Genomic DNA, 144,179 nt, shown 5'->3' on the forward strand with positions numbered 1-144,179 from the left:
AACTACAGAGCGTGTTTTACTCATAACAGTATGTCTTTGTACCTAAAATAGGTATAATTGGGCGAAAACTCTACCTAGCTCCCATATAACTAAATATTACTAGGACGTTCGAACATCCGACTGACCTATAATGACTGATAATAGTTAATATATAATATATAATAGTAATATTTACTATTCCAACACCCACACCCAACTACTAACTACATATCGTCACTCGAAATGCAAAATACATAAAATTTTAAATTGAGTGTTTGATTAATGATGACCCACTACTTCAAATTACAGACACATGTGTAAATATTTTTAGTTTATGCTGTCAGATATATGCCAGTTTTGACCAATATTTAAATTTTATTGCACTCATGTTCTATTTTATTACGTGTTTCATTCTTTCCCCTGTAATTTTCCAAAAATGTTGTTATGTTATTTTGCGTTTTAGGTGGCGATATTGATTTTCGATTTTCTAACAAACCTTATGCTGAATATCAATGTAAAAGTTTTGTTCAGTATATGTATATATAAAATTGCTACAATTCCGATCTTTTGGTTGACGTTTTACATCTTAAGGTATTTCTCTGGCTTTGCTTCGTGCAAGTTGTAAGAGTATAAAAGCTCGGTTGCACCCGAACTTAGCCCTTCCATACTTTTTTAGTACATATACCTTAACATCATAATTATTTTATCACCAACAACAACTCCGGGCAACCAGTTGATTTGGCTGAAACATGAGTTGTTAAGATTCCCCCTGTCAATCCCTTTTTATACTCTCGCTGCAACATTCTCATAATTTAAACTTAGTTACGCTGACGAAAATTGCTTAAGCACTATTTTATGTCGAGTTCAGCGTTTGTAATATTTTACAAAAATAAGTACCTGCAAATTTTCTCTCAGTCCTTCTCGTGAATTTTTGTAGCACTGCGCCAAGAATTGATTTAAGTCATTTTATCTCACAGGATTTTCGCATTAACATGGAGTTAAGCCCCAAGAAAATTCAATTAAAATTCACCATTTTATTTACAACTATATGTTCGCAGAATAAGTGAGTGCTGTCACACACAAACGTGTTCCATAGTAAACGGATATATATGTATGTATGTGTCAAAAGGATAGTGCAGGGAGACTGCAGCACAAACGTAATAATTCCAACGTTATGTCGAATATCGTTGAGTTATTGTACGTAGGTTGGTTTTCATATTTCGGGGATTTGGCGACACTAGTGTTTCTATTAATTTTATCTCAAAGTTTGACAGTTTTGTTGTTCTACATACTCATACATATTGGCTCCATTTGTGTTGTTTACAGTAACTTAAAATATTCTTATCGTCCAAAAATTTTTTTACAACTTTCGACGTAGATTACTCATCAAAAGTGCAACTTAATTGAATTAAAGAAGCTCCATCATGGACCAGTGTTTATCCTTGGCATGGAGAATTCAATCGAAGTCGTAGATCACTCCAAGACGAATTTAATAAAAGACGTCCAAAATCAGTTGTTGTTCCGGAAACTATTGGTGCTGTGTGCGAACTGATATGTAATATCGTCAGGTCAAATGAGATTGAAACAACTATGGGCATTAGTGGTACTAGCACACAAAAAATATTTTATGAACATTTGACTGTAAAAAGAATGTATTCACGCTGAATCCCACACAATTTGTGAATCGTTCAAAAAAAGGCTCGTGTAGATTGCTCGAGAGAATTTTTAACAAAATACGTTAACGATAATTCGAAACCGTCTATGACATCGTGATAGGTGGATGAATCGTGGATTTACGCGTAAGAGCCGGAAAGTACAGTAGTCGACTTTATGGGTGTTTCATGACGAGCCGTTTCCAACAAAAGTTGTTCGCGCACGAAGGACTTCCAAGGTTGTATGCTTAGACACGTTGCAACCACACCACTAGAATAACATAGAACAGTAAATTTTGTGAGGTACACAATCATTTGTTTACCACCTTTTTTTCAAGAAATCAGTAATACCAACCGTAAACGAATCACTCTTCAGCACGAGAAAGCCAGCTCTTAAACATCGACTAAAATAACTGGGTTTTTAAGCACAAAAAACATCGATTTGATAAGTCGAATAGCCAATAAGTCAAAGTCAGGAATGACTTTTTTATTCCCGTTCGTAAAAATAAACTAAGAGTACAAAGTGTTTCGGCACTTGGAGAGGCGGTTTATGCATTCAAAAGACATATTTTGGAGATATCAGAGTGGAAAAGTGCTGCGACTCTTGGTTCAAACGCACGCAAAAGTGTAAAGATCGTAATGAAGATTATTTTGGAAAACAATAAATCGACTTTCGATGATTAAAATTTGTTTTTGTTCTCGAATCCCGAAATTTAAAATGCAACCTACGTACGTATGTAACAAACATGCTGTTATTGTATTAAAAGTTTTCGTTCACTCTTACACCAATTCTGCGAATATCGTTGAGTTATTGTACGTAGGTTGGTTTTCATATTTCGGGGATTTGGCGACACTAGTGTTTCTATTAATTTTATCTCAAAGTTTGACAGTTTTGTTGTTCTACATACTCATACATATTGGCTCCATTTGTGTTGTTTACAGTAACTTAAAATATTCTTATCGTCCAAAAATTTTTTTACAACTTTCGACGTAGATTACTCATCAAAAGTGCAACTTAATTGAATTGAAGAAGCTCCATCAAGGACCAGTGTTTATCGTTGGCATGGAGAATTCAATCGAAGTCGTAGATCACTCCAAGACGAATTTCATAAAAGACGTCCAAAATCAGTTGTTGTTCCGGAAACTATTGGTGCTGTGCACGAACTGATATGTAAGATCGTCAGGTCACATGAGATTGAAACAACTATGGGCATTATTGGGACTAGCATACAAACAATATTTTATGAACACTTGACTGTAAAAAAAATGTATTCACGTTGGATCCCACACAATTTGTCAATCGCTCACAAAAAGGCTTGTGTAGATTTCTCTAGAGAATTTTTAACAAAATACGTTAACGATAATTCGAAACCGTCTATGACATCGTGATAGGTGGATGAATCGTGGATTTACGCGTAAGAGCCGGAAACTTTATGGGTGTTTCATGACGAGCCGTTTCCAACAAAAGTTGTTCGCGCACGAAGGACTTCCAAGGTTGTATGCTTAGACACGCAGCAACCACACTACTAGAATAACACAGAACAGTAAATTCTGTGTGGTACACAATCATTTGTTTTTTTTTTTTTCAAGAAATCAGTTATACCAACCGTAAACGAATCACTCTTCAGCACGACAAAGCCAGCTCTTAAACATCGACTAAAACAACTGGATTTTTAAGCACGAAAAACATCGATTTGATAAGTCAAAGTCAGGAATGACTTTTTTTATTCCCGTTCGTAAAAATAAACTAAGAGTACAAAGTGTTTCGGCACTTGGAGAGGCGGTTTATGCATTCAAAAGACATATTTTGGAGATATCAGAGTGGAAAAGTGCTGCAACTCTTGGTTCAAATGCACGCAAAAGTGTAAAGATCGTAATGAAGATTATTTTGAAAAACAATAAAGCGACTTTCGATGATTAAAATTTGTTTTTGTTCTCGAATCCCGAAATTTAAAATGCAACCTACGTACGTATGTAACAAACATGCTGTTATTGTATTAAAAGTTTTCGTTCACTCTTACACCAATTCTGCGCGGTGCTCAAAGGTGGTAACTCAATTTTTAATAACACGCAACATATTGCACAGAGTATAATTGTTTGGTTTACCAATCGGGGTTTCCATATCAAGACCAAAATGATCTGTATGACGAGTCGAATTTAATTCATCATTATCCCGTTTTCGTTTAAATATTGGACGTTAGGTTTTTACTGCCAATTTAGAAGCACTTCAACTTTACAATGATCAACATTATCTTACACATTTTTCTTAGAGATGGACGTATCTGAATAAAGTGTAGAGAAATTATTTCGCATAGTATTTTCAATTCTTCATCCAGCACATTGCCAAACATGTCTTTAAAGTATTTTTCACTACTTCAGGAAGTAAGAAATGTTAATTGATCAAAATGTCTTCAATTATATTTTGCAGAAACCCTACATATTGTAGGCAGCCCCTTAATCCTTGCACTGCGAATACACCATCTCAAATAATAATCTGTTGGTCTCGAGCCTAGCCTTTCCTTACTTGCTCTACTTGTTTTCACGGTGTTGGCGTTTCTTTCAATATATTGTTTAAATATTATCAATTCACTTTAATTGATTTCAAGAACTTTCTTGCCACTACTTGGAAAGAATGGTGTATAATTGGACTTTGCATCTTCGTTTCTTCATTCTTTTGGCCAGTCACCGTCTCAACAATAAGAGCTTTAGTGAGTTTCAACAACTCTTTTGACGGTGACTTTATGTAAATATATCCTATATATTGGTTCTTTCGCTTTGTACTCTGAAAATATCAATACATTTGAGAAGTGTTGCGACGATTGGAAAAATCGCTGACGAAGGATATATTAAATGAACATTTCTGTTATTTTCGATGCACCCTTTCTTTTTCATTTTGATGCATATGTTCATTAATAGGATTTTTAAGAAACAAATATTACAATATAAAGGGATTTTTAAAAGGTGAGCTAACCCAAACCGTTTTTGTTTTATTAAAAAAAGCTTTTGTAGCGCTCTTATTGAACAACCCACTCTTAAAGTTGAGGCCACTGACTCCGAATTTCGGTAATAAATTTTAATAATTTCGACTCGTTGTTGGATCGTATATCTTCTCATGATGAAATAGCAAACCGTAGTGAAGAGAAATGTCAAAAGAGCGGGGGAAAAATATGGCGTCCTTTTCTGCCACTATCAGTTAACTTTTGTAGCGTAGCTCAGTCCCAAATGCCGGGTCGCGACCCGGTACCGGGCCATCAAAATAAAATACCAGGCCGCAACATTCCCGCCATGCTTTCAAAATAATACCTACTATCGATCGATCGATGCATCGTAATATTCGTAAGCGGAGATCGGTGCGCGCTCGTGCCACTCATTGCTGATGAATGACCTGAAGTTGAAACAAAAAAGCGAGGCGAAAGCTCAGCCAGAGAACTTAAAGATACAGAGAAGGTGCAAATTGAATTCTATATGATGTTCGATTGGACGGCTAACAGAGCTTATAGAATTGTAGTACGAAATTCAGATTCAGATGTCGATTCGTTGATTGAACTGTCAACTGATACAGTACTCAAGGATACATTTGACACAAGACCATTGATTGATTTTTGGTTATCTTGTCGCCAAGAATACACAATACTAGCTCATCAAACAATGATTTTTTAATGCCTTTTGTGACCACTTGCAAATGTGAAGCTGGGTTTTCAGCACTAGTTTACCTTAAAAATAAATATCGAAACAGACTGGAAGTGGAACCCGACCTCAGAATAAAACTTTCAGCAATTTCAGCAAACTTGAACTCTATAATTAAAAATAAGCAACAGCTACACACTTCGCAGAGTGAGTACCAAAGATACCAACATATTATAATTTAATATTAATAAAACATTTCTCTTACTATTATTAAACGTGTAGTATTTAATCGCATGTAACCGTCTAGAGTTTAATATTATTCAGTGGGTCACGAAAGGACAGTGTGAAAATTACCGGGTCATGGCAAAAGTAAGTTTGGGAAGCACTGGCGTAGCCTATTGAAAAACCCGTTATTATATTATTTTTGTTCAATGTTCTTTAGCTTTTCATCATGGAAAAACTTACACCTGAGCAAAGTTTACAAATTATTCAATTTTATTATGAAAATTCTCGTTCTGTAAAGAATGTATTTCGCGCACTTCGCTCAACTTACGGTCAAAATAATCGGCCTACTGAGCGATCATTTTTGAAAAATATTCAACCGAATAGACCACGTCCAGCAAGTAGTGAAGAAAATATAGCTGTCGTTGCTAAGAGTGTACACAAAGACCGTAGAGAATCGATTCGGCGCCATTCACAAGAACGTTGAGATCCGGTTGACTGTCTGTCTGCCCGTCTGTCCGTCCGTAAATAAGATTAAACTGTAATTTTGTTCAAAGGATCGCATTAGCAAGTGGTACCTTTCGGAAAAAAAATTTGAACAAGTGGGCGTGGGCCCGTCCTCTTGCAACGGTATTGCTAAACACTACTAAATGCGCGAGAAATCAATAACTAAATACGCCAAAGACATTAAATTTTACAACCAAGATGGTATGAGAGAACTTTATGGGAACCGGTGTGAAAATTGGAAGATGGGCGTGGCACCGCGACTTTGTACCGCATTTATCGGCCAATAGCTGAGTTATCCCAATGAGAATAGGAGAGCGCGTTTTACTCATACGTTTGTATCTTTGTGCCTAAAATAGATAAGTTTGAGCGAAAACTTGGCCTAACCCACATATAACTAAAATCAGGATTTTCTAAAATTTAGCTGACTTTACTCTATATGATTGGTTTTACAAAAGTATGGGTTGCACCCATACTTAGTCCTTCCTTACTTGTTTATTTATACTTTTATTGGATTTTTAAATCAGTAAGGAAATTATAAAAAGTGAGCTTCGAGAGCTTTACAGTGAATATGTTTAAAAAAAGTATTAATTTGCCGAAAATTAAATGGTATTAATAATAATTATAGTGGGGCCACGCCCACACGTGCCCCTGGCTGCTGCGATCCATTGTGGCAAATTGAAGTTTAATATCTTAATTTAGTGCTGAGTTATGACACTTCGTAGGTTTTCGGTTAAATGTGATTTGTGGCCGCGGCAGTGGTCCGATTACACCCATCTACGAACTCGTAACTTTTTTTATACTAAGAAACCTACATACCAAGTTTCATCAATATATCTCAATTTTTACTCAAGTTACAGCTTGCACGGATGGACGGACAGACAGACAGTCAACCAAATTTCAACTTTCCTCGTCATCCTGATCATTTGTAACAAACCTGCTGGAAAATACGTAGTACCAACTATTTGAAGGAAACTCATCAGCCCCTATTTGGTTGTTGTAATTTTAGTTTCTCCGCTGTTTACTGGCTAACTCTTCTTCATTCGTGTATTGTTTTAACCGCTTCGCTTTCAGTCAGTTTTTTTTTTATTTAGACACAAAAATATTTCAGCAAACGCCGTCGTTCGTTGCACTTTAGATTCGTATTACCACAAAGAGCCAAAACTTTTCAACAGATTTTCAATTTAGAATTCGACATCTACAACTTCAAATTCATTTCAGGCACAATGGCTTTTGAACAGAAACTTTGGTAGCCAAACTTGATTTTCTATTTGCTGCAAAGCTTTGTTTGGACTGACGCAGATTTGATCGAAAAGTTGGACAGTTCGAAGAAATAATAAGAAGCCATATTACTAATGCAGAAAACTACTAAAGCGGTACAAAACCGCAAAACAAAAAAGCGATAACCAAAACTTGTACGAAACTAAATGGCAGCATATGCAATTGTTTGGGCAACTCCACAAAGAATTGATTATTAAGTGAGTCAATTGAGTAAATGAACTAATGAACTGATTTTAAATTAAGTTGTTTGATTCAATCCCTCAAGGTATTAAGTTAAATGAAGTGTGTTGAGATGAACACAAACAGAAAAGCAAAAAACTCGCAGGATTTTGGGTCGAAACCCAGTTATAAATTAAATATTTTGAAACAAGTAAAAAAGCACTAAGTGCGAAAATATGCGAACATTTTTAAGGATTAAAGCCGGGGAAATACCTTCAGCTGCTGCCAAACAATTCAACAAACAGGCTTTATGGCTGGTATTTGGAGGCTAAGGGAATTATTGATCTGATTCAAACCATTTTCGACATGCAGGCATACTACTCGTATTATAAAGAAAGGAATCTCTTCAAATTGCTATATATTTCGATGGGAAGTTCGCAATAAGAACTGGGGTCCACATACTCAGTATATAAGGGATGATAGTTTCAGTCCGATTTGAACATTCTTTCGTCTTTATTCTTATACTTTGAATGATTCTTGATTTATATACTGGAAAGTGAAAAAATTATATGGAGTTTAAAATTGTGTTATAGAAAAAACAAGCCTGGTTGTTATTCCATTTAACGCCCATTTTCGCATTTGGTTGAAATTCGAAAAGTAGGCAATATGTATTATAATTTCAACAAAATGGGGGCGGTGACACCCATCGTCCCATGACCCCGGATCCTATAAAGACCTTTTGTATCATCCTGGGCTTAAAATTGAATGTCTCTGGCACATATAGTTATTGACTTAAAGCGGTTTTAAAAGTTTTTAACAAATTCTTTATGTAGGGAGAGAGCGAAATTATAATCCGATTTCATAAATTTTCACGCTGTCGGTATTTGTTCCTATAAGAATTTCTAAGCAAATTTGGCTATTGTATATATATAGAGTTAGTGGTTAATTATATATGTGCATTAAACCTATTAGTAGGTGGGACCATGCCTTAAATTTACACAGAACAAATCTTTTCGTTTCTTCTCAAAGCAGGTGAAATCGAATGGTAGCCTCGCTCACTCCAAATATAACGGCAATAAGAAAATGCATCAGAAATATTAAATTTTACATCCGGGATGGATGAGGAGAAGCTTTATTGGAGCGGATGTCAAAATTGGACGATGGACGTGACCCACATAATCACATATCTCCGAAACTGCTCGACGAATTTTAAACACATTATACAATTTCTATAGCTCAGAATGGAAACACGCTTACTTTCCACAGTTTTAAATGTCATATTTCCCCTACACAAATTAAACACCAATGAATTTAGGGAACAAATTTTTATACAATAGTGCCTCTGTTTACAATCTCAAACATAAAAATTGTCCGATAATGGCAAAATTAACCAAAATTAACCAAACCTCTGATATGATAATAATAGATTAATGCAAAAAAAATATGTGAATTTAATCTATGAATTACCCCACTTCGATGCATAATTATATGGATTTTCACATTTTTCATTTAAGGCTAATAATAATATAATTTTCGTTAACGTGAACCAAAATAAAGTAATAAAACTAAGTGAGTACATGGTCTTCAATATAACTTAACAAGATACAAAATTTGATTGTTATCCATTCACGATTTCGTCGAATAATAATTGTTGAAGTCCTTCACACCTTTTTTGTATATAAAGTTTTTTTTTTAGTGAATATATTTCCCGGCTCTGACCTTTGCAGGTCGCAAGAGTATAAAATGCTAGCTTACACACGAATTTAGCCCTTCCTTATTTGTTCTTGTAGTTTGGGTGTGATAAAAATAAAAACACATTAATTTTTCTGTCACACCTTAGATTATCCACTGTCTAACCAAATGTCCTTCATTTAAATCAAAAACCTTAAAAACCTTTTAACGCGATAACAAAAGTAGAATTAATCTCAGCGGCTAAAGATTACAAAATTTATTGCCACACACAAAAATTTATGTACGCACATAAATATATTTCAAACACCAGCAGCATCATCTGGCATACAGACACCAAACATTCAAGTGGAAAATGTGAAAGGGAAATTTGAAAGTGAGATTAATGAAAGTCGAACAACAGCATGTGGATGCCGCGATTTGGCGACCTTTAACCAGCGGCGAGAAATTCACTCTCTATCGCCAGGAAGCGGTCAAAACACAAATGTATATCACCTCTGTATTGCGACTATCCTTGCTACATCTCAGCTGTTGCAACACTAAACTTTCACCACCAGAGTCCTCACATTCAATCTCAATGCTTATGCTCAAAAGCTACACTTCTCAAATAACTGTGCAGTGCGCACAATCAGCAATTGACGTTATTCACCATATTTTGCTGAGCAATTAGAGCACATATCGTTCTCTTTAAATATAAATACTGGTCTCTCGCCATTTATTTTTTGTTCTCAATGCACCTGTTGTATCCATTGCTTCAAAACCTAAACCTTACGTATCTTATACCCTTTTCGCATATTTGAAAGCATACAAGTATTTTATGGGTCTGACTTTTCTGTAGCTTAGTCATATCACTTCTTTATGACATCCTCTTTATTTAAAATTCCTAAAACTGACCGCCTATACTAAACATAGAGCACCATCTTAAACGTCTTCTCAAATTTTCTCTCCGATAAGATTAAGACTGAAAGTTGTAGTGAGAGACCTTTAAAATAACATTATTACATAATCCTGCTATTACTAATATAGGGTGATTTTTTAAGAGCTTGATAACTTTTTTTTAAAAAAAAACGCATAAAATTTGCAAAATCTCATCGGTTCTTTATTTGAAACGTTAGATTGGTTCATGACATTTACTTTTTGAAGATAATTTCATTTAAATGTTGACCGCGGCTGCGTCTTAGGTGGTCCATTCGGAAAGTCCAATTTTGGGCAACTTTTTCGAGCATTTCGGCCGGAATAGCCCGAATTTCTTCGGAAATGTTGTCTTCCAAAGCTGGAATAGTTGCTGGCTTATTTCTGTAGACTTTAGACTTGACGTAGCCCCACAAAAAATAGTCTAAAGGCGTTAAATCGCATGATCTTGGTGGCCAACTTACGGGTCCATTTCTTGAGATGAATTGTTGTCCGAAGTTTTCCCTCAAAATGGCCATAGAATCGCGAGCTGTGTGGCATGTAGCGCCATCTTGTTGAAACCACATGTCAACCAAGTTCAGTTCTTCCATTTTTGCAACAAAAAGTTTGTTAGCATCGAACGATAGCGATCGCCATTCACCGTAACGTTGCGTCCAACAGCATCTTTGAAAAAATACGGTCCAATGATTCCACCAGCGTACAAACCACACCAAACAGTGCATTTTTCGGGATGCATGGCAGTTCTTGAACGGCTTCTGGTTGCTCTTCACCCCAAATGCGGCAATTTTGCTTATTTACGTAGCCATTCAACCAGAAATGAGCCTCATCGCTGAACAAAATTTGTCGATAAACACATTTCGAACCGAACACTGATTTTGGTAATAAAATTCAATGATTTGCAAGCGTTGCTCGTTAGTAAGTCTATTCATGATGAAATGTCAAAGCATACTGAGCATCTTTCTCTTTGACACCATGTCTGAAATCCCACGTGATCTGTCAAATACTAATGCATGAAAATCCTAACCTCAAAAAAATCACCCGTTATAATCTTGATAATATTCCAGCATCAATTCATCCAAGAATTTTGTCTAAACGATTTAATTCTCAAATATATTTCTTAAAACTAGATGAAACACAGTTCTGATCACTTAAATTTTTATGGACGGTAAGATACAATACTTGTACTTTCATTACTATACTTGTACTAACATTTGAGTTGGCGAATGTACCATAAACTAGCATAAGTATGAACTTGCTGGTAGTGAGTCAAGACCGGTTTTTGGAATTCTTTTCCAACGACAATGTCAGAGAAGCGATTATTCGGCGAGGATAAATTTTCTTTCTATATTCGGTTCTATCGGAACAAATTGTGAAACAAAACTTATTTCTTTTTCAAATAAGATCGCGATATCATTTTTCAAATGTTCCACTAACGCTGTCTAAAGGTCACCCACGATCGCTTTTAGTTTAAAAGAGGTTAGGTTAGATTTGATTCAAAGACTGATCCAGATATCGCATTTACTATTATATATAATATATTCAGCCCTTTGCGAAGTCATAAAAAAATTTGCTGAAGCGTTTAATTTCTATTCCCACCAGCTCGGTGGAATATCTAAAATTGTGAGCTCTCAAGTGTTTAAGCATTTATCACCCAAACACTAGACAATCAACTATTGGTCTTGAATCTTGTGACGGCGCCTGAATCTAAGGCAGCCCAGTGCTAGCCAAGCTCTCGCGAAGTCCAAGTATTTAGTAGCAAAGCACACGAGGAGAGGGGAGCACCGACTCGTTGCCATTCTGCTGATCGAGGGTAAGACGAAATATCTCCTGTCATCAAACATACAGTCGTCGCACTCGCGACTAAGCTTCCATGTCACTGTTGACAGTCATAACTTCGAAGACGTAGTAATTTTGTCGATCTTAGAACCAGTATCAACACCAACAATAATGGCAGCTTCGAAATCGAACGTCCTCTCTCGACAAACAAAAACCAAACTCTATAAGTCACTCATTACTCCAGTTCTGCTATATCGTGCAGGGCATGGACGATGACATCATCTGATGAGTTGACGTTACGAGTTTTCGAGAGAAATGTTCTGTGGAAGATTTATGGTCCTTTGCACATTGGCAACGGCGAATATCGCATTCGATGGAACGATGAGCTGTATACTGACATTGACATAATTCAGTCATTAAGAGACAGCATCCACGCTGGCTAGGTCATGTCGAACGAGTGGACGAAAACATTTCTGCTCGGGGGAAGCAGAGGAAGAGGAAGACCTTCAGTCCGTTGGAAAGACCAGGTGGAGTAAGACCTGACTTCCCTTGAAATCTCCAATTGGTGCCACATACCATAAAGGAGAAACGACTGGCGCCCTGTTGTTAACTCGGCTATAACCGCGTAAGCGGTGTCTACGCCAGTAAAGAAAAAGAAGAAGTTACCTGCCCTGTGGTCTGAAACCCATACAAGTCTTGCAACAGTAATGAATGCACGGTTAGTGAGCTCAAGGCTAATACCGCCGCCCTGCTATCAGAATTCAAACCCTCTTCTCTCTGCACTACTGCTACCTTAACCGCAGCAAGCTCGGCTAGCAAAAAAAATATTCAGGAAGTCTCAAACTGAATTCCGTGATCCAAAAGATGAAGTATAAAGTCAAAGTGTGGGAGGATTTCCAAATGTTCAAACAAATCTTCATTTAGAAACTCCCTTTAGAGATGATGGGGAAAATTATTTCATGTGCATCCAGATAACTTTGTCAGCTGACGGTTGTCCGTACTCCATCGTTTTCACATTTCGAGAAAATTCTCAAATATGCATAGTATTTCCAACACGACCGTTTATCATTTCTAAAGCGTGACATATCCCAATCTATTATATTTTAGTATCTTTTAAAGGTCCACTGGTACTATTGTCATCGGATCTCTACAGAATTCAGCTGATTATTTACGAATGACGCCTGTGTAAAGTCCCGATAAAACTGCTGCATTCTGTTTTGTATAAAACGAGTGTGTATGAAAATCCTTTTTATACTCTTGCAACCTGTTGATCAGAGTGCAGATAGATATAGGGTTATATACATATGTATATATAAATAATATGGATGACGAGAAAAGTTGAAATCCGGTGACTGTCTGTCTATCTGTCCGTCCGTCTGTCCGCCCGCGCAAGCTGTAACTTGAGTAAAAATTTAGATATATAGTTGAAACTTGGTATGTAGGTTTCTTAGTACAAAAAAAAGTTCGAGTTCGTAGATGGGCATAATCGAACTACTCCCACGTCCACAAATCGCCATTAACCGAAAATACATAAAGTGCCATAACTAAAATTAAGATACATATAAAACTTATATTTGGCAAAGGGAATGGCAGTAGCCAGGGGCACCTGTGGAAAAAAAAATTTGAAAAAGTGGGCCTGGCCCCATAGCCTAATAAGTTAATTGTATATATCTCCTAAACCACTAAAGATACAACAACCAAATTCGCTCAGCACTAATATGTTCTTATAATATACCAAAATGGATGAAATCGGATGAAAACTCCGTTCACTCCCCATTTAAAGGTACTGTTCAAAACTACTAAAAGTGCAATAAATCAATAACTATAAACGCTTTATGGGAGCCGGTGTGAAAATTGGACGATGGCCGTAGCACCTCCAACGTTTTGGTGACACTTTTTCGGGTCTCGGGACCCGAGTGACGATTTTCTACAAAATTTGGTACAGAATATTTTTCTATATTCTTATGTCAAGTTGTGAAAATTAGCGAAATCGGACAATACCACGCCTACATACCTCCCATATAGAACAATTTTAAATTCCACTTAATTCGTTCAGTTCCCAGTACACAATTCAAGAAGCAATTAATGTAACGAATAATGCCCATAGTGTATACTACCTTATGACCACAAAATTATTTAAATCCAAGAAAAACTGTTCACGCCCCTGGTACCGAATATTTAGACCCCGATACCTATAGTTGACTTTTGTTAGAAAATATCGGTCAATGTCTGTGATATATAATTGAAATTCAGGGATAATACTTCTCTGACAATAGTATGTCTGAATGTTAAAAATAGGTTTAATCGGACCAATGCTTCCCTTTTTACCGCATATAGCGGCCAATATGTGAGTTATCCCAGGATTTTCGAACATCCTGCTAACTTCACTCTATATGATTGGTTTTACACCTTAAAGTATTTAACTGGCTTTCGTTTTTGCAAGATGCAAGAGTATGAAATGTTCGGTTTCACCCGAACTTAGCTCTTCTTTACCCATTAATATTATTTTTCAACATACCAAATTCTTGCTTATCTCAAAATGATGAATATAATATATCAAATAATTTGGTTATGAGTTATACCAAATTATTCGACAGCTGTGTAAAAATATGCACCAATATTTTTGAGGTATGGTTAATGACTCGATTCTCACTCTATATCTCTTATATGGAAACTATACACTATATTATTAGTCCATATGTTCGCTCGCAGTAAATTCTGGCCTGAAAATCTCACCGATAATAGCAAAATATTACATTTTAAATATGATAATGTCTTATATTAGCATAACTAATCTTTGTAATATTGCTTACCATTCCAATCAATTATTATAATTAAAGTGGCAAATTCTCATCCCAGCTTTACACTAACACATCATAATTACAACAAGAATATTTGCGGTCTGCTCAACTTCGGAACTTAACGGCATTAAATTATTCTCCCCAAAAAAGGTTTATACAAGTATAAGATGTGTTTATAGTACACAAATCCTGAAAACATGTGACAGATGTGTGACTGTGTACGTGACAATTACTAAGCAACTACAATTAGTTATAATTCAACCTTAAGGTCATCCTAAAAACAGACAGGTTAAGAAATACAAAACCTACATGTGTATATATGTGACATAAGGAGTGTGTGTGTCGTTGTAGACGTATATGTTTTACCACAAAATAGCGGTTACGGTTTCAGATTTTCACGCTTTATCTAAATTTATATGTGGCCAGTTTCCCCATATATACTCATGTATGTCCTATTAGCAATTTAACACTACAAACAAACTGGTCCAAAATTATTGTAAAATGCACCAGTTAAAGAAATCAACTGTTTACCAATCTATGTAGTACTATGGGCAATAAATGGAAAAAATAGTGAGACTTCGTTCATAATTTTAAAATTTTTATTTTATTTTTCAAATTCTATGTCGCCCCCTTTAAAGTAGTCTCCCTTGTTCCCAATACTTTTGTGTCAAAGTTTTTTCCAATCCTCGAGTTGTTAAAGTCAATTTCCGGCCATTATAAAAGAAGGGTTATCCCTTAACTTTAGTCATATATATCACAAATTAACCGACATTTTCTATAAAAAGGTATATATACAGGTACTGGGGTCTAAGTATTCGGTACCTAGGGACTTGATCTGGTAGTAGGCGTGGTTGTTTTCCAATCGGTAATCTAAAATCGTGCTATTAATTCGTCGTCATTCAAAATTTCGAGCTACTTAATAACGGAACATGGAACTTTTAAGGATAAATTCATATCTCCTGTATCATATGGTTCTTCAGTCAGCTCTCTGAGAAATTTCATTAATTTTCAATTTACTTAACTTTTCACTAGACCGAAACACACACCACCTATTATTATTATGGTATGGATCATATCTGGAGTAGAGACTTGAACTAATAACAAAACAACGCGGTCAATTTCGTTAGCATTTGTTAAATCAAACAATATTTAAAGAAATTTAAGATGGTCTGATTCTTTTTCCAATACCCGTCCCACTAAATATTAAACATATATTTTTATACTCTCGCAACAAAGTTGCTAAGGAGAGTATTATAGTTTTGTTCACATAACGGTTGTTTGTAAGTCCTTAAACTAAAAGAGTCAGATATAGGGTTATATATACCAAAGTGATCAGGGTGGCGAGTAGAGTTGAAATCCGGATGTCTGTCTGTCCGTCTGTCCGTCCGTCCTTGCAAGCTGTAACTTGAGTAAAAATTGAGATATCATGATGATTAGTACGCGTATTTCTTGGCTCCATAAGAAGATTAAGTTAGAAGATGGGCAAAATCGGCCCACTGCCACGCCCACAAAATGGGGAAAACCGAAAACCTATAAAGTGTCATAACTAAGCCATAAATAAAGATATTAAAGTGAAATTTGGCACAAAGGATCGCATTAGGGAGGGGCATATTTGGACGTAATTCTTTTGGAAAAGTGGGCGTGGCCCTGCCCCTACTAAGTTTTTTTAACATATCTCTGAAACTACTATAGCAATGTCAACCAAACTCTATAGAGTCGTTTCCTTCAGGCTTTTCCATATACAGTTCATGGAAGAAATCGGATAATAACCACGCCCACCTCTCATACAAAGGTTATGTTGAAAATCACTAAAAAGGCGTTAACCGACTAACAAAAAACGTCAGAAACACTCAATTTTACGGAAGAAATGGCAGAAGGAAGCTGCACCCAGGCTTTTTTTTTAAATTTAAAATGGGCGTGGCGTCGCCCACTTATGGACCAAAAACCAAATCTCAGGAACTACTAATCTAATTAATTTTACAGCAAAATAAAAAAATATGTAAATGACGGATAATGAAATCTCGATTATCACTTTATTATGCGAGAGTATAAAATGTTCGGTGACACCCGAACTTAGCCTTTCCTTACTTGTTTCAAATTAAGTTAATACATATTAAGTATCCCAAAAGGAGTATTTATTCTGAGCTATAATCATGGCATTGAAGCAGACGATTTCTTTCAGGACAAGAGATGCAACGAAATTCTTCTTTTTCTGTAACTTTTCAAGGCGAAGCTTTTCACCGCCTTTTTAATACAGAAACTTAAATGCATTCATCCAACTTGCTCTTTAATTGATGAATATGGTTAATGCTTTCAGATAAAACTACGTACAACCCGCATTAGCTGTGTCACAAGCTTATTTACTAATGGGTTTCAGGCGAATCGCTGCAATTAGAAATGAAGTTTCACAGAAATCACACTTGTAGATATGTATATGGGGATGTGGAATAAGAGATAGCGGCAACTAAACCAAAGAAGGCAAATTTGATTAATAATTGACAGCTGGCAAAGAAAACAAAACAACGGGGTAAGCGTTAAGACAGGACAGGATAGAGTTGGATGTATACACGGACAAAGTAAAGCGCGTCAGTTGCCTGTCAAAGCATACATAAGTATCTACACAAACGCATACACATACGCACATAAGGTGTTAATTCCTTCATTAATATTTCATGTGGGGGTCTCTGCTGAGCTGATCGACCACCTGTGATGCTGCACATAAATGTCACATGCATACTAAACACCGATTTGCAAACGCACACATACATCCTTACACGAGCCTGTACAAACAACGCTTGAACCATTGTTGCAACACACCAATCACACTTGCCATTTGTTGCTCAGACGCAGCGTTGAATGTAATTGTGCCCAGTTCAGCTTCGAAGGTGTCAGGATTGTTGAACACGCAAAAAGGTAGCATTAGTGCAGCCTACCGACAAGTGTGCCAAGTGTTGGATAGAGGTCACCGTGCGGTTAAGTCTCTGCGGTTTGTCAACATCTTCGCAGCAGCGGCACCAGCTGTGCGTCTACATCCGCTTACAATTAAGCCCGATGCTTTGCACGGTCATGTAACACTTTTGATTGCAAGCGTAACTGTGCGTATGCTCATATGTGCGTGTGTATTTATGCAGCTTCCACATTCATTTGTCATCGCTTCGCTGTTCACTTGTACGTGATTGCGTAGGTGACTTTAAGCCATTTGCGGTTTGACACCAAAGTGACATTCATTTGACTTGTAAGCTATGAGATCAGTCGGTATGAGCCTTTGAGATATCCTTTGCAGTGCACTATACATAGTTGTTGCAGCAATCAGGTGTCGTGAACTGAGATGTCTATTTGGACCGAAATACATATCTCTCAATATTGTTAATCAAGAATTTCTTGAGAATGTAAAATAATACGAAATGAAATTGTCTAAATTTTCAGATGTGTCCTGTGCCAAACTATGAACCAGTGGGGCTAACCCAAGCATATATCACACTAACGTAGACAAATTCAACATTACTCTGGACAACAAAAGGAACTGAGATGACTCAACTCTAAATAAACCGTTATGAGGAAGCATCATAGAATGGTACACCGATGATCCGTAAGTGCATATGCAACGGATCGAATTGCTGTTGGGATAGTGAGAGGAAGAACGAAACGCTCGACACATATGGTCCGTTGACCATTTGAAGCTGAAGTCTAGATCCAAATGAGTGTACCGATATATAACAAGGCGAAACTATCACGAGGCACGAACTATCGTATAGTTTAGAGATAGTCAAAATGCACCTCCAGCAATTTCGACTGGAGCCAACTTTTCTCACTTTCTGGCTAAAAGAAAATCGGCAAATAGGGTAACAAAAAAAGCGTAAACTTTGGTTGCACCGAAACTATAATACCGTTCACAAACATGTTACAAAAAATTTCTAACAAGAACTTCCTTCTGATTGGTCAGTTTATTTGGAATTGACTCGATCTGAACAATTTCTTCGGAGATTCCACCAATGCCGATAGAGAATAGTCAATGGCAAATTTTAGTTAAGATATCTTCAAATGAAAAAGTTTTCCGTTTAAGCACTATATTATCGTTCAGTTTATATAGCAGCTATATGCTAGAGCGATCCGATCTAAACAATTTCTTCGGAGCTCACATTAGACAACAAATTCGTTAAGATATCTCGTCAAATAAAAATTATTTTTCATACAAGCACTTGATTCCTATCGTTCGGTTTGTGTGACTTCAGTACGTTTTATGGGCCGATATAGCAGCTTCTTCGAAAGAAAAAGATATGTGCAGAATTTTTAAAACCTGAAGGACTGGTTCTTTTTATACGGATGGAAAGACAGACAAACGGACGAAATAGACTTTAGGTGTTCCAAATTTCACGGCAAACTTAATACTATTTATATACCCTGTTCAGAGTATAAAAATGAATCCACTTAAAGCCGTATCTGCTAAGAGAGCACGTTATCTCCAAAATCGGAAAGGCACTATTAAATAAAATATTGTTGTATTTTTTTTGCGAGTTAATTGGCTGAAGAACACCTGCAAGTTGCAAGCTGCTAGGTTTAGATATTGCAACTATTGGGCTGATCGCCGCTCGGGTCTCATGCCACTTTGAAGTTGGCAATAAACTTTGGAATAAGGTGACGATTTCTTCGATAATAGAAAGGTTTTCACAACCACTCTTGATTTGTAATTAGAAAAAGGCTAGCTTTGGTATTTGCAGAGTTCATTTTAATGATGGCGCTAAAATGAATCGAAAAACGAAGACTTAAAGTCATTAAAATTGGATTTAAAATAGACCATATTCTATCATAGCAAAATAATGAAGTTTTAATTAGTTTATCCTGTTAAAAACTACTATTACCCGATTACGGGATCAAAATGTTTTACTCTAGGCAAGAAATACTGAAGGGAATATTATTATCGCTTAGAGTGATGCAACATTTCAATTCCTGCAGGGAATGCATATATGCACATGTCTGCATACAAAATGACATCGACAGTGATGCATTAAACGCCGTAGGGCTTTAGTTATAAAACTATTTTCATTAAAAGTTGCACTTTAAGTAGCTCACATGAAAGCCGCTAAAATGAATAGAATTGTTGATAATTTAACATTCGCTAAAAATTTACATACTTTCGCACAGGATTATAGAAATAAAACGAGCGCCGAAGAGCTGTTTAAGCTTAAGTATGGGATGGTTAGAAATGCACAAATGTATACATGAGCAACTGTTTGGGACCAAATGTTCATATGTTTTATAGTTATTTATATTAAACACTTCTCTTATATACACCAGCTATTGAATTATTCTTTGTTCGTCATTACCAAAAACCCGACTCGGTTATAAAGAGAATGAAAGCTAATTTTCTAGTTTTTGGAGTAAAAGTTCTCTTGAAAAAAAGTAAAAGCAATAAGTAATGAAAAACTGGGGAATGTATAGGTGGGATGGTATAGATATTTCTTGATCTCTTAATCACATAGGCCACGTGGCTGGCTCTGCATTAATAAACCTTTCAACTTCATTTTAAAGGAAGGTTTGATTTTATTTGTCCATCGAGGGCCATACTGTACATCGCTCACAGGGATTAACACTTCTTTGTAGTTAAATTTTTATTAGCAAGCAGGAAAGGAAAGCTGATGACAAAATCCACAGAAAACGATTGATGTAAAACCACTTCAAAGTGGCAAGGCGGAAAATATTATAATAAATATAGTATATCAGTAGACACACCTTTGACGAACCTAACGAATTGGCTTGGATTGATACACCTCACCTTAATACATTTTTGGTGAGCTCAAACCGCTTCGTCAATTTATAAGGATCTGATAACCATTTATTATAGGTATCTCCAAGTGAGATCCATCGATTGCGAATCAACCCTACGACCTAACCTAACTTCAAAGCACACGGTTCTCGAGTAACTATCGTTTGAACTTCGTTGTCACGTGTCCGCAATCATTCATTCAATTCTGTTTTTGGTTGATTGCGAGTTCGCAGAGCATCCGCTATGCACAGCGATTTTACGTACTTATTTTTGGAAGATATATACGACGCATTAGTCTTTTTTTACATTTCGATCAACTTCATTTTACAGTCATTAGTCATTAAATATGTTAAATGTTATGATGCAAAGGATAACTCTGGTGAGCGCCCATAGCTCAGTAACGGTATATTTCGTTGCTTTTTATACTCTACCAGTATTTTATTAAGAAAATACTTTTAGTATATCGCTCTATGAAGATTAGTATTATCGGTGAAAAACGCGAAATTGTGAATTTATTTTTTTCATACTTAAATATTTCTTATTAAATTTTGGAGTTGTTTACTACTCTTCACAGTCTCAAACTATGTGTATGTACATATCATATGTATATCATATTATATGTTTAACAGTACACACCTGTCTTGGGTGTTCTGCACCTAGCTGACCTACTTGATATAGCTCGTACATACCACAACATCAATGTCCACACTAACGCTCATTGTCAACAATTACCCTTCTGCTCTAATATTTCGCTTGCTCTTATCCTCGTGGGTGTTTCGACTTTATAATATTTCTAAAGTGGATTCTCTTTTGCATAGTTCACGACCTGGTCAATGGACTTAAACTTCCTTTTTAAATGTGCACTATTCTCTGCCACGCGGGCGCTTCGTTTATGATTAATTATGGCCTCGACGTTTGTAGGCCGACAGCGAAGCGGCAAAGCAGGAAGGCAGCAAACTAGATACAAAACAAGAAAACAAAAAACTATAGAACACGAGGAAGAACATCAAAAGCGAGAAGAAAGAAGGCAGGGCCCGGAAGTCAAGTAGCTGTAATTAAGCATGGAAGTGGAAAAATGCTAATGTTCTTGTGTGTGTTTGTTGAGGTGTATGTGTGAATCAACATTTACATACTTACATATATGAATTCTTACTATTCTCATCAAACAGCAGTGAGTTTGTATGTGTGTGGCGGAGTGTGTGAATGTACGCGACAGTCCGTAAAATCCCGCAAGCCAACTCACGCGATTGTTGCTTGTGAAAATAATTTTTCATTTTTTCACTTTCATTTTACCACCCACCCCCACTTTATCCTCCTCTGTTGCAAAATGTGGTAATTCTTGTCTACATGACTTCCTATCAGAAATATGCCAGCCAACTGCAGAGCCGGTGGGTCAGACAAGCAAAAAACACGTCCATTTAAAAACAACAAGCACCAAATGAATAAAGTTCAGGCCAGCAGCAGAAGCACTAGGGTGATTCAAAAAAAAAATTTTATTTTTTTTTCAATTGGTACTCGCAAAAATGGGTTCCAAGACACCTCTAAGAAAGCCTCTTCAAATATGAGATTTTAATTGTAACGGGAAGGTCCTCCGCCTAACGGTTTTCTATTTTTTCTTATTATCAGATAGAAAAATTTATATCGCGCTTCCAACTACTTGAAAAAATGTCTTGTTAATTAGGTTTTGTAGGAAATTGAATGCTCTAAAATATGGTCTGGTATTATTTTTTCGTGAACCCAACCGTTTAAAAGATATTAACAGTTAAAATTTGATGATTTTTGGGAAAATTTTTTATTTCTTAATAATTTTATAACTCAATGAAAAAAAAATTATTACGAATAGGTTTTTGGAGAGGCTAACTTAGAGGTGCTTAGGAACCTATTTTTCAGAGTACCAAACGAAAAAAAAAATTATTATTTTTTGATCCACCCTAATATGCACTGATTTTTGACGTTGAATATCTCGTAAACGCTTAACTTTATCGAAAAATTACCGTAGACCATTTTTATAGAGCAGTAAATTTCCTACAAAACTATGAGTTTCATCATTCATAATAATTTTTTTTCATTGAGTTATAAAATTAATAAGAAATAAAGAATTTTTCCAAAAATAGTCAAATTTCAACCGTTAATATCTTTTAAACGGTTGGGTTTACGAAAAAATCATACGAGACCATATTTTAGAGCAATCAATTTCCTACAAAACCTAATTAACATGATATTTTTTCAAGTAGTTAGAAGTGAGATATAAATTTTTCTATCTGATAATAAGAAAAAATAGAAAACCGTTAGGCGGATGACCTTCCCGTTACAATTAAAATCTCATATTTGGAGAGGCTTTCTTAGAGGTGTCTAGGAACCTATTGTTGCGAGTACCAATTGAAAAAAAAAAAAAAAAAAATTTTTGAATCACCCTAAGAAGCACAGTACATAGAAATTTTAAAAGTGAAACTTTATGACCCACAATCCCACACAGCCTATTTTGCCACCCCCTTGTGGCATTTGGCGCTGGCGTGCGGTCATTACGGGTCAACATGGGTCAAATATTATTGTTGTTTTTAGTTTCGCCATTTTCGTGGCACACACTGCACAAGTGTTTAGTTATTTTCAAGATAATAAAAGCTGTTGTTCTGTTTAATTAACATAAGTAATGGCATGCAGTTAAAACACAATCAACAACTGCTGCACGCCTTGAAATATGCTTAGCTGGCTGATCGGGGTACATAATTAAAAATTCTCCAACACATTTGGTTTAAAAAGAAAAATGTTCACAACTTTACTGTTGAGAATAACGAATTAACACAAGCATAATAAAATATCCGTGCTCTCAATTAACGGCACGGAAGGGAGTAGGCAAGGATATATGTAGTAATCTCAGGAAAAATGTAATCCTTCTACATAATCCATTGCTTATAATACAGAAAAGAAAATATTTTCCAAAACTTAAAACTTCCCAAAGTCACGCTCACTATATTGGATGGAAAATTGTCAAAAATCAATATAGTCATAACCATAAAAGAACTTAGTAACAAATACATATTTTTATCGAAAACGCTCGCATATTTTAAATATTTAAAATTGTTCGAGATACTCAGATAAATTTTCAACTGTTCGTTTTGAAATTATTCGGGTACTTCAAAATTCCTAAATTCGTCAAGGAGGCTTTCGGAAATATGTTTGTAACACCTGAAACTAATCGAGATAGATATGGATTTCGGATTCAGGCAATGAGCTGAAATCCATGTGACTGTTCCTCCGTCTGTCTATCCATGAAAACGAAATCTAGATGTCTTGATGAAACTTGGTACATGTGTTCGGCACTTTGAGTGTTGGCTGAATCTATAAAATATCTTATTGAAAGACACAACTAAAAATGGATAGCATCGGTTCAATAGTACACATAGCTCTCATATACCCTATATAAATTTATAAGAGATATATAAAAATTTCAAACTTCCGGTTGCCATTATACCGTATATATCGGTCAATATATAAATTATCTTTACAAAATGAGGTGAATGTAAAATAATGGCTATAGTATAGTTTCTCTCCAGCCCACATACTCGTATAAATAAATTGAAAGTTGAAGAAATGTGACCTGCTTATTATTGTGCCTTCAGCCTAAGAAAAGAGGAAGCTCTTGGGTGAAAAGTGGTAATATTTTATTTTACCGAATTAATTTTCTCGATACCCTGACACAGTTTTTGGGATTGTGTCTATGTTCCTTGGTCACAGAGGCGACACAGTACCCTAATCTGTACAGATGATACTTGAGCTAGCAGTGACCTGTATAAAATCTCAAAAGCTGCCTCATTTTATTTTTGTAAGAGAACGATTAATTTCATAACCCGTTTTGTATCGAACTCTCCCCCGCCTGCCTAATCTCAGAAAACAAGGCGATTAGTTTTGGCCCTTTCCTCTTACCATAGCTCCTCTCATAAATAGTGGAAGCCCAAGCGAAGAATAGTTACGGTTACAGCCGCTTCTTTCGCTAGGTGTTTGGCTAGCTCATTTTCATTGATACCTCACTGCCCACTGACCCATACTAGTGAGAAGTGCTATCGATTTTTTTACTTTAGAATTGTCAATTGTCATTTTGGGACACCTTTAATAATAATCATGTACTAAATAAATTAAATTTAGATTCTTTGATTCAATTTATATCATATATGTATATCTCCTTACTCTCTCTAGGGCAGGAAATAAAATTCATTAATGGAACGTCGAATATTGAATGTTGCATTCTTACGGAAGTTTTTAACTATAAAGTTTAACTTACTTGCTGGTTTTGCCTTGTCTTGTTTTTCCAAATATTCACCTCTAAGTTAACCTCCAATATCGATGTAATAGAGTATTTGAACTAAGTTCTGCGTTTTTTGACTGGAAATGGAGGTTATTATAGTTTTGCAACATGTGTCTACAGACTCTAATAGTTTTATTATTTATATTTTATTTTCACATAATCAGGACTGCAAAAATCACTGCCTATACTACGTACACTTGATTATTGAGCATTATCTTTTACACATTCACCTTTCATCACCTTTCTAGCAATTTGTGGATGTCTTGCCAATATAAATGTTCGTATTTTGAAGCAAACCAATCAGACGCCCAATTTTTGACTTCTGCGTAGAAATCGAAGTGCTGGGGCAAGTCTGGGTACTAAGGCGGGAAGCCTTGGTTGAAAACCAAGTACGTTGATTGTATCCTGAACCGATTTATCTATCCCCAGGTACAATTGGATGTATAACTGATTTTCATTCGTGACATTGAAGCAAGATTTCACAATGTTATTTCGGTTTCCATTTAATTTTCTTTCAATTCAGGTGGCACCTATTTTCGACTTATTACATAGCTTTCAAATGGTCTGATATTGTTTGTTGTGCAACATTTAACAAGGCTGCCAATTGCTTTTGACTCAAAGTAACACATTCTTCCAATCTTGCTTACAGTTCGACGTCTTCTTTTGGTGGTCTTCTACGTTCATCATTTCTCACATCAAAATTATTAGCTTTGAACCATTAAAACTATCTTTTGCATATCAGAATCAGTATGCTTGCATGATCACCATATGCCTCGACAAGCATTAAATGCGACTCTGCAGCACTTTTCAAAAAGCAAAAAAAAATTAATGGTTTTTGCAAATCATCATTTTTCGGTACAAAATTTGACATTTCCAACACAATGAAAAAATATGATGTTGTTTGGTCAATGATTGTAAGGATTTTGAATATTTTTGACAGATGTCATGCTAACCAAATAGAAAAATAGTTAAGGCTTGTTCACAACAAATGTTCCGTACCAACATATTCGTATCTTAATACTCATACCGGCGCCCTTGGTATACAACATAACATTCTTGTACTTAGCTCAATGCATTTTATAAACAACAGCGATACTTCAACTTCTTCAATACATTGCCATGATTTAAAAGAACTCTTTCTTTGTCTAGCGTGCGGTTTTTCACCACTTTGAAGGTGTCCATGTTCCTTGACCTCAGATATGTACCAGTGGATTCATGTTTTAATTTCCTTAATAATAGCAGTTTTCGGGACACCTGGTCGTGGCTCATTAAACCAGTTTTTGACAACCGTCATCGAAGAGGAAGAGACACCGCATACATTATTCAAGCGCCCTTTGATTTATTTACACACCAATAGAGTAACATAGTCACCCAGTTCAATAAGTGAACTGTTAAATGAAGTCACCAAATAAATCTCGTTTTTTTGTAAATTAATTAACGCAACATTTACTAAATTTATAATAACTTACGTTAGGTTCGGTTACACTGGATGGCTGATAAGTCATATATAGACCAACTTTATAATGTCAGATGAAAGTATATTAATACGAGTTGAGGTTTACCTCGTGCAGAACGTCAGCGCTTTTTGTGTTATTTAATTAATACTCGATATCTGCAATCATTATGATACTTCATCCAGTCGTTCGAACTGTGGAGCTCCTAAATATCAAAGCCTAATTCTAGATACGACTAGACATAAGCGGATAAGCTGTCCTAGCGTCTTTCTCATACCAACTTCCCGACACTTTCTACATGTGTCCGTATGACCCGCATACGGCTCGACTTTGTAGCCAGTAAGTTGTGACCTGTGACTAGGCCAACAACAGTTATGCGGTCTTTTCAAAACCACTTGAGAAGAAAAGTTGCTAGTTTTACTTGATCTGTATGCGATTGTGTACTGCGCTAAGACATCCATTTCATTCCACCTTGATCCGTCTATCAGCTTTTTCAGAAATTTCGCTGTGTATCGTTTCAACGATTTGCGTAGTTTCTGAACTGGTTCGGTAGCAAGCGGATGGTACTTTTGACAATCTCATGAGCTTTTTCGCTTTTCCCGATACTTTCTTGACAGACTGTACTTCCCTGCTTTTAACGATATTTTCAGACGATGTGAGATTATTGCTTTAATTGCCGCTTGACTATTGACGTATATGTTGATATTCTTTATGCCATTTCCTGCGTTGTTAGCTAACTCCTCACCACAAAGCCTTGTGGCTGGAAGATACTGCAGTATTCCGGCAGCTTGAAGGATTCCCTGAAATCTAGCTCCGCTCAGCAGATCCCGGCACCGACTCCAACAGTGATTTTAGATAGAGAATATGTTAAGAGTTGCGCTCGTGGTTGGCGTGCCCCTGCACCATCCATCCTCTTTTTGCGTGACTTAAAACCTTCTCTCCATGATAATGTGTGAAGGTATGTGGTCTATTTTGTTCACCGATCCCTCGCTATTGAGCTTTGTTCGAAGGTTCTTGTGAAGAATTCATCTAGGGCTGTCAATCTGGCAGGTGATTTGGCTGCCAAGCTTTCCACTTCAATGTCCAATAGTAGCAGGTTAAGTAAACTTTCAAGTACAGCCCTTGGAATGGTTCTTAGTGCTCCCGTTATACAGAGAGCAGCAAACTGCTACATTTGCTCCAACGGTTTTATGTATTATATTTTACTTAATTTCCACATTATTTGATAAGGTCTATCAAAATTGCCCCTGGCTTTTTCACCCTTTTCTGCACATCGAGTTTCCGCGTCAGTTTACTGTCAAAATTAGTCACACGTACTTGATATTCCATTACTTATTATTCACCAATTTTCGCCAAACTATCAGCTTAATTGAAATAAAAATTTAACAGGCAGTAATGACGCTAATTATTATTATTGTAAAGGTGCCTGAAATCTCCTTAGTTCATTTGCAGTTAATAGATTGAATTATGAACTGTAAGCAAACCCTCTATAAAGTGCTTGCGTCTCTATACACTTTTTAAACATTCGTTTGATATTTATATTGCGGTGTTTCTTTATGTTATAAAAAGTCTAAATTTCTAAGCAGATACTCGATTTTCGAGTAGAATCGGGGTCGAGTTTGCCATCCCTACTGGCAGCTATCAGGGCACATATAAAACCTCCGCACAATAACCACCACAAAAAAAATTATTTTTTTCCATGTAATTTATATGGAAAACAGAAAATTTGAAATAGGCACCTCTTAATATTTGAAAAGTCTTAAGCGCTTTTAAGACACGAGAAATACTTCAAATTGGGATGCGCGATTAGAAATTAAAAAACACACCAATTGCCTGTCTCGAAAGAGTTAAAATACCGACAAATTAAATCACGTGCGTACGGTCTCACGGTTCAATTCAAAGAGAGCATTATATTTCATTTTTTGCAATCGCTTAGCCTAAACCTTAAACTAACGGCTTAATCTAGTGGTAATATAAGTATATGTTACAAAAGGGGTAAGTATTTATCTTTCGTTAAACATCGTACTAGCTTATGTTAAGATAAGCATTGAGGTAAGTAATAGATTAATTATTAAGGTAAGTAATTTACGTAATATAATTTCACAATTTAATTTTTATAATTCAATGTTCTTATTTTAGGTTTAAATATATATATATATTGTCGCTTGACGCAACACCGGCCACCTTGACAGGATCAGATTCCTTCAATATCCCGTCTTGGTTGCTACTTCTGCGACTCGCACCTTGCCGTCTTGCCCTTCGACGGTTGCGACGACGCGCCCTAGTACCCACTGCTGCGGCGGCACGTTGTCCTCGTGGACGAGAACGAGGTCGTTGAGCTGCATGTTGCGTTTGGGGTGCAGCCACTTGTTGCGCTCTTGAAGGCCCGTCAGGTATACTTTGGACCACTGTCGCCAGAACTGTTGCTTGAGACAGCAAACAAGTTGCCATCTCTCGCAACAACGAACTGGGTCCACTGGCACCTTCTCTGGGGGTAATGCCCGCAGGGAGCATCCTATTAGAAGATGCGCTGGTGTTAACGCCTCGCCGTCGTTGGGATCTTGGCTGAGAGGTACTAGGGGGCGAGAGTTGAGGATGGCCTCCACTTCGGCCAACACTGTTGCTAACTCCTCTGCTGTGAGTAGCGCGCTGCCGGTTACCCGAACGATGTGGTGTTTGGCGGACTTCACCGCGGCTTCCCATAATCCGCCGAAGTGCGGCGCCCGCGGTGGTATAAAGATGAAGCTGCACCCTTCGTCTGCTGCGAACCTCTTCAGTTCTGGACCCATTGCCAGAAACGCCTCCTTCAATTCGCGCAGCTTGCGATCGGCGCCGACGAAATTGGTGGCGTTGTCGCTGAATATCTTCGTCGGGATTCCTCGGCGTCCAATGAACCTTTTTAGGGCGAGAATAAATGAATTAGTTGATAGGTCTGAAACTAATTCTAAATGTACTGCTTTGGACGTAAAGCAAACGAAAACTGCAATATATGTTTTTACGGGTGGTCGACCGCGTATTTTTAAAGTTGTATATATCGGACCACAAAAATCTACGCCACATATAAGAAAGGGCCGTAGTGCTCGAAGTCTTTCGACTGGCAAATTTCCCATTATTTGGTTTTGCAACTTCGGCTTGTAATGAAAACAATGTATACAGTTTCTTACGGTTCTACTGCAAGATTCTCGGGCATTAATTAGCCATATGCGTTCTCGAAGAAGCGCAACCAACGCTTTAGCCCCAGCGTGGTGATTTCGAATATGCAGGAACCGTAAGTACGTTGTAACGAAGTGCGAACTTTTATTTAATAAAAGCGGAAATTTGGCATCGTATGGGAGAGGTGCATTTAATAAGCGACCTCCTACTCGGATTAATTTGAATGACAGCGACTTATCCGAGTATTCATGCAAAAACGGGTTGAGTTTTTGCAAGTTTGCGGGTAGGGTGGTGCCTTTATGCAATTTTTGAATAACATCCGAAAATTCTGAATGTTGGACCACCTGTGCAATTTTTAGAAAGCTCAAGTTTAGCTCTTCTGAAGTCAGATCTTGGCCTCTGGAGGATTTTGGTGGTCGCCTTATCCATCGTAATATATATGCGACCACACGAAGCAATTTTTTATGAGAAGAAAATTTTTCAATAAGGTCCAATATTGAATTTTTCTCAGTAGTCGAAAGTAATGTAAATGTATTTTTCTTCTTCTCTAATGCTTCGTCTTCTGGTGAGAGCTGGAAGTGGTTATTAATTGGCCATAATGCAGGGTCTTCTAGGAGGAACTGTGGACCGCCAAACCATATTGAATTATTCAATTCGTCCACGTTACAACCCCGAGACACTTGATCCGCAGGATTTTGTTTCGTTGGCACATGTCGCCAATGTACTTTGTCAGTCAACTCTTGGATTTCGGACACTCTGTTTGCGACGAAGGTTTGTAGTGAAGATGGATGTGTTTTAATCCAATGTAAAACGATTTCAGAGTCTGTCCAAAATGTAATATTTTCGAAATGTCGACTCAACATAGGCGCTACTCTTGACCATAATTTCGAAAGAAGATGTGCTGCCGAGAGCTCAAGACGCGGAAGAGATTTGGTCTTCAGCGGAGCCACTCTAGACTTTGCAGTAAGCAGCATGCATTTAATACCACTAGCAGATTGGCTTCGTATGTATATGCAGCATCCGTACGCCCTTATTGAGGCGTCGGAGAAGCCATGTATTTGGCAGATGGCACTCGACTCAACGTTTACGTAACGAGGAATGCTTATAGATGAGAGCTGCATTAGGTTGGCTTTAAAGTTCTGCCAGCTAGTGTCAAGGCGCAATGGAATCGACTCATCCCAATCTAGTTTTTGGATCCAAAGCTCTTGCAATAAGATTTTTGCTTTGGTAACTAGTGGGGCTAGTAATCCAAGAGGATCGAAAAGGCGAGCAGAAACTGACAATATGTTTCGTTTGGTGGCTCGCAGATCATTAAAATTGTCATCTAAAACAAATCGAAACAAATCCTCTTTCGGCAACCAATGGATTCCTAACGTTTTAGTGGAACTTTTGTCATTGAAGCTTAATGACTTTTCAGTGCAATCACTGTCGAAAAATTTAGGGTGGTTCGAAAACCACTTCGTTAAGGTGAATCCTGCCGAGTTTAATATTTGAATTACCTCACTTCTCAAAAGATCTAGAGACTCAAAATTTTCGGACCCTGTTAATAAATCATCAACATAAAAGTCTCTTTTGATGGCCAATGAACCGAGTGGATATTTCATTGTATTGGCATCACTGAGCATTTGCAAACACCGTGTTGCGAGAAATGGAGCAGGCGCAGTGCCGTATGTTACGGTGTTAAGACGAAAAATTTGAATTTGCTCAGAAGGATGCTCTCTCCACACAATAAGTTGACAATTTCTGTCTTCTTCATGCATCATTATTTGACGGTACATTTTAGTAATGTCCGCTGTTAGTGCATACTTATGTAATCGAAAACGAAGAAGAGTTGAATATAATTCTTCTTGGATGGTTGGACCTACCATCAAAAGTTCATTCAACGCTATTTGAGTTGAAGATCGACTCGAGGCATCAAATACAACACGTAATTTGGTTGTTGTGCTCTCGGGCCTTAAAACGCATTGATGCGGAATGAAGTAGTGTGGCTCACTCGGGATCTTATTATTCGTTGGGCTCATGTGACCCAATGCTCTATATTCATTCATAAAGTCCAGATACATTTTGCGAAGTTCTGGATCTTTTAATGTCCTTCTCTCCAGGGCCTGAAACCGCCGAACTGCGGTTTCATATGAGTGACCGAGTAACTTACGGTCAGCTTTAAAGGGCATTCTGACTTGAAGCCGTCCTGAAGGCAATACTTGAGTAGTATTAACGAAAAAGTTTTCACACTGTTGTTGCTCTGGTGTGAATTTGATGCCATTTGATTCTGAAGGTAATTCTTCTAGAGCCCAAAATTTTTGGACTACTGAATCGATTGACGTTAAGTCTTCTTCAGCTTGGCATAATGTGCTATGTAATCTGGGAGGAGAACTTATATTACTGGCGTATTTGCCAGATACAATCCATCCTAAAAGGGTTTTCTGAAGAGTTGGTTGGTTAGGACCATTTTTAATTTGACCAACAGCCAAAAGATCGAAAAATGTTTCAGCACCCAATAGGATATCCACTTTTTTAGATTTGTGGAATTCTGGGTCCGCCAATTCAATATTGTGCGGAATTTGCCAGCCATTAACATTGATGTTATGGTCTGGATGATTTGCCGAAATGCATCGCATTACCCAGAATTCCGCCGAAAATTCAAAATTATTTAACCGCGACTTGACAAACGCGCTTAGTTTAGACCCCACTTTTGTATTGGAATTGCCAATTCCTATTACACTTAATGTTTTATGCTGACGTCGAATCCGCAACTTTTGTGCCAAGTCCTCCGTCATAAAGTTGACCTGGGAGCCTGAGTCCAGCAAGGCTCTCGCAGGCAGGTAATCTCCGCAGCTGGTCCTCACTAGAATTACTGCTGTTGCCAACATGACCCGATCCGGCATACTGGCTGTATGCATGGCATGTGTGGTAGATGGTTGCGGATGAGGTGCAGCGGGGAAAGAGACTGGATATTGGTGCAACAGTGTGTGATGCGATCGATTGCACACACGACATCGATCCGCTCTGCATTTCGAAACGGTATGTCCCTTACGCAAGCAATTTATGCATAAGGGTACCGATTTGACGAACTCGAACCTCTGTTGCACCGGAAGAGCCTTGAAAGTAGGGCAGACAGTTAGATGGTGATCCCTCGATTTGCACTGTTGGCAAAGAGGCTGCCTCGTATTTGCAGCAACCAGCGCCGATTTGGTCCTATCCGCCTGATGTTGCTTTCCATGACTCGTACTGCCTGTTGGTATGGGCTTCGTCCTTGAGTATGATGATCCTTCCGCTGATAGCTGCTGGTATCTCCTATTTAGGGTGGCTTCACAGTCCTTCCACAGTGGCAGTTTGTCATAGTCCAGCGCTTCTTCCCATTTGGATCGGGTGGCAGAATCAACCTTTGTCATTACTATGTGTATAATTATTGCGTTCGTTATTTGTTTTTCATCGCCCAGCGATAGCAACGAATCATATACCGCTGACACTTCGTCAATCATTGAACGCAGGGAAGGCGCAGAAGGCTTTGGGATTGTTGGCAGCTCAAAAAGTTTGGATATTGTATTGAAAAATATCAAACATTTATTATCGTAAACTTTTTTGAGACTTGCCAACGCTTTCGGATAATTTTCATCCGACATCTGAAACGCTTTAACTGTTCCCAAAGCCTCTCCAGATAGACAATTAACCAAATGGTTAAATTTTTCAATATCTGGGATATTTGGATCGTTATGAACCAAGCTCTCGAACAAACTCATAAAATTTTTGAATTCGGAATATTCTCCCTTGAATTTCGGCAAATTCATTTTAGGGAGCCTTGAGCTGTGAGAAGCTACAAAAGATGTTTCGGCAAGTGAAGTTCTATTTTTCGCTAAAATTGACTTAATTATGGACTTCGTTTCAACGATTATGTCCTCTAACTCCCCTCGGGCCATGTCGTCCTCATCAATTTCTTCAATCTTTGATTGGCATTTCATTAATTTTTCACTATGTGAATTTAATATATCTAGACGACATTCCAATTCGATTGGATCTAAAGACATTGTCTTTTCAAGAAGGCCCGTTTTAATGCGCAAAATACTACTCTTCGCAACCGTTCTTTGACGTCTTAACGATTTTAAGTCCGTCAATTCCTTACTTGGAGACAGGCTTGCGAGAGTTGGCTTTGGCTTGCTCATTTTGCTTGTTTAAATTAAATTTCCGAAAAAAGACTATAACGGTTGGCAACAGATCTACCCAGAATCGATAACGAAAACGAAAAATAAATGTCGATTCCCAAATATACGAAAGCCAAACTAATCGCAATAAAAGTTGGCAACAAATATATTTGGAATCGGTGACGAAAACAAAAAAAAAATAATATCGATTCTCAAGTATCGAAAGCCAAACCGATAAATGCGCAAAATGAGCAATAGCACAAAAAAGTTATTTAATCGGAAAATGTCCGAACGAAAATCGACAAAAATTGCGAAAAAACGACCGATAATTGCAACGCGGTTCGAAAAAATTGCGAAAAAATATATAATAATTCAATTTCGAAATAAGAATTTTTCACCTTTATTTTAAAATAAAGGGCTACCGCAAAATCCCAAAATCCCTTGATTCACTTGCGTACGCATATACATATGAGTGCGTATGCTTAATATATTCAATAATGTATATCTTTATTTATATACGTTATTATAGATATATATATATATATGTATATGTATTTATGAACGTCAATATAATTGAAAGTGAAAAAAGGGAGAGCCAAAAACTGAAAGTGTGCACTTGTTTTTTATTTTAATTTTATTTGTATGTGTTTTCGTTTTATTTTTTGCTTGCACTGCTTTCAGTAATTCGCACTCGTTACCTGGTGCGTCGGCTGTTTGCCGGCGCTTACGTTCCTTTGGCACAGGATGCAGCGGCAGCTCATTCCCACGACGGCAGCGGATTGATGGCAGCGGCGTTGATTGCAGCAGTGTTGATGGCAGCAGCGTAGATGGCAGCAGCGTTGATGGCAGCAGTGTTGATGGCAGCAGCGTAGATGGCAGCAGCGTTGATGGCAGCAGTCTTGATTGCAGCAGTGTTGATGTTGTAAAATGTAAGGCTGGACACTTAGCGGTATGCCTTACTGGTTTCTGTAGCGGCACTGGAAGCGGTAAGTATATATGTAAAAGTGCTACTTCACTTTTACGGCACAAGAAACGGTAGGTCTGTACGGGAGTTTTTAGCGGCACTTGACAGTTTTAGCGTTTTTTTTTTTTTTAAACTGTTTTATTTTTTTTTTTTTTTTTTTTTTTTAACGTTTAGGACGGTCCTTTCGTTATTCGCCTGGTTGAACACTTTGGTACGTTTTTTTTTTTTTTTAATTCACTGTACCCAATTTTCTTGTGCGCCTTTTCACAATTCCACTTTTTATTTATTACACTCCTTTGTATGTTTGTCACTTGCACATATGCACCTCTTGTCTTTTTTTTTTTGTTTTTTGTAGGTTTAAGAAGGCAAAGGTGGGTAAGTATTTACAACTTTTTATTATATTTCTTTCTTTCTTTTTAGGTCTCACTGCACCACACTAATTGTTATTTTATAAATTTTGTTCACTTTGCGCACTGTATTTTTTGTTTTGTTGTTTCGTATTTGTTCACTGCACTTCTGGCACTTCACTTCTGCATATATGTGTATGCAGATATGTAAATGTATTTCGTATCAATTTTTGTAACTTTGTTTTATGTTTTGTCTTATGTTGCTTTTATGTGTTTAATTTCCACTTGTCTTCACTTCACAAGACCGAAAACCGAATAGTTGACCAGGCAATTGGCACCGAAAATAATACCACAGGTATGGTTTTGTTATTATTATTTTTAATTTTATATTTTATTATTAATTTAAAATACACGCACAAGTCCCTGCTCGGGCGCCATGAAAAGTCTTAAGCGTTTTTAAGACACGAGAAATACTTCAAATTGGGATGCGCGATTAGAAATTAAAAAACACACCAATTGCCTGTCTCGAAAGAGTTAAAATCCCGACAAATTAAATCACGTGCGTACGGTCTCACGGTTCAATTCAAAGAGAGCATTATATTTCATTTTTTGCAATCGCTTAGCCTAAACCTTAAACTAACGGCTTAATCTAGTGGTAATATAAGTATATGTTACAAAAGGGGTAAGTATTTATCTTTCGTTAAACATCGTACTAGCTTATGTTAAGATAAGCATTGAGGTAAGTAATAGATTAATTATTAAGGTAAGTAATTTACGTAATATAATTTCACAATTTAATTTTTATAATTCAATGTTCTTATTTTAGGTTTAAATATATATATATATTGTCGCTTGACGCAACAATATTAATATTAAGAGCTCATCTTTTGAGTGACTTTTTTTACACATTTGCGAAAGTTTTGAGCCTGTTTTTCAGTTGAAAAAAAAGGTTGCCTCAGAATGACACACCCTAATGTCCAGTCACCACCGGCGTCGATAATTGCCTGGCATCTGCGAGGCATGCTTTGTACTAATTTGACGGCGTATTCTAGTGACAAGGATAAGACGAATTTCGTAAAAAAACTGCTTAAAAGTGCATGTGGGTCTTCTACGAAGCTTCTGTTTAATATATGCTCACACATTTTCAATAGGGCTTGCATCGGGCGACTGCGACGGCCAATCCAATGTAACGATGCCAGATTGACTTTTCCACTGAGTACAGAGCTTGCTGCGGTGTTTAGGATCGTTGTCCTCCTGTAGAATCCAATCTTCATTTTTTCTGATGAACCATCGTTTGGCAGACAGCAGTAAAGCCTTTTTGTAGATTTTTATCATTTTCTCGGCATTTAGGTTGTCAATAAAGAGGTACAAAGTGCCGAATCCCTGCTTTGAGAAGCAGCCATGTTTTACGGTCCGCTGAACAAGCCTATTGGTGGAAGTTGTCCAGGCTCGTGTGAGGACAAAACGTGCCCATATAGAACATTCATCAGTAAAAATGACATTCTCAAAATCTCTGATTCTCTTTCAAAAGATCAACGACAACTGAACCTTTGTTGACAATGCATCAAGGACAAAGCTTCCCTCTATCGGCTTGCGAAGGAATTAGAGCGAAATCTTTCATTAACTGTCGGTAATGCCGACCACGCTCTTACTTGGCAAACTGTAAATACGCCATAGAAATTAAATTTTACCACCGAGATGGTAGAAGAGAGCTTCATGGGAGCTGGTTTAAAAATTGAACGATGGACGTGCCATCGCGCACTTTTTGATGAAATCCCATATCTCGGGATCCGTCCAAACCGATTTTGACAAAATTTCGTACGTGGCATTGTACTTATATACCTAAGTCACGTTATGAAAATGATCAAAATCGGACCATAATCTCGCCTACTTCCCATATAGCACAATTTTAAATTCCACCTGAATTTGCAGTACACAAATCAAGAAGCAATTAATATAACAAGATAAAACTTTGCACTAATAATGTCATTAGTATGTGCCACCTTATGACCAAAAATTTTTTAAATCCATTAAAAATTATTTAAGCCACCAGGTACCGAGTACTTAGACCCCTGGTTAACTTTTGATCGAAAATTGCGATCAATGTGGGATATATATGACTGAAATTAAAGGATAACCCTTCTCTAATAATGGGATGGGTTGAATCAAACCCTTCCCTTAGCTCCTATATCCTTGATATAAAGATTTTCGAACTTCTGGGTGATTTTGTACCGCATATATCGGCCAACATATGTTTTATCCCGATAGAAATAAGAAAGCATGGTTTACTCATAAGTGTACATTTGTACCTAAAATAAATAAATTTGAGCGGAAACTTGGCCTAGCCCCTAATTTACTCTATATAATTGGTTTTACATCTTAAAGTATTTCGCTGGCTTTGATTCTTGCAAATGCAAGAGTATAAAATGTTCGGTTGCACGGTTGTTTATAAAGAAATACATTCATGACGAATACAAAATGATTTTTTATGTTTATTTATTGGGTGTATAATAGTTAAATAAATTGTTGAAATTACACGTAATAACAAAAGGTTCTGTACGATGGCCATGATTGCAGTCACAATTTTGAGAATGGCATTAAAAATGTTCTCTAAATTGGAACTAGATATCTTCAAAACTCTTTCTTTGATAGTGGGAACCATTTTGAAAAACCCTACCTCGTTCCCCACTCTGTTCCCCTTCTACAAGAAACGCTGTATTGAGAGAATAATTATTACTGTGTACACTATCCGATAATGAAACAAAACTTCACCTAATGTTCTGTGTACCACGATTTGTACAGTACATCCAACATTTTTACTCCAAACAAGTATCACTTCACAAATAATGTCTTATCACCGTGGAAATTCACACGAAGACACGACGCTGTCTGTCATTATCTGATTGTATGTTATGCCATTATGAGTAATAAATGAGAAATAATGGCAGCCTTCATGCATTAACTGAACTACAATTAATGTATTCAAATGCATTTATACTTTATTATTTGTAGGCGGCGAATAATTTACTGCGTCGGCTATAATTTATGAAGCAAATCAGCCGGCGGCACTTCCTTCCGCCGTGGGCATAGCCAATGCGATAATTTCTATCTTCATTCATCTCTTCTTTCTGTTGTTCATCAAAAGCAAAAATACAAAATAGAAACAATTCCATTTTCAGAAAAAAAAATGAATTAAAATTATGGCAAAGTCAAGGACAATACTTCAGTAAACAGAGAGAAAAGTTTAATACTTCCAATATGTTTGCATTCATATTTATTTCACAGATTTAAACATTTTCTAAGTAAACGCTTTGCATAAATGCTTACAAAGTGTCTCACAGCGTCTTATATAACTTTAATGATTTTGTCTATTATGCAACTCACGCAAATCGAACATTCAATTTTTCGTGATTTATTATACTCTCGCAACAAAGTTGCTAAAGAGAGTATTATAGTTTTGTTCACATAACGGTTGTTTGTAAGTCCTAAAACTAAAAGAGTCAGATATAGGGTTATATATACCAAAGTGATCAGGGTGACGAGTAGAGGCGAAATCCGGATGTCTGTCTGTCCGTCCGTCCGTCTGTCCGTCCGTCTGTCCGTCCGTCTGTGCAAGCTGTAACTTGAGTAAAAATTGAGATATCATGATGAAACTTGGTACACGTATTCCTTGGCTCCATAAGAAGGTCAAGTTCGAAGATGGGCAAAATCGGTCCACTGCGACGCCCACAAAATGGCGGAAACCGAAAACTTATAAAGTGTCATAACTAAGCCATAAATAAAGATATTAAAGTGAAATTTGGCACAAAGGATCGCATTAGGGAGGAGCATATTTGGAAGTAATTTTTTTGGAAAAGTGGGCGTGGCCCCGCCCCCTACTAAGTTTTTTGTACATATCTCGGAAACTACTACAGCTATGTCAACCAAACTCTATAGAACCGTTTCCTTCAGGCATTTCCATATACAGTTCAAAAATGGAAGAAATCGGATAATAACCACGCCCACCTCCCATACAAAGGTTATGTTGAAAATCACTAAAAGTGCGTTAACCGACTAACAAAAAACGTCAGAAACACAAAATTTTACGGAAAGAATGGCAGAAGGAAGCTGCATCCAGGCTTTTTTTTTAAATTAAAAATGGGCGTGGCGTCGCCCACTTATGGACCAAAAACCATAACTCAGGAACTACTCGACTGATTTGGTATATAATATTTTCCTAACACCCTGATGACATTGTCGGTTCACAACCACGCCTTCTTCCAATATAACGCTATTTTGAATTCCATCTGATGCCTTCTGTGTATAATGTATACATTAGAAACCAATGATCATAGCGGAATAAAACTTTACTCAAATACGGTATGTGAGCTGAGGTATCCCTTGTGGAAAAATTGTTGTGATCGGACTATAACTTTTCAAGGTCCCTGATATCGAACACGAAGAACTCAGTGCCCAACCTAACCTAACCTAATTTTTCGCCGAAAATATCGGTAAATCTCTCAGAATTTAATTCTAATTAATTTTACAGCAAAATAAAAAAATATGTAAATGACGGATAATGAAATCTCGATTATTACTTTATCGTGCGAGAGTATAAAATGTTCGGTGACACCCGAACTTAGCCCTTCCTTACTTGTTTTTTATTACTTTTGTTTTCGATTTGCCGGTCGCTCTCTCTTGTCGTACGACCGTCCGAAACAAAAGCAAGCAACGGAAGAATAGAAATAAAGCCGAGGCGCATTTTTAAGAACCCAAAAGCAAAAGGACAGAATAAACGCTCGTATCAAAAGATATTTAAGCAGCTTATAAGAAAATCATTTCGATTTTGATTTTCCAAAGCAAAATAAATCTGTTTCGATTTGTTTGTGTAACACACAGCAACTTACGGATTTATGCATGCCAACATACAAATACACAGATTCAACATATTTACGGGACTTTTTTTTCGTGGCCAGATCGTATTAAACATGAAGTGCTAGACCCAATTATACTGGACTTTAAAAGCTTTAATATTTATTATATAACAAGATATTTTTTCCGCGATGTACCTCACTTTTAAATACATACACTCACATTTGTTCTGCAACACGAAAGTTTAATAGATATACAACTAATGTTTTCGCCGGATGACGACAATAAACGAACTGACCCTTGAGAAGTAAGACCACTTCTGATTTATTAGGTTGAACTCCTTGTGTAATAGACTGCTGCCTCCCACTTCACATGTCCCAAAACCCCTTTAAAAATATCCTCTACATGCAACCAATTTAACACCAGAAGTGTTGAGGACTCTCCCATCGAAAACGTACGCTACCTTGGGATAGGTTGGGCGAATCAGAAAACCGTCATATTTGAGGGATAAGTACAACCACAACAAAATAGGATTATTTGAGACTTCATAATTAGGATATCAATAAATAATAAGAAATGACATATATCAGCTAAAACAAATCGTGTCCAGGTCTGAGCGCCCTATAATGAATGAACGGTTATTTTCCGATTTTTAGTTATAACATGAGATAGTTCCGAGGATTGGTAAAGGGTGATATACATATTTCTTTACTTTTTAAAGTAAAAACTGAGAAACTTGAAATCTCATGGGGAATGTTTATTATCATTCGAAAGAACATTCTTTGGCATTTATTTTTTTTTTTTGAAAATTATCTCTTTCAAATGTTGGCCGCGGCTACGTCTCAGATGGTCCATCCGTTGAGTCCAATTGTCAATGGCATAGCCTTCCCACATTCCCCACAGGAAAAAGTCTAAACGTGTGATATCGCACGATCTTAGTGGCCAATCGACCGGGCCAAAACGTGAAATTATCTGTTCACCGAAGTATTTTCTGAATAAATCCATTGATTGATGCGATCTTAGGAAAGTTGCGCCGTCTTGTTAAAACCAAATGTCGCCGAGGTCACGAGCATCAATTTCAGGCATCAAATAGACGGTTACCATGGGGCGATAACGGTCGTCATTGACGGTTACATTCCTACCGGCATCATGGAATATGGATCAAAGATTCCACCGACCCACAAACCAACCAAACCGTTGTTTTTTTCTGGATGAAATGGCAGCTCTTGAATCTCTTCAAAAGTGTTGCGAATAGGACGTTCAGTAGGCCGATTGTGTTGACCCTAAATTGAGCGAAGCGCACTAAACGCACTATCCCGTTAGCAGTTATTAAAATGTGATTTCCCTAATTTTAAAATTTTATTTCAAAAATCGTTATCGTAATATCGTTGTATTTTTCTTAACTTTCAAATTCTTTGTGTTTCCGAACAATTGATTCCATACTACCGAATATAAATATGTGATATTCGGCCATTATTTTTCAGTACTACAAATCTGTTTAAATAGCTGATATAATGATTCATTTTAGCATTATCTAGCCTTTAGCGAACACAGCCTATATATATCTAAAACACTTCTAACTTTTTACTACAAGGCGCGTTCCAAAGTAAACAGGCCTTAAAAAACAGAACAAATGGTTTTTCGGCAAAATCAATTTATTTTATTCAAAATAGTCTTCTTCCGCTTCAATACAGATTTTTGCATGGCCCAAAAGCATGTCGAAAGAGTGTTTTAGCTCGTTGACCGGTATGACCGCCAGTATGCCGGTGCAAGCCTTTTGAATGACCTCTACGTCTGCATAACGCCTTCCTTTCATGGGCAAATCCATTTTTCCGAAAAGTAAGAAGTCGCACGGTGCCATATCAGCTGAATGCGGGGAGTGGTTAATGGTTAAAATGTGATTTTTGGTCAATTAATCGGTCACATATGACGATCGATGAGACGGTGCATTATCAGACAAGAAACGCCAACTTTCATCTTCGACATACATATAGATGGAGCCACCAGGGGCAGCTAAATTCAAAAAGTCCTCTTTACTTTGGAACGCACCTTGTATATTTCATTTGAGTACCTTCATATTCCTATACTACATACATTCCATTCCAGAAAACGTTCGTCCTTCCTTACTTATTCACTCAAGTGGAGCCACTTACTTCAACCATCGAAAGCAATTAATGCAATCAATTACATATGCAAATATTGGCCTCCTCTCAGTTGAAGTATCGCGTAGCATAGAAAAAACAAAAGTCGGTAAATATCTGCCACTTATGATCTTTTTCGATTTATGCATTTATAATTTAATTTTGCGTATATCTCAAAAACACTTCAATTGAATTGCCAAGCGAAAAAATTAGAAAGATAAAAATGGACTTAGAAAACGTTGTGAAGAGTAAACCGAAAGAAGTGATTGTCTTACACCGCGCACGCGCAATCTCCGTCGATTTCACTTTTCTAACTCCACGAAATTTAAATATACTTGCTACTCTTAGCTTCCGACGTACAAACGATCTTTAGGGCACTTACTGCAGCGCTCAAGGATAGCCGTCCAATGATAAGTGATTTTCAAATTATACAAAATCTGCGAATAAGTTTATTTGTTTTTGCAAACAATCAAGCAAAAGCTGCAAATTGTAGGCGATTAATTCATTTCCAATTCAGATTTGCTGTCGCTAGATGTTCCACTCAGAAATCGTTTGTGTATTTTCCCTTTTCATTGCACAGAAAGCAGCTCCCATTTCTTAACTATTTGTCGCAGAAATTCACTTTCACTCCGCACTGATTTCATCTATTTTTGGAGCATTGGTGACAATTTGAGTTTGCTTGTTATTCAAAGCAACGTTCGCTCATTGCTGCTGGCCAGTCTGGCTCTACAAAGACGTGAATTGCTCGACGTATGCTATTGGCGCATTATAAATCCATGTAAACAAATTTTGGGTATTTAACATATTGCAGAATCGGGCAGAATTTTAAGTAGGTAGAAGCTTGAAGAAGAAAAAAAACGCACTCGCTGTTCGAATCTCTGTAGTAGATGGAGGGCACAACAAGTATTGAGAGGGTTTCCCATTGACATTGATAAATTTCTCCTTTCTTCAAAACATGAATCTATGCATAGTTAACATTAAAAGTGTAACTTACACTTTTTTACAAAAAAATCATCTGCTGTTGTTATTGTTGAAAGTACACTCCATGTGCTATTCGGTCCTATGTTGCGAACTCGAACTCCTCTGAATTATAATATTTTCATATAGAACGTTCAAAAATTACGTTTTCGTTTTCAAAGTATAGGTAGTGTTCATTCAGTGAAATTTTTTTGTTATAGCTGACATTTATTCAATACTTGTTCCAATTTTCCGCCTTATCTATACTATCCTGACATATGTAAGTTGCCATTACAACTAAAAATGCCGCTTATTCCACAGGAAGCGAAGAATTTGTCGTGCTCTAAACTTCAATAACATTAAAAAAGAAAGAATAAATTTTGACGAAATTTTTATTTCACGGAGTAAGAGTCTGACCCCTCGCCTAATGAAGTGCTTATTTTCAAAATCGGTGTTTAAAAATTCCCTTGACTGAGCAGTTGTATCTTCTTAAAAAAGAGAACAATAGCTTTATCATCACTTTTAGATACGCTGTGATTCCACTCTCTTCGTGGCTATCATCTACTTTTCCAGTTTCTCCATTATAGTTAGACCATCTCTACATAAATCACATTACTGAAGTTATTTAATCTTCTGAAGGATACTAAGATAAATATACTGTGGATATCGCTGATAAATTTTGACTTAACTACTCATTTCTGGCTGCGGATTATGCTTCCTCCTCGAAATCATTTCATATTTAAGTAAAAAGGATGTGAAAAATCTGTAGGTATGTAAATACTATAAAATATCTGATCATATGTATCATTTTTTTTATCAAGTATGAATTTCAAAAGGTGAAAGAATTTGTTATCAGTTCTTTACGCAGCAAAAGGGTCTATTGAGAATTTATAATTTTGGGATGTCCAGATTATAAAATACGCAAACGTTCGGAAAGTTCGTGAAATAATAAATAGCCTTGCTAGTATTATAAAAATATCAGAAGCCCTCGACATCTCTTATGCATCGAAACTTACCATGTCCGGCTCAACACAAATATAGGGGAATTTTATCGTATGAATATTTTAAAGGTTATATTTAAAACAATTTTGATAGATAAATCAAGCCGCTAAAAGCATCAGCCAAATACAAATATTACTTAGTTTCATGTATAAAATTTTGTTGTCTAAAAGCCAATTATTTGTTGTTAATTTAGAGAATAAACATTTTATGGTCAGTTAATATCAGAAGTACGCGGAAAGAGACAAATTTGCACTTGCGCACTAGATGGAGGGTAGGACATTAGACGCACCGACAATTAGGCAGTTTTTACAAACATTCATACATTATAATGTATACATATATCTACATTACTGATTTTATGCTTTTTAAAATTTAAAGATGTGAAAATTTGCATAAGTAATTATCTAACGACTAATGCTTGTGAGTAGGTAATGTTCTTGCCAATATTCGTATTTTCTAAGCGTTTGGCTATTATTTACACTTACTTGATTTCTTCTAATATATGTATATGTAAATACGAGGGTTACCGATCGGGTTTGTTTCTCCACAAAAATTTCACACTTTTGTTATTGATCCTGGGTCAAACGCTTGCAAACAATGTGGATGGTGTTCATTATAAATCGATTTGATTCAAAATTGTTTTTTTTTCTATTAGCGTTATATGTATACTATGTTTATTTACATAGTTGGGGTATTTATACCCCCAGTTACCTTCTATTCTTTCTTTCGTCAGTCGGCAAATATTATATAACAACTTTTTCCTACCCCTGTTTTAGATCTGGTACAAATTATTTCCCTTTTGTTGTGTGTGTAAATATTGTTATCATTTATACCTCCTCATCAAATACTTTTTCCGACGGTCCGAACGCCTCGAAGCAGTTCAGGTGGTTAAGCGGGAACTTTATGAACAGTAGACATATGTTGGATATACCATGGCCATGTATGCACAACTATATCGGAGTTCAGCCTACTGTAATTCGTGGGGGGCAACTCGAGGTCTTCTTCTACAATAGAACCTTTCAATTGGCAATTTAAACGACAAAAAGTTATACGTATCGAAACTTACTCGACTTTTAACCAACTGAGTCCGTAATGGTTAACGGTAAACTTATCAAATTGGCACCATGAGTCCAAATTATTATATACTTTAGTTACTTGGAACCAAATTTTATAACTGCTGGTTGCTTTTCTTTCTAGTCGGCGCTCTAAAACGACTTCTCCTTGTTTATGCATCCATGGTTATGCGTGTAACAGTATATATCTACATACACATTTTTTGCTTTAATAAGCACTTACATTTTTTACCGAAATCAAAATAGCTTTTGGTCATTCATATTCGAGATTAAACGTTCACACCTGTGTATGCTTGATAAACAAATTGAAAAAGGTCGAAATCACAGCACAAATATAATAAGCGTGTGGTCCGTCTTTTCCTAACGACAGTGTCTTTTGTTCATATTCTATTATTACTCTTCGCTATTGAGTCACAATTAAGCACATGGACTAAAGTATGAAATGTGTAAATGTCATATACACACAATGTATACAACCGTGTGCAACTACAAATAGTCAACAGTTATGATGCTTAGCATCACCGATTTGCAAACACTTGATCTGCCCGATGGTTGCTACTGTTGTGTTGTTGTTTTTATAATTCCAACTATTTTCATACATATGCTTTGTCGCAAATATTTATCACCTACGTACAAGCATGTGAGCGTGTATGTTTGCATGTGTGAGCGCATGTATGTATAGGTGCGTGCAAAATTGTTTGTTTGGCGACGCGTTGACTTCTGCGAGACGCTGCGCAGGCGCTTTGCAGTAAATGAAGTTACAACGGCCTTGCCGGAGTGTCAGTTAACGTTTGACTTTGGCGCGCAGCTCACGCAAGCTTTCGCAACGGCGGCGATAAGTTGTTAATAAATTTAATAAGGAAGGACGCTCAGTTAATTTAAAGTGATTTTTAATAAAAGAAAATAATTTTATTTTTTACAATAAAATAATTAAATAAATTATATGAAATAGATCCACCGGTTCACACTACAAAATGGTACGCGAACAGACTTTTTTAAACTTTAATAAAAATTGCTCCTTACTATATACAATTTGTTACGTAAACAAACTTGGTGACAAACTGAATAAAAAAAATTAATGTTGTGTAAAATGAAAACACTTCAAAAATCTATTTTTCTTTGTAATTTTTATAGCATTGCATAAAACTGCTTTGGATGTTATTTTGTAATATTACTGGACGAAATCCTTAACCCATTAAGAGCACACAAGTACAAAATCAAATTTGAGAAAAGTACTAAAATTTACCGCTTCGTGCACAGAAAACGCAGAAAATGTGTTTGAATAAGTTGTATTTTGAGTGTATGTAACTGTAAAAAAAAGTTAAGAATAATGCAAGACAGATTACGATAGTTTCGTGCCATTACTTATTTGGAGAGCACTTGACAGAAGAATACACTAATCTGCGACGTCATAGAGGAAAGGATCGAAAACAAGTGAACACGTGACTTTCTATATAATACCTTGCCAAGTCCATATTTTAGAGTATAAATATTTATAAGTAGATCCTTAACTGGTGTTTGATCGAGCAGTTTGAGTCACAGCTACAGGCTATAATAGTCCTAACTGCACTTTTCTTCTAAGATTGTTATTTGTGCAAAATTTCGTGAAGACATATAAAAACAAAAAATTTCATACAAGGACTTCAGTTTGTTCGATTAGTTTGTATGGCAACAACATCTTACAGTCATCCGATATCGTCAGTTCCGACAAATGGGCAACGTCTTGGGAAGAAAAGGACGTTTGTAAAATTTCTGATAGATATCTCAGAAACTGTTAGGCTAGTTCGCATGTTTACAAATGGACAAACACATCATAATCGTTATTTCTTTTAAGGGGCTATTTACAATTAGATGGACGATAAAAGTGAATTTTCAAGGTTTTTTTCTGGGAAAACTTTAAATGCAACTTTTAACTGTATACATATTAAGCTTAATATTAGTAAAAATATTTATTTGAAAAGGAACTACAGCTGATCTCCGGGAGCTCACCACATAAAGTCGTTTTGCATTGACCACTATATCTTTGAACTGGATCCTCTAAAATTAAAAAACAAACCGATTTTCTTAAAGTAATATTAAATCTAGTATTTAATTGAAGAAACAATAAGAAAAAAAAATTTGACAAAATGGTGGTTTCACAAAAAAAATCGAATTTTGACCAAAATTTCGGCCTTAAATTGTTTATAAAACATAAAACTATTTTCGGTGAAAAAAAATCTTCGTTTAATTACAAATATATTTAAGACGATCGTGTTAACATTTGAAACTAATCGATTTAGCCGTTTTCGTGTAATGTTGGTCATCGCCTTGTACTTCCAAACACTCTGAAACGCCTTTTCGAATTTATGTGTAACTTCGAAAATATTAACCGGAGCGATATGAAACTTTCTGTGTGTATTCTTAAATATATGTACATTAAAAAAATAAAATAAATTTTTTTTTTAATATCTATGTCATGATCGATTTCTTTTTTTAAGACTCAATAGAAATTAATACTAATGAAAATCGACTTTTTTATTAAAAATATTGAATTTCATTTAAATTTATTTTTATCAATTATTTGTCGCATAACCACAAATAATTCCTATATGACTTTAATTTTAAATGGCACTGAACGTGTTAAGCACACAGGCTCACCAATGCCAGAAAATTACTCGCTTGTAATTATAATGATAGGTGTGAAGAGCGCTAACTATTGTAAATAATAAACCTTTTTACCGTAAAATACATTGTCACCAAATAGTAAACACAATAAAGCGTGGCAATAATTTAAACCGTTAAAAAAGCAAAAATGCAAGTGTTAAGAGTCTGACCTTACAAACTATTACGAAATCGTTCAGCGCTGGTATTTCAATATTTTAAACTGTGTGCAAGTTCCATGAAGCATTTGTCAAATATTTCAGTCGTTTACTTACTTCTGGATTTCTGAGGGAGGAGAGAATCATTTTTATTTTTAACAATTGGTACTATTTAGGTAACGGGTGATCCAAGTGTTGGCACTTATTTCAATAGCATTTTCTTCACAGATCACGCGTGAGTCGTGTTAAGTTGTCATATTACTTTTGTTTAGTAATATTTGACAGTTCATCATGAAAAGATTTACGCCTGAACAAGCAAAATTGCCTCATTTGGGACAAAGAGCAACCTGAAGAGATTCAAGAGCTACCACTTCCTCAAGAAAAAATTGAACTCAACGGCTGTACCATCTGAGACGTAGCTGCGGCCAATATTTGAAATAGATAATCTTCAAAAAAAAATCCCAAAGAATGTTCTTTCGAATGATAATAAATATTCCCCACTAAATTTGAAGTCACGATTTTTTTTTGTTTTGAGAAGGGAACCTCGAAATTTATCACCCTTTATATAAACAAGAAAAAATGTAACTTCGAAGGTATATGGGTCTTTGAGGTATGGGAGCTAATTTTGTCATTTTAGCAAACGGTGGTAGTTTGACCCCTACACCCCTAGACTAAAACACAAAAAATCCTACGTGTTATGAAATTTTTACTGAAACATTGTTTACGCAAAATTACTGTAAACTAGCGTAATCTTTACAAAGACTTAAATTTGGTTATTAAGTGTGTCTATATGATATAGCTTTGCTATAGTTATCCGATCTGAACATCTTCGGAGATCGTACAGTTGTCTTGAAAAATAATCCTTGCTAAATTTTTTAAAAATACCTTAAGAAGAATTTGAGTTTTATCGTTTCATTTGAATAGCAGCAAATGAATTTTTTGCGGAGAAAAAGATGTGTGCAAAATTTCACACTATGGTGGCGTGAACCTTACAATCTCAATTTCGTTGCGATCGATTTGTATACCGAGGCCTAAACAGTTTCCTACCAAAATAGTAGAGTTCTACTTAAACATTTTACTTCCACTACTTTTTCATAGCCCTCTTTTAATGTAAAATTATCGTGTTTCAATATTTTAACGCACTCAATAAAGATTTCAAGCAGTTATACAGATTATACATAAAGTAAAGTAATATAAATAAATTGTACTGAGAAAGAAAGTTAAAGGACATTTGCACATACATACATATATCTGAAAAGAGTCCAGGTAGTAAAAAATGTGCATTCAAACCGAAGTCGATATATGCATATTATAAGCGCATATTCAATACTAATCAATTTCTCTATGTTCTCACCCACTTTCAAACAGCACAACAGTCACCGAATCATCAGTTTTATCATTTATTTCATTGCACAAACGCTCGGGACCTTAAGCACACCGTCGCCCACAATCGAAACTTTAGGACCAATCGCGGCATTGGACTATGCGCAACAACCCAATGAAGTGTTACCCATCCAGCCGCTCCTACTCTATCCGATGCCACGAAACTTGCAGCTCCAAGGACGTGAACTCGACGACGACGACAACGAAATAATTTATGTGAAACTATTAAAGCGCAAGGCCTACCGCCCAGCGAAGCAGCATCCCAACGAAGTAGAAGATGGGAGTAGCGTCCCACGTGAGCTTACCATGAAGGATATATTCTACGTGAAGGCACTGACCAATGGTCAATTCAGTCATCAGCGTCTCAAATTGTATCGGCTACCAGAATTCTACGCGATTAGCGTGTTCAGAAAAGCAGCCAAACTGTGAGCACATCTATTTTAAGCGAAAATCTGCAGAAAAACTATAATTGATTTGTTGTATTTTATTTTTACATTATAGATGATTAGATTTAAGTGCTGACTTATTGTGATTGATTTCTTAATTATAAACATATATATTTTTATAAATAAATATTTGAGTATATAAGCCAAACGATTGCGCGATTTGATAGATGTGTTTAATGGCTTGTGCGGAGCGGTGGGCGTGTGTGTTTAGTGACAAGCATAATGAGGCCATTAATTTGGCGACGGGCGACGTGAGTGGCAGCAGCCGTCGTGGACGACGAGTGGCCGTTAAGTGGCCACAAACAAATAAACAAATCTGATATTTTTTACATTTGTCGAGTTTATACGCAACTAATTGCGGGAGCTTATGTAAATATACATGTACATTCGAGTGTGTTTCACGTTGGGAGCGTAAAGGCAAGTGGTCATCAATGGGTCGTAATTAAGCGTATGAATTTCGACAATGAAATACACACACATATATACATCTATGTACATGCAAATGAATTTTATGAAGGTAGACATACAAACCGATGAGACCACAACAATTGATAGTATTATGGCCGCTGTGTTAACAACGAAAACAATTAACTGAATATTAATTTGTTATGCTTACCGTTTTTTGTGGCTTCGCTTTTTTCTTGTTTGTATGATAGCTAGCTATTTGTTATTTTTTGGTATTTTTTGTTTGTTGATTCGCGCTCATTTATGTGCCACTATGCCAGCAGCATTGTCAGGTGTTAAACGCAGACCAATTAATTTATTATGTTTAATTAGTAATTAGGCATAATATGGTCGGAGGCTACTGTGCGCGCTGCGTGGAGCTATTTGTTGTCAGCTCGGTTTCTCCGCTGGACAGCGGCGTTTGCGGTGATTTATGATAATTTTTGCGGGGTTTTGTGAACTTAATTAGATGTTGTCTCAAAGAAGAGCAGTGGGAGAGAAAGTGGCAATTACTCGACAAATTGAGTGCAACTTTTCGCATGGATTTTTCAAATTGGTGATTAATTACGTTTGATTGGTCGGTGAGTAGCTCAATCCATTATAAGTTTTGGGTTTGAGCTTGCAATAATTTCAATAATAGCATTGCTGCACCTATAATATAATACCCTTCACAAATACATAAAAGAAGTTTGATCGATTAGTTTGTATGGCAGCTATATGCTATAGTGACCCGATCTGAACAAATTTCTCGGAGATGCACCATCAACAAAAAAAATTTCAATACAAGGACTTCATTTTGATGATCGATTTGTATGGCAGCAGCAGTGCTGCTGTTCAGACAAATGAGCAGCTTCTTGGAGAGAAATTAAGGGACAAGTTCGTGTATAAGTGTAGACAGAACGATATGGCTAAATCGACTCAGCTTGTCACGCAGATCATTTATATGCATACAAGGCTCGTTCCAAAGTAAACAGGACTTTTAAGTATAAAACAGAACAAATAGCCTTTTCGGCAAATCAATTTATTTTATTCAAAATAGTCTCCTTCTTCTTCAACACAGCTTTTTGCACGGTCCAAAACCATGTCGAACGAGTGTTTTAGCTCGTTGGCCGGTATGTCCGCCAGTATGCCGGTGCAAGTCTTTTGAATGGCCTCTACGTCTGCATAATGCTTCATGGCAAATGCATTTTTCCGAAAAGGAAGAAGTCGCACGGTGCCATATCAGGTGAATACGGGGAGTGGTTGATGGTTAAAATGTGATTTTTGGTCAAATAGTCGTCCTTTGAATGTTGGATTCTGAGCAATTGTTGGACGTCAGTCAATTTGTGCTGAAAAAACCGTGCACACACCTTTCGTAAGCCCAAATGTTCGGTCAAAATGCGATAAATCGATGTTTTGGTTGTTCAATTCCATTTCCATGAATTTCAATGATGATTTCGGCTGATTTTTTGATGAATTCATGCACGGTTTCAATGGAATTACCGGTGATCACGAATTTTGTTTGGCCCACACGTTGATCGTCATTTATGTCCTCACGACCACTTTGAAAATGGTGAAACCACTCGTGCACTCTACAAGATCACCATAAACTTGTCGCCATAAACTTGTTTCATCAATTGAAATGTTTCGATAAAAGTTTTACCAATTTTAAAACAAAATTTAATGTTGGCTCTTCATTCGAAACTCATTTTCGCACCGATAACACAAACATACTGACACTTGAAACGCAATAACTTCACTTCCAATCAAATGAAATGTTATGAAATTCTCACTGGACAATCGATAAAGATAGATAAAGATAATGCTAACGCACCAGTCGTTATATGGATGGCGCCACCAGGGGGCACTAGATTCAAAAAATCCTGTTTACTTTGGAACACACCTTGTAGTTTTTTTGCAATCGTACCGCCATGAGGCGCAGCCACCTTTAAGACAACGGCTGGCAGATTTTTATAAAAATTCGTTGATAAACACATTACAGCCGAAGAGTATAAAGCAAATACCAAATGTACCACAAGAAAGTTCCAATACATTCCACAGCATAATTTTAAAATTTCATTTATATTTGCATTGTAACCTCACCTTTTCGAAGTATCTCTCTTTCATTGAAAACGGGCTTATATGCTACGTATGTATCTATATTTGTAATTTGAACACCAGCTGAATATTTACGAATGTCATTCAAATATAAATAGCAGAAAGTCTGAAAATTCTCCGAAACCAAGTAGCGTGTCTTAAAATATGCCAACTTCGTATAAAACACGCGAAGAATAATAAAAATATTATTTATATTGAAGCGATTCAAAAGAGATCTGTGTGCTCCTTGGGGTCAAAACCTTTTAGTTGTCTCTTTGCATGCGAAACAAAAAAAAATTACTTATTCTCATATTTTTATCAGAAATACCTTAATATATTAGTCAAAAAAGTTTTGTTTCGAAGAAGTCTTTTTACCGTCCAAATAATATCAGATCTAATTAATTTCTTATGATTTAATAATACATTAGTAAAACAAAATTAATAGTTGTTTTTTATCTATAATAAGTATGTAAATGTATTCTATAATTGATGAAATTCGTATAATCTTTAAAATATTGTAAAGATGATAGCGAAATAGACTTTGATAAATTTAAGAAAATACAGTGGATCCCAATATTTATATCTTTCGATCATCCGTTTACGTGTTAGTAGAATAGGTGAGTGGGTTATTGCCTGCGGATAGACCATTTCTGGCGAAAACAAGTAGTTAAATGTCGGTCAACAACGCTTATTATGCAAATTAGCCTTCAAAGCTCCAACAAATATAATTAGAATTCATCTTTTTCAACATACTCGTACAATTAATCTAAAAGGTTTTGAAATTGTATGGGATTTTAATCCAAGCAAACAGCAAACAAAGTATCTATCAAAAATCTTCAATTGAAATCCGGAAGTACAATTACCATCCATATGTGTAAGGATTAATTCTCGACTTCTGCTTGGCCTTATATAGGGTGATCCATTTCGAGGTTCCCTTCAAATTTTCAATTTAATGGATAATATTTATTACCAATCTAAAGAACATTCATTTGCATTTATTATCTCAAATATTATATTTGCCCCGGCTACGTCTCAGATGGTTCATCCGTTGAGTCTAATTTTCAATAACTCGTTCGAGCATTTCGACTGGTAACTAACGAATGACACGCTTGATGTTTTGCTCCAAGGCCTGAATCGAAGCGGGATTGCCCGCATAGACTTTACACTTTACATATCCCCACACGAAAAAGTTTAACGATATCACACGATCTTGGTGGACAATCGACCGGCCCAAAGCGTGACATTATCTGCTCACTGAAGTGTTCTTTCAATAAATCCATTGATTGATGTGATGTGTGGGAAGTGGCGTCGTCTTGTTGAAACCAAATATCGCCGATATCACGAGCTTTAATTTCAGGCATCAAGTTGTCGGTTATCATAGCGAGATAACGGTCCCCATTGACGGTTACGTTCTCACCGGCATCATTTTTGAAGAATGATTCCAACGCCCCACAAATCAAACCAAACCGTAATTATTTCTGGATGAAATGGCAGCTCTTGAATATCTTCAGGCTGCTCTTCGTCTCACATGCACCAATTGTGGTTGTTTACATACTCTTTGAGCCAGAAATGGACCTCCTGGCTGAACAAAATTTGGCTCAAAAACGTCGGATCTTCTTGGAACTTTCCAAGAGTCCATAGAGCGAAGTGATGTCGCTTGGGAAGGTCGAACGGCTTCAGATCTTGCACAAGCTGTATGCTTTCAATTTAAGATCTCGATGTAAAATGCACCAAGTCGTTCCATGACAGCTTGACAGGACTCACGTGATCTGCCAATAACAGGCTTTTTGAAAAAGTGCCTGTTATATGTACATATATGTAAATGATTATGATGATGAGAAAATCTGCGTGACTGTCCATCCGACTGTGCAATATAGGTAAAAAACCATCGATAGTCGGAGCACTCGATAGTTTAAAAATACTAGCATTCGTATCCATACTTTTTCCCGTTGAAATCTACTTTTCGCTGAAAACTGAAAATTGTATAAAAACCACCAGCAAGTTTCAGCGCCGAATCTTGTATTATAATGCTCTACAAGTATCACAGAGTCCCAGACTTATCCTAAAAGAGAAAATCACCTATGTATATTTGAAGTTAAGTAGCACAATGACAATAAATTTTTCAAAATATGCACAGCAAACTTAAAGTAAAAGAATTGCCTCTTACATGAAAGCCTATGTTTTGCAACTTTGCGTAAAAATAAAACCAATAAAATATAGGAGACTATATCCTTATTTCAGACATTCAATTTATGTTGGTATATACACAAAAACAAAAACGGAAATAAAATTAAAATATCCTATTAAAAATTCAATTGTCTTAGCAAAAATTAAAATATATTCATTAAAGTCAAGAAAATTTATTCTCTGTTCAACCAAGTTTGAAGAAAAAGCAATTTCGATAAACGTTTTATTGTCAAACGATTGCGTTTTTCGGTCACAGTTGCACCCGCTTTTGAGAAAAGCCGCTCAGCTGGTACTGAGGTACCAAGGAGATGACAATACTTTTTTGAAAGTCCGTACAGTTTTGGGTAAACGGTTTTCATTTCTTCCCAAGCATCAATGGTGTTTCGACTTAGTTCTTATACCTGACAATTCAAATAAAAGCTCAATTCATCTTGTGGGGATGTAAAATCGTTGTCCTTCCTCCTTCTTTTGTGCACTAGAGTTTTGGGAGGAGCCGAAAGGTCAAACTCATTCTCTAACGATTCCACTGACGACTCGCTGCCCGTTTCCATAGTATCATCTGCAACTGTTATTTCAGTACGTAAAAACTTTAAAATGAATTATTTTGAATCTCGGGTCGAGTAATGTTGATGGAGCTAGCAAAAAAGAATGTTCGATGTAGCCAAATCTACGATCAAACTGATTTAACATGACATCTTTTAGTTTTTCAGCCACTGGCTGTTTAGCTGTTATTCTCACTATTTGTTCCCGACCACAGTGAACTAATGGAATCACTTGACTTAACGTTGCTCGTTGTTCACCACTTAGTTGTACAGTCATTGCCTCTAATGGTCTCAATATACTGAGTATTTCCATGATATCATCTTTTTCCTCATCATCTTCATTACCGGTGCGTCAGAATAGTTGAAGAGTATTTGGTTAATATATGAACATAGTTTAATGAACATAATGAACAACATACAAATGTGTTTTCAATGTCGGTCCGAACATAGTATTAGCTATTGCTTATTTTATTAAAAAATTTCCACACTTCGCTTTTAACTGGCGCCATTGCTGTTCAAACAACTGAACGTAAAATGCGTTTGACTTAACTGTAAATGCAGTGTTACCAGACATTCATTTGTTGATATTAAACTACGTTGACATATTAGAATTTAACTATGTTTAGACCAATTTCGACCCTTGTACGCTAACTTAGATGAACATAAAATGCATTAAATTTCAAAATGCTGTTTGCGATTATTTTGCAATTACTCGAGTAATAGTCGATTAATTAGAAAAGCTGTTTCGATGCAATGAAATCGTAAATTGAATGAAAATAATCGATTCATTTAATCAAATGATTCATCGTTGCCATCTCTAGCTGTAAGGCATAAGCCATCGATAGTCAAAATGAAAGATCGATAGTGAGGATCGCGCTATAAAAATCGATGAAATCGGATGATAACCCCGTCCGGCGTTTAATCAATAACTAAATACGCAAGGGTCATTGTTTATGCGAAATCACATAGCTCAGGACTTGTTTGACCGATTTGAACCAAATTCTGTATGTAACATTTCTGACATTCCTATGTCGCAGTGCTATGTTACAGTATGTAACAAAATTTTAAATTCCATTTGATTCTTTAGCTTCCCAGTATAAAAATCAAGAATAAAGTATTTCACTTTATGACCAAAAAATATACAAATCGGACCGAAACTGTTCAAGCCGATTATGCAAATCGGAGCGAAAGTGTTCAAGCCGATTATGCAAATCAAAGTTCCGATTGCATTCGGGGGAGCTGACCAAATACTAAGATTTTAGAACTCTCCGGTGAATTTATAACGCATATTTCGGCTAATATGTGAGTTATCTTAGTAAAGTTTATTTTCTCAATAAAGTATATACATAACTATGTACGTAACATGGATAAAATCGCATGAAAGCTTGCTCCAGCCCACATGTAACTTATTTCATTATTTTCATGAAATGGTATTTATTCAATTTCATTGAAGTCTTCCAATATACGCGGAATAAAGCTGTATGACAGTGAATTTTAGAACATATTTTGCGCTCAACGAACTGTAAATTGTTCCATACATCAGTTAATACTAATGTACATAACATTATTGTGTCCTACCTAATTATTTTTATTTGAGGAAGTAAATAAAAGAACCCAGAAAAACCATCTAATTGATTGCCCATCTAAAAGTTTAACCGAAACAAAATAATAAATTCTGTATAAATTTAGATGTAAAATATTTAATATCAAAATTCCACTATTCAACATTCAAATTAATTCCATCGGATTTATTTCATCTGAGCATTATCACCCGAAATACTTACAAACATTGACGCCAAAATGTTCAGCCATTCTCTATTTTCAGACAGAATTAATTAATTTGACGCCGTTAACAACATGCGGCGGAGAACTCTTAGCAGCTGTCAACAGTCCAAATTTGACATTTCTGCAAGTGCCGCTTTTCTTTGACTAAAATCGCAGCATATTATTTTAGTTTTGTGAAATTTCATATTTTATTATTAGTTTTATTAAAATAAATTGTAAGAAACAAACAATAAATTAGCCAAAGTTATTTTGCAAACGAGCAAAATGATGTACGAAGATGATGGTAAGAGTTTGAGCCATAATAAAATCGTAATATTTGTAAGCCACCTGGGTGCTCCGATCGCCATTGTTAAAACGAGTTGCTTATTTTTTTTAAATCGCAGAAATGTACGAAGAAGAGAATGCGGAGGAAATCTCCCACGAGTTGTGGCAGGAAGCTTGCTGGATTGTAATTAACGCCTATTTCGATGAAAAAGGTTTGGTCCGACAGCAATTGGACAGTTTTGATGAATTTATACAAATGTCTGTACAACGAATTGTGGAAGACTCGCCGGCAATTGACTTGCAAGCTGAAGCCCAACACACATCTGGTGAAATTGAAACACCCGTGAGTTTATAATCAACTTTTGTTTAATAAACAAAACTAATTAGTGTCAAATGTATATATTTTACAAATAGCCTCGCTTTCTACTCAAATTTGAGCAAATTTACCTATCTAAACCAACACATTGGGAAAAAGATGGTTCTCCAAGTCCTATGATGCCAAACGAAGCACGTTTACGCAATCTTACATATTCTGCTCCACTCTATGTGGACATAACGAAAACAAAAATTGTAGAAGGTGCCGATCCAGTAGAAACGCAGCACCAGAAGACATTTATTGGAAAGATCCCTATTATGTTGCGTTCCACCTACTGTCTCCTTTCTCAGCTGACCGATCGTGATTTAACAGAATTGAATGAATGCCCTCTCGATCCAGGCGGTTATTTCATTATTAACGGTTCAGAGAAAGTATTGATCGCCCAAGAAAAAATGGCAACAAATACTGTATACGTATTCAGCATGAAAGACGGCAAATATGCTTTCAAATCGGAAATCCGTTCATGTCTTGAACACAGCTCCAGACCGACTTCCACTTTATGGGTAAACATGATGGCTCGTGGTTCACAGAATATCAAAAAATCTGCCATTGGCCAGCGCATAATCGCTATCTTACCATACATTAAACAGGAAATTCCAATTATGATAGTTTTTCGAGCTTTGGGTTTTGTAGCCGATCGCGATATTTTGGAGCACATAATCTATGATTTTGATGATCCTGAAATGATGGAAATGGTAAAACCATCACTTGACGAAGCGTTTGTTGTGCAAGAACAAAATGTAGCCTTAAATTTTATTGGTGCTCGTGGCGCACGACCGGGTGTAACAAAAGATAAACGTATAAAATACGCAAAAGAAATTTTGCAAAAGGAAATGTTGCCTCATGTAGGCGTTTCCGATTTTTGTGAAACAAAGAAAGCATACTTTTTGGGTTACATGGTACATCGTTTGTTGCTTGCTTCGCTTGGTCGTCGTGAGTTAGACGATCGTGATCACTACGGTAAGAAAAATATATAATAATGATAATGCAACATGCTAATTACAACGAATTTTTATTATACAGGCAACAAACGTTTGGATCTGGCCGGACCCCTATTGGCCTTCCTTTTCCGTGGGCTATTCAAAAACCTTATGAAAGAAGTCCGCATGTATACACAAAAATTCATCGATCGTGGAAAGGATTTCAACTTAGAATTAGCCATCAAAACGAATATAATCACAGACGGACTGCGTTACTCTCTGGCCACTGGTAATTGGGGTGATCAAAAGAAGGCACATCAGGCCCGCGCTGGCGTGTCTCAGGTGTTGAATCGTCTAACTTTTGCATCTACATTGTCACATTTACGACGTGTCAACTCACCAATTGGTCGCGATGGTAAATTAGCCAAACCACGTCAATTGCACAATACTCTCTGGGGCATGTTGTGCCCCGCCGAGACACCAGAGGGAGCTGCTGTCGGTCTGGTAAAGAATTTGGCTCTTATGGCGTACATTTCCGTTGGTTCGCAGCCTTCGCCAATTTTGGAGTTCTTGGAAGAATGGTCCATGGAAAATCTTGAAGAAATCGCCCCCTCTGCCATCGCAGATGCAACCAAAATTTTCGTCAATGGCTGCTGGGTCGGCATACATCGTGATCCCGAGCAGTTGATGGCTACATTGCGTAAATTGCGTCGTCAGATGGATATCATTGTCTCGGAAGTGTCAATGATCCGCGATATTCGCGATCGTGAAATAAGAATTTACACAGACGCCGGTCGTATTTGTCGTCCGCTATTGATTGTTGAGAATGGCTCACTGCTGTTGAAGAAAACTCATGTGGACATGTTAAAGGAGCGTGATTATAATAACTATAGTTGGCAAGTTCTGGTCGCATCGGGTGTAGTAGAATACATTGACACTTTGGAGGAGGAGACTGTGATGATTGCGATGTCGCCATATGATTTGAAGCAAGACAAGGACTATGCATATTGTACAACCTACACACACTGCGAAATCCATCCGGCGATGATCTTAGGCGTTTGCGCCTCCATTATTCCATTCCCCGATCACAATCAGAGTCCGCGTAACACATATCAAAGCGCTATGGGTACTATATTTTGGAAATACATATATTTTAAGGAATGTCTAACGTAAACAATTTTTTAAAGGTAAACAAGCTATGGGGGTCTACATTACCAATTTCCACGTACGGATGGACACACTGGCACACGTACTCTACTATCCCATGAAACCGTTGGTCACTACACGATCTATGGAGTACCTTCGCTTCAGAGAGCTACCAGCTGGCATTAATTCAATTGTTGCCATTTTATGTTACACCGGATACAATCAAGAGGATTCTGTCATCTTGAATGCTTCGGCAGTAGAGCGTGGCTTTTTCCGTTCAGTTTTCTACCGCTCATATAAGGATTCTGAGAACAAGCGTATTGGCGACCAAGAAGAGAACTTCGAGAAGCCCAATCGCCAGACTTGTCAAGGCATGCGCAATGCTCATTACGACAAATTGGACGATGACGGTATTATTGCGCCTGGTATTCGTGTATCAGGTGATGATGTGGTTATTGGAAAAACAATTACTCTGCCTGAAAACGACGATGAGGTATAATATTATTGTCCTTGAGATTTACAAAAAAATTTATTTATGTCCTATTTGTAGCTCGATAGCACTACAAAGCGTTTCAGCAAGCGAGATGCTTCGACTTTCCTACGTAACTCTGAAACGGGTATTGTTGATCAAGTCATGTTGACTCTGAATAGCGAGGGTTATAAGTTCTGCAAAATTCGTGTGCGCTCAGTGCGTATACCGCAAATTGGTGATAAGTTTGCCTCACGTCACGGGCAGAAGGGTACTTGTGGTATCCAGTATCGCCAAGAGGACATGGCATTTACATGTGAAGGGCTTGCTCCGGACATTATTATCAATCCCCACGCCATTCCATCTCGTATGACAATTGGCCATTTAATCGAGTGTTTGCAAGGTAAAAATTTATGCGATACTCTTTAAATTCCCTTTTACAATAAAATTTTGTTGATTTATAGGAAAGTTGGGCTCAAACAAAGGTGAAATTGGTGATGCTACACCCTTCAACGATGCGGTCAACGTACAAAAAATATCCACGTTCTTACAAGAGTACGGCTATCATTTGCGTGGTAACGAGGTGATGTACAACGGTCATACCGGTCGAAAAATCAATGCCCAAGTATTCTTGGGACCTACCTATTATCAACGTCTCAAGCACATGGTGGATGACAAAATTCACTCTCGTGCACGTGGTCCCGTACAGATTTTAGTGCGTCAACCTATGGAGGGTAGGGCACGTGATGGTGGTCTACGTTTCGGTGAGATGGAACGTGATTGTCAGATATCTCATGGAGCTGCGCAATTTCTGCGCGAACGTCTTTTTGAGGTTTCCGATCCATATCGTATACATGTGTGCAATTTCTGTGGCCTCATTGCCATTGCCAATTTGCGTAATAATACTTTTGAATGCAAGGGTTGCAAAAACAAAACTCAAATATCACAAGTTCGTTTACCGTATGCCGCAAAGTTGCTGTTCCAGGAGCTAATGTCGATGAACATTGCTCCGCGACTGATGGTTGTTCAATAGACATGAGAATGAACTTAACAGCGCTGACATTTTATATTTCTATTCAAAAACATTGTAGTACCATAATTAACAAATAAAGTAAAAGTAAAAAACTCTAAACAACATTCTTTGCGTTCTAATATTCTTTGTATGCACATCCTAAGAAATATTGTATGCAGGTCGGTGTCCAATGCATATGAAATCTAACTATAGCCTAAACCAAACTGATAGGATGTAGCTTTTTTAGCAACAAAGAGAAAATGTTGGGCTCCGAAAGGTACTCCAATTGGTGGTAGCTTTTTAACGTTAAGCATTTAAATGCCCTATTACGGTTTTCAAATCAACTGCATTTTGGTTTAAGGTTTGAAACTCGGTGTTATGGTTTTTAACTCAACCCGTCAAAAAACGATCCGATATGTAGAAGTTCTTCTAAATTCAACTTTTTTTTTTGGTAATACGGTTTTCAACTCTGGGCCATTGGGATTGACTAGAGTATCAAAAATTTTCAACTGCTGTTGTAGTTAAACGGATAAACATCAACAGAAAATGGGAAATGGATAAAAAGGACTATTTTATTTATAATTTCAAACTATTTTAATTAATTATTGAGTACAAATCCATAGAAAGGTGAAAAATTTGTCGTGCTCTTGTTGAAAAATACCGGAACTGGACAAAACAAGCTACAATTTGGAAACCTTTAAATAAAATTAAGGGACCGTGGGAAATGTCTCGAGCATAGAGAGTATTTACTACTCCTAGAAATATACTTTTTGAGTAAATGTAATTTTTAAAGCGCTTTGCGAGAGAGGTGTCAGATGGCAGGGTTAGCTCGGTATACAAAGAGGTGGTTAGAGTCATGCTGGACGTACATATATATTGTTGTCGATTCTTCATAATTAGGTAATATGTTACAGTATCCAGAACGAAGCTGCATAAAGGGGTGGTTTGACTCCAAGTACGCCATTCACTGAGAGAGAGTCAGTGAAGGTGTTTATGGCTCCACATGGAATGGCGGTCAGTGCATGTCCGAAGTCTGGTCGCCATATTGTCTTGTGTCGTCGTCATAGTTAAGGGAAGATCTTTTGATGTTCCTTGGAGGCGGTTCCAATTCAAGTAAGCGACTGCAGGGATGGTTTCTACGATAACATCCAAGCAGAAACTGATGGGAGCATACATGCCTCGCTGTGCAGTTGTTCGATCCGAGACATCAAGAGGTGTCTCTTTATAGTCCAGAATGCAGTGTTTAATGTATGAAGCCTCTTCGTCTGCGTTTCACTACATCCAGGCGACTATATTGGGACGGCGTAGTTAAGGACAGGCCGTTCTATTGCCTTGTATTTTGCAACAACGTTTCTTTGTCTTTCCCCCATGTGCTGTCGGCTAGCGACTTGAGGATTTTGTTGAGACTATGTACATTGGCAAATAATCGTGGTCTTATGAGGAGTGAAGAAACACAGGCTGTCTAGTGTCACGCCTAAAATCTTACGGTTATTGATAGTCGCAATTTTAACATCATCGACTGCATCGATTGTACTCCTTCGTCCGGTTTGTGAATATGGTCACTTTGAATTTTGGAGGGGGATAGTGTTAGGCTCCTTGCAGCGAAGAAACGAGAAAGATTTTCCAAAAAAACGCGGCTTAGAGAATTACAGAAAGAAGAAATGTCAATTCCTTAGCAGTGAACTGCACGAGTGATTGGTCCCCTTGGCAATTCATTGTTACCCTCTCGACAACAAATTACGAAAACTAGCAAAAGTCCTCTTGTGTGAACGCAACTATATTAAACTCAATGTCACTTAACATACCCAATACAATGTAATTTGTGACATGGTTTGAACATGTCTTTTGGCATTTATCACAAAAGAAAACAGTCGTCAGCTGCAGCAAGTGAATTGCATTCTAATTTTTCTGCAAACTTTCTTGTCTTTCATGATTAAAGCGGCTTAAAGGGAGAAATGGACCTTCGAATAATCTTTTTGCTAATCTTACAAGTGATTGGCTTCAACATTTTGCTTGGTAAGTTGTAAATGCATAATTCTATTGCGGTGATATTTCAGTATCTGTAAATTGTTGCTTATACAAATGGTTCATTATAAAACCTACACTTTTATTTATCATCTGCTTGTAAAAAAATAGTGATATAATTTATAGGCTTTGCATTTATTAGAATTTTATAAGTAGGCGTACAAATTGTCAGTAATGAGTCACTTTACAATGCATTTGTTTTCTTATCGATATTGTTCCATGCTATAACTAGTGGCAGGCCAAAGTCAGCGCATAAAAGATGGAATGTACGCATCTATAAGTGGAGCCAGCTGCTTCAGGCGCCTCAATGGAACCCATCAAACGGGCTGCTCATGTGAGTTTAAATTATAAGTTTTATAAAAGCATGCAAAGACAATGACAGTCGGTAATTTAATACTTTATCTCTATTTTGTAACAGCAAGCCAATTTGGTTCTGTAGGAGCACTACATCTTATACAAGTTGTGGAAGATTTTGAATTTTTACTACGAAACCCACCTGCGCCTCCATATGCGCCCATGATACCACCGCATCTCTTCACTCGGCAAAATATGCTGCGCTTAAAAAATGAAGCACGACAAAATATAACTGTAGTATTGCTCATCAATGACAACGAAAAAATGACACAGTTTTCACATGAACTCACTTGCCCGAATCAATATAGCGGTTTATTGCTCCCAAACAGCAAAGAAACGGCAACTTGCGATACACAAAATGCTGAGAATGCTTGGAATCCTTGGGGAACTGGACTGTTACAAGAAGACTTTCCATTTCCAATTTACTATATAGCAGACGAGGAAGAAGTCTACAAGCTTAAATCGTGCTTTCAAAAGTTTAATAACTTTGATTACAGTGGGCATGCCACGCGTAGTCTTTGCGCTGTTGAAGTAACAACATTTATGTCGGCAGCGGTCAATTCTGAAGTTTGCATTCGTCGTTCGAACTTCATTAACAACCTAGCACGAACTAGATACTGTGATCCTCTGGAAGGAAGCAATGTTTACGCCACAATGTACCCTCGTAATTTATCAAGTTCCATAACAGAAGAGCCTTTAGAAATTCGTTCAGACCCGAACGAGAAATTTATTCTAATATCTTGTAGAATGGATACGGCGTCCATGTTTGATGGGTTAGGTAAGTAACCTCTTTTTTTAACTCTGTTATGGGTTTACATATTTTTTATCAATATTTTTCATTCATTTGCTTTCAAGGTTTGGGCGCTATGGATTCCCTGACGGGCTATGTGACATTGATGAGCATTGCCAACACACTTAAGCAATATCTTCCTCAGAATTTCTCGGAATTAACAAGAAAACTGAACATACTTTTTGTTGTATTTAATGGCGAATCGTATGATTATATCGGCTCACAACGGTTTGTATACGATCTAGAAAACTTGGATTTCCCCTTGCCATCCACACTAACAGCTCCAATTTCTTTTGAAAATATTGAGTTAATGATCGATATTGGTGTATTGGATGAAATCTCGGCAATAAATGTACACACCGTAAATACATCTGCAAAGGCTGAATCTTTCGCAGCTGAATTAAATGCGCAAAGTCAAAACTTTGATATTAAGTTTGAATTAAAAGTGGGAACAAATATACCACCCACGTCAGCGCAATCTTTCCTTCGCAAAAATCTGTCATTCCCTGCCTTGATATTAAACTCAAAGCCGCACAACAGATACTATCACTCAATATATGACAACGCGGCAAACCTTAATTTCACTTACGGTAACCACACCGAACAAAATTACACGAAACTCATGTCCACTGAAGAAGCACTGCAATATTTTTCTGCTGATTCAGTTCAAATGAAAATACGCAATGTGTCAACGAGTGTAGCCTTGGCCTTGTCACAAATGCTTTTTAGCAAAGGACCTCTCGCGAAAGTTTACGCAAGTCCTGTATTAGTAGATGAGTTGCTGCATTGCTTTCTACAGTCTGCTGATTGTAGACTGTTTAAAGATGCATCACCAGTTAATAGCCTGCCAGGACTACCATTTCCACCATCACGGTATGTGCGAATTTAAACTTATAACTAAATTGCAAGAACTAAACATAAAACATTTGCAGCTATATCAGCGTTGCCGGTAGCCCACAGGATTCATCTGGTTGGACGTACCGCGTTTTAGGATTATTATTGTCCACCGAAGTAGCGGATTCCGGGGAAGAGAAGTGTGGACCTTTGCCATTGCAGTGGATTACTGGGCAAAAAGGTGCCGGCGAATGTCGCCTGACAACGCAGAATTATACTCACGCTCTAAGTCCGGCGTTTTTAATAGATGGTACGTTCACGAAATCAATTGACAACTTCCATACTTAAGGATTTAATTTATTTCATCGTGTTTGGCTCAACTAAATATCCGTATTTCTCATTAGATTACGATTGGAAATCAGGCCAATACTCAACGTGGACTGAATCAACCTGGGGCGGTCTCAAAGCGCGTATGTTCCTACGACCGTCCAGAGTACACGAGATCGTTACACTCTCCATTGGAATTGTTGTGCTGATCATATCATTTTGCTTAGTCTACATTATTAGCAGCCGCTCAGAAGTACTTTTCGAAGGCGCAACGACAAGTTCCGATGCGTAAGTAGTTCTACAAAGCAACTTGGGAATACTGGCTTATTTGGCATGTTTATAGTATTTCACAACTCATGAGTTAATAACAAAGTTTGTATCCTGAATTTGTACATAGAGTAGTTCCGATTTGTCTACTCGTTGCTAGACTTCAGACTCATCACACTCGAATGTGGATGTGAAAAAATTATACATTCCTCTATCTTAGATATTATATTCCGTTATGTCTGATTTATACATGTTTCATAATCAGGGTTGCAAATAATCAATTAAAAAAATTTAACCAACATTTTAATTATTTGATATTATTTGATTCTTTTTTATTTTATAGTCTCAAATACGGGATTAAAAAATAAAAAAATAAATAAATAAAACGGACTCAAAGTTTAATCTTAACTCTTAATTTCAAAGAGAGGATTGAAAAAAAAAATTAGTCCCAAACATATAATTGAAAATTAAAAAAAAAAAATGTTTTAGAATTGACTTTTTGCGCGTTTGCTTCGTGTTCTACTATTTCAAACTAGAGTTCACACAGTTATCGTCTTCAATACTCTAGGACACTGGTTTGTAAACTTATTCATTCAAACAATTTCTAAATCTGATTGTGAGTTTAAAAATTAAGTGTTCCATTTTTACTATTAAAATAAAAAATAATTCAATTTTTAAACCAAAGTCGGGATTGAAAATTTAACTTTGATTTTAATTTTTAAATTAAAAATTTAATTTTTAATACCAATCTAAAAATAAATGTTTCAATTTAAGTTAAATTTTTAATGCGGATGATGGGATTAAAAATGTCTAATCTAATATTTATTCCAAAACATTTGAATAAAAAATTCGCAACCCTGATCATAATATTATATGCGTATTTATGCTGACTTGTTTGCATGCATGTTTGGAGGATGTCAAAACTGTCGAAATGTACCGCAAAAGGCATGCTTACTAAACAATCATCATCTCAGCTGGAATGCATTGTGTATATTCATTTGTATGAAATGCGATATTTACCATGTTTTATTGTTAACAGATTTGTAATATTTGTTGCCTTTTTCTAGGTTAACGGCTCCGACTGCTTGTTAATAACCAAAGCATATGCAAAAGCAATACGTTGTAAACATAAATGACAAGACCGTCTCTCTAATTGAAATTATTTATATATATGTGCTTAATTGGAAATATCGAAACACTTACATTCGGTAAAACAGCTAATTAATGTATCGTCCGCTCATAACCATCAAGTACACCAATATCACCATCACCAATCTCCTCTCCACTAATGTCCCGTCTATTATGATTAACCGCTATAGCATTCATCATCAGCATACACTAGAGCACTCGTTAATTGGTAACCTAATATGTACAACTCGACACAAGCTGATGCATACTGAAACGCACACTATTGTTGCCGTACATACTACACTCAAAGACTGCTGCCAAGTTGTTACATTTTTACCAAAATAGAAACCATGATATCATAAAATATATTTAAATTAACGTAAAGATTTAAAGTCATAAATTTAAATTGTAAGCTATGCTGTGTTTAGACATATGTATGTACGTGAAATCAGGAGTTCAAAAGCATATTTTAGTAAATACAAAGGGTTTATGCGTTGAAAAATTGTTTAATGTATCTTTCTCTCTTATCTCTCACTATTTGAATGCACTTTTTATCAGTTACATATGTGCACTTGGTGTATGTCCCATTAGCGTATAATCATTTTTTTTTTGTTTTGTCAACTAATTTTTATTAACACTATACAAACTAACCTAGATGTTTATGCATACGATAATATAGTATTCCAATTCTTAACTAATTAAATTTGTATTACCAAATATGTTTCCAGATTTGCGTATACTGCATTATAGTTAGGATAATGTCTGCCCAAGCTAATAGTTTGTTACAAATATTAAAAGCAATTGTGTGAGTTTTTGTTTCAAGTAATGTAAGCTACCCTATTTTGATAACTGTAAATCACGCTTTCCATTTTCCCTAACGGATTTATATATTTGATATTCTATGTATAATTATAAGTTAACTTTATATTTTTCTCTATATATTAAGACGAATTAAATAATTTATATATATACTAATATATATTATAAGCGCTTATAACTTTAGTGCAGAGCAAATGAAATAAAATTATAATGCACATACATATGTGCAAATATATATGAAAAGGCCTCAATAGACCACTCCTCACATACCTTATTTATCATTCATAATATAAAACAAAATAAAAAACAACAACAATGTAACAATTTTTACAGTTCCAAAATGTGTTTTGTCTCGAAATGCGTAACTGCGTAACTGCATGCATACAATGTGTTTCTAGTATGTACAATAATATTATATACTGCTAATTTATGAGAATACGAAATAAAGCCAAAATAATTTTTACGAACTGAACATCTTTTTATATCTTTCAATGACAGTATAATATATACAATATTATTTATATTTAAAAAACGTTTGTCACGGTGTAGTTTTTTGTTATTCTCGTCACTGGCACAATATCGAAACCCGTAATACCAGAATCAGGGGCGTAGAGAAAGAACCGAAGTCCGGAGATGATTTTAGGAGGTATTTGGAGTAAAAATATGCAAAACATTGTTTTCCTAAGAACACTAAAGAATTGTACCTGATTGTTTTAAGCTCAAAAATACTTCAACTGATTTTTTTTCTTGCGGATTGAGTTGATATTGAAATTATTGTTGAAGTTAAGTTGTAAAGGCTTAAAAATTGTGTGGCAAGGTATACTAAATCAAGTAAACAGAAATACGTAGAAACGTAGGTTTACTTTTGCGAATGCTTCCAGTTTATTTCATTGTATCTTTTATGAACAATCCCCTATTTTTGGTTAGATTACAGTCAAAATGTAGTTACAATTATTTTTAATTTTTTATATATCTATGTATATTCTCAACCCTATGGAAAAACATAAGTGTATATTATTAGTTTTTCAATAAGGACTTTTTTAAAACAATTTAGTTCAAGAAACACCTATTTTGGTAAACTATACATAAGTATGTACATACATTTCTTCTAATTTAATTTTATGCTATGTATCTGCATTAAGCGTGTCAATTATCAATTGCCCAAAGTCAGTGTATTAAACTCAAAATAATATAGAATTTAGCAGACAAGCAGACCTTTCGTTTTGAGATTAACAATTGATTCGGCGATAACCTTAGCAGAGGACTTTAAATAGCCACCACTGAGCAACATTACGATTGGAATGCGTTCCTCACGGCAAGTAGCAAACACGAATTGATCTCGTTCCATAACACCCTGTATTTGATGATATAAACAACAAAATTGAAGATTTATAATTATAATAGCATTAGTAACGCATACAAACATACCTCTGGTGTTATACATAAATGGCCCAGAGGATCGCCCAAAAGTATATCCGTACCAGCATTGTATACCAATAAGTCTGGACGAAACTCACTCAAAGCGTATTTTAGAGATCTGTGTAATATAATTTTGAAAATTTCATTTGAGTGTTAATATTTTCAATAATAATTTCAATACAAAATTAAACAATAAAAGAAAGTAACTGTAACACAATCTCTTGTTTTTAGTTCTTATGCAAACGTTACCTTTTCAATTTTTTCAAGTAAGTTCCATCCGCTGTGCGTGGTTTGAGTTCCACCGCACAACTTATGGCCAATTTGGCTTCATGATCACGTGGATATATGGAAGCGTTGTACATATCCAAAATGAATACTTTTTCATTCTCGTAAAAATCACGTTCGTGTCCATTTCCCTGATGCGCATCCAAGTCCACAATCATTGCTGTCTCAACATTTGGCTCCTCTTCTAAAGTTTTTGTGATAAGCAAAGTAATATCTGCATAAGGGCAGAATCCACCACCTCTGTAGGCACAACAATGATGAAATCCTCCGCCCAAATTAATAGCCCATCCGTAACGTATTGCCAGACTACCAGCTAATATAGAACCAGCAGTTTGAAAGCGCATGGGACGCAAGTAGCCACGCTGTACAAACGTGTTAGGTACAAAAAGTAGCAAAGGAATTTCCGATATCTTAGCTGCATTCACACTCCACTTTAATGAAGTGATACGATAGAGTTTAACACAAATATTTTCTAAAGGAAATATTGTACCTTCAAGCTGCGTAAATATTTGCGTGTATGGACCTTTTGAAGCTCAGTCTTTGTTATTTCACTAGGCTCATAAAATCGTCCGCGACGAAATATTTCATTCTGAAGTAAGAACTGCAATAGCGAAAATTTTATTGATTTCTTGAAAAACAACTAAATATGCATTTACTTTCAATACGTGTGATCCTTTAGCCGCATCGAAAGGATGCAATTTTTCCATACCACAAAATCGCACTCCGTAACTTTTTGAGTACACAATTGGTGTTTTAAGAGAATCGTCTTCCTGTTCCTCATTTGATTTCCGTTTTGCGACAGCTTGATCTGATTGTTCGTCAACATCCTCGCGCATTACCCAAACCACCTCCTTTTGTTGCTCATGATGCACTTTCTCCGTAAATCGTTTCATTCTATGTTCTTTGCATGATTTTATGTAAATAATACAGAACTTTAATTACACATCTAAAATCATCTGATTTATTCATTGTCGTTGAATTATCGTGAATTCCTAATACACGAATTTGATGTTTAAGTGACGGAAGTTGAGAAAATGACAAATGTCAAACATACAACATGCGCGTCTTTTGCCACTGAACACACCCCACGTAACCGTACAGCAGGTTCGAAATGAAATATCCGCTTCGTTAATTTTTATTTTGAGAAAATTAGAAAATCGTGATTTAATTTGTGAGAAACGTTAACAAAGATCAATTAAATTACAATAAAACAATTTAGTTTAATAGATTTTGAATTTAATATCAGCACAATTTGAAAATCAAAAAGAATCATGAATGTCGGTTGTGTTACGCGGAATGTGAAGGCCATACAATTTGGAGTGCTTTCCCCGGATGAAATCAAACGATTATCGGTAACGGAAGGTGGTATCACACGTGCAATTATTGTAGAAGATGGGAAACCAGCATTAGGTGGTTTAATGGACCCTCGCCAAGGAGTTTTGGATCGAGAATCACGCTGCCTTACATGTGCTGGTAATATCGTCGACTGTCCCGGCCATTTTGGACACATTGAATTAAGCTTACCAGTATTTCACATTGGTTTCTTTCTAAAAACAATTAAAATATTACGTTGTGTGTGCTTTTCTTGTTCCAAACTATTGGTGTCACCGACAAATGCAAAAGTATTTATAAAACGAAACATTTCAATTTCATTGCGCACTTAAATAAAAGCTTGCTACTTTTTAGGTTAAGGAAATGCTGAATCGCACCAAAGCACGTCCACGCTTGCGCTTAAGCCTTATGCGAGAATTGTGCAAGTCCAAAACAATATGCGAAGGTGGCGAAAATATTGACATTCCTATCACGTGCAACAACGAACGAAACATCTCAGATCATGGGGGCTGCGGGCATCATCAGCCGCGCATTACTCGACACAAGTTGGAGCTATTTGCCACTTGGCAACGTTTAACCGAACATCGACAAGAACGCCAAATCATATTGACAGCGGAGCGAGTATTAGAAATTTTCCGAAATATCTCCGATGAAGATTGCATTTATTTAGGTATGGATCCGAAACACTGCCGGCCAGATTGGTTGCTCATCTCAGCACTGCCAGTACCACCACTTTCTGTGCGACCATCCGTTCTGATGTATGGAAGTTCACGTTCGCACGATGACCTTACACATAAATTGGCGGACATTATCAAAGCAAACAATGAGCTAAAGAAATGCATTGAAACAGGCGCCGCAGACCACTTAATTAGAGAGTGTTCGTCCCTGTTGCAATTTCATGTAGTTACAGTAATCGACAATGAAATGCCTGGCCTACCACGTGCTCTACAAAAGTCAGGCCGTCCTTTGAAGAGCATCAAAGCACGTCTAAAGGGTAAGGAAGGACGTATACGAGGCAACCTAATGGGAAAGCGTGTAGACTTTTCAGCACGTACCGTAATTACGCCGGATCCGAATTTAAATATCGATCAAGTGGGTGTACCGAGATCTGTTGCGCAGAATTTGACTTATCCCGAAGTAGTGACACCATTCAATATTGAGGTAAACACTAACTTAAATGAAACATAACTTTAATATATAACACATATAACAATTATTATAACTTTATATACATATATATATAATTTAAAACCAGCTTATGCAAACCCTTGTTCAACGCGGCAATACACAATTTCCCGGCGCTAAGTATATAATACGCAGCAATGGCGATCGTATCGACTTGCGTTTCCACCCAAAACCCAGTGATTTACATTTAGAGTTTGGCTACAAAGTCGAGCGCCATTTACGCGATAACGATTTGGTGATCTTTAACCGCCAACCAACGTTGCACAAAATGTCGATGATGGGTCACCGCGTCAAAGTACTGCCTTGGTCCACATTCAGGATGAACCTCTCTTGTACCTCGCCCTATAACGCAGATTTCGATGGCGATGAAATGAATTTACATGTTCCTCAGAGCATGGAGACACGCGCCGAAATTGAAAATCTCCATCTGACACCACGACAAATTGTCACACCGCAAACAAATAAGCCAGTTATGGGGATTGTGCAGGATTGCTTGACAGGCGTATGCAAGATGACCAAACGCGATGTCTTCATAACACACGAACAACTGATGAATTTACTAATGCACATGCCGTGTTGGGATGGTGTGATGCCGAAGCCATGTATTTTGAAACCGACCCTTTTGTGGTCGGGCAAGCAGCTTTTTTCCTTAATCATACCGGGAAATTTGAATATGATACGCACTCATTCAACGCATCCTGATGAAGAAGACGATAGTCAATACCGTTGGATTTCGCCGGGTGATACCAAAGTACGTACAAATTTAACACAATTTCGGGAATTAGAAAGGCAGGCTAATTTTTTAATGTGTATATTTCTAGACCCATGAAGATTTTTCGATTTAATTATTTCCGTAAGCAAAATTTAACAAAATTTCCTCTTTCTTAATTGTAAGAATATCTCTCACCTTATCTTATGAGTTTTAGTGGGACATCTTGTATCATCAATTTGTAAGCTAAAACATGTCCAGAAAACTTTTATTGTTAAACCACGATTGAGACACACTTCATCGGAAGCCAATATTTGTAGTTTTATTAGGAATAAGGAAAAAAGTATAATACTCGTATATGTTTTACAATTAGTTTATACATATTTTAAAAATACACAGTAAGATTACAAAAAATCTGATTATTTTCGAGTTTCGTGCGATCTCCAAAGACGTTAAACATAATAAGTTCTTCCACCGCTGAATTGGTTCTGGCCTTCTCCTTTGATAAAACCTGAAAAATTAAAAATTAACAAAATAGCGGCGATTTAAAAACAAAGTCGAATTTAACCAAAAAACTTTGGCCTGCCAAAATTCGATTTTTGATCAGATAGGAAAACTGTTAGGCCATTGTAGGAAAACGATATGCAAAACATGCGGAAGAAATTTGATAATGATAAGATGGATAAAATGATGGAGCTAATGGATCTATTTGAACATGGAAGGCTGTAACTCCAAAACTATTTGAGACATCGATTTAAAAATGTCTAAAGGTCATACCTAATGAAATATGAAACAAAAGTTTTTTTTATTGTATTTCAAATTTGGTGTGTCCCTTAAGACCAGTCAAGAATTGTTGGAATAAGAAAAGTAATCCGATTCAATTCGCTTTATTGCCGAAGCGTTCGGATTTGTAAGCGCAGCACAAAAAGCTTAAGCTCATGTTTCTCAAAAATTACAGCTTCCAAATCAGAAGATGAGAGAGAATCTCACACAGTGTCTACTTGACATCTAAGCTGTTAACTTTTGAAATATTCCAATTTTGTATTCAAACAAATTTACCGGTAATTTTTGGGAGAAATTCGATTCTTTTTTCCAAATCTACAATTTTGAAATAGTGATGTAATGCTGGAAAACTTAAGTTGTGTAAATACAAATCCCTTTTATTTTGCTTCAAGTTCCATGAGTTAGCCCATTACCCGCTATTTGTGTGAATCAACTTATTTTACTCCCATATTAGATTCCTTCTTCCTTACTGCCAATGTTAGGTCGAGTTTGAGGGCTCTTGACTTAATGGCAATGTTTAAGAGGAGTAATATCATATAGATAGCAGAACTTGGTGACTTAATTAACGAACCTTATTTACATAAATCATTACAGGTAATTGTCGAATACAGTGAACTAATTATGGGTATTCTATGTAAACGCACACTGGGTGCTACCGCTGGATCCCTCTTGCACATTGCATACATCGAGCTCGGTCACCAAATAGCTGGAGAATTCTATGCAAATATACAAAAGGTGGTCAACGCTTGGCTTTTACTCGAAGGTCACAGTATTGGAATTGGCGACACCATTGCCGATCCGGCCACTTACAAAGAGATACAAAACGCCATTGCCAAAGCTAAGAATGATGTAATGTTGGTCATACAGAAGGCACATCACATGCAGTTGGAGCCGACACCGGGCAACACGCTGCGCCAAACATTCGAAAATCAAGTCAATCGCATTTTGAATGATGCACGCGATAAGACGGGTGGCTCCGCAAAGAAATCGCTTACGGAATATAACAACTTGAAGGTAATCAAAGCAACTGTAATTGTGAAATATTTTATGCACACTCAGGTATTTTCAGGCCATGGTAATCGCTGGTTCCAAGGGTTCTAATATTAACATATCACAAGTGATTGCCTGCGTTGGCCAGCAGAACGTTGAAGGTAAACGTATACCTTACGGTTTTCGTAAACGTACAATGCCACACTTTATCAAGGACGATTATGGGCCAGAGGCGCGCGGCTTCGTCGAGAATTCATACCTAGCGGGCCTAACACCAAGTGAGTTCTACTTCCATGCAATGGGCGGACGTGAAGGGCTTATCGATACAGCCGTGAAAACTGCAGAAACGGGTTACATACAGCGGCGTTTAATCAAAGCCATGGAATCGGTGATGGTTCAGTACGATGGCACAGTACGCAATGCTGAGGGTCAAATTATACAGCTACGTTACGGCGAGGACGGCCTCTGTGGTGAGTCGGTGGAATTTCAAACGCTGCCCACCATACAGCTTTCGAACAAAGCATTCGAAAAGCAATTTAAATTTGACGTCACTCAGACACGGAATTTGCGAAAATATTTCAACGAAGAGACCGTTCGTGATATCACCGAATCTACGGAGATCATTGCACAGCTGGAGGTTGAGTGGGAGCAATTGTGTCAGGACCGCGAAGCCTTACGTCAAATTTTCCCAACCGGTGATTCAAAGGTGGTATTGCCATGCAACTTGCAGCGTATGATTTGGAATGTGCAGAAAATATTCCATGTAGACCAACGTTCTACAACTGCTCTCAATCCATTGGACGTTGTAAAAGGTACAATTCTGACTAAAAAAAAGGAGTTTTCTAAAATAATTCATGACTTTCGCTCTTCCAGGCGTACGTGAGTTGCTTAAACAATGCGTCATTGTGGCAGGGTCCGATCACATTTCGCAGCAGGCCAACGACAATGCCACTTTTCTCTTTCAGTGCTTGGTACGCTCTACTCTCTGCTCCAAAGTGATAGCCGAAAGCCATCACTTAACGCCCGAATCTTTTGAAATGTTGCTTGGCGAAATTGCTACTCGTTTTCAACTCTCACAAATTTGTCCTGGCGAAATGGTGGGCGCACTGTCTGCTCAATCGTTGGGCGAACCAGCGACACAAATGACGCTGAATACTTTTCACTTCGCCGGTGTTTCGGCAAAAAATGTTACTTTGGGTGTGCCACGTTTGAAGGAGATCATCAACGTATCTAAACGCCCACGCTCACCTTCGTTGACTGTCTTCTTAACCGGTAAACCAGCACGTGATGTGGAGAAAGCCAAAGATGTCCTGTGCCGTTTGGAGCATACTACGCTCAAGAAAGTTACGGCTAATACCGCTATATACTATGATCCAGATCCAATGCGCACTGTCGTGCGGGAAGATCAAGAGTTCGTTAATATTTACTATGAAATTCCTGATTTTGATCCAAGTAAGTTCTATGCATAAGCCTAGGCCTTTTTTCATTATAAAATTGAGGTATAGTATCTTATTGAAAGGTGGTACACGTGTTCCTTAGTAAAAACAAAAAGTGGGGATGAAATCGAAGATGGGTATAACGGATCGCTGTCCACAAAACGCCATTAATCAAAAATTCACAAATAGCATAAAAAGCACTAAATCATAAGCAAGGGACACCTGTGGACTAAAAATTAAAAAAAACGGGCGTGGTCACGTCATCTTATAAGTTTAATGTACGTTTTTCCTAAGCCGCTAAAGCTATCATTAATTCGTTAAGGACAAACCCTTTAAGAATCCCTATTGACGGTGTGAAAATTTATGAAATCGGATTATAACTACGCCGCCTTCCCATATAACGGTTTTCTTAAAATCTACTAAAAGCCCAATAAATTATTAATTAAACGCGCTAGACACACTACTAAATTTTACCCACAGAATGATACAACGGAGCATTATGGAATCCAGAGTCCAAATTGGACAATGGACGTGGCACGCCCACATTTAGATGAAATATCTTGTCTCCGGACCCACTACAACAAATTCAACCAAATTCCGTACGTGCTATTATTCTGATGATCCCATATTGCATTGTGAAAATGGGTGGAATTGCACTAGGACCATGCCTACTTCTCATATAGAACAATTTTAAATTCCATATGATTTTTCCCCTTTCCCGTACATAAATCAAGCACCAATGAATATATTCGGATAAAACTTCGTACAAATAGTGCCTTTCAGATAGGCCATCTCGTCTAACAATTGCCTAAATCGAAACATATCTGTTCAAGCCCTCACATCCGAATATGTGGACCCGAGTGTGTATGGCTGATATTCAAAAATGAATCGACTCAATATAAAGATTTTCGAACTTCCAGTTGACTTTATACTATATATTATATATCAGTCCCTGTGCGATGTGAAATTGAGGAAGGGTATTTTTCTAATAACATTGTACCTTTGGACGTAAAATGGATAAAATCTGATGAAAACTTGCCCTAGACCGCATACAACTAACAAACCTTATATATATGCCTTACATATGTTCGATTACACCCGAACTTAGCCCTTCCTTACTTGTTTAATATAAAGATCTGCCAGAAGCTTTGAGTATTAAATGTCCTGTTACACCCGAGTTAAGTCCTTACTTATTCTTGTTTAAATTTTTTTTTTAAATACACACTCAATTACATCTTCTACTTAACATAAATCGCTCAGTAACTTAAAATGTTCATACCCTTCTTACAGATGAAATTTCACCATGGCTTCTACGCATAGAACTCGATCGAAAGCATATGACCGAAAAGAAACTCACCATGGAGCACATTGCTGAGCGCATCGCTGCCTCCTTCGGCGACGACTTGAAGTGCATTTTCAATGATGACAATGCACCACGTTTAATAATGCGCATACGCATTATGAACACTCCAAACTCGGAGAACAAATTTCAAGCTGACGACTTGGTCGAGGAGGAGGCGTCGCTCACTCGCTTAGACGACAACATGTTTTTGCGCTGCATCGAGAGCAACATGTTGTCCGACATGACACTGCAGGGTATCGAATCCATCTCGAAAGTGTATATGCACCTGCCGCAAGTGACAAATAAGAAGCGTATCTATATCACGGAGACGGGTGAATTCAAATCCGTGGCTGAGTGGCTGCTGGAGACCGATGGCACCGCGTTAATGCGCGTGCTCAGTGAGCGGAATGTCGACCAAACACGCACCTTCAGCAATGATATATGCGAAATGTTTACGGTGTTGGGCATTGAAGCGGTGCGCAAATCGATTGAGAAGGAGATGAATAATGTCTTGCAGTTCTACGGTTGGTAACAATTTAATTCTAAAAATGTCCTTATTGTTTAAACATTAATAATCCTCCAGGTTTATACGTTAACTATCGCCATTTGGCGCTGCTCTGTGACATTATGACGGCCAAGGGTCATCTGATGGCCATCTCACGCCATGGCATCAACCGCCAACAAACCAGCCCTTTGATGCGTTGCTCTTTCGAGGAGACGGTGGATGTGCTATTGGATGCTGCAGCACACGGTGAACGTGATGCTATGCGTGGCGTGTCGGAAAATATTATAATGGGTCAAATGCCGCACATCGGCACCGGTTGCTTTGATATGATACTAGATGCATCTAAATGCAAACATGCAATGGAAGTAGATTCGATAAACAACAAGAACGCATTATTTTATGGTTCATTGTTTACGCCGAATATTTTAGCAGGAAGTGGACGCAGTGGCATGCTTGAGTACTCACCAGGCCTAGGTGGTCTAACTCCACAATCCGCACGTTCCGTCTGTTTCTCGCCTTTGTCGAATATGAGTTCGCCTACAATGACCGCAGATGAGTTTTGTAGCTCACCCTATTCCTCGCCATCAACTGCATCGATGAAATCATATTATGGTGACGGGTCATACTACTCACCCATTTCCCCAATATATGACCAAAAAGCATTTAGAAGTTCAAATATATCCAGTAACTGCAGCCATTTGTCATGCAGCAATGATTTATTAACCACTATTATGCAGTCTCCTAAGTACTCACCTAGTTCACCAGAATTTTCACCACATTATCAACGCTATCTACAAGTTCATTCACCACAATCACCTTCAAACAGCAACAGCACATTTTATTCACCAGACAGTTCAACAATGTCTTATAACAGCGTCACCGGTTCGTCACGTTATTCACCGACCTCGCCCGGTTACTCACCGCAAACTAATAACTATTCGCCCACTTCACCGTCCTATTCACCCACCATAATGAGTTCAAACCGGTGCTGCAACAGTTTTTCACCAAGCTCGACCACTAGTAATAACGATTCCTTATATTCACCTTCTTCTCCGCTGAACACACCCGATTCTCTAACCGATAAAATGTCTACAGCAACTGATAGTTCTACTAAACGTACAGAACCCAAAAAATATCGATCTACTCCGTATTTCTACGCGGAAAGTAATGGCACCCCTTCCAGTAGTGCAACTTACTCACCCACAAGTCCGATCTACGCTCATTACTCACCATCAAGCCCGCATTGTGTTATGCAAACACCACATTATTCGCCTTCCACTCTTAGCTATAACCCTTCGAGTCCCAGCTATACACAAATCAGTCCATCGTTTACTATTAATTCACCTCAATACTCGCCGCTAAGTCCGAAAATCAACTATTCCCCCACGATCTCTTCGCCGCAAATGCATTTCATTTTACCATGTTCGCCACAACAACAATACTCTGCTTCTATGCAGAGTCCACGCTATCCTAGTAGCTCTTCGATCACCTACTCACCAACGTCACCGAAGCATTCACCGAATTCCAATCGTTACTCACCCAGTAGTCCGCAATACTCTAGTAGTCCAGCCAGCCCCAATTATTCCACCGCTTCTCACTCAAATGTGGTTTACTCTCCGCATAGCCCTAGTTTTTACTCATCCTCGCCTTCGAGTCCCGTTTATTGCTCCAGCGAGTCTCCAATGTCACCTATGAGCGCCAACAGTCCGGCTAGCCCACAGTACTCCCCGACCTCAAACTGAAATTGAAACAACAATATAATTACATAATACATACTTATATTAATTGCATAGTATAGTATATATTTGCCGTTTGTGTTGAAATTCGCTATTTTTTCATAATATACGTAAATTATTTTCTCCTTAGCTATTAATTGTCCATAATGAAATGAAATCCGTAATTTATTAATTCCTCGTTAAAAAAAATATTTAATTCGCTCTTTTATACTTCTGCAATATTATTTAATAATTATAACTGAAATTGAATTGAATTTTGAATTGATACAATCTTATGAATTTAATTAATTGTTTTTCATATGTACTTCTATATTTGCGTTATTTATTGAATATATGCCTAGCAATAATTCTACAATTTGAATAAAAATCAGACAACAACACACAAAAAGTATTTTTAAATTTGAAAGAATTTCTTCCAACTTTGCCAATTGCAAACAAATTAAGCTTTTAAATTAAATATGCATTATTTTTTTCATAAAAATATAGGTGTCATGTTTGTAACCTGAAAGCGATCCTATATTGCGCGTAATCACTCACCCTAACCTCAAAAACAAAATACATCAACTTCGACTGTAAAGAATATATAAATTGCACTCTTCATATTTCACGGCGCTACAAACTCATTCGCTTCATCAACATTTCTTTTGGAATTTTCGAGAGTTCTAGGTTGTTCATATAAACTTGGCTGGCAGCATTTCCTCTTTCCAATTCGCGAAAAGTTTATTTTTTTGTATGTAAATTATCACAAAAACACAGTAAAACAGTAAACAGTAAAAACAAACAAAATATTTAAATACGTTAAGAAAAAATTTGGTCTGGCCATTATGGAGGAATCACGTGACATCTAACTTTGTCTTCACAAGTTATAGCGCTCCTTTCTGTGCAGAAACCTCCACTTAGTCAGAGAGAAACAAAAAAAATTGTTTAAAAAGGGATTAAATATCGCTCATTTGCTGCAATAGGAGGTTAAACAAGTGAACTTTTGAAATAACTTAAAGTGAAAGATTCATTAGTAAGGGAATAGGCACAAATAGTGATGAGTTTATAAAAGTTCGAGTTCGATGTAATTATTTAAGTATCCACTGAAGGATGGATAACATGGATAGAAAAATAAAGAAAAAATAATAATGTGAGGTTATCGGAATTGGACACAGGAAGGAGTTTTTACGCAGTGTTTAGCGGTGTGTCCTAATAGCTGACAAGTTTTGCAGCGCATAGGATTAGGGTAGTACAGACGGACATCTCCAGGCTACATCAATTCTGTTAGGAAGTGTATATTTATTGAATGTTAATAATACGGCACCAGTAGGTACACGAACGCCTTTAACTATTTTGTTAAACTTGTGGACTGCAGACCTTGAGACCTTCAATTATTTCATCGTCGCTAAGTTGGCAAATAACGCATAACATCGTGTTTGACTGAGTTAAGGGTGCTGTGAAGAGCAACTTCAACAGCACCTGCACTAGATTCTTATTGAAAAAAAATTTATCAGCAATTTTTTGATTTTATACAAGTATGAGTAGGATGCCAGAAGTGACGAGACGTTGTTAATATCTTTATGTAGATTGAATACCATTATCAATAAGAAGCGACTTAATGACGAGGTATTTGGGGTCATCCTTCTTTGTTATGGGGAGTTCCGGAAATGGGTCCAACGTTGTTTGTTCAGGCTTTTTTTTTTTAGTCGCTGAGGATAATAGGGCAAACCTATTATCACCCAGACAGTAAAAAAGTTATTTGTGCACAACTGTAAAGTAGCGTTATAACACAGACACCGCTAGCGATACAGGATTATATATACGAGTACATATGTATATAAATGATCAGGGTGAAAAGTTGAATTCCGGTTGACTGTCTGTCTGTCCGTCCATCCGAGCTCATCATATGGAGTAAAGTCAACCGGATGTTCGAAAATCCTGATATTAGTTATATGGGGTCTAGGTCAAGATTTTGCCCAATTTTATCTATTTTAGGTACACTGTTGTGACACATAATTTTCATTGTTATACTCGTAGCTTACATAGTGGCCGATATGCGCAGTCAATAAAAATTATCCGATGTCAGCCGACTGTTGTGTTTTTCCAAATTTTTTAGCTAGTTGTCGTGTACAGTCCATTTGGTTGACTATCTATTGAACTACGGAGTCAAATTATGGAGCCATGTTTCGTTCACTGTCACATATCGACGCAAGAACTTGGGTTTATTCCGTTTTAACTACTACGTTTCATCAACTCGTCATTGTTTTTATTGAAAGGTGAACTCCCGCGGTACTTTCAACTGACCTGTTAAACTCTTCCCCCTCAACCTTCTTTATCTCTCTACGATTACAATTAAATTATAATAACAATCGTACACCAACTGTTTATTGAAAAGAGCTGGTAAATTACACGTACTTTAACAATACCAAAAGTCAATAATTAGACGCTTGAGTGCTCTACAATATGATTTAAAATATGTAATTAAAATAGCAAAATGGTTTTGAATTTACAGGCTTTGGACCTACCTCAACCGCACAGCATTTCCCATATTTCAATGTTTCTTAAGTCAGACGTTCGTTGCAAAAGAAAACATTGAGCTGAGAAAGAGCGAACAGCGCACGCACTTCAGCTGGAGAGTGAATAGCTGCCAACTTAAGCAGTTGTTTACTTGCCAAATAGCAATTTGCGCTCTAAGTTGACCATACAACACTCACCTATTGATTTTTCCCAAAGTAAAAAGACATCGTCGCAAATATCAGTCGTCAGTCGAAGTTCATTTCCATTGCATCACGAAACAAAACCAAACATTTGTGCCAAATGCTCGTAACACTTCACCAAGTAAAACTTCAGAATTTTTTCAACCAAAGGAAAAATAAACAATTACTTTTACTGCAAAACATGGAGTAAAATATCAAAACAGTAAAAAAATATTGTAAAATTTAAATGTAAAATTGTCATAAATCCATGTACATATTAGCGAAAAACTATGTGAAAGTGTATAGAGATTAAAACTTGTGAGCTCAAAAGCTATAAAAAGTGCTAAAGAGATATAAAAATAAGCAGAATCGGTGATAGAAGTGCTTAAGAATTGTTTACACTCTTATATAATATACAATAAATTACCAAAAATCGGTGTTACGGAAATAGATTATTGTCCAGTGAACCCCTATGCGGTTTCTCAAGTCAATTGCTTGCAAAATGTAATTGCCACCACACAGAATCCACTACGATGAGTTTAATGTTAGTTTGTGCTGACGAAATTAACGTACAATTCAAACATAAATAGGATATGAAATAAGTAAGACACAATATCTCTTGGTCCTTGACTGTTGTTACTGCATTCCCTTGCGATTTGGAAGCTAGTTTTGTATCCAATCGGGAGTAGACGTATATATGTACATACGTATGTATAACCGTTTCATATTGCTTTGTCTATATTTAAATCATATCAGACTTGCCCACATAATGACCTTTTCCTTTGATAAACCACTTAACTCTTCACATGAAATGTGGTCTAATTAGGACTGCTTAAAAAATCCATTACAGTAAAATTATTAGTGCCGACAACTGCTTTTCTATATCAGCCAAAAGCTTTAGTTCATTGTTTGTTGACAAATGTTCATCACCGGTAATTTCTCTTCATTTTTTAAGATAGGAATATAATGAAATACATATAACTCAAAACATTTCCTACTATCCGCATTTTTGGTAAAAGTCAACTAGTAAACAGTATAAACATATTCAATGCCTAGGGGTTTGACCAGTTTTGGTTGGTTTAACATAATTTTTAGTCATAAAGTGGCAACCCCAAATGCTCTATTCCCACAAAATTTAATCCTGATATATTATATCATTCTTGATTTTTATCCTGGAAAGTTAAAGTTTCAAACAGAATTTAAAATGGTTTCATATGTTTAAATTTAAATTAAATTTATTTGAAATTGGTCGGTAGTGTGCTTTCACATAAAAGCGGGTGATACCACGCCCATCGTCAAATTTTAATACCGGCTCAAAGCTTTCTCTTACCATAACGGAGATAAATTTAATGTCTCTGGCGTATTTATTTGCTGATTTATCACGCTTTTGGTAGTTTTTAACAATACCGTTATATGGAAAATGAGCTGGCCGATTTCATCCATTTTCACACTGTCGGTAGGGGTTTTTATAAAATTTACGCTAGGTGAATTTGGTTCTTGTAGCTTTAGTGGCTTAGGAGATATGTACATTAAACTTATTAGAGGGCGAGGCCACGCCCACCTTCTCACACATTTTTTTTACAGTTGCTCCTTGCTACTGCCTCCTGGGTCAAGTTAAAGTTGTATATGTGAATTTAGTGCTTATTTATGGCACTTTAGGTTTGTGGCAGTGATCCGATTATGCCCATCTACCCACTCTTTGATGAAATCACATATCTCGAGACCCGATCGACCGATTTTAACTAGTACGTAGCGTTGTTCTCATATTCCTATATCACAGTGCGAAATCGGACTAAATTCCACTTAATTTCTTCAATTTAAAGTAAACAAATCAAGAAGTAATTAATAGAACGGGATAAAATTTTGTACTCATAATTGTTATAAAATATGTCGGTTTACGACCAAAAATTGTCAAACATCGTAACGAAACTGTTCAATTCCTTAGGTACCGAATATGTGGACCTATAGTTGACTCCTGACCGAAAATATCGTTTAATGTGTGAGTATTCAATTGTAATTCAAACAGAATCCTTTTCTGACAATAGTAATACTGTGTGCCAAAAATGGGTCAAATTGGGTTAATACTTCCCGGAGCCCACTTATGCTTAACATAAAGATTTTCGAACTACCGGTTGATTTTGTACCTATATATCGGACAATAAGTGAGTTATGGCAACAAAAATGAAAGAGCGTGTTTTACTCATAACAGTGTATCTTTGTGCTTAAAAGAGATAAATTTGGGCGTAAACTTGATCTTGACCCCATATAATTATTACCATGATTTTCGAACATCCCCTCTATATTGTTCCATATAATTGTTGATTGTATGTGAGGTACCTTAATGAAACCCAGGGAACATTTTTTGAGCATGTGGCATATTAATAGTTAATAGAAATCATAACGACCCGATTCCTCTAAGTTGCAAGAGCATAAAATGTTCGGTTGCACCTGAAGTTAGCTCTTCCTTACTTGTTTTTAGTTAAAATATCTATGTCCGATCGTCACGATCGATATAGTGGAAATGCCCATACATATGTATGTAAATTATATGGGGTTGAAAACTTAGTTTATTGTTTGTCCTGTGCAAATGATATTTTTATTGTCTTAATAGTTTAAAAAAATTCAAATACGGTGCACTGATGACGATAACTCGTCCTTTTTCAATTAATAATAGGGTCAAAATGGAAATTCTCTGATGAGAAAGATTCTTTAAAGAAATTGCATTTTCTGATTAATTATTATTTAAATTCCTTACATATTGTTTTCATTGGAAAACACACATATGTATAACTATGTATATACATAAGTATGTAAAATATAATATCCATATGTATATGTACTTATATACATATAAGCAATATTGTAGCATTTTACTTCTCCTAATAACCTTCCGCATTGGAACCGCAAACTAGCCAGGATTTATGCAAATTACATCTAGACTTCGCTGTCTAAAACTTTAATAAACAAAAACGCATCAGTTGAATCATTTTTATTATATGCTCTTTAAAACGACTAGACATTTATATATATGTATATATATTTTTAAAACTGCCAGTTTCCGGATTTCTAAGCCAGACAATAATTATTATCTTTAAAGGCAGTAAAATATAAGAAATACCTGCTGTTTGTTTAATAATTATTATCTTTAAAGGCAGTAAAACGTAAAAAACACCCCCCTGATTGTTTAAAAAAATGCAGATTTGCGGCTTGCGGTTGATTTGATGCAGGTCTTATGCAGTATTATTGTCATAAAGCGGGATTATCGGCTGAAAAATTATCTGAGGAAATACATATACATAAACATAATGGGGGTATTCTCTTGCTCTTGCAAAACCCTTGCACGGTGCAAGAATTGCAGATTTTTCCACCTAATGCAACGGCACAACAACAAACACACGCAGAAAAATATTTTCAAGGGCTGTAAAATACATATGTCAGACCAAAACCCATGTTTATTTGCGTACAATGTCACGCAAAAATATAATTGCAACCCTGTCTTTGCTGTCATTTTATTTGAATACATATTTTGACGTTAAATTGTTGAGGAAGGTAAATTTTAAATAGATTTTATAATTTCTATTTAAATTATAAAGATTTGTTACAGTTTTTTTGTTAAGAATGAATGCAGAAGGTGCGCCAATTCACAATAGCCATGCACAATAGTCATTCACAATAAATTGACCGAATCCGCCGTTGACATATCACTAGATTCTGCAATGGGTGCTCTCGTGCCCTTGTATATTTCTGTATAGGATTTTTGCAATCTATAATCTTGCAAACGCAAGAGAATCCCCCTAATTTGTTAGTCAATGAACGCGTGAGTTACGCCTCGATGAACCCACAAACACTAACGAGGTACGACACGGCAAATAAGCCAAAATCGAGGCGACAAGTAAACAAAATGCTGCTTGTTATTCGCTTAATTCCTTCTCGTCAAACAATCAGAGTATCATCAAGAAAGGCTGCACCTGCATGCATATGCATGTATGTACGTGTGCATGTTTGTTCAAGCTGTGTACATATGTTTCCAATCAATTGCTATGATAATCAATAGCCCCAGCATGGGGAAATTAATTTTGACAGTTTTGGCGCCAGCTCAATTCACTTCCACACACACAGCCCTTCACTATTAACAAGTTCAAATTAGAAACATTGCACAAATCCTAATCACTTTATGTACATACCTTTACAGCTTTACAGCTTCACTGTCATTCCAAGTGAGAAGCAAATTCCACATTTTATGATATTTGACTACCGGCACTGACTGCCGCCGCCACAGATTAGTTTAGAAGTACTAGGCGTTCTCTCATATTTGCTTTTCTTCGTCTGTTATATGTATGTACATGCTTTACAGCGTGCAAAATTAATTACGTATTACATTTATGTACATATATCCAAATACGATTCTTATGTTGCGTATAATTTCTTTCTTCAACAGACACTACCAGCTTACCAACATTTCTGTTTCATTGTCAGCGTCGTAATATCTTGTTGATCGCTACGCTCAATGGACAAGAGTGGGAATAAACACAGATATATGTATGTATGTACTTACATATGTATGTAGATGTACGAGTACATATGCAGTGTAAATATATGCGTGTGCTTATAAATGAATAGAATGTGTCACTTGTTGGCCAATGCGTATATAAGTGAATGTGTAAATACGAGTACATCAGTTGATACTCGGCATGAAAGTGGTTAAGACACAGCAACAAATTGCATAATAAAGTATAAACACATTTTAAGGCGTTTATTGCGAAGCGAAGTTATTTGTAGAAGTAAGGTATGTACGTCTAAGCCAATAACTGCGAAGTATTCGGTATTATTAACGGTATTTAGTGATTATCTATTAATAACGTTGCATATTTTAAGGCGAACAGCATAAGGAAAATGCTAACTAACTTGTTAGCTATTTGAGAAAGCTTACAATGGCTAATAAAGTTAAATGAGAAACAGTGTGTACGAATAAAACACAGTTGTTAGGTAAAGCAATCACTAAAAGTAAATTACATCAATATCTTCCTTCGATATAAACAATCATTTGGTATATTTGTTTGGCGAAGTCATACGGGTGTCTGTTGTCAGTGTTCTATAAAAATAAACATACATATGTATGTACCAGTATTGTGATTCCATGTGATTTACATATCTCGTTGATAGAAATCGCGAACAAATTTTTACATATGAATGTTCTCAGGTGCTCATATAGCAGGTACCATATTTCGAAAGAAATTTGCTATTATTTATAATGATAAGCATACTCTTTTACTCTATGAGTTAAGTTATTAGCGCATACATGGTGACAAGAGATATACAGTAAAAAGTTAAGTCAATAGTCAAGCTTTTCAATAAGATAAGCATAAAAAACTGTCCACCTTTTATGTGATTTTCGAGATCTCTTTTACAAAAATTTTTATTGTTAAACAAAATGTGAAACAGATTTTTGGATATGTTAACACAAAATACTTCATTAGTGAAACTATTTCATGATAAATACTCTTATTATTTTCTTCTGAGAGAGCGAAGTACTTACTTATACATACTTGTTTCTTAAAAATCGTCAATAATCATGAATAAAGGAAAGATGTAAAAGTTATATATTTTAAGTGAAGTGAAGGTGAGTGAATACTCGCAAAAATAAATTTTACGGACTCTAAAGAATTAAATTTTGAATCTCATCTCATCATATACGATTGTTATAATTATTAAAAGACCGTGTTATTAAGTGAACATTTTTATACCTTGGCTTTATGTATTAGGCTGGCCACGGAGTTTGTAACAACCAGAAGGCATCATCATGAGATCCCTGAGTTAATTAAGTCCGGCCGTGAACTCGTCACTCAGTTTTTGAGTTATCCATCTAAAATCGTGCACTCCTCCTATTCTCCCCAAGAAACTCATTTCTTGGAACCACCAACATCGGACCACTATATGTAACATATAACTATCATATAAACTGAACGATATCAATCGGGTACTTGTATGGAAAACTCTTTTCATTTGACGAGATATTTTCACGAAAAATTCGATGCAACGCTAACGTTTTTTTTATTTTAATTTAAGCTTTCATATAAAAATTTTAGCTTTGCACTCGGTATACTCGTGATCAAATTAAACGGTGAATTTTTAATTTATATTTTTTCTGTAAGTTGGTAGTACTGTTAGTGACATCTATGCTAAATTCAAATATTCATTAGTATTTGCGATATAGGTCGCTTTGTGAGGCTCTAAAAGTGAATTCTTCGATTTTTACTACTTATGTCTGAATTTATTGAAAAGAGAAGTGCGATAATGAACCATCTCATACTGCATTGGTTATTCGTGATCATTTCGTCACATTTTCTACTAATATCGTGCCGAAATCACTGCATTCGCCTGGTTTACCTTCGTGTAACTTCTGACTATTCAGCAAATTCACATGACCACTCCGAGGACACTATTTTGACTTAATTGAGGCTATAAAAGCTGAATCGAAGAAGGCTCTGGTGGCCATCACGACGGGGAATTTTTTCCAAGTGCTATGATGGATGGAAAATTCGTTGGATTAAGTATATTGCAGCGGGATGGGATTACTTTGAAGGAGTTGAAATAGACAAAATTCAACTTTCAATTTGATCACAGTATAAACTCTGAAAAACTTTGGCAAACCCATTGAGTTGGTTAGACATGTTTCGAAACACTAATTCACTTCGATCCGTTTTCTAGATCACATCGCAACAAAATGTTAAGCCTTACAATAATTTCAACAGTCTTCAATTCTGCTGATTGTAAATAATAACACACAAGCATCGTCAAATAGTTGTTTGATGTCGATTATTTTTGAATGCCGAATATTCACTAGGAAATTCATCAACAACGAAGATTCTGTAATAAACCAGTTGAAGCTGTCAGTGGTAATGATGTCAGTTTGAGCATAGTTGCTCGATGAGTGTCACAAAATGGTCGAGATAACAGTATCTGCAAAGGTATCAAAGGCATAACTTGATCTTATATTTCATAAATATTTGTGTATGTAAGCTCTGTCAAGTTGGCTACCATGCGAGGTCTCACACGACCGACCAATTATTACAAACGAAAGCAAAATTGCATAAATTCCGCCTTAAATTGCTTCTACATTCGATATGTTCTTCTGTTCCGACCCCAACGCTTTTTCCCTTTCTTCAAACCTCAAGATAATAATAAGAAATTTAATATAACATTCGAATATTTTTTTACCACAATATTTTTATAATCATAAAGAACCATAAATAAACAGAAATTCTTTTCCGATGAATATACTTACATATGTAGTATGTATGTATATGTAAGTATGCAAAACCAGCGTAGACAATAAGACGCAAGGGCAATGGAGGAGCTAACTTACATTCCTATGCATAGCAAACACCAATACCAATAGCACGAAATAAAACTTATTTAAATAAATAACCAATTGTGGGTTATTATGAATAAATTAGTAGCAAGCATTCGAGCGCCAAGCGCCAAGCGCCAACCGCCAAACGCTCAACTGCGCAGACCGGCAATTCGAATAACAAAGAAAAATACTATTAAAATAAATAATGGAAAAATGCTATAAACAAGCTGGACAAAAGTGTAAGATCTAATAACGTATATAGTCATAATTATACAAAACCACGCATATGAAATAATAAGCGTGGAAACAGTAAACAATACACACATGCAGAATAATGGGGTGCAGCCAGTAGCGAAACTCTTGTCTGCTTTGATCTGTTAAGTGGCTGTCTATGGTATGGTATGTACTATGAGCGTCAAAATAAAGTATACAGCACGCTTTAAATATTCTCGTTCTTCAATATATACATATAAAGAGGATCAATTAAATAGATTATTTATTTACATTTACTTATATCTTAGTCTTACTACCCATTAGTACCACCATCCTAGAGAGACAAGTCGCTTCGCAAGTGGAAGGAGACGTATCTACGGATTAAAAAAAAAGGGAAAAGTAGTAATATCATTTGATGATTTGATTCTTACTTTTAGAAGAGAATTTGTGCATTAAATCAAATAGCGCCTTGATGCTATATACAAAGGTTTGATTTCATCAAAAATTGGTTCAAAGTTTTTCTGTGGCGGAAAATCGCTTTTCGATGATCCACTCATAAAGTCTACGATCTTATATTGGTAGACCGACCGAATGAGAAAACTATCGTACACACAAAGGCCTCTTCCAGAAAAGGTTATGTAAGTCCTAACTTCAAATGCATTCATATATAGAGGAACTATCAACGACATCTAGAATAAAAATTAGTTCCATCACAATGCTTGATGTATTTGAAAAATATAAAATGTTATTTGCAGATGGAAAAATTAGAAGTACCACAATCACGAGACCTGAATCTTATTAAAATTTTAACTTGGCAGGCAATTATAGAAAAGATTAATGGGGGTTGTCCTATGAAATAGGTTTTACTGCAAGAAGGGCAAAGGATATCTGCTTACATAATAAAATTAGTGTTATCGAAATACCAGTGAAATAGGAATAGTTAATCATACGTAGAATCAACGAATAAAATATTGAGCAATAGACAATTATTTATTTATTATACCCGGAATAAGGATTATAATGAGTTTAAGAAGAAGCTTGTAATACCCAGATATAATTGATCAGCAGGACGTACTGAGACGTTTTAACCATGCGGATATCGTATCCCTATATCGTACAGCTGCAATACAAACTGATCGATAAAGAATTCAGGCCTTGTGTGGAAAACTTCTTTATTAAACAAGATATATTCACGAAATTTAACACGGATTATTTTTTAAGGCAACGATAAAATCTTCGAATATATTCTTAGATCGGACCATAGCATATATATAACTGCCATACGAACTAATCGATTTCAAATGTGAAAAAAACTTACATATATTTTAGAGATCTTAGGCTTGCTGATTTTTGTTCAGTAATTTTTTCTCAAACCCGTTTTTTAAAGTATTGCAACAAAGCAGGTGGTACTTCATTTTGACGCTCACAGATTGTTTGTCCATATTTACGTATAAACGCTAACAACGGATAGCTAAATCAAAACAGACAAATAACAATAAAGTATAGAGCAAAAAAAGAACAAATACAACAATAATCTGTAGTTCTCGCATTATCAGCAGCGACTGACGTGACCACTGTTTGTATCAAAACGCGCCAAAACTGCAATATACAAAACAACAACAAAACAACAACGCTCGCACAAAGTAGTATCGCTGATCTTTTAAATTGCGAGATCTATAAACACACGAGCATACGCTTACATTCAATAAAAAGACTATAAAGCGTTATGGTATACGTATGTTTGTAGATATGTATGAGTGCAAAAAGAGAATTGGTAGCTAAATAAGTAGCTCGGAAACAGTGTAGCCAAGTATTTAGAACCAATCGTAATCTACGTTGAGTCGGTCCACAGTCAGTTTTCCACCGTCAAACACAGAGCAAAACAATGCAGAACACTTGGACAGCGTAAGTTTCGAACATCTGAATATCGCTGCTGATCCACAATTCACACTGGAGTGAAATTTTTTGCATTCTCACTCAAATGTACATATGTACTACATAAGTAGTATACAAATAGTAACTGCACACTTACATACATATGTACAGATATATAGAGGCCTATGTACTCGTATTATACATAAGCATAATGAAAGCAGTGTTTCTGAAGGAGGTGAACTTAGCCTACATTTTTGTAAAATTTGGGCGCGTATTACCTCGATCTAATCAGCTCCCGCTGATGTCCAATGTGCATAGTTTTAAAAAGAATAAGAAGTGAATACATTTGATCTTGAGATATAATTAATTAATTCTGATTCGTTTTTGTTTTCGGAGGTCTGCCTTTGCGAGAATTTTTCATGAGTGAAAAACATTTGTTACGGCGCGTGGTTGTGGTGGGTGCAGCGCTGGTGGCGGCTGGAGCTGGCACGCTACACATACGCGCCCAGGCAAACTATGGCGGAGATAGGCGGTATGAGTTAACAATGTCTCACAAGTAACGACACTATAATTAGCGTGTAATCAAATAACATGAAAGCCGATTGCAGCGATTACTTCCAAGTGATAAGAATGTAAATTATGAGCAAAAGTTTCGGCATAAAATCAGGCATACTACATACTTATAAGACCATAGGGTAGGTCTAACAAAGTGTTGAAGCCTAAAAGTAAAAGAAGTTGAAAGGAAGTGCAAAATTATTTCATTTAATAAAAACAAAAACTAATTAAATTAAATTAAATTCACAAAGTTAAAGTCCGACAAATATTACTATCCACTTTAAATGAAGTAACTAATAATTTTGTCGGCCTGTGTCTTTTCTAGCTATTGGAAGTGCGCCCAACCACTGCACAACACAACAATTAGATTTTAGCTTTCGAATAATGTCAAAAAAACTTTTCTTTTTTGTATATGAATAAAACCTATACCATAAACAAGAGGAAAAATTCTCTAATCAGCTGACAAAGTTGCAATCGCAAATTACATTAATACATAAAATGTTGTGTATGTATGCATGTACATATATACAGTTGCGTGCAACTAATTAACAACTACATATATTAGATCAAAAAATATTAGGTTCCTTTTATCCGCCATTTAAATTTTGAAATTTTTGCCTTACTTACAAGAAAAAACATATTTGATTAATTCAATCTCGAAAACCAGATCTAATAAAACTTGACTTTTCAATAATTTAAAGACTAAATATGTCGTGAAACTTATTAGCAACGCTTTAGATATTTTTTAAAGACACAATTAGTTTCGAACTTCCGGGTGACTTTATACCGCATGCGCCATATGTGAGTTATTTTAATAAAATTGAGAGTGGGGGTTTTCTTATACATCATACTTGTTAACAAAACATAACTGTCGAAAACAGTCTAAGATAGTCATCAAATTATCATGAAATAGCAGCTTATAATAGTTAGTAACGATTTGTATTGTTATCCTACTGGTACATCCATGTTAGGGGCATGTTATCATCCACGAATAGCAGCATGACGTCGTCCATACTCGTAATCGATATACACTTTATTACTCGTAATGTATATGTACACAAATTTATCCATTTGTCCATCAATTTTGAATAAAGGCAACATACCAAGCGATGAAATTGTATCCAAAGCATTATATTGCAGCCACTAAGTTTGAGTGTTGGGGTAGTGTATCTATGTTCCATTTTTTTTCATTACGGGGGCCTAACATAACTTTTTCCATCTAAACAGTCTCCGGTTATATTTGTATCGTCAGAGAACAGTCAATTTTTAGACGGTATTTTAAATGATTTAAATAATATCTAAACGATTTTTTATATTTTCCTCAAAAACCTTTCAAATACCTGCTTCTCGCAATCGACTTTTGCCAGTAACAACGAATAGCGCATTCTTATACAATGTCAAAACAAAAAATGTGCATTTTGACAGCGCTCTCTCGAGTCAAAGAGTTTCGTATCATGGTATCCATGGTTATTATTATTATTATTAATGCTGCAGTACATAAAACCTCCATCTTTTTCGAAATTATGAGCGACTTTTCGATTTCCCCGTGAGAGGACTAAATAGTTTTCGAGAGATATACTTTAATGTGAAAGAAACTATTAAAGAAAACTTTTAACCCGTCAGCATTTCAGCAACAGTTGTAAAATATTTACGGCATGTCGTTGTTAATTAGTTGAACTTAACTGTACTCTTATATATGTATGTATGTACATAAAAAGCGCGGAAATAAAAAACAATCTTATTGGACGAACGCCAAATGAAAGCCGGCAAGCGGCACGTATTGACCGAAATTTCGTCGAAAAGGAAATGAAGACAATCGAACAGTTAAAATATTGAAGATGCTTCCGACAGTGGACAAGGTCATAAGCTCTAAATATTATTGCAACGGGTAAAATTTCTTAGTCAAAGTTCAGATTCTTCTAGTTCAAAATCAGTTTTTAAACAGTTCATTATATTTTGGGTCATTTGGATTTTAATACGCAAATATTTATTATATAAACAGCAAACACGTCTTGAATTTTCGAGAATGCAGCATTTCTTATTGCAAAGGCTTAGGACGAGCATTTAGCGGCAGGCTCTTACATTATTCAGATATAATATAAACAAGTAAAGAAAAGCTACATACATACGTTCGAATGGAATCGAATATTACTTATGTATATGCTCTCATAAAAACATAATAAAGCCAATTGAAGAAATGGAAATAATGCTTTATTTCGATATACAAATTGATTCTTCCTTTATCTCTTATTAGAACATATAGCTATTGATAATCAAATGGAGTGTTATAGAAAGTAGGTGTGATTTTAGTCCATTTATGGTTTATTTTCAAACTGTATCATAAGAAAAACAAGAAAAATCGTTAACATCGGCTGCACCGCTAATATACCCCTCACAGGTACATTTCTTTTAGCAACTATGTGGTCGGTTTATATGGAAGCTACATATATGCTATAGTAATCCGATCTGAACATTTTTTTCGGGAATTATGTTATTACCTTAAGCAGTAATCCATATCAAATTTCGTGAAGATACCACGTCAAATGCGAAAGATTTTCATAGAAGCCCTTGATTCCGATCGTTCGGTTTATATGGCAGCTATATGCTATAGTGAGCCGATCTGAACAATTTCTTCGTATATTACATTATTATCTTACCTTATAACCTGTGCCAACTTTTGTCAAATGTGAAAGTTTTCCATACAAATGTGAAAGTTTTCCATACAAGAACTTGATTCCGATCGTTCGGATTGTATGGCAGCTATATGTTATAGTGATCCGATATCAACAGTTCCGACAAATGAGCAGCTTCTTGAAGAAAAAATAACGTTTACAATATTTCAAAACGATATCTTAAAAACTGATGGACTAGTTCGTGTATTACTGACAGACAGACGGACATGGCTAAGTCGATTCAGCTGAACAAACTAATCATTTATATACTTATGTACATAATTTATAGGGTCTTCGACGCTTCCTTCTGGGTGTTACAAACTTCGTGACAAACTTAATATATCCTGTTCAGGGTATAAAGACATAAACTTCGATTGCACAGAAACTGAAATACCCTTGACACACAAATATAATATATTTTCATATACGAACTTGATTTTTATCGTTCAGTTTGTATGGCAGCTATACGCTATAATGGTGAGATATCAGCGGTTTCAACAAATGAACAACTTCTCGGGGAGAAAAGGATCTGTCCAAAATTTCACAGCGATATCTCAAAAACTGAGCAAAAACTTAATATACGCCGTTCAGAGTATAAAATATAATGATTATCCTGAAACGGCCAAGTAGTTTAAAATGCGATTAACGTTATGCGCCTCTGGTAAAATTGCAGTGCATAAATTAACTGTTAACAAAACTATTATAGTCTGTGCAATACGATGCGAGAAACAAAAAATGTAATGGTATTTGAATGAGGTAATAGCAAATGTATATAAAATAATATAAAGGCTTATCTATAAATGGAATTATAAAAAGTTGTTCAACGTCTATAAATGATGTTTACATACGATAATTATTATATTATATGTATGCATATTTAATAAGATGACTTTTCTCATCTTTTGCATTAACAGTTTCAAGTCAGTGTGCCCGGCGGCAAAGGCAAAACAACTAAATATGAAGACGAACCAACTGGTGATCATACGACATGGTGAGAGTGAGTGGAATAAGCTAAATCTCTTTTGCGGCTGGCACGATGCCGACTTGAGTGAACAAGGTAACTAAAATACATCAAAGCAAATACACATACATATGCATGGATATTATCTTATGAACTTTACCTTTTTCATTCTCATTACATTGCAATTAATTAAATATTTCTTTTACGCGTAGAAGTGTATTTGTGTACTTCATCTCTGTTTTGTTGTTTGCTCATATTTGCAAATTGAATAAAGTCTGTTTGATGGTTTTGTTGAAGAGAATACATTCGTAGGCAGCAATCAATTTTTTTTCTTCTTTTTATATACTATGTTGGAAGCTTTTCCGTGCGGTTTGTAAATTACACTTGTGAAAATGATACACACATAGTTGACCTTGAGAGAAGCTATTCTAAGTGCATCCCTGCCACTGTGTTGGCTGCCCTATGCCTGCTATGTTTATATTAACAGCAAAGCTGAGATTAACTGATTTTTAAGAGTTTCTTTTTCGGGAAATGCTTCGATTTGGTTGGACAATAGCATCTAGCCTGTATTTCTGCAAAAATAATTCTTCCCGCCTTGAATGTTCTTGCGTTTGTCTCGATCTTCTAACTGTCTATTGTTCAGCTTGCTGTCCTAAGCACATTTTGTTGCCTTGCTTTCTGTTGTCTTCCCAGCTCTCCGTGAACTAAAGATTTTTGATTTCGTGCAACATTTGCTGTACGGGCCCTTGTCGAACTTCTAGACAGTTTAAACATTTTTTCAACAAAACAAATAAAATTGCCAAAGGAAATTATTTCTCTAACTGTAAAAAATGTACTATAAACGTAAATAATACGCTACGGAGAGCTCCGTGGTTCCGACCCTGTAAGTTCGTTAGTAGCCTAAAATAGTCGACGACAGTGTATCTTAGAGGCAATTGATTCCAACATTCATTCAAGCATTTCCCCCAACCTTGGTTATATGCAGGGACAATGGTTATTGGCACAGAAGCTGATTCGCATTGTACCATACATAGTATAGTTATTCGAAACTAGAGCCGAGAGGGTGAATATACTTCGTTATTGGTGGAATGTAGGCCATACATCTTATTACCTACTATTAATTAAAACGTAAATATTGTTAGAAATAAAAGTTAATTTCACAAATTTGAAATAAAACACATAATTCCTGTCACATATCAATTTTAAAAGTTTCTAGGTAAGTTATTGAAAGGTTGAAGTTAAATGGATCGTTCGAAAGTAGCCCGATTTCGTTCGATCCATCGTTGCCCGATTTTAAAAATTTCGTTTCGAATAAAACGCTTTTAAAACCTTTCATACTGTACACATAGAGAAATGATAATAGTTATATTATCCCAATTATTATTTTTTACTCTGAATATAGCTTACTGACTAAACGGTTCTACACTACTGCAGATTGAAAATGAATTTTTTTACTGCGACCAATAATTGAATTACGTTTTTAGGGCACTAAAGTGTAGTGTTAGTGTATGTGTAAGTTAGGAAAATTATGGATTTTTTCAAGACCGACTTAACATTCAAATCAAATCATATGTCATACACTATGTAATATAAATTGTACGAGTGTATTGTTATTTCAAAACTAAACAATTGTCATTCTCTTCCTTTCTGCCGTAGGTGCCAAGGATGCAATTAACACATCTGCTGTAGCACTGCGTGAAAGCAACTTAAAATTTGACACTGCATACTCCTCGGCGTTAATACGCGCGAGACAATCTCTCAGTATCATATTAAAAGAATTGAATCTCTGTGATTTGGAAGTCGTTAGTGATTGGCATTTGAACGAGCGACACTATGGCAATCTGACAGGTTACAACAAACGCGATATGGCCGACAAATATGGGGAGGAGCAAGTAAGTTCAAGATCGAAAAGTAGAAATTAGCCTGTCAAAATATTTCTCGAATCTCAGTGTTTTTAACAATATGCGATCAAAATAGTACCAAATAAAATACAAATCTGTTATTGTGTTTCCTTATTCCCCACTTTGGTCTTAAAACATTAAGAAGCGCATTTGTACGGGTATACTTTGTAACTGAATTAAAATCTACTAGTTTTGACTCCGGCCATAAAATTTCAATAGTTTAGATCGTAATTAGTGGAAAAAGGTTAACTTTGGTTAAATACCCTGCACAAATAAAAAAAAATCCCATACGAGAACTTTGTTTTGATCGGTTGGTTTGTATTATAAATAATTCGAGCTGCGGAGCTTAATCTTCTCTAAGAGTGTACAGCTGGTAGCGTACGCCGATGATATTGATAACATTGCCTCAACATCCGCGCCATTAGTTTTGCCAAGTCACTGGTTAATACTGACACCAACAACATGGATGAAAACACTCCACACATTAATCTGAAATTATTCGACGCAGTACCCGCAAGGGGAAGCAGAGGAAGACCTCCAGGAGGAGAAGGACCTGGCTGCACTTGGCATCCCGAATTGGCGCCAAATTGCGAAAAGAAGAAACGACTGGCGCGCTATTGTTAACTCGGCTATAACCGCGTAAGTGGTATCTATGCCATTAAAGAAGAAGAAGGAGACGGTCTCAGTATTTGTTCTGATATTGTGGTACTGCTTTGATAACAAAACCATGCGAAATTTCTTGTACATATTTTGCCAATAAAAATTTTCGTTACAAGAACTTGATTCTGATCGTTCCATTTGCATACCAGCTATAAGCCGATCTGAAATTCAGCGGTACAATATGGGAAGTAAGGCATGTCAAGTTTATTGAAGTTAACTCGTCAAATAGAAAAATGTTCTATATCCACGGTTCCAACAAATGAGCAGCTTCTCAAGAAGAAAAGCATGTGTGCAAAAATTCAGAACGACATTTTAAAAACTGAGAAACCGCCGATATTGGATCACCAAGTGCTTTTATGGAAAACTTCTATCTTCACGAAACGGGTTATTGTCCTATATAAACGGTGCAACCTCTAAAGAATTTTTGAGATCTAATCACTATACCATATTGCTGCCATACAAACTGATCGATCAAAATCAAGTTCCTTTAAGGAAGGGTACATAGATTCAGGGCATCCAACGTTAACGTTTTTTTTTTGTAGATTTAATTAACTCTAGGGGTATTTAAACCAGCTTTGTTAATTCGTTAGTGGTTACTCGGTAGTTTTTTACGTGGGTTTTGTTTTTTTTTTAATTAACAGATTTACGTTTAACCGAGTAACGAAGTACCAGACTGGCAAGCATGATAGTTTTTTCGTTACTTGGTAACATTATTCAGCGAATGTTTGCGTTGTTGCTTCAAAAGTTAACTTAACTCATTGCGAATAAATACATTTGTAGTCTACTACAAATTAGTTTCTGACAAATTTTCCAGAAGTAAGTATTTAATATAATTGAATCAGCTGTTTTGAAACAAAATTTATACCCACTACTAATGTACGGCAAAAAGTATGTTCACAGTTAAGTGTTTTAACGAAGTATTGACTAACGAACTACCAGATTAACAAGTTTGGTCTGAATACCTCTTCTAAAGGGTGATTTTTTAAGAGCTTGATAACTTTTAAAAAAAAAAAACGCATAAAATTTGCAAAATCTCATCGGTTCTTTATTTGAAACGTTAGATTGGTTCATGACATTTACTTTTTGAAGATAACTTCATTTAAATGTTGACCGCGGCTGCGTCTTGGGTGGTCCATTCGGAAAGTCCAATTTTGGGCAACTTTTTCGAGCATTTCGGCCGGAATAGCCCTAATTTCTTCGGAAATGTTGTCTTCCAAAGCTGGAATAGTTGCTGGCTTATTTCTGTAGACTTTAGACTTGACGTAGCCCCACAAAAAATAGTCTAAAGGCGTTAAATCGCATGATCTTGGTGGCCAACTTACGGGTCCATTTCTTGAGATGAATTGTTGTCCGAAGTTTTCCCTCAAAATGGCCATAGAATCGCGAGCTGTGTGGCATGTAGCGCCATCTTGTTGAAACCACATGTCAACCAAGTTCAGTTCTTCCATTTTTGGCAACAAAAAGTTTGTTAGCATCGAACGATAGCGATCGCCATTCACCGTAACGTTGCGTCCAACGGCATCTTTGAAAAAATACGGTCCAATGATTCCACCAGCGTACAAACCACACCAAACAGTGCATTTTTCGGGATGCATGGGCAGTTCTTGAACGGCTTCTGGTTGCTCTTCACCCCAAATGCGGCAATTTTGCTTATTTACGTAGCCATTCAACCAGAAATGAGCCTCATCGCTGAACAAAATTTGTCGATAAAAAAGCGCGAAACACATTTCGAACCGAACACTGATTTTGGTAATAAAATTCAATGATTTGCAAGCGTTGCTCGTTAGTAAGTCTATTCATGATGAAATGTCAAAGCATACTGAGCATCTTTCTCTTTGACACCATGTCTGAAATCCCACGTGATCTGTCAAATACTAATGCATGAAAATCCTAACCTCAAAAAAATCACCCGTTATAACTGTACGAATGAATTTCAAGAATTAACAATGCGAATTAATTGCTTATAGGTGCAATCGTGGCGGCGTAAATACGATGTTCTTCCACCACCTATCACAGCAGACAATCCATACTATCATTCCATACGCAATAATCCGAGTTTCAAAGATATACCACCGACGGAATTCCCAGACACTGAGTCACTGAAGGTCCTAATGCAACGCGTCATACCATACTTTGAGAATGTCATATTTAAGCAGGTGCTTGGAGGCAGGCGAGTTCTCATCATCGCACATGGCACAGTGGCACGTGCTCTAATCAAACACATCGATAGTAAGTGCGACCATTATTGTAATTATTTTATAAAGACAACACTCAATGTTTTATATATGAACTAGAAGATCCGCCCACGCTTCACTGTATTAGTTAATGAGATATAGCATTTTTGTGAAGCAACTTGCAATCATAAAGCATTTCGTGTGTTAATAAAGCATTTCTTTTTGGGGGAAAATACTGTTGAATTTGGGCTCAGGGAAATCCACCGTGGGTGCCTCGCATGTTCATTATCCAACAAAAACAACGAATAACTGATTCTGAGAAGTGCGTCGGTGTGTGACAAGAGAAACATAGCTTCATCATTTCCCACTGAAGTCCAATCGATAGTCATTCTAGTGGACTGCTCATCATAAATCGGTTCTCAGGCGTGAAAAGACGAAAAAGTCGGATGGAAAGGTTATGACATCAGTCTTTTGGAATGAACCTCTCCACCAATTTTCAGCCAAATCGGTTCAGCCGTTATAATGGTGTAACTAACACAACTTTCTTATGTATATAGATGTGAGGTTGTTTATATTGTTATACTCTCGCAACAAAGTTGCTAAGGAGAGTATTATAGTTTTGTTCACATAACGGTTGTTTGTAAGTCCTAAAACTAAAAGAGTCAGATATAGGGTTATATATACCAAAGTGATCAGGGTGACGAGTAGAGTTGAAATCCGGATGTCTGTCTGTCCGTCCGTCTGTCCGTCCGTCCGTCCGTGCAAGCTGTAACTTGAGTAAAAATTGAGATATCATGATGAAACTTGGTACACGTATTTCTTGGCTCCATAAGAAGGTTAAGTTCGAAGATGGGCAAAATCGGCCCACTGCCACGCCTACAAAATGGCGGAATGCGAAAACCTATAAAGTGTCATAACTAAGCCATAAATAAAGATATTAAAGTGAAATTTGGCACAAAGGATCGCATTAGGGAGGGGCATATTTGGACGTAATTTTTTTGGAAAAGTGGGCGTGGCCCCGCCCCCTACTAAGTTTTTTGTACGTATCTCGGAAACAACTATAGCTATTTCAACCAAACTCTATAGAGCTGTTTCCTTCAGCCATTTCCATATACAGTTTAAAAATGGAAGAATTCTGATAATAACCACGCCCACCTCCCATACAAAGGTTATGTTGAAAATGACTAAAAGTGCGATAACCGTCTAACAAAAAACGTCAGAAACACTAAATTTTACGGTAGAAATGGCAAAAAGAAGCTGCATCGAAGCTTTTTTTAAAAATTGAAAATGGGCGTGGCGTCGCCCACTTATGGACCAAAAACCATATCTCAGGAACTACTCGACCGATTTCAATAAAATTCGGTACATAATATTTTCTTAACACCCTGATGACATGTACGAAATATGGGTGAAATCGGTTAACAGCCACGCCTTCTTCCAATATAACGCTATTTTAAATTCCATCTGATGCCTTCTCTGTATAATATATACATTAGGAACCAATGATGATAGCGGAATAAAACTTTACACAAATACGGTATTTGAGCTGAGGTATCCCTTGTGGAAAAATTGTCGTGATCGGAATATAACTTTTCAAGGTCCCTGATATCGAACACGAAGAACTCAGTGCCTAACCTAACCTAACCTAATTTTCCACCGAAAATATCGGTAAACCTCTCAGAATTTAATTCTAATTAATTTTACAGCAAAATAAAAAAATATGTAAATGACGGATAATGAAATCTCGATTATCACTTTATCATGCGAGAGTATAAAATGTTCGGTGGCACCCGAACTTAGCCTTTCCTTACTTGTTATTGTTTTTTTTTTTTTTTTTTTTTTGAAGAAATAAAATATTCAAATGATTCCTACAAACATGAATTTTGAACAAATGCTTATTATTTGAAATATAATTTTTGTATTTATGAGTTGTATTAAATTTTGATATAAAGAGATAAAAGGTAACCTATGTCCTTACCCTGGTTCGAAGCTACCTTCCCACCAATTTTCAGTCAAATCGCTTCAGTCGTTCTTGAGTTATAAATGGTGTAACTAACACAACTTTCTTTTATATACTCGTATATAGATATGCACATGTATGTGTTTTTGACTTATCAGATCTTACGTATATTTATGTATAATTGCAGAAGTGTCGGATGAGAATATTTCTACTGTGAATGTACCGAATAGCATACCCTGCGTATTTGAGTTTAATATGGAAACAGGGGAAAAGGTCGGAAAAACTACATTCTTAGCAGATGAAAACTTCTTGAACGAACAGATACAAAAGACCGCTTCGATTGGGGAGTCAAACAAATGAAAATGTACTTAATTGTTCAAAGCTAAAAACTTCTTGAACTCAAATATATGTATGTATGTATTTAATGGAAAAACTGCGAAAAGAGACTATTTAAGTTAATGTGTAAATTATTTGTAATGTAATCGTAACCGTTTGTGTATCTACTTATAACTGTACGTGTATAATTTTACTTTTATTGTATAGTATACTGTGTAAATTTAAGTGATTTGTGAACGCACAATAAATATTATCTTATCTTTTATACAAAATATAAAAAAGAGTAATTTAATTATTTGATTTTAAGCTACAACAATACGGCCTCAATAATTGCATCAATATTAGGGGCCATCCATAAATTACGTCACACGAATTTAAGGACTTTTTAACCCCTCCCCCCGTCCTTGTCACAAGTTATCACATTTTGAACACAAACTTTTAATTTAAAAAAACTAAACTTAATCATCTTGTGTCCATGGACTTTTGACCCACTCCTTTACTATATATCATTTATTAATGGTAAATCAGGCACTTTTTTTCGTTCTGAATTTGGATGTCGGGAACATCTTTCATATCAACATCGTCTTCTTCCATCCATAAAGTACGATTCGCAGAAGAGCCCCAATGTTTACAAATTTATTGTAATGAACCCTGGACACGGCGAGTATACCTCAGCAAGTTATACTTGTAACGGGTGATTTTTTTGAGGTTAGGATTTTCATGCATTAGTATTTGACAGATCACGTGGGATTTCAGACATGGTGTCAAAGAGAAAGATGCTCAGTATGCTTTGACATTTCATCATGAATAGACTTACTAACGAGCAACGCTTGCAAATCATTGAATTTTATTACCAAAATCAGTGTTCGGTTCGAAAATTTTTTATCGACAAATTTTGTTCAGCGATGAGGCTCATTTCTGGTTGAATGGCTACGTAAATAAGCAAAATTGCCGCATTTGGGGTGAAGAGCAACCAGAAGCCGTTCAAGAACTGCCCATGCATCCCGAAAAATGCACTGTTTGGTGTGGTTTGTACGCTGGTGGAATCATTGGACCGTATTTTTTCAAAGATGCTGTTGGACGCAACGTTACGGTGAATGGCGATCGCTATCGTTCGATGCTAACAAACTTTTTGTTGCCAAAAATGGAAGAACTGAACTTGGTTGACATGTGGTTTCAACAAGATGGCGCTACATGCCACGCAGCTCGCGATTCTATGGCCATTTTGAGGGAAAACTTCGGACAACAATTCATCTCAAGAAATGGACCCGTAAGTTGGCCACCAAGATCATGCGATTTAACGCCTTTAGACTATTTTTTGTGGGGCTACGTCAAGTCTAAAGTCTACAGAAATAAGCCAGCAACTATTCCAGCTTTGGAAGACAACATTTCCGAAGAAATTCGGGCTATTCCGGCCGAAATGCTCGAAAAAGTTGCCCAAAATTGGACTTTCCGAATGGACCACCTAAGACGCAGCCGCGGTCAACATTTAAATGAAATTATCTTCAAAAAGTAAATGTCATGAACCAATCTAACGTTTCAAATAAAGAACCGATGAGATTTTGCAAATTTTATGCGTTTTTTTTTTTTTAAAGTTATCAAGCTCTTAAAAAATCACCCTTTAAGAAGCAGGGGCAGTAAAAAGCTTCGTTACAACTTAAGTATTAAAAAACAAAGATTGTGTTTATAAATGATTAATATTTTTTTGTTTACCTATAAATTTCACGTTTGTACATCACAAATTTTGAAATGTGATGTCACAAAGCTTTTGACCTCTCCTGCCCCTTGCCACACAATGTCACTTCTGAATGATACCCTCCCCCCCTTCAAGGTGTGACGTAATTTATGGATGACCCCTTAAATGAAATAAAATTTCAACAGTATACGAGAATATACCACAGATAGAACTTAGCCTTACCTTACTTGTTAACAATATATTTTTGAGCATTGCAATATCGCGATATCACCTATCTGCGACTCGTTTAGCGCTAAATCATATAATTTAAAAAAAAACCTGACCATTTAGTTTCAATAAAATATTAAACATTTTGATCAACCTGAACGGTTTAAAGTCAGGTGAAAAGCCTTATATATAGTATATGGAAATTCAGAGTAGTGTATGACCCGATTGCATCTCTTTTTGCCAAAGCTTACTATTAGTATGCCTAATACTAATAAATGTTCCTTGGGTTTCATTAATACCTTCACCAATCTACATACTTGTATGTTACATTGTTATATCTCATTTTCATATTCAGATTCTGATTCGAGATAACTAACATATTGGCCGATATATTCGCTATAAAGTTACCCGGAAGTTCGAAAAACTTCGTATTAGATACATGCAACTCTTTTTTTTTTACACGGTAGATACGTTCCTAAGAAATCCGTGTAAAAAAAGAGGCGTTTCCTATAGTAAAATGGGGGATACGTTCCATCTCATCTGAAAACCGTATAAGATGAAATAAAGAACTAAATTTTCTTCGAAAAACCGTGTATAAAATGTTGAAAGCTATAAAATTTCAGATATGCATACAAATTGTATGTACATATGGTATGTTCATATGGCATTTTATTGAGCACTAAAACTTAAAATTCATAATTCAACCAGGTGAAAATTGTTAGATTAAGCAAAAACAAAAGAAATCTGTTAATCCAGAATTAAGAACAGAAAAATTAGAATAGAAATAAGGAAAACATATTTACATAGCTACATAATATTCGTCGCTACTTGATAACAAGCCAACTTTATGAATATTTGATGGTTATTTTTGAGAAACGAAAATTAGTTGGGAAAATTTTGGTTTGAATGAAAAAACGAAAATTCCCAAGTTAAATGTATGGGAAGATAAAAAAATGGCGACCCCTTAGAGTTAAGCTACAGCGCCAGGCTTGAGGGAGGTTTTTTTGTTTGTCAATCACTAACATTTGAGGAGATAAGAGTTGCAAAAAAATTAACAATTTTTTTTGAAGCACCCTAGTGTATATGGTGGCTATAGGAAGTATTGAAGAAATTGTCTCCGAATTTCATTTATCAGTATTGGGGTCCACGTTTTCGGTACATAGGGTCTTGAACAGTTATGGTTTGATTTGTACAATTTTCGGTCATAAAGTCGTCGGTATGAGTGCTTAAGGGATTTAACCTGAATGTAGTTGGTTATTTTAGCTTGAATGATTTTGAAATATATACATTAAACCTATTAGAGGGCATGCTCGTTTTTTTAGTTTTATTTCACTTACTACTGCAATCCCTGGGCCAAATTACAGTTATATACCTTATTTTAGTGCCTAGATGTGGCACTTTATAAGTTTTCGGTTAATGGCGCTTTGTGGGTGTAGCTCTGATCGGATTACGTCCATCTACGAACTAGTCCTTACTTTTTTTCAAAAAAAAACATGTCTGCCAAGTTTCATAAAGATATCTTAATTTTACTTCAAGTTACAGCTTGCATGGGAAGACGACGGACATACGGATGGACAGACAACCGCCCAGATTTGAACTCGTGCCTTCATCCTGATTATTTAAAAAAAAATGTTCCCAGAAAACATAAAATCAATCGAAGGAGTAATCCACTCTATGTACTAGCTACTGGGTTCACTACTCATCAAAGTGACTTGTGAGCAGTTCATGCTCTCTCTCGTTTTTCTCCAAAAAGGAGCTGAGCAAAGGCATACTTTTTGTAGGGCAGTGGTCGGCATGAGAGGATCTGTCACTGTGTTGGTGAGCACGAAAAAAGAGTAGCCCCGTGAGAAATTGGAATTTAAGTTAAGCAAATTTTATAAGCAAAATTTAAAATATAATATATAAAACTAAATGACTTTTAAGGATATATTCCCTATTATCTTTAAAAGACTTGGAACAAAAAAGGCATTGCATGGCACCAAAGGCATTTAGAATCATAAAATATTTCTCGCAGGGCATATTTGGTTTTGCACTATAGTCTTGCGTGATGTTAATTCGTTGACGGCTCGACAACGACTGAACGATAAAGCGTAAGCGTACGTGTGAAGTTAGTTTGCAAAATTTTGCTATGAAATGCCGACCACTGTTGTAGGGTGACTTTTCATTGGCATATGTAAACATTTTCTAGTCATACACCTGAATTCGAAAGAAAAGAGAAAGAGAGACATTCATTCATAAACTTTTTTGTAAACACAATAAACAACAGTAAAGTAAACAATTCGAACGAGCGAAATAACGAAAGCAAACATAGCAACGCTAAATGTCACACACAAAACGAATTGCCAAGGAGAAGCAGAGGTGTCATGACAACAAAGTCAACAATTTCACATACATAAGCATATATTCGACCGTACAGGCAAGAGTGGGTATGTATCTCACAGATACCAAATAAAAAGGCCGAAATGCTTTTTCGCATTCGTTTTCTCATTGAGATGTTTAATTTAGTTTGTCTAGGAAAGCCGAATTGAATAAGCGTAGCGTTTCGCAGCGCGGTGGTGCTCCCGTTTATAAAAAAAAATTAAATGACAAACCAAAAGTCAAGGAAACGGCGTTTACAGTGAGATGCTAAAAAGTCACGATACAAAAATTTAATTGAAATCTAAACACTAAACTTCATAACGCTTTACACACTATATGCAAATACTTGTATATAATCGCGGCGTTTATTAATTCATGGAAGTTCGGATATGAGTTCCGCAATCGCCAACTGACACAATTGGTCGAATTCATCAGGATGTAACCTTCTGATTTTCACTGAATTCGCTTTCTGTGTGCATAAAAAATAATTTCATTTTGAAATAAAACTGAATATTAAAAAAAAAATCAAATAAATTATTGCAAAAGTGCAAAACGGTAAATTGGTTTTCGCGTAGAAATAAAAGGAAATTTCACAAATTCGCAATGAATTTATGGAAAGGAGAACTGAAGTAATAGCGCAGTCAGTGGGAAGAATGTGCGTATATGAAAGGTGCATATACTATATGCACGGGTATATGCATATAAATAGATAGTTACATATGCGTGTAAATACAAGCATGTGCACAAATATATAGCATGTGAACGCGAGCCAAAAGCTTAGGCATTCCATGCATAACTACAAGCTAATAAGCAAAGTGAAAAACAACAAAAATGAAAAAATAAAAAACGAAATATTAAATGTGGTTTGTTGGGTGTAGATCTCTGACAGATGGGCACTCGGTCGGTAGATCTTGTGTCACATGTGCTTAGGAGAGTGATACGCGTTTGAAATCATAATACAAAGCGGAGATGGACATCTTAAGTCGTTATCTAATTCCGCAACTAATTGAATATATTCACGAGCACAATAACAACAAAGTGAACACATTCGCCAGCAATCAAAGCAGCAGCAACGGCAACTACAATTACAACGAAAACTGAAAAACATACACGCATACACATGGGTTGTATCAGCGAAAAACAGTCTGTAGAGGCATTGTTGTCCCAATGAGACCAGATGACACAAATAGCATTCAAACTTCCATAAATATGCAATTAGAGTTTGAACGTCGAACAAATAAAAATGGCTTTTCATATACATATGAACCAAAAGAGAATACCAAGGTGTGCCAATTTAATGTAGCGCATTTCAACGTTTAATGAATAGAAACATATTACAGCTGCATTACTATTTAAAGTGAAAATCGCAAGTACGCAACGGCTGAAAGGAAATTCACGAAAATCGATTTCTCATTGTTTCATATAACGAACAACAAACGCACAGAGGGGTCAACAACTAAAAGAAAGCAGTCACAAAGATGGGGTTGTACTCACGAAAATTGCCTAGAACTAAAATATCGGCGAAAACAAAATCGAGACATAATTACAACAGAAAAAGCAGGTAACTAATTTAAAATTATGCCACATTCTGGGATTGAATTGTTTACAAAGCGCTGTGCTTATCTCCCACTCACCGGGAACAGCTGGTTCTTTGCAGAAGTTTAGCTCACCTGAGCCGTGACTGTTTCCCATGTTATCTTGTCGCTAGGTCGTCTTTACTTACCATCACGAATGGTGTTGAATTCCGTCACCAAATCTTGCTTGGTCATTATTTATATCTTCATTTTATTGTTATATCGGTTACTATATGATAAATTACATCAATGCATAAAATTGGGGTGATTTTCAATTTGGTTTTTGGGGCGGCTACAAAAGTACTTTCTTATAAAAGTAGCATATTTAATCGAATAATTCTAGTTTTTACTTAGTCCTCCCTTAGGTTCTGTTACAAATTCAGACTGTTATAAAAAAGAAACTATTTTCAAGCAATTCAATAAATTATAACTCATGCACTGACCGACATATTTGGCATAAGATTTGTTAGTATAAACTCAAACAAAACCATTAAATCAATCAACTGAAAAGTCCCCTCTCCATTTGATGTTTAGTTAGCCCTAACCTTTAAAAGATTCAAATTTTCGGATAATTATTTGTTAATATGAAAAAAAGATAAAAAGGAATTTCGTGTGTTAATAAAATATTGATTTTTGAAGGAAAGAAATGCAGTTGAACAAAAACTTGGCTTGATGAGATGGAGACGTTTAAGCGGTATAAACTCGAGTTTTTACATCGATATGTGACAGTGCATAAAATATGGCTCTATCATTTCACTTCGAAGTCCAATCTAGAGTCATTCGAGTGGACTGCACACGATGAACTGGCTCCAAAGCATAGAAAAACGCAACATTCGACTGGGATGGTATGCCTGGTATGGTGCGAATAATTTTTATTGACTACCTTAAAAAATGAAGGCCATCAACAGTGGCTATTACGATCGCCGAATCTGAAAAAGAATTTTCTATAGTAGTATTTTTTTGTTGGTCTGTTAACAAATTTATGGGTATTGGAGTAATTCGTCAACTAAATTCAATTATTTTTGGCATTAAACTACATTAAGATAACCTAGATATTGCCTGATATATGTATATATGCCGTATAAAATCAACTGGAAATGCGAAAATCTTCATATAAGATAAAGGGGCATACGGATTCTATCCGAATTTCTATAATATGACTCACAGATTTCGACAAAAAAACTGGGGTCCACATTTTTGTTATTGAGCTTTAATAGCTTGAATAGTTTTCGCCGACTTGAAGGCACAACTGAAAGGCAGATGAAATTTAAAATTGGGAAGTTAGAGATAAGAGTTTTCACTTAAATATGAGTGGTGCCGTCTTGTTTTGGCCCCGTCTCCTAAAACGCCCTCACACTCAATCTCGGATGTAAGCATTTATGTTTTTGATTTATTTATTAGAAATATATAGCACTTTTAGTTTTTTTAACAAAACCGTTATTTCGGAAGTGGGCGGGGTTATAATACGAATTCATCATTTTTATATTTGTGCTTAGTAAATTTGAGATCAAAATTATAACAAAGATTTCGCAGTCCACGCAGAACTACAAGTATACATAACTGATAATTTTCTGTCCTCAATAAAGGAGAGTGTTCCAATTGTTGTTTAAGTGGTTAAATGGGTTTATGGGTTTCAAAAATCGATTTATTTTATCGTTTTATTAAATTGTACAACACCTCTAGAATATAGTCTTAAAGCCTTGAGAACTAGAGGCTAGCTAGGCTAAATGCGCCGGCTTTAAATGCGCTTTTCTCGAAATTGTGTTTTTGAAGACGGTTAGCAAGATTTTTCGAGAACTACTCAACCGATCTCGCGAAATTTTTACTGAAATTTTTGGGCGGATCTTTTTTCCGAGGGGTCACCGGAAATGCCGTCGCAATGGTAGAGTGTAATATATTTCTTTCCAAAAATTTCAGAATTTCTTTGTTAATAGTTCAGTCAACAATAAAAATTCTAATAAAACATTTAATTTTTTTATGAGAAAAAAATATGAAAAAGGCTGTTTTTTACCCGAGGAAACACATGTACCCTCTCAACAAGGTTGCTTTGATTGCAATTTCGTACGTTCCAGCTTTCAACAGTATTTTGTTCATTTATGTAAATCTCTTATCTACGAGTACATATATCAAACTTCTGGGTCTTTTAGAAATTCCAATATTTAGTGACTACTGACTGGGTATATGAATATACACAAATACTATACACTTACTAAAAGTGAAAAAAGTTTTCTAATGCTTAAACTATTGTACTAGTATATATACTTTTTAGTCCAAAAAATTACAGTGCATGTTTGATATACAGACATTAGTATGCAGTCCTCACACCTGTAAAATAAATTGGAATACCGCAGATAAAGTTACATACTATACATAACGTCTTCCTAATTCCATATGAATTCATAAATCTTGAAATATTCCGGAACTTTAATACATAAATACAAACCAGCACATGTTTGAAGAAAATGGCATACACATATATAGTATGTATGTATGTATGTAAACATATTCGTTTGTATAAAAACATGCACTTTGTATAAATATCCTTTTGGATTGTGTGCGGAAAGCTTTGCGGAAGCTAATTAGCAGGCTTTGCCGCACAAAACAAATGCAAAATGGAGGTAAATCTTTGTATCCGACATATGTATATATGTACATATGTATCTACATATCATATAAAAATATGAAACAGCTTAGCTGGAGGGAAATTGTCTTATGTAACGAAACATATGCCTACTCAGAATCATTTTTATAGTTTTTAGGATACTAAGTATCTACATTAAAGCAACTGAACTAAGTAAAATAGGTGTGTTCATTAAATTGGCGCAAAGAAAAGATTTATACTTTTATATACTACACTGACTGATGTGTCCAGAATAAAGTCAGAACATAATTTTTCGCATATTTTGGGTAAGGAACCTGAGAATGAGGATCACGTCATGTTTGTTCGTATATGCGCGAAAAATCTGTGCAAAACTCTTAACAATAATTTTATTGTTGATAAGCCGATAATTGATTAAAGCATTAATCATAGCCATTAATCATAAAAACAATGTTCAAACAATTCTCCGAGAAGTTTAGAAATGTACAAATATTTAAGCGCGCTCAGTATGGCCCTAGGCTTGATGATGAAAACACAAACTTCTTTAACCTCCAGAGATTTTTCAAACTCCGTTATAACGCAGCTTTGTGGTAATTCTGTGAATTGGCTTCAGAAAACGAATGCTGCGATATAGCCAGTTTTCCTGGATTTATTGTATTTATTGTATTTCTTGTGTGTATTTCTATTAGTGTCTCTAACGTTTTTAAGAGGATTGAGGAAAGTCTAATTGGTCTGAAATCATTTGGACTTCTTGTGAGCTTTTGCCTAACTTTGGTATATAGCATACATATGTATGTATATCACTTTGAATTTTCTCCATTATAAAATAATATAAATGCAGACCTATGTATAGAGGCGATGTATTTGACGATGGATGTGGCACCGCCTAAATTTATGTGAAACCCCATATCTCACAATATACCCTTATGCAAAAAAGGATTGAATCAATATTTCACTTAGCACCCATATACCTAATAGAAACTGATTTTATACCATATATGTATATCGGCCAATGTGGAAGTTATTTTACTGAAAAGGGAGATAGCCCTTTCTTACTTGTTAAACTGGTATTCGGGGGTTAGAAGAGTTCTTTCAAAACTTTTGAAGTTAACCTAGTTGGTTCGCCCCATTGCACCCGCTTCGTGAGTAATTGAAAACTAGTCATTATGCTGGCACGTGAATAAAATATGTGCATATTAAAATGTTGGTGTCAGTCGTTCATTTAAATCGCATTAACACTTATGTTTAGCAGATAACACAGAAATATTCGCAAAAACCCAGATAGAAGAAAACACATTTAAATTAGCAAACCTCGCTTAATGTTAATAGCACTCGCTAATTAAAATAAGAAAAATATTTACAAACGCATGTTCTTATTTCTGTAAAAAAACTGAAGAGATAAATGTGAGTACCTTAAAATGCTTATACAGTAAGCGGGTTCTTACTAACGCTGTTTCGGTTTAGCGCTCTTTTATTCCAACACAGAGTTCACCAGAAATAGTGCTTCCACACGTAATCCAACAGTCCAACAAATGGAACAAGGCGTATTATCCAATTTTAAGCCTTATTACTTTCAACAATCAATAAGAGAAGTTTGACAAAACTACAATATCATAAATTCAGTAGAAAACATAAACATCTGATGATAGAAATTCAGAAAGATCTTTGTAAAGATTTTCGAAGAACATTTGGCCAGATTTAAGGGTAGAAACTTACGATACAAACCATATACTGATGGGTATCAAACCCGCGAACTCACCCGTTGAATTAGTGACGAAAGTGAAAGAGAGGATTCCGAAAAGGTTCAAGCGACGAGCTGGCAATCGATGCATATATGCGCGCGGATCGTAATCAAAAGAGACTGGGCGCCGTCCGCCCGTCCCTTTTGTTGATTGTGTTTGGTGTCCTCGGGTGTGGTGTAGATGATGATGCGTTGAGTTGGTGTGTGTGCGATGAAAAGATGATGTGTTGAGTATGGTGTGTATGTGTGGGGTGTACATGTATTATATTAAGAGGGGTGTCAGGTGCTCATTTAGCCATCCCGGCCCCCCTAGGCGATTGTTTAGCCTAGAAGGCGCTGCAGCTGTTGCAGCGTTGCCACAACGCTGCTCAGACCCGTGGATCGACGAGGTGGTGGTCCAGTCTGTCGACGCCGCAACGAGGTTCCACTCCGCTGGTGTGTCGGGATACGCGGCCGCGATGGTTGGGTGGCCGGTGCGCTTCGCGTGACGAGCTGCGATGTAGCAGCGTATGATGCGGCCGGTGACACATTTGGCACAGCCCCCGTGACTCACACTCTGAGGTAGCATGATTGTGCAACAAGCAGTTGAGGCAATGCCCGTGGGCCTGAGCAACTTGCTGCCGTTGCAAATGCCACATACCCCTAAAGATTCCACAATTGTGGAGACGATGAGGACGTCGACAGATGGGGCACCTTATCCGACGGGTCTCCGAAGTCCTCGACGGTGGTCGGGTGCCTCCACGAGGTGCCGGTGTAAGAACCGCTACCGGCGCCGTTGCCGGTACAGGCGCCGGCGTTGTTGCAGCCACAGTTCGGGGCGCTGGGGTAGGCCCGACTGGCATGGGCAATCGTGCCTTTTTGTTGTTTTTGACGGTTTGTTATTTTTGACGGTCAATATTGGCGTATTTCTCGTATTATTGTTAAATTTAGTGATTTTATTATATCACGATAATATCGGTTTGGTTTTTTCGGTTTTCGGATTCGCGGTCGTCGCTGGTTGGTAAAAAGCACAGCTTCACGAGCGGTCTGGTTAGTGTTCCGTTTTGCGTACGGAGATCCACGACCCGTATGTGACCGTCGGAGCCGTAATGCAGCTTTTCTATGCGGCCAAGCCGCCACTTGGTAGGGAGTAGACAATCATCATGAATGAGGACACAGTCTCCAAGTTTAGGCGCTCGTTTCGGAATCTTCCAGCGGTATCTTTTGTGGAGATTCTTTATGTATTCGCCCTTCCATCGGCGGCTGAAATCATGATGGAGAATTTTAATTCGTTCCCATCGATTTAATAGAGAAAGCGACTCCACGCCTGGCTCAGGAGTGGCCAGGATGGGTAGAAAATGCCCTGGAGTTAAGGCGGTGAAATCCGAGGGGTCTTGCGATAGTACTGTGGGGCGGCGTTCATTGTTTGTTAGGCTCGAATTAGCAAGTCGGATCGGACCACATATATAGTTTGCATTTGCACCATGGCTACTAATTTGGAAAGTAGTAGTGCGCCACATAACTCAAGTCGTGGGAGGCTTATTGTTTTTAAAGGTGCCACCTTTGCTTTTGCAACTAATAAGTGGCTTGTGGTCGTGGTGTCGCTTTGCGTTCGCACATAGATAGTAGCGCAGTATGCCTTTTCAGAGGCGTCACAGAAGCCATGTAATTCGACTTTGTGATCGGGGGAGTAATTTACTCATCGCGGAATTTGAATCTGAGAAATATCATTCAGATTGTTTGCGAACTGAGACCATTTTTCTAAGCGAAGAGGTTTCACTTGTTCGTCCCAGTCGGTTCCGTCTAGCCATAATTCCTGTATTAAGATTTTCGCTTGGATCATAATTGGCGAAAGCTATCCTGCGGGGTCGAAAAGTTTTGCCACCGAGGATAAAATCTGTCTTTTTGTGATGGCTGATAATGCGGATATGGACTCTGTCGTGTATGAGAACTGGTCCGATATCGCATTCCATTGGATGCCTAGTGTTTTTCTTGTACTTTCCTTTTCGAATATAAGGAAATTAGTGTCCAACAAATTTTTGTTTGGAATATTTTTGAGTATATTTGGGTGATTTGCCGTAATCTTTTTTAAAGGAAACCCTGCGGATTTGAGGCCTTTTATTACCTGTGATAAGGCCTCGTATGCTTGAGTTTTCAACATTTCAGTTGCCAGAGGAAATTCCGACCTAGATTTGGTGCACAGTTAACGCCAAATGTAACTGTTTTTAGTTTGAAGTCGCGTAAAGGACTGGTGGGGAATCTTCGGAACATAATACGTTGAAAATCTTCGTCGTCTTTATACGCCAATTAAATATCAGAAGCATTAAATCTGGCTGGAGTGTGGGTCCCGTAAATAGGATATCATTTAGGGAATTCCCCGAACTAGAGGTTTTCGAGGCATTAAAGACAACTCTTACTTTTGTTGTTTTTTTGTCTGGCTTTACTACTGCGTGATGTGGCAAGTAAAAGGAGTAGTATTTGCCATTGACGATTTTCTCCACTGGGTTTACTTCCTCCATATGATCTAAATGGAGGTTTTCTTCTAACATACCATCATATTCAGATTTGAGCTCACCTTTTTTAAGTAGGTTTCTTTCCATACTTAGAAACTGCTGTATTCCAGAGGGTGACCTAAGGCGAGTGTGTTAGGAAATTATTGCTTAAGTGATAGTCGTACGACGTACCGACCATTTTCGGATCTAGTAGTTGTGGCTTTGTAAAAATCCTCACAATACTGATCTTCAGGGGTTGTGACTGATATGGGGGGGAGTTCTTCTAATTCCCAAAATTTTTTCAATTGTGAATTGAGGTACTCGTTTGAGACTTCCTCAACTTGAGTTGTCATTGTTGTGACTGGTTCCGCAACTAGTCCACTTAGGACCCATCTGAAAATGGTATTTTGCACCAGAAGTGTATTTGTGATTTTCTCAATACCTTCGAGTATGATCTGTGTTATGAGATCGCTGCCTAATAGAAGATCTATTTGAGCGGGGGTGTTGCAATTTGGGTCTGCTAGCTTTAGGTGTGAAACCTTTTGCTAATGCTTGCTATTTATATGATAGTTTGGTAACATATTGGTTAATTGCGGCAAGACAATAGCTTCTGCTTGTATGCGTTTATCCGCTTTGTGTGAAAAGAAAAGGTAATGGGGCAGATTTTATTTGAGTTTTGAACAACTCTTCCGCCCATTCCCGTGATTTCAAAATTGCCCAGTTTTGTTGGCAACTGAAGCCTGTTTTGTGCCCTAGACGTTATAAATGATTGTTGTGATCCTTGGTCTATTAAGGCTCTGAGTTTGAACAGTTCTCCTCGGTGTTCGATGGAGACAACTGCTGTGGGTAATAGTACCCTACTATGATTTTCGCTATGTAGCGTTGGGGTTTTTAATGCCTTCGAGCAGCATGGTGCTTCTTGGCAGTTTTCAGAATTTGTTGTTGCAACTTTTGCTTGTTGCTCTTTTTCATTTGCGTTGTTTGGGGGTGAGCTGGAAAAATTATTTACATATATGAAGCATCGAATGGTGTCGTTTATGATAATAGACACAGTTAAATTTGCTTTCACAGTCTTTAAGCATGTGTGCATGTGATAAGCAGTTTGTGCAAAGTCTTTTTGACTTTACAAAATTGTTTCGTTCAACTATATTTAATTTCTTAAATTTCTCGCAAGATTTAAGTTTATGCCCCCCTGTGCATAGTTCGCATGAAGTTCGTTTGTACTGTTCAGATGTGAACGTTTGATTTTTGAGAAGCTTTGAATAAAATTGTTGTTGCTATTGCCTTGGGTCTTGTGGAAGCTTCTATTGAGGTCGTGTTGATTACCATTTGGTTTGGTTATTTTTTTGTCTACCCTTTCTGCGATTTCGTACTGGGTAGTGAGAAAATCTTTCATTTGTTGCCACGTTGGGCACTTTTTCCGTGATAAGAGCGACTGCTCCCAAAATAATAATGACTTTTCTGGTAATGCTGCTGTGAATATACATATTTACCAGTATAGGATCCCAGTTGTCTGTGGGAATATTAATTCGGATGGTTTATGTAAACAGCTGTGAACATGTCCCGGAAGGACGGCCATTGCTCATAACCACCATTGAAAATTTCAGTGTCACATGCACCTTGAGGTGGATACCCGAACTTGCCTCTTGATTTTGAATTTGTGGCAGCTCTACTATAGGAGGTGGAGTGGGTGCAACTGCTTTAATTAATTTTAGCTGATCTGCGATCATAATTTTTGTGTCTTCATACTGGTCTAAGCAGTTTTCAAATTTGGCGTAAGCAGAAGATTTAAAGTTTTCTGGTAGATCTGACTCGTCAGTATCTACAATTGCGTCATATGCAGCCTGTAGACGTGTCCAAAAATTTTCAATTGTTTGGCTTTTTATTTCTAGCCCGATTCAGAATTTTCTTGAATCGGCAAAGAATCGATTGCAATATTTTATTAGACAGTCACTCTCAGAAATGAATTTAGAGTATGATATGTCTTTCCCCCTTTTCTGTTTCGTAGCACATTGCTTCGAGCGTGTAGCTTCTGCAGGTGTACATGGAATTTTTCGTCAGAAATCACCCTTGGGACTTTTAGTAACTGACTTGGTTTAGAGTCTTTTGAGTCAGAGCTCATTTAAAAAATGTGGCGAACAGAAAAAATAAAAAAAAATGTTCAATAAAGCTTGATTGGTATTATAAAGTTTTGTATATGTATGTATGCATATGTGAAAGAAACCTCTTTTGTAAGTAAGAGTTTCAAAGAAAATCGATAAACAGATAAATTTGTATATGCTGAAATTATTGAATTTAATTTCACCACAGATTTCGTATATACTATATGTATGTTCAGGCGAGAACTCTTTTATGCGAATAAGAGTTTTAATTAAATTAATAAACCAAAAACGCTTTCAATTGCCGCGTATAATCGTGTTTATGAGTAACCGAAAACTCTTTTAAGTTAAATAAGAGTTGTTTTATTTTTGTTTCGAATTCAATTTAATTTGATTTAATTATTTGTTATTAATCCGCAAAAACAAATAATTTCTTGTATATATTTGTATATGTACATATATATTTTTATGTATCGGTATTTTGTTATGTGCAAATGAGAGCTCGTTTTAGAGATCACTGCACTTTGTACATATGCATGTAAATATGTACATATGTATTACGCTTTGTGTTTTTTTTAACAATCCTGCTTGTTTTTGTTGATCAAAAATCAAGGGGAATTGCGGAATATGCCAATGTGGACTTTGAATATATTTTACGAGTATACGCAATCCTGCTTGGTTTTGTTAGCCAAAAGCCAAGGGATATCGCGGAATATATGCCAATGTGGACTTTGAAGCAATGAGCGTATCTACATATGTGACAATACTTACTATATATGTAAAAATATTTAAGTATATTATAAAATATTTTATGTTATATTTATTATTGTCTTTAAATTGTACCCGATGTCGACAGGGTATATTATTTGGAGGATTATATATAAGTATGCGCCCCGTGTTTACAACAGTTTTCTTAAACGTATCACAAACGTTGCTTTTCCTTCTTTTTTTCACACTTTTATTTTATTTAGTTAACACGTCACCGTGACCGATATGTTATTTTGTTTTTTTTTTCAATTTTTTCACACTTTTAACGCGTCACTGTGACCGATATATTATTTGTGTTACCAATAGTGCCGTCCGGTACGGCTCGAAGGGCCATAGAAACTTACGATACAAACCATATATTAATGGGTATCAAACTCACCCGTTGAATTAGCGGCGAAAGTGAAGGAGAATTCCGAAAAGGTTCAAGCGACGAGCTGGCAATCGACGCGTATATGCGAGCGGATCGTAATCAAAAGAGACTGGGCGCCGTCCGCCCGTCCCTTTTGTTGATTGTGTTTGGTGTCCTCGGGTGTGGTGTAGATGATGGCGTTGAGTTGGTGCGTGTGCGATGATGTGTTGAGTATGGCGTGTATGTGTGAGGTGTAGAAGTATTATATTAAGAGGGGGGCCAGGTGCTCATTTAGCCAAAGGGAAAGCAAAGACATTGGACACGCTGTCGAAATGGATGAAATTAGCAAAACCAACTGGCTTTGAGGTAAATATGGAAGACTAGTCTTGCTAATGATAAGGAATAAGGCTGAGAAGGAAACAAAATATTGAGGGTGGTGATTTCGAAAAAGAGCAAAAAGCACTTTCGAAGACATCTGTAAAAAGGACAAACCTAACTGAATTTTTGGACGAATTGAAAATTATCAAAATTTTGACTGGAATTCAAATGCAAGACGTGGTGTTATAGATGCTTTATCCACTGCTCAACAATTTCTAGCAGAAGACATTAGTTGCTTTCTTGACAAAAATGCAGAAAATTTAAAACACAAAATAGGTTAAAGAACTAGAAACACAAAGTAGACTGATTTATCTGACTGTCTTGAAATTGTACTTGTTTTTATAAGTACATTCGTTTATATTGTTTTGATTTTTGTAAAAAATAATTAGTTGATTTTATTTTTTTTACATAAATATATATTAAATATATTTATTTTCTATGTAGCTTCCGCTATGGGGCCCATTTCGCGTTGTTTGATAGAACAGATCGCCTCGTTAAGCTGGGCTTTACTGTATGTATATATATTCATATATATATGTATATCCGACAAGCATTTGGGAGACTTTTCGCCAATTTTTTCACGTTCAAGTCGTTTGCGAGATGCGTTGGAAAGCATTTGACGATGTTCATATTCCCTAAGAATGCAATTTCTTTATTACTTCTCCATGCAATGACATCAGAACAACGTCTATGAACTAAAGCAAAAAATATGGCAATTGTCAACATATTCCCAAGAAAGTCAGTTGGGAATTTCTTGCTCTCCGCCGTTCTTGTTGCAAATATTATAAAGAAAGAAAATAAGGCAACAATCGGAGAGCCACAGTTTGTGCAGTGAAGAAGTGAACAAAAGAGAATGTTTTTTGTTTTCATTATTGTAAATTAAATTAGCAAAACATTTTTGAAACATTTTGCCTGGAACAGCAGCCTCAAAACAAGATTCTTCCCAGGCAAGTACTGTAATTTCGTAATATTAATTTTATTGTTTTAGAAAGTTTTGACAGTTTAATTAATGGTCACATAGTCACATATGTAAAGTATAGAAGGAATACGTAAAATGTTAATAAGTAAAAAACTTTAACTTTTCTGAGATTTATATTTTTTCTAAAAATGTACTGCGTCGATTATCATGATGTCCTCAGTTTCAACCCGCATTCCTGCATGAATAAACAAATGATCATGTTCCGGTCTTGAAACTTTCTGTTAGTCGCCGCATCTTTAGCATCGAGCATTACCCTGTCGGCCACCTTGTCAAGCTCTTCATACTCGGGCATTTCCGCCTTTTTCTTTTTTTGTCAGCAAATGCATCTCGCTTCCCTCTTCAGCTTTCGATTTCAATACCATCCCGCACGTGTTGTGGTCGATTGTAACGAAAGTCTGTTTTCTCTCCACTGCCACACGGCACTCTCGTCGTACCCAGCTGTTCTTTGGCTTTTTCCGTAAATCAATGGTTTCGTTGTTCGTAAGGAGCTTGAAATGCCGTCCAATAGTTCCCTTATACCGAGTATCTGAGTGCAAGTCGAATAGAAAACCGTTTGTATATGCCCACCAATTTTAGAAATTATTAACAACCATTAGAAGCATATGTATGTTGCGATTCTTCCTTACTTATTTTAATATACTTATGTCTGTACTTAACTTGTATTCATGTGAAAACACCCATTTAACTAACTAGAACATTATTCTTTCCACCTCGTGACAATTCCATTAACGGTCATAAAATATTGAGAAGCTAAGTATCATTTAACTCAAGTGTGGCTATTATTAGCGAGAACATTTATGTATATTTTAGATATATACATTGTAGTATATGTTCATACAAAGATAATTATTCTGGAAGCGTGAAAATTATATACATCCTCTAAATTGATGCTAATAAAAGGGGTGGAGTATCATTCACATAGTTACAGTTAAACATAAAATTTGCTCATTTGTATGTCTAATACAAAATACCGTTATTTATTGCAGCAATTAGGTTAATTAATTAATTTTTTGATTTGTATTTTCATTTAAGATATAGTGTTTCAAATTCGTTAATCGATTTCTATTCCATCATTCGAAGCCTTTCAACATCGTATTTTATTTTACTTCGGTTGCTAGGCTCATCGCTTAAGAAATTATGCATTTCAGCACAATCCATGGTACGAGTATTAAAATATCCGATTATGCTTTTGATACCTTTGCAGAACGCCTGCATCCTCAACATTCGTAGAAATGCTCATGTGAGACTCTTAAACCCTGAACAGGTTATTTTAAAATGATCACGAAGTTTATAACATGCAGAAAGAAATGTTAGAGACCCTTCAAAATATATTCGGGGGTGAACGAGCCTCTTGCAACTTACTAAAATCAAAGCCAAGGAAATTTCTTCAGGTGCTGGCATAACCACAAAATTTTTAGAAAACTTGTACATTTAATTTTATTAAAATATCACACATTTTGACCAACCTTAATGGTTTTATTGCGGGCAGAGAAAGACAAGGGCTGGTTGTATTAATTTGGACATTACTGAGGTATACTCGAGACAATATTTTGAAACAATTTTATACATAAATATGTTATTCTTATTTCGTGACATATTCGGCAAGCACTTTCGTTGTTCTATCATAAATCATTGTAGGTAGTATATGGGAGTTTGGGATGGTATTGTTTCGATTTTATTTATTTTTGCAAAGACTACCATACATACAATTAACATGCCACAGACTAATAAAACGATCTAGTTCTAGTCTAGTTTTATTCGTCGCATCGGGTCATGCTATACCTTTTTGGAAAGCTCATTTCACGCGCTAACACGTGTTTGATTGATTGTCGTTTCTTTTAAGTCGTTCGTGAGTTATAGCGTCGCAAAAATGGAGCAAAATAAAGAGAAAATACGGCATATTTTACAGTACTACTACGATAAAGGCAAAAATGCATCTCAAGCCGCCAATAAAATTTGTGCAGTTTATGGACCCGATACAGTTTCCATTTCCACAGCACAACGATGGTTTCAATGTTTTCGTTCTGGTGTACAGGTGGTCGAAGATGCGCCACGCTCCGGAAGGCCTGTCGTCGAAAATTGCGATAAAATCGCTGAATTGGTCGAGTAGTCATCAATCAATAAAAATACCGCAAGACTTTTTTGACAACCAATTTTAAGTATATGGGGGCTGAAGGACCGCATTCAATCCATTCGTGACACATAGACATACCATTACCAGGAGAAAATTCTCTCTGGATTTCAATTACATATCTCACACCTTGACCGATATTTTCGGTAAAAAGTCAGCCATAGGTACTGAGGTCCACATATTCGGTACCTAGGATCTTAAAGAGTTTTTGTACGATTTGAAAATCGATAAGATTGCATACTTCAAAGGGACTATTCGTGTATTTGTATACTGAAAAGTGAAATAATAAAATGAAATAATGTAATCCGATTTCTCCCATTTTCGCACTGTAATATCAAGGTCAATTTGAGATCGGACGAGCAGGTCCCAAGGTATGTGATTTTACCTAAAAGTTGGCATACATTATTGCTTAATGCATCTAGTGCGCTTTCCCATCAAAATCGAGTTCTTGCAAGAAATCTGCTGTATACATATGTGAAGCGGTGCAGCAGAAGTTAACGTATTTTCTTATTTTTTGTTTTGAAGTTCAGTTCACCTTATTCGTTTCGTATAAAAAAAACGATTGCAACCCTAAAGCAAATTTGACCTAGTCGTCTTACTATGTATAGAATTGAATCATTATTAGAAAAATGTGATTTTTAATCATAAAACAGCATTCAAAACAGCTTATTTTTAAGTCAAGAGTGAAAACATTTATGACATCGTATTATTTTTGTGCTAACGACTCGACCTTTGATTTATATATGTATGTATCTATATATATTTGAATTATGTTCGAACATTGTAGTATTCCGAAATGATATTATGTCTGACGAATATGGAGACTGAGACATCGTTACAATATTGTTTTTGGCCAAGAGCTCACCAACAAAATCATTGATCCATTTCTTTTAACAAGCCAAAATCGCCAAGCTCATAAAAACACATCTTACCTTCGTGGCTGCTACAGTCCAAATTTCATTAAGGTACCTCGTCAAATAAAAAAGGAAATCACTAAATCCATTCAGGGCATCTTTTCTTCTTAGTGTTACAAACTTCGTAGTGAATTTAATATAGCCTGATCAGGATGTAAAAATATCAGTGAATGAAGAAATATCGGTCTGTAACCTAAACCTTGTTACATTATTTCTACGTAGTACGAGTATGACACGAGTTTTGTTATTCTCATTTCTAAATTAAATAAATTTGAGCTCAAATATTTTGCACAAGCAATTATAAAAGCACTTGTTTCAACAGCGCGCCACGACGCGAAGTTAGAAAGAGAAGCAAGAAATAAAACAAATATGTGTAAATAATTAATTTTTTTTTAATCCATTTCTCACCTTCTTGCTATTCTGTATCGTATTACCAGACTTTAACGTGCCTAGGATAGTACACTCGTACATAGAGCGGGAAATTCAGAGGTTATAACAACTGTTTGAAAGTTCTTATTGCCGCATGCCATCGCTTCAAAAAGTGTTCATAACGTTACTATTACCTATTTTAAATAATAATCGTGGTTATAATTTTCCCCCTTTTTTACAGACATGAGAACGCTGATTGCTAAACATTCCACGAATTTATTGTTAAAGTGTAATTAACCGCCATCGAAACAGCATCAAACGCAAAGACCGTTGCTGCGCTGTCAAAAATGAGGGGTAAGTTATTTCTTGATTCACTGGGTCACTAGATATTTGACCTTGATGGCTAAAGAAACGTTTTATAATTGATTTTTTTTCACCCATTCAATCAAATATGTAGTTCGCAAAATACCCCTACCATTGCCCAACACGGGGCTGATGCATCGAAAAAGGAACACTTATTACATACGCGTGATTATCGGTGTAGCGCTTATCGTATTCGTACTAATGCAGTTGCATGTCTTTAATTACAGTAAGTACTTACTTTATGGATAAATGATTTCTTTTTTATAACAGGCACGAGTTTTTATTCCATTCATGGAATAGAATCAAGACGTTCATAGTTGTGCAAGAAGTGTGTCTCATTCAAGTTTTCAGGAGAAATCTTATTTTTTATTTTAATTAATTATTTAATTAGGTTAATTTATATATTTATGCATATTAATGAAAAGGTGTTCACATAACCCAACAACATTTCTTAACATTTCGGTTAATATGTACATAAATTTCAAATTTTTAAATGATCCCAAATTGATGTAGACGACTTTACATACAAAGTTTCTCAAAACAACTGTATTGACGACAAGTCCGAGCTAAAAGGTACTCAGTTATTGACAGCTATACGTACGAGTATGTTTATCGTGAAGCTATAATGAAAAAGTAACTTTTCCGAGAGAACAGGAACCTCTTTTACATTTATCAACAACACCGTAGGGTTATTCTGCACAGCTACACAATCTGAATTATAATATTAAAAAGTGGTGGCCTTTTAAGATTATAGGCGAAAAGGGTTTATTACGTAAGGCGACTAGTGTACAGTTGTTAATCTATTAGTTCTGGCTGCTTATATTTATTATCAGAATGATTACTTTGCGAAGTGAAAATAGTGTAAAATTTGCAAAATGTTGTCGAAATTTCAGCATGTTCAGCATGAATTTGTTTATTGTTTGAAATGAATTATAATAATAATGAAGATACTATTTGCTTTCGTTTTTTCACACTTTCGCTCACCAGCGGATTCTCGTGAAATGTCGATGATTGGTGAACCAACAAATGACTCAATCGACGCGATGCTCTCCATGGTGCCCTCTGTGCTGCATAAATTCTTGACGCCCAAATCAAGAAATCAAACAGCCGCGGCTCACAGTAAGCTAACATAAAAACTTGCATATCGTACAAATATTTTCCTTATTCTCTATTTTTTAAAACACAGTGCAACACAATAGCACCAGTGGCGGCAGATATAACGGCTCCTACACGGATTACTATCATCCGCCGAATATTTCGGAGATAAAACAACAAATCGCGAAATACAATGAACTGCAAATAGTTTTAAATGAGGACACTTATGGTCCCCTACAAAATGATTCTGTGATAATCGTAGTACAGGTAAAAATCACTAAAAAATACTTACGATATATAATATGTATGTTATGGGTTAGTGCATCTATGTATAAAGTAAGAAAGTGACTGCAGATAGAATTGGATAAATTCATATTTTTGTCAATTCAGGTGCATACACGTATAACTTATCTACGCCATTTTATCGTAAGTCTGGCGCAGGCTAAAGATATTTCCAAGACTCTATTAATATTCTCCCACGACTATTACGATGATGACATCAATGATTTGGTGCAAACAATCGACTTTTGTAAAGTGATACAGGTAACACAATTTACCTATCAAATAAAAACAAAAAGCCATCATTGGTTAGATATTTTTAAAAATATTCAACTTTTATATGTTCACAGATTTTTTATCCTTACTCAATACAAACACATCCGAATGAGTTTCCCGGTGTCGACCCAAACGATTGTCCGCGGGATATGAAAAAGGATCAGTGAGTGTCAAAATTTATACAGACTAACATTTTTATATATCCACGCTATTTTCTTAGTAATATTATCACCTTCTTCATAAATAGAGCAATAATACGCAAGTGCAATAATGCGCTATATCCCGATCTATACGGGCATTATAGGGAAGCGAAGTTCACGCAAACCAAGCATCATTGGTGGTGGAAGGCGAATCGTGTGTTCGATCAATTAGATGTGACCCGTTATCATACTGGTCAGTTGCGTTTTATATTGCCGAAAAAAGGATAAGCAAATTTATAAAAAGTATAAATGTTTACAGGTCTGGTTTTGTTCCTAGAGGAAGATCATTATGTAGCCGAAGATTTTCTTTATCTGCTCGAAATGATGCAATCATCAGTCGGCAGTCTGTGTCCGCAGTGCGATATACTCTCATTGGGCACATATTTAAAAACATTCAATTATTACACCTACAACAGCAAAGTAAGTCTCATATATAATATATACATATACATATATTATATAACAAAACTATTTTGGAAAAAAATTATAATTTCTAACAGCTGAAGTTTATTTTGTATATCACAAGGGTGCTTAACAATAATTTTTGCCAAAGAATATTTAGATATTAACATAAAAAAAACAAAGAACGCTATAAATTATTGCTTTCGAACTGCTTTTGTGCTCATTAACCTATTTCTCTCTCTTTCTCTCTTTTTTTACTGTTACAAACATATTTTCGTTTGAACTTCCTTCACATCACTACGCTACAAAATTGTCCCAATTAATTTGTTTATTTATATTTACTGAACCATTTAATTTGTGGTAATGTTCTTTCATGGCGACAGACTAATAAGAAATCCCCTAGCAGCCAATATGCTTCCTCGCTGCTCACTTCCAGCAATTTATTAGGATATAATCGCAATAAAAATAGAAATTCACTGCAAATGTCATCGCACGCATCGTCATCGTCATCGTCCACCTCAGCTGCGAATAGTTTTAATAAAAAGTATTTTAACGAAAATAATAAAGAGAAAGTGTATGTGGGTGATACAGCCACCAACACCAACGCACACATCACTAACAACCATAATACCATAACCACTTCCACCACAACCACAACAGATAAAAGCGCCGCACAGCAATCGTGGAGTTATCACGTGCTACCATCACTATATTCTATCTATCAGAAGGTAGTTAAGCTAATAAAAATAGTTACAAATTAACCTAGCTACTTATGTACTGGTATACGTAACTCCGTTCATTTATTTATTGTAAACTCGCAGTTGTCGTATTCAAGTGCATAACTAAATTACTTATTTCAGTAATCGATATTGCTCGTTTGTAATTTAATATTCGTACTACATTCATTTCTATTTTGATTTGTACGTTTATTAGTGTAAATAATTTGTAGTTTGTGGCATGCGAGCTTGTCTTCTTATCAGTTTTATTTAGATTTGAATCGCTGTTATATTATAATAATTGTACCAATCTCTTTATATGTAGATCTGTTAGTTAGTTGCACGCAACATTCTCATATTGTCTATTTGTCATGTTTTAGGTTGTAGTGCTTTGGTAATTAGCATTGAAAGAGTATTGGATTGCTTTACGTCAGATTAATTGACATCATCAATATTTTGACGTCATTCATTTTGACCTTTCACCCAAATGACACATATTAAGAGAGCCAGAAAGCGCAAATAAAGAAAACTGTAACGGTTGGCTGCATGTGTCAGCTCATCTAACACCTACTCCTAAATGGAAATAGATCATACATAGATATTTGAGTAAAGTTTTAAGAATAGACAAGTGATATCTTTGTACGATATTGAAATTAAATATGAATACACAAAATGTTTACTTCTGATACGACGTTCACAGTTATATTTCTTTTAGTAATTATAAGTGATCAGAACTAAAACTAAAAAAAAAGTTTTTCTACGTTTGATGTAGATAACGTTAAAGGTACAAACAATGTATTCTATGAAGATCGTTACCTTGATTTTGATCAGCCAGCTTGAATGCAGCTTTGCATATAATGTACACTATAGTGCTTCGATCTGAACAATATATTGGAAGTTTGTAGCGCTACCTTGGACAATAATCTAGGTCAAATTTCGTAAAGATGATTTTCAAATAATAAAAGTTTTCCATAAAAAACCTAATCGGTCAATTTGAATGGCAGTTATCTGCTATAGTAGTCTGACCCGAGCAATAAATTCAAAGATGGTAGTGTTATCTTAAACCAAGTTCCTTAAAGATAATTTTTCATATAAAAATGATTTCCATACAATAACTTCATGCTAATAATATGCTAAAGTGATCCAATATCAGCCGTCTCGACAAAAAAAATGAAAGGACTAGCTCAGAGTTCATCTCGTCACATTGATCATTTATTTATGTTTATATATATTATTAGATATATTATATAAACACATCTTAAATATATTTTATACATAAATAAATTTATAGAAATAGAGAGAGAGATGATTTGTACCTACAAATATGTATGTATAGAATTTCTGAGTCATGTTTTCAGTTTTGAAAATTAAATGTAAAGTCAATGTATCACCTTAAATGCTAATTGTTGTGTCAATTAAAAAGAAAAAATTAACAACCCATTTCCCCAAATAGTATGCAATGCTAATAATAATGTCTATAGAATATAACCTCATAAAATCCATGCATATTAATATATAATACATATTGTATATATATGTCGTCATAACGCATCGTAAAATCATAAAATCATAAATTACACTTTTTTTTAAATTATTGTTATATTATTACGTACAAAAATTAGTTTACTCAACTATAATTCTCAACGCTATGTTTTCGGTTCTTCTAACTTTATACATATGAAACTCCTTAATATACAAGTCACTTTATCATACCATCAGTAAACCCCATTTTATTGTTATTATTCTACATGTACTTTATATACCCTATCATTTACTGCTCAATTCAATCTCATTCATCAAACGCTTTTGCCTTAGTAATTATGATAGAAATCTTTCCTGCGAGTTGTCTTATTTGTATGTGCCAAAGTGTTGTGCACTTGTGTGTTAATGTTTATTGGTGTGTTTAATACTTGCTTGTAATTTATCTAATAAAATGAAAATGTGCAACAGGCATATGCATATGTTAATATATTTTTATGTACTTTAATTGTTTAGGTTGTTTACCGTATGTCTCATATGTCAAAACCACCAACACAAAATAGGTTCCGTGAGGTATCTAATAATTCGTATTTTATACTTACAAGTACCGACTTTGCTCTAGCCAAAACAAAATTTAATATAATATAATCTTTGGTTTGTAGACTTCACTGTAGTTTTCGAAAAAGTTGACAAGTAAACAACTCATATAGTCAGCATACACTTATTACTACTATATAGCATACTAGATACTTATTACTACTTGTTCTTGTTCTGTATAGCCTTACAATCAGTATTTTTTATGTGTATATTGTTCATTTGCTACAAGGCGTCAAATCAAAAGCTCGATAAATTGTATTAAAAATATCTAAAGAGTATACTTTGGAGATTTCAAGTGTAGTCAAGACCTTCTCCCCCTGGTTTTTCCAACGGATTGAATGACCTAGACAGCGTTGTCGCTATCTTTTAATTCACTGAACTATGTCAATGTCATTGTATATCTATACAGCTCATCGTTCCATCGAATGCAGTATTCGCCGTTGCCAATGCGCAAAGGGCTATAAATCTTCCGCAGAACCTTTCTCTCGAAATCTCATAACGTCGATTCATCAGATGTTGTCATCGGCAATGCCTCTGCATCATAAAGCAGGACGATAATAATGAGAAACTTATAGAGTTTTGTTTTTATTCGTCCAGAGAGATGTTTTAACTCCTCAGTTTCCTACTCAGTCCGAAGTAGCAGCTATTGGCAAGAGTTATTCTGCGTTGGATTTCGAAGCTGACGTTTGGTGTTAACATTCGTTCCAAGACAGATGAAATTATCTGCGACTTCGAGTTATCATTATCAACAGTGACTTAGGTGCCTAGTCGTTTGATTTCTTCGCTTCCTTATCCCGTCTGGAGAAAGCAGAACTAACAGCGCGGTTATTGAGACTAATGATATCAATATACGCAAGCAGCTGTTCACTCTTTTAGAAGATTTTACCTTCTTTATTCAGAACTTCGGATCGTATCAAATTTTTTCCAGGAGTAGGTTGAAAAAATCGCACGGTGGGTGGTGTCTGAAACCTCGTTTTGTATCGAACTGCTCGGAGAGGTCCATCCTGATCCTGACGGAGTTTTTGATATTGGTCAACGTCAATTTACATATGGCTCAAGCAGCTCACGACTTCCGGTTTTAGTACAAGTGTTCTCTGAATGTCCAAAAAAAACATCCGTTTGAAGGCGAGCTAAAGTGAGAAGGCGAAATATCCCCTTCCCAGTATTGTGCGCTGGGTTTGGAACCCGCCAAGCTCTACAGAAGTATAAGTCTTTACCATCGGCTTTGCAGTTTGGTCACTATAGTGTTCATTACACTCTAGCCAATTTCTCACAAAAACAGTTTTCCCTTTCCTTTGATTGATTCAGACTTCTCGGACTTCTTAGAGTAATCACAATATATAAAGAATCGTGTAAATCAAGCCACTATAATTCGAATATATGCATACTATATTGAGATACATATCTCAACTAGCTCAGCAATATTACATTTCTCTATTATATTATAAAGTCTTTATGAGAACTTATCCTGAGTAAAATTAATAAACTTTTTGCAAATGAGATTTCTAGTGATTTTAAATACTTTTATGGGAAATTAATCTGACTAAAACCAGACCTGGTTATTTTGTTGTAACAAAAAAAGATACCCAAAATACGTTGAAAGTGTTACTGAGTCTATTCGGGTTACGTACATCGCTTGCGTGAATTCATAGAAGACATTACGAATGAATTCTAGTCACTGACAAACCTGTTTTTATGCGGAGAAATCGGAGAAACATGAATATCGTAACGCAAATGTGTCATCTCTTATTGTAATGTAATAAGCTGAGCCCATGTACTCTGTACATGTCTTCGTATGAAATAAATTAAACGTCCGAAGAATTAAATAACATAGTAAAAGAGAACGTTGTAACTATATAATTCCTAAGCATTTTTTTTTTTATTAATTTCTCCTTTTTCATCGTGAGTCACAAAATGATGTGATGTAAAGTTAAAGCTTCCAGGCCGCATGATTCACCTCTTTTGCATTCTTATTTAAATAAATTTTGCATCCAATTCCATTGTAGTTAGTTAACGCTTCGTTCAAAATATATATGTATGTAATTGAAAGATATTGAGTAAATACCTGTACATACATACCCGATGCTCTATAGGCTTACACACCTAGAAAGTTACGCTTCTCCTTTCGTACAAGTGTTTTGAATAATAATCTGAGCTGTTTTTATTTTTGTCTCTTCACGAAGGTCGAAGTAATGCCCTGGATAAGCAGTAAGCACAACATGGGTTTCGCTTTCAATCGCAGCACTTGGTCGACCATACGAAAGTGTGCGCAACATTTCTGTTTTTATGATGACTACAATTGGGACTGGTCGCTGCATTATGTCTCCCAGCAGTGTTTGCAGAAGAAACTGCACGCGATGATCGTCAAAGGTCCAAGAGTCTTCCATATTGGCGAATGGTAGGCGGATATTTAATAAATATAAATTTCATATACAAAAAACATTCATACGAGTATATCGCACATTTCCTGCACCAAATGAAAACTTTTCCATTTGTGTTTTCATTTACAGCGGTGTCCATCACAAGAAGAAGAATTGTGAGTCCAATCAAGTGATAGCGAAGGTGCAACAAGTCTTACGAATAGCTCGTAAGTCCAAACAGCTTTTCCCACGCACCTTATCGCTGACGGCGGCGAGCTTAGTGAAGAAAACCAAATTGCGAAAAGGTAACGGCGGTTGGGGCGATCGTCGGGATCACCAGTTATGTATGAACATGACGAAATCAATACATGAAAGTTGAATTCAAACCAAATAATCAGAAAAAACGCAGAATTAGCAAAATTTATACACAAAATAATCGCAAAGAATCACCAAAAATGAAACCGTTTGGAACGGGTAGTAAATTAGAGACTTTTTAACTAATTAGATTATTTCTAGAACAGTTTTTCGGAACACTGTAAGAGAATTAAACTAATTTGAAGGTTAGATTTACCTTTTTCGTAGCAATATTCGCATATCTAGCTGTATCGTTAACTTTATTCACGACACCAAAAAATCTCATTAATATGGCAATAACAATTTTTATCCTTTCACACTTTTAGTAGGTGCCATGCATGAAAGTCACTTTTTTCATTTTTTATATACCTCTAGTTGAGAAATATTACGAAATTTGAAATATAATGGTTAATTAAACGCCATACTTTCTAATTAATTTAAATAATTTTTTTCCTGTGGGACTACCACAGACGTACAATTTTTTTTGTTATAGCTGTTTAAGTTTCTAAATTATTATAGAAGGTGTTGATTTTCGATGAAAATATCCGATATCTATATTTTTGTCCTTTCGCTTAATTTATAAACACTTTTACTATTTTTTTTAATGAATATGTCGCTAATGTCGTTAGCTTTTTAAATACAAAAAAATGGAGTTTAAGAAGCGGAATTATAATCTTAAATTTAAACTTTTATGAATTCAGTTACTAGATTTTGTTTTCTGTTGTTATTTATTGTAATTTTCATGCCCTTCAATCACAAAAACCGTTTAACAATTTATAAATACGCATTTTTTTAAATCTACCTGTTATTCTGGAATTTTTGTTTTGTTTTACTAATAAAAATGTATTAAAAATTATTTAGTTCTATTTTATTTTGTTTTACTAATAATGTTTTTGTTTTGTTTTTTTAATTACATTTATTTTTATGTTTATGTTATATTTCATTTATCTCACGTTTAGTGAAGTACATTTGTAACTAAAAATGTGGGTTTTAGGTTTTTTGGGCAGAAGAATTTATTCTACTAATTGTTTGTACTTGTAGTATTCCAACATATTTCGTACGAAGAAACTAATAATTTTTAATAATGAACTACTTTTTTTAAACGTTTGACAATTTTTAGCAAAACAACTTATTAGCCATTTAGTTTGATCTTTTCATCTTTAAACTTCTCGGTGCAAAAAATATAGAGTTATATTTATTCAAGTTTTTAAAACACTACCGTGCAATAAAAAATTAGTGATATGTTTTCAATGTATGTAAATGTATTACTAGACTAAAAACAATATAGAGTCAATATATATATAAATATTTATTAACATTCTGGAGTGTTTGATGATTTTGAATTACGCCATATCTTGATTCAATGCCTTTTGTTGAAATCGCTTCTGAATCAGACTAAAATCTCATAAGCCAGAAATTTTACTGTGACTATTACCGATTCATCTGGGAGTGTGCTGAAATAAAAAATTAATATATGTTCATAAAATAATCTTACTTATCACAATTGTTTTGCGCAGCGGTGCTAACATAAAAAACATTTTGCTTTATAATTTACTTTTATATATAGCATTATTTATTTACTTTTATTAGATATTATAGTTGTTTTTGGAAATTTGATTTTTAAATTTCGGTCACATCTGCTTCAAAGATTAGCTAGCCTCTACTAAATTTAGAGTCATACGTTTTTACGTACATCCTACATACATATTTATGAATAACATTTATTTTTTACTATAGCAGGTGTAATAAACTCACATAACAAGCATACGGCATACTCTGTCGTTTGTTAAAAAATATATCAGTAGATTAAATAATAACCAAATATGACGTATAGCTATGGTAAATATAACCTAATACTACGAAATTCCAAAGGAATTAACTTACATATATGATTAGTGAAGCTCTTTTGGTCTCTAGAGACCCACCAAAAACTGTTATTAATTAAAATGGCAATAATATTTGTTTTTGTCCACACAAGACAAATATCTAGAATTTAAAGGTGCATATAAATATATATATTTATATATATACACTTTGTACATTACTAATAAGAAATATTTAACTGGTTTATAAACATTCACAAATGCTTTTGTGCGTTCGTATGATGGCAGCCAATAAATTTAGGAAAGTTCCCTGTTCTGAGGCAAAATAGAGGTTAGGTACAACATAAGAAAATGCGAAGTAGTGGCACTGAAAAAGTCTAGTCATTTATGTATACATAAATTAATACATATTAATAAGCAAAACGAATAAATAAGAGTGAAGAAACCAATAAAATTAAGCCAAACCCATCTTATTGTCATAAATTAGCTATAGGCAATAGAAGGTTTTAAGGATTTGACTAGAGATAAAAACATACACAAAAAATTGCAATGCAAAAACACACATTATAAATTAAGTTTCCGTCCATATATAAAAAGTCACGTTTACGTTTTGAATAAAACATGTGCAAAAAATGCACATTTTCACTAAACAATCCCCGGAGTACTCTCATTGCTTACTTATTATGAATTATCTATGTATGTGTGTATCTAAGTAGAATATTTTCTTGCACTAAGCGGAAGTTCTTTTCAACAAACTCATTCACCAAATTTTTGAATTCAATTTAGGACATCGGTTTTGACTAGTCAACATCTCTTCATTAGGGTGTGCGCATGGAAACGAAAGCGATCAAAACAAATAGACACTAATTTATTAATGTAGCATAAAATAGTTAATTTAAGTATTTATCAATTATTATCTACTAAATGATTAAAGCGAGCAGCGAAAGCGCAACTTAGTTGTTAGAGATCATAAACTAACGCAATATTTTTTTACTATACATGAAATTAAAATAATAACCTATATTAGTGTAAGCAAACTTGTACATTTGTTATAATTTTATCATTATTGTTATAAAAATTTGTTTATTAAATCGTAAAAACGTACAAATAACCACGTATTGCTTATAATAGATCAATAACGAACAAGAATTAAAATTATAAAAAACAAGTAACGGTGTTTTATTTGTTTGAGCTTATTTTCTTCAGGGACTTCTAATTGTCAAAACTAGAGCTCATCAGAACTTGGATATATGACACATCGCTATTGCGGAACACTATGTCAATGGCGATATGCATACATACATATGTATGTACATATACGAGTACTACAGTGTCCGAAAAATAAGGTGACATTTGAATTTAAACTGCGCGCGTCGAAGGATTTTGAGAATTACTTTTTTTTTAGGTTGGTAGTACTGTCAGTCATATTTATGTCAAATTTCATGTCAAAATATTCATTAGTGTTTGAGATACGTGTCGTTTTGTGAGCTGCTAAAAGTGAGTTTTTCGTTTTTTGCGTTGTCGAAATTTGTTGAGCAAAGAATTTGCATTAAATTTTGTTTGCGGAATCAATTTTCTGTTGCGGATACGTTGAGGATGGTGCAGAAAGGTCATGAGGCTATGCCTAAAAAAAATGTTTACAAGTGGTATAGTGAGTTCCAAGCCGGCCGTGAACGTGTCGAAGACGAAGAGCGTCCAGGGCGAGCATCAACCTCAACCGACGAAGCTCACATTCAACAAATCAAAGATTTGGTGTTGAAAAACCGTCGATTAACAATTAGAGACCTTGCAAATGAAAGATGTTTTGGGCCTCAAGCGTGTCAAATCTCGACTGGTACCGAAAAAATTTAATTTTTTTAAAAAAATCCCTCGTAATTCGTGATCATTTCGCCAAAAACTCAACCTACTTATATCGTTCCGCAACTACCGTATTCACCTGATCTGGCGCCGTGCGACTTCTGGCTGTTCACCAAGCTCAAAAGACCGCTCCGGGGACACCGTTTTTATACTATAGAGGTGATTCAAGCCGCAGCGAAGACGGAACTGAAGGCCATCCCGGAAAGTGACTACAACCAGTGTTTCGAAGTTTGGAAAATCCGTTGGCATAAGTGCATTGCATCGGGAGGGGATTACTTTGAAGGGGATGAAATTGATTTGGAAGAATAAATAAAGAATTTTCAAATTAAATACAATGTCACCTTATTTTTTGGGCACCATAGTATATTCTTTTCGGATGGCTACTGAAACCAGCAAACTTAAAAGACGTTTTCAAGAATCTGAAAATTAACTGTAATTTTGCGTGATGTAAGAGGCTATTTCTTGCTAATTTTGAGTTGGTAAAAACGAAAATGATTGTGAAAACGTCTTAACACGTAGGATTTATTGTATTTTGGTCAATCAACCACCTTTACTAAAAAGACACATTTGTTGTGTAATGTTATTATTTATAACAATGCAGCGTTTGGATACAATCATTACAATTATAAAAATTACTTTAATCATATTTATGCATAAAAAGGGAATGTAAATTATTACAAAATATTTCACAAAACACTATTTTTAAAAGTAAATATTACTTGAAAAATTTTTTAAAGAGCAATACTTTTTTAAGATCAATTTTAGTAAATTTGTCACCTATAAACGTAGGTAACTGCTCAAGATTAGTTTCGTGATTTCGGCTTTTATGAACAGTGTTGATTGTAGTTGAAAATAACGGGTGATTTTTTTGAGGTTAGGATTTTCATGCATTAGTATTTGACAGATCACGTGGGATTTCAGACATGGTGTCAAAGAGAAAGATGCTCAGTATGCTTTGACATTTCATCATGAATAGACTTACTAACGAGCAACGCTTGCAAATCATTGAATTTTATTACCAAAATCAGTGTTCGGTTCGAAATGTGTTTCGCGCGCGTGTTTTGTTCAGCGATGAGGCTCATTTCTGGTTGAATGGCTACGTAAATAAGCAAAATTGCCGCATTTGGGGCGAAGAGCAACCAGAAGCCGTTCAAGAACTGCCCATGCATCCCGAAAAATGCACTGTTTGGTGTGGTTTGTACGCTGGTGGAATCATTGGACCGTATTTTTTCAAAGATGCTGTTGGACGCAACGTTACGGTGAATGGCGATCGCTATCGTTCGATGCTAACAAACTTTTTGTTGCCAAAAATGGAAGAACTGAACTTGGTTGACATGTGGTTTCAACAAGATGGCGCTACATGCCACACAGCTCGCGATTCTATGGCCATTTTGAGGGAAAACTTCGGACAACAATTCATCTCAAGAAATGGACCCGTAAGTTGGCCACCAAGATCATGCGATTTAACGCCTTTAGACTATTTTTTGTGGGGCTACGTCAAGTCTAAAGTCTACAGAAATAAGCCAGCAACTATTCCAGCTTTGGAAGACAACATTTCCGAAGAAATTCGGGCTATTCCGGCCGAAATGCTCGAAAAAGTTGCCCAAAATTGGACTTTCCGAATGGACCACCTAAGACGCAGCCGCGGTCAACATTTAAATGAAATTATCTTCAAAAAGTAAATGTCATGAACCAATCTAACGTTTCAAATAAAGAACCGATGAGATTTTGCAAATTTTATGCGTTTTTTTTTTTTAAAAAGTTATCAAGCTCTTAAAAAATCACCCTATATATACGTAATGACGACTACCTACTTAGCTGCCTGCGTAATATAAATTTTGGTAGACCGTTGTTGAACGGCAACTATACTCGCGCTATTATAGATTTGTTATAGGGGTGTTAGTGTTAGTATATTTTTTCCTCAATAGTTATAAGAACCAATCGCTATTCCCTGCCTACTTAAAAAGTTAAATGTATTTTTATTTCTACGAAAATTTTGCATAGAGCTACAAAAATCCCTTATACAGTTAAAGCATTTTAAACAAAAGTTTCCATAATTTTTTAACTAAAAACGTTGGAAGAATTACAAAACCAATTGTGTAAATATTTTTTAACACTATCGTACGTAAAGTTCACATCATCCAAAGTTTATTCAACAAAGTGAAATAAGTATAATACATTTAATTACCCTTTTTTGATAAATATATTGTCAATGATTAACCAAACAACTCATGGAGCAACTTACCAATGTTCTGTGAGAATGGGGAAAAGTATGGGGCGAGCAACTGAGTTGTTTATCGAGAATATGTGGGCTACATTTAAAGACGGAGGAAATAAAAGAATACCGCTTTAAAAAAAGAATCTTTATTAAAATTTCTTCCCCGTCTTAAAAAAAAGAAAGAAACCCTAATCTTTTGATGAAAAGAAGTTTTACTTTTTTACAATTAATAAGATCTCAATACAAACTTGTTTTCGAGAAAATATAACAAGTTCATAAGCTACACTTTATGGTATTTCTATCACGTTTCTATTTATCATATATACATATGTAAGTATGTGACTTTATATTGTTCAAATAAAAAAAACATAGACGGATTAATATAAACAAATACATGAATTGTTTACTATTTTATTGTCAAATAAGCGCGAATCCATTACTTATTTCACTTTGTTGAATACACTTTGATATTGTTACGAATTTACTCTTGCTAGTTTACTTTGTTAGGTTCGTATCTCTGGATTGACAAATAAAATCAACGCTGTTTAATTTAATTCAACAACTCTTTATTTCACAACTCGTCTACACTATAGCAGTTTACTCTTAGCACTGATTGATTACGTTGGCGCTGCCACGGCTTATATAGCCACGCACTTCTCGCTGATGCCTGACGTGTCCTTCTAGAATATCGCGTCTGGAAATTACCAGAACATACGGCTATAGCCACGCACTTCTCGCTGATGCCGACGTGTCCTTCTAGAATATCGCGTCTGGAAATTACCAGAACATACGGCTATACGGCGCCAGACGCAAGCAGACAGTCGCGGCAATTGTTTAACTAGACGAGCAGACAGTGTGGCGCCAGATGTCTACAACAAGACAAATGCTATTCCATATACCTACAGCTATTGTTCATAATCAGGGATGCATATAGTAATACAAATACAACTTAATACTACTTTTTGTAACACTGCCCTCCACTAAAGCCTAATCGTCCCGATTAGGCACAAATCCTCTTGAACCAAATGGGGCGAGCCTCTCCAAATGTACTACTTTCATTTTACATCGTGCTTTCCCATTTCTTTGTATGCGGTATACCACGTCATTAAGTCGTTTCATCACCATATAGGGTCCTTCCCAGGCTGTCTGCAATTTCGGGGACAAGCCTTTCTTTCGAAGTGGATTGTACAACAGGACCAGATCACCTTCTTCAAAACCTTTTGAATTTGCCGCTTGATCGAACCGGTCCTTCATCTTATTGCTCATCAGATGCGTATGCTGTCTTACCATTAGATGCAATTCATTCATTTCTTCCTTTAAGGCAGAACAATAATCTCCATCATTTCTTACAGCTGTAGGATTCGTACCAAACTTAAGATCAGCAGGGAGTCGCAGATCAGATCCGAAAATAATCTTTGCTGGCGTGTAACCAGTTGTCTCGTGCTTCGCTGAACGATACGCCAGCAGGAACATCTGGATGCACTTGTCCCAATTCCGTTGATCTTTATCAACGATTTTCCGCATATGTTCTTCGAGTGTTCGGTTGAATCTCTCCACCATTCCATCTGATTGTGGATGTAACGCTGTTGTCCGTGTCTTGTGGATGCCCAATAATGTACAGACTTCTTGGAAAATGGAAGATTCGAAATTCCTGCCTTGATCTGAGTGTAATTCGATGGGCACTCCGAACCTTGTTATCCAATTTTCTACAAACGCTTCGGCTACTGTCTTCGCTTCTTGGTTTGGTAAGGCATATACTTCTGGCCATTTACTGAAATAGTCCATGACAACCAGTAGATATTTGTTTCCGGCCGTACTGGTTGGGAACGGACCTGCAACATCCATTGCGACTCGTTCAAATGGTGATCCCACGTTGTACTGTTGTAGCCTACCGCGACTTTTGGCTTTAGGACCTTTAGCTGCCATGCACTCTACGCAATTACTTATCCATTCTGCTATGGAATCTCGACAACCGATCCAGTAGAACCGTTGTTTAATCTTCTCTATAGTTTTTGTAATTCCAAGGTGCCCTCCACTAGGTCCATTGTGATATTCTTTCAATACTTTCGGGATCATGGACTTCGGTACTATGATCAGCAGACGAGACTGTTTGCCATCTTCGCTTTCCCAGGTACGATGAAGGTATCCATTAACGAGGTTTATGCTGTTCCATTGGGCCCAATATGCTTTTGCAGTTGGACTCTCGCTACTTATTTGTTCCTTTGGTGGTCGTACCCCATTTTCTTTGCCTATTACCAGCTTTGCAAGATCAGGGTCCTCCAGCTGATTGATTCTGATGCGGTGAGGAGTCCAATCATCTTCAGGTTCTATATTCAGTAATCGCACGTCGATTATACCTTCTTTTCCTTCTGATTTGGAGCAATGTTTACATTCCAGTGGACAAGGGCGACGTGATAATGCATCCGCATTTTTGTGGTGAATCCCCTTTCGATGTTCCGTTTCGAAGTCGTAATTCTGTAATCTTTCGATCCATCGTGCAATTTGGCCTTCCGGATTCTTAAACTGTAATAACCATTTTAATGCTGCATGATCAGTCCTCAGCAAGAATCGTTGTCCATACAAATACTTGTGGAAATATTTTACACATTCCACCACAGCTAGTAGTTCTTTTCGCGTCACACAGTAGTTTTTCTCTGGTTTCCCAAGCACTCTGCTGTAATACCCAATTACTCTTTCTTGTCCGTCGATGAGCTGAGACAGGACACCTCCAATTCCATAAGCGCTCGCATCTGTATCCAGGATGAATTTCTTTCCAGGTATTGGATAAGCCAACATCGGCGCCGTACAAAGTAGTTCTTTAAGCTGCTCAAACGCTTTTTCTTGTTCCAACTGCCATACAAACGGGCGATTCTTCTTTGTTAAATCATGTAAATTTCTAGCCACGTTCGCAAATCCAGGTACAAAACGGCGGTAATACGTGCATAAACCGAGGAAGCTGCGGAGTTCATGTATGTTGGTGGGTCGAGGCCAATCTTTAACTGCATTTATTTTTCCTTCCTCGGTGTGAATCCCCTCAGTTGACACTTTATGTCCGAGATATGTGACCTGCTTCTTCCATAATGAGCACTTTTTGGGATTCAAGCGTAATCCGGCTGATGCTATTCGCTGAAAGACTTCCTCTAGATTTTTCAGATGATCATCAAAACTTTTTCCCATGATGATAATGTCATCAAGATACACCAAACATGTCTTCCAGTTGAGTCCTTTTAACACATGTTCCATCAGTCGCTCGAACGTTGCAGGCGCATTACATAACCCAAATGGCATCACAGAGAATTCCCATAACCCGTCGCCCATACTGAAAGCGGTCTTTTCACGGTCACATTCATCGATCTCGACTTGCCAATATCCACTTTGTAGATCTAATGTAGAAAACCATTTCGCTCCAGACAAGGTGTCTAATGTATCGTCGATTCTTGGTAGAGGATAACTGTCTTTCTTTGTGACATCATTCAACTTCCTATAATCTACGCAGAAACGGGTGCTACCATCTTTCTTTTTAACTAAGACGATAGGTGAGCTCCATGGACTTATTGAAGGTTCGATTACACCGTTTTTGTGCATGTCTTCAATAATTTTGTTAGCATCCTCACGTTTTGCTAGTGGAACCCTACGCGGAGCTTGTCGGATTGGTTTAGCGTCTCCGGTATTTATGCGATGTTTGACAATGCCGGTTCTTCCTGTGTTTCCTTCGTTTGCAAATATGGATGCGTATTTTTCTAATAGTTTTTCTGCTTTTAATTTTTCATTTCCATGCAGTTCGTTCAGCAAATTATTTAGGAGTGTAGGACTTATCTGCTGTGGCTCAATAGTAGGCTTCTGTTGTGACCGTTCGCATCGTGTTATTGCACTTACATTCTGGCACTGTCCAATTACTGCTCCTTTCTTCAGACTTATAGGCGTGTTGAATTCATTCACTACTCTGACCGGAATGGTGGCGTCTTCTCTAGTTTTCACAAGCGTTCTTCCTACCAATATGGGTGTATCTATTTTTGTTGGTTCCACAATCCACAACTCTTCAGTCCCACCTCCTCCATTCACTTTGGCCCATACAATCGCCTCAGATTTTGGTGGAATACTCTGATTATCATCAACAATCACCCTCTTACTTTCAACGTTGGTCACATATCCGGTGTTTATAGGCATCTCCATGTTCTGGCAAAACAGCATTTGCTTGTTTAAATCCAAAGTAACCCCGTGATCAATCATGAAATCTACTCCCATTATAATTTCATCCGTGATTTCTGCTACGATGAAGGTGTGATTAACTTCCAGGGTACCAATCATCACTTCGCAAAACACTTTTCCCGCGACAGCTGCTTCCTCCCCGGTGGCCGTTCGAAGCTTGTAACCGACTAATGGTTCAACCGTTCCTCTTACCACATCCGGTCGGATGATTGAATGTGTGGCACCAGTATCCAAAGTAAGCGTTGACAGTCGTCTATTTACGATGCCGTTGATAGTAAGATTGTTGTCATGGCGACCTATTTGCGATATCGAGATGGCGGGGCAAATAGTTGTGGGAACCAGCTCACGCCCCTTTGAACTGTTCCGTTTTAGTTTAACGACTTGTGCGATGTGGATGCTCCGTCCTCGTTATCTGTTGGTTGTTTCCGTTTTGATGGGTTTACTTTTATATTGCAATTCCGGGCAAAGTGACCCACTTTTCCACAGTTGAAACATCTGCCTGTTGTATTTACTCGCGGTGCAGCAATTGCCTTCAGAGTCTTCAACATTTCTTCCATCAGCGCCGGTTGTTCCATTTCAACCCTTTGTACTTTGTGTGCTGGTTTACTTAGTAGGGAAGCTGTTTCCTGTGTGAGGGCGTGCGAAACCGTTTCAGCAAACGTTCTTTTTGGCAAGGCATATGTGGCGCGTTTGGTGTCCACATCACGAATTCCATTTATGAAGCTTTGAATTTTTACCCTCTCAATGTAATCCGCAGGTGCATCTGCATTTGCCAAATGAGCCAGTCGTTCGATTTCAGTTGCGAACTCTTGCAATGATTCGTTCATCTTCTGACCCCTATTTTGCAGTTCGATCTGGTATATTTGTTTCCGGTGCTCACTACCATATCGTCTTTCTATCGCACTCATCAATGCCTCATAGTTGTCCCGTTCACAGTCTGGAATAGTCTGAAGGATTTCTGCCGCAGGTCCTTTCAATGATACAAACAAGGATGCCACTTTGTCTGCTGCATTCCAGTTATTGGCCATTGCTGTCTTTTCAAACTGAAGTTTGAAAATTTGAAATGGAATACTTCCATCGAATGTGGGTGCCTTCAGTCTTGGATTATTTGTTGATGGTGCAGGGCCATGCAGTTGCAGTTCTCGCACACGATTACTCAGTTGAAGAAATTCTGATCTTAAATTTTCTTCGTCATTTTTTATTGTGCTTAATTCGTCTTCAAATTTTGAAAATTTCTCTTGCACTTGTGTATTATTTTCTGTAATCTGTTGTACCAAACGCTTTTCTAACTGCGTATTATTTTCAGTCATTTGTTGTGTAAGGCGAGACTCTAACTGTGATGTATTTTCAGCTATTTGCGTTATTTGCTGTGCCAGACGATTTTCTGTTTGCGCTGCATTTTCTGTTATTTGTGATATATTTTCGGCTATTTGCTGTGCCAGACGATTTTCTGTTTGCACTGCTTTTTCTGCATTTTCAGCTATTTGCTGTGCCAGACGATTTCCTGTTTGCACTGCATTTTCTGTATTTTCAGCTATTTTCTGTATAGCCACTAACAGCATGTTCATGTCTGCACTTGATGATGTTCGTTGTTCTTCTACTTTTTCTTCTACCTTTGTAGAAGTTTCTGGCCCATCAAAATCGAACTCGTCCACATTAATTCCATCCGCTTCCATTGCTTTACGTAGTCGTGCCTGCAGATCCGCCTTTTGCCCACTTATCGGCAAATTACGCTCCTCCAGTTCCTTTTTTAATTGCTGAATTCTCAATTCTCCGAATTTAACCATCTTGAATTTGGATTATTTGACAATCCCACTTCTGACACCAATTGTTACGAATTTACTCTTGCTAGTTTACTTTGTTAGGTTCGTATCTCTGGATTGACAAATAAAATCAACACTGTTTAATTTAATTCAACAACTCTTTATTTCACAACTCGTCTACACTATAACAGTTTACTCTTAGCACTGATTGATTACGTTGGCGCTGCCACGGCTTATATAGCCACGCACTTCTCGCTGATGCCTGACGTGTCCTTCTAGAATATCGCGTCTGGAAATTACCTGAACATACGGCTATAGCCACGCACTTCTCGCTGATGCCGACGTGTCCTTCTAGAATATCGCGTCTGGAAATTACCAGAACATACGGCTATACGGCGCCAGACGCAAGCAGACAGTCGCGGCAATTGTTTAACTAGACGAGCAGACAGTGTGGCGCCAGATGTCTACAACAAGACAAATGCTATTCCATATACCTACAGCTATTGTTCATAATCAGGGATGCATATAGTAATACAAATACAACTTAATACTACTTTTTGTAACAATATCATCAATCTATGAATCACAACAATTTCATTTTTGAGTGCTCAAAACATCTAAAAAATTTATCTTAAAAGGTTTACCTGTTATTAGAAAGTTATAGATATATTCAAAATGATTTCAATCTAAAACACTCCCTAAATATAAATTTATTTACGAAAAAATATATATTTATATTTATATTATAAAAAAGAATTTAAGAAAATCACAAAGGAGGAAAAAATTTCGGGCACAACTGAGCTGATTAGATTTGGGTAAATTTTAGATTAGCATCCCCCGAATTCGAGGTTAAAATCAGTTTGGTTCACATTAAGAATATATATACTTATTAGGGCGGGTCGATTTAAAAATCGCTCATTGCTCTGTGAAAATCGTATTCTAGGGATCAAAATAAGAAACTTTGCCGAAGGAACCATACCTCTAAAACGAATTTTGATGTCCCCCAATTTGGGTCGAACTTTTGGGTAGGGGCAAATTTTGAAAAATCCCACTTTGACCCATTTAGAGTGCTCCAATCGAGTCCACCCATGCCAGTGGCACACCACCTGGAACTCCCCTGGGGGGTTCCCCATACAATCATTTCAAAAAATCACCATTTTTGGCCTTTACATGAAAAAATCAGCTAAATGGCTATGTTTTTCTTTATTTTTATTTATTTATTTATTTATAATATCTATTTTTCTCTTAAGAAATTTATTTAGTCAGAACATATGTAAATGAAAAAAATAATTTAAGTGAGTTATAGAAAAGAAACTAAAAAAAATTATTGTTTGAAGTCTTTTTTACTTTCAAGT

General features: G+C 36.2%; 7 protein-coding genes, 1 long non-coding RNA gene and 1 pseudogene across 26 annotated transcripts; 6 read left to right on the forward strand and 3 right to left on the reverse strand.

Annotated features, from left to right (window-relative positions):
- The first annotated feature begins 45,498 nt into the window (after positions 1-45,498).
- Positions 45,499-49,525, forward strand: LOC105225763 (uncharacterized). The gene is made up of 2 exons (XM_011204375.4): positions 45,499-45,727; positions 48,917-49,525. Exons 1-2 carry the CDS (start codon positions 45,725-45,727, stop codon positions 49,358-49,360), a joined length of 447 nt encoding a protein of 148 aa, XP_011202677.2. The 5' UTR covers positions 45,499-45,724; the 3' UTR covers positions 49,361-49,525.
- Positions 49,526-54,250: 4,725 nt separating this feature from the next.
- LOC125776097 (uncharacterized) lies at positions 54,251-55,200 on the reverse strand (annotated as a pseudogene).
- A 1,318-nt stretch (positions 55,201-56,518) lies between these two features.
- Positions 56,519-60,718, forward strand: LOC105225764 (DNA-directed RNA polymerase II subunit RPB2). Its single transcript, XM_011204376.4, has 7 exons — positions 56,519-56,694; positions 56,795-57,018; positions 57,090-58,011; positions 58,075-59,097; positions 59,159-59,610; positions 59,668-59,989; positions 60,051-60,718. The coding sequence occupies exons 1-7, from the start codon at positions 56,676-56,678 to the stop codon at positions 60,617-60,619; spliced, it is 3,531 nt and encodes a 1,176-aa protein (XP_011202678.1). The 5' UTR covers positions 56,519-56,675; the 3' UTR covers positions 60,620-60,718.
- A 1,719-nt stretch (positions 60,719-62,437) lies between these two features.
- Positions 62,438-67,609, forward strand: LOC105225765 (nicastrin). 2 transcript variants are annotated; one of them, XM_011204377.4, is made up of 7 exons: positions 62,438-62,614; positions 62,856-62,957; positions 63,042-63,755; positions 63,833-64,640; positions 64,700-64,911; positions 65,006-65,216; positions 66,263-67,609. In XM_011204377.4, exons 1-7 carry the CDS (start codon positions 62,554-62,556, stop codon positions 66,285-66,287), a joined length of 2,133 nt encoding a protein of 710 aa, XP_011202679.2. In that variant the 5' UTR covers positions 62,438-62,553; the 3' UTR covers positions 66,288-67,609. The 2 variants fall into 2 exon arrangements, with proteins under 2 accessions (XP_011202679.2, XP_011202680.2); XM_011204378.4 differs by having other exon boundaries at positions 67,052-67,609.
- A 511-nt stretch (positions 67,610-68,120) lies between these two features.
- LOC105225766 (histone deacetylase 11) lies at positions 68,121-69,875 on the reverse strand. Its single transcript, XM_011204379.4, has 5 exons — positions 69,503-69,875; positions 69,337-69,447; positions 68,811-69,277; positions 68,571-68,679; positions 68,121-68,496 (listed from the first exon to the last, which is right to left on the reverse strand). The coding sequence occupies exons 1-5, from the start codon at positions 69,737-69,739 to the stop codon at positions 68,341-68,343; spliced, it is 1,080 nt and encodes a 359-aa protein (XP_011202681.1). The 5' UTR covers positions 69,740-69,875; the 3' UTR covers positions 68,121-68,340.
- Positions 69,876-70,112: 237 nt separating this feature from the next.
- On the forward strand, positions 70,113-79,227 carry LOC105225802 (DNA-directed RNA polymerase II subunit RPB1). The gene is made up of 8 exons (XM_011204434.3): positions 70,113-70,468; positions 70,533-71,339; positions 71,434-72,114; positions 73,450-73,869; positions 73,925-74,657; positions 74,719-75,297; positions 76,572-77,147; positions 77,207-79,227. Exons 1-8 carry the CDS (start codon positions 70,118-70,120, stop codon positions 78,868-78,870), a joined length of 5,811 nt encoding a protein of 1,936 aa, XP_011202736.2. The 5' UTR covers positions 70,113-70,117; the 3' UTR covers positions 78,871-79,227.
- On the reverse strand, positions 72,364-85,967 carry LOC115066125 (uncharacterized). Its single transcript, XR_007421577.1, has 3 exons — positions 85,724-85,967; positions 78,668-78,866; positions 72,364-72,583 (listed from the first exon to the last, which is right to left on the reverse strand). It is a non-coding gene; the product is annotated as an uncharacterized LOC115066125 (long non-coding RNA).
- On the forward strand, positions 81,608-102,483 carry LOC105225803 (2,3-bisphosphoglycerate-dependent phosphoglycerate mutase). 12 transcript variants are annotated; one of them, XM_049447658.1, is made up of 6 exons: positions 81,608-81,762; positions 85,978-86,078; positions 95,123-95,265; positions 96,826-97,061; positions 99,698-99,959; positions 102,052-102,482. In XM_049447658.1, the coding sequence occupies exons 2-6, from the start codon at positions 86,047-86,049 to the stop codon at positions 102,222-102,224; spliced, it is 846 nt and encodes a 281-aa protein (XP_049303615.1). In that variant the 5' UTR covers positions 81,608-81,762; positions 85,978-86,046; the 3' UTR covers positions 102,225-102,482. The 12 variants fall into 12 exon arrangements, with proteins under 12 accessions (XP_049303615.1, XP_049303617.1, XP_049303616.1 ...); XM_049447659.1 differs by lacking the exon at positions 81,608-81,762 and adding an exon at positions 82,022-82,141; XM_049447660.1 differs by lacking the exons at positions 81,608-81,762; positions 85,978-86,078 and adding an exon at positions 81,769-82,043.
- A 3,979-nt stretch (positions 102,484-106,462) lies between these two features.
- LOC105225767 (alpha-1,6-mannosyl-glycoprotein 2-beta-N-acetylglucosaminyltransferase) lies at positions 106,463-133,945 on the forward strand. 7 transcript variants are annotated; one of them, XM_029550008.2, is made up of 12 exons: positions 106,463-106,529; positions 106,609-108,022; positions 123,075-123,187; positions 123,291-123,422; positions 124,184-124,315; positions 124,383-124,558; positions 124,682-124,834; positions 124,921-125,009; positions 125,094-125,239; positions 125,306-125,466; positions 130,424-130,638; positions 130,751-133,945. In XM_029550008.2, exons 3-12 carry the CDS (start codon positions 123,181-123,183, stop codon positions 130,977-130,979), a joined length of 1,440 nt encoding a protein of 479 aa, XP_029405868.2. In that variant the 5' UTR covers positions 106,463-106,529; positions 106,609-108,022; positions 123,075-123,180; the 3' UTR covers positions 130,980-133,945. The 7 variants fall into 7 exon arrangements, with proteins under 7 accessions (XP_029405868.2, XP_019845629.2, XP_049303607.1 ...); XM_019990070.3 differs by lacking the exon at positions 106,463-106,529 and adding an exon at positions 125,832-126,176 and having other exon boundaries at positions 106,598-108,022; positions 125,067-125,239; XM_049447650.1 differs by lacking the exon at positions 106,463-106,529 and adding an exon at positions 128,160-128,216 and having other exon boundaries at positions 125,067-125,239.
- The last annotated feature ends 10,234 nt before the right edge of the window (positions 133,946-144,179 follow it).

Source organism: Bactrocera dorsalis, chromosome 2 (genome assembly GCF_023373825.1).
Source record: "Bactrocera dorsalis isolate Fly_Bdor chromosome 2, ASM2337382v1, whole genome shotgun sequence".
Lineage (NCBI taxonomy): Eukaryota > Metazoa > Arthropoda > Insecta > Diptera > Tephritidae > Bactrocera > Bactrocera dorsalis.

What these genes read in the sequence shown, in the direction of transcription:
- LOC105225764 (XM_011204376.4), top strand. An exon ending in CACATATCAAAGCGCTATGG is followed by an intron (nt 59,098 to 59,158) that starts GTACTATATTTT and finishes AATTTTTTAAAG; the next exon opens with GTAAACAAGCTATGGGGGTC. An exon ending in TGCCTGAAAACGACGATGAG is followed by an intron (nt 59,611 to 59,667) that starts GTATAATATTAT and finishes TCCTATTTGTAG; the next exon opens with CTCGATAGCACTACAAAGCG.
- LOC105225765 (XM_011204377.4), top strand. Translation starts at nt 62,554, where the DNA reads ATGGACCTTCGAATAATCTTTTTGCTAATCTTACAAGTGATTGGCTTC. An exon ending in CCATCAAACGGGCTGCTCAT is followed by an intron (nt 62,958 to 63,041) that starts GTGAGTTTAAAT and finishes ATTTTGTAACAG; the next exon opens with CAAGCCAATTTGGTTCTGTA. An exon ending in TCCGGCGTTTTTAATAGATG is followed by an intron (nt 64,912 to 65,005) that starts GTACGTTCACGA and finishes ATTTCTCATTAG; the next exon opens with ATTACGATTGGAAATCAGGC.
- LOC105225766 (XM_011204379.4), bottom strand. Translation starts at nt 69,739, where the DNA reads ATGAAACGATTTACGGAGAAAGTGCATCATGAGCAACAAAAGGAGGTG. An exon ending in AAGGATCACACGTATTGAAA is followed by an intron (nt 69,448 to 69,502) that starts GTAAATGCATAT and finishes TCGCTATTGCAG; the next exon opens with TTCTTACTTCAGAATGAAAT. An exon ending in AATATTTACGCAGCTTGAAG is followed by an intron (nt 69,278 to 69,336) that starts GTACAATATTTC and finishes ACTTCATTAAAG; the next exon opens with TGGAGTGTGAATGCAGCTAA.
- LOC105225802 (XM_011204434.3), top strand. Translation starts at nt 70,118, where the DNA reads ATGAATGTCGGTTGTGTTACGCGGAATGTGAAGGCCATACAATTTGGA. An exon ending in TGTCACCGACAAATGCAAAA is followed by an intron (nt 70,469 to 70,532) that starts GTATTTATAAAA and finishes GCTACTTTTTAG; the next exon opens with GTTAAGGAAATGCTGAATCG. An exon ending in TCCATTGGACGTTGTAAAAG is followed by an intron (nt 74,658 to 74,718) that starts GTACAATTCTGA and finishes TCGCTCTTCCAG; the next exon opens with GCGTACGTGAGTTGCTTAAA.
- LOC105225803 (XM_049447654.1), top strand. Translation starts at nt 91,401, where the DNA reads ATGAGTGAAAAACATTTGTTACGGCGCGTGGTTGTGGTGGGTGCAGCG. An exon ending in ACAAATATGGGGAGGAGCAA is followed by an intron (nt 97,062 to 99,697) that starts GTAAGTTCAAGA and finishes AATTGCTTATAG; the next exon opens with GTGCAATCGTGGCGGCGTAA. An exon ending in TCTAATCAAACACATCGATA is followed by an intron (nt 99,960 to 102,051) that starts GTAAGTGCGACC and finishes GTATAATTGCAG; the next exon opens with AAGTGTCGGATGAGAATATT.
- LOC105225767 (XM_019990070.3), top strand. An exon ending in ACTTTTGTAAAGTGATACAG is followed by an intron (nt 124,835 to 124,920) that starts GTAACACAATTT and finishes ATATGTTCACAG; the next exon opens with ATTTTTTATCCTTACTCAAT. An exon ending in TATATTCTATCTATCAGAAG is followed by an intron (nt 126,177 to 130,423) that starts GTAGTTAAGCTA and finishes CTCTTCACGAAG; the next exon opens with GTCGAAGTAATGCCCTGGAT.